Source organism: Ambystoma mexicanum, chromosome 11 (assembly GCF_040938575.1).
Source record: "Ambystoma mexicanum isolate Mex_15411 chromosome 11, UKY_AmexF1_1, whole genome shotgun sequence".
Lineage (NCBI taxonomy): Eukaryota > Metazoa > Chordata > Amphibia > Caudata > Ambystomatidae > Ambystoma > Ambystoma mexicanum.
Window position 1 is genome coordinate 1,031,767,207 of NC_090934.1, and position 144,179 is coordinate 1,031,911,385.

Below are 144,179 nucleotides of genomic sequence, written 5' to 3' on the forward strand. Positions count from 1 at the left end.
CCATTAAACCACATAAAGATGTGGTGTAAGGGGGGGTCGAAAAAAAAACATAAATATGTGGTGTAAGTGGTATGGGATTAAATAGTAGTATGGGGGACTGCAGGGTTCTCCCCCTGCATATGTATGTGGTGTAATGGGGGTTGGAAAAAAAAAGTCCGCATTTTCGGCCGTCTGACTTCTGGGGGTCGTAGTAAACACATAGATGCAGCGGGGGTAGTCAGATGACAGCAGCATCCATAGCCTCCTCCCCTGCAACATTCCAGCCATCAAGGACAGCAGCCACTGATGCCCACCTTCCTCCTCTGCCTCAAAGACTGCTTTTACAATGATCTCAAAGAACTAAAACAACTGCAGGGCTTCTGCCACACTAGCATAACATATACAAAAACAACATACTTCCAATGTTAAATGAGGCTGTACAAATAATTAGAGTTCTCTTTCAGGCCACAAAAAACTCCAGCAAACCCATTTGGCAACCCACTTTAACACTCTTAGTGGGAAACAACAAATCTATTGATACATTCGCACAAACCAGGTCACAGATTGACAACATCACCTTCAACCCAAAACCCGCACTTACTTTTATCAAGGAGAGTGCTTGAATATTCCTTATTAAGGCCCATCCTGAACCCTAAACACTCCAACATACTCTCATCCCACAAACACATCACATATAAGGTTGATTTCCTTCCTGCCTATGTCATCACATAAATCCAGCCCCTTCCCCAAATTTGGAATGTGCCTGTCTGCTAAGGGATGTTGCGCTCATCAAAAGAGGCTTAATATGCCCACACCTTGAAAACATGAATTTGTACTCTGAAGACTTCAATAACTTCAGTCTAATGGCCAAACTTTCCTTCCTGGAGAAGATCATTGAAAGACTGTGGGTTACAACTACATGAACAATCATGGTTAGTCATTATGTGACCGTTTACCACTGACTATGTTGACTAGATCTGATTTGAGTTAAAATCCAAATTATCTAGATGGACACATAATGAGTAATCATGAACTAAATCCATATGGGCTACTATAGGACTATGAATGAGGATTTTGACCAACTGAAACAAAAACAATATCTGTTGTAAATTGGGTGCGGCAGTGCCGTTACCAATAGGGTTGGCCCGCCACCGCGTGGCATATTGTTATTAGCACCCGTGTAGTTTCCTACACAGGGGTTTATGGTGTTTTTGGAAAAAAAAAACCCTGGCTGCACGACTCTACACCATGCAATGCTGGTGTCCCGAAAGTAAATTTTCGCTGTTGATGAATGTGACATCATCAACATGAAAACGGACTTCATGGTAAGCAGCACTGCACAGGACCGGGTCGAGCAGACAAGGAAAGTTTATTTTTTTTCTTTACAAAAAGAAATAACACCATTGGCAACCATGTAGGAAGCTACACAGGTGAAGGGGGAGCAGAGAAGGGAAGGGGAGCTGGTGTTCCAGGCTGCTGGGAACAAGGACTTGAGCCATACAGTGCAGCCCACTTTACGAGCATCCTGATTGGCTAGCGCCCCCATCAGGGTGCTAATGAACAAAGTGGACTTCTGTCTCTTGGTCCTACTCAACCTCTTTTCAGTGTTTAGCACAGTTCGCAATACACAACCCTACTAGATTTTAAGCCACAAAAATGGGGCTTACATATTCTGTGCTTGATTACTGGCACCTGCTCATCAGAGAGACACCAACACATCTAGATGAACAAAATCAGGTCACTTAATGCCCCATCCTGTCACCAGTTATCCTTAATCTATACATGGAGCCTCTAGGACCTATCCCCAAAATCTTGGTACATGATATGATATGAGAAGTAATTTATAACGCGCCTGTACACACGTATTTCTAGGTGCGAAATATGCTGATGGCTCGCAGTTTATACCTTATGGTCATCTTCTGATATCTGTCAGCTGAAATTATCTCTTGCACTCATTGACTTTAAAGAGCATACTTAAACATTCAAAACTCCAAACCATGTATTGGTATTACCGCTACGTGCGAATAGACTTACAGAAATTGGGAGGGTCATTAACACTTGAGATAATGACCCTGCCCAACTGCCCATCTATAAGGCTATATTAACACATTATATTTGTTCCCTTAAGTGTGTTGGCCCAAAGGTGTTGTAATGCTTCAGTAGCATGATGCCAGTGATTTGAACACTGTTAGAACAACTCAAAGCATCAAGGTAAGTGATCAGTATAATGCATACAATATCCCAAAGTTATCATTCGCAAATGTTGTGGAATGCAGCGGTGGAAGCACATCTTAAATGCTGTTGTACATTCAACGCCTATTTTTAACTGCACTTCAGTATGCACATTGCATTTTTTTCTAAATTAATACATAGATCTGCTTCTTCCTGGACATTATCCTTTAACTCATCATTTCAAGAAGGGCTTATCTATTTGCGTAGAACCGTGCTGTAGGCCATACGCCATGTCATTATTTCATATTTGTTGTTCCTTATTGGTTGGAGCATATAATAACTTCCTCTGTCTTTTATGGATAAGATCTCATTCTCACAGTTCTATGACCATCCAGGAAGGAGCCAGTACATTAGTGTGGGACTGAACACATCTTTACACTCAACATACTTATCATTTTTACTCTGCTGGGAACTCATTTCTCAAATTATCTATGGATTCCAAGCATCACTCATATTTTGTTTTGCTAAAATCTTTCATTTAATTTCATTTCATTTTGTCATTTGTATAGCGCCTTTCACTAAAGTTATGGTCCCAATGTGCTGTCAGTTGAACGCCCTTGGGGGATTCAAGTCCAAGTAAGGGAAATAGGGTGTGCTATAATGTGTGTGTGCATTATGGCCATCAATGTCATGAGGGGTGGCCAAGTCCCTGCTAGTCACCCATGTGTAGAGGAGGAGCCAAATGCCTCTACCGGAAGTCCTGCCCCTATTCTGCCTATATGTAACCTTTCATGTGCGGAATAAAAATTGCACGTGCGAAAAGCACTGAAGAAAATATAAGTCGTTTTATAACTGTACAGATGCCACAATGAAAGTAAACTAAGTAATCATGAAGGCCGGCTATCCGTAGTGAATAGACTGCAGGCAGTGCTGCCAATATGTATACATGTATAGAATCTGGTTATTCAATGTGGCAACTTTACTAAGCCCCTACCCGTGAAAAAGAAGGGCTGAAATTATGGCGCAGCAGAGAAAATGTTGAAAATCGAGGAAGGATCGAGAAGGCTGTCTGGCCAAGTGTCAAGGGTTGGGGCAGCCAAGAACTGGTTATCTATTCAAGGAGATACAAAGTACGTGAAAAGTGAGTGGAGCTCTTGTTAAGGTGCAAAGGAAGGACACTATGAGTAGTAAGTTTTATTCATTTAACATCATTAAATGAGAAGAAGGAGCTAAAACACGGTCTCCTGTCACATGGGGTAGATGGAAATAGAACATGGGCAAGCAGCACCAAGACTTGAAGATAAGAACGTGCTTGCATTCTCTTCTATTCTCAGGAGCAGTGATACATTGCAAGGCCACGTTCAAAGACAACTCAAACGTCAGAAGGCCTAAGTGATGATGGATGATGGGCTAATTGGGTGGGGAAGCATGGTCAAGTCCACCCACCAGCACCTGGGGTACCAGCTTGTGTGCTGCTAGCGAGTCGAATATTCCAGAAGGGTACAAACATGCCAACCAATTATAGAGGGCCATGTATTGAAGAGCCCTATAGTTTGAGAGCCAATGGTGTTGTGTATCTAACACATATTGAGGATGACTTGCAAAAGGGGTCAGCTGACTATAGAGACCCAATCACAATCCATTCCCCTGCAGAAAGTATACCTAGATGTTCCCCGTAGACCAACCACAATCCTAAATAAGTTTTCTTAGTTTTTCAAGTAGTATGATGTCATGTATGATGGGTTTTCGTTATAAAAGTGTTATTTTTTATGTGATGCATTGAGATTATGCTGTGAGACGTCCGTTGATGTCCGTTGTACTCCCTGTTTTGGACAACTGAGAAAAAAACAGATTACTTTTGCCAACTTCCTGAGTCAATCTTATTATTGGTGTAAGAGTTATTCTGCATCACCATCCATCTAACGACGTGCTACCTCATTTAAAAGGGCCTAGCGGTTCACATGGTAGTATGTCAGATGGTTCAAGACCCATCGATTAAGTAGAACTCCAGTATTTTGGACGATTGAGCACCCTTCGACATCTAGCCGGAAGATCGCGGGGTTTCCTGTGGAGAGCGACTGACATAGAATTCCTGAAAGAAAAATCGAGATGGTGGGACGGGTCCCTCTTTGACTAAATCCCCCCTGGTTTCAACAGGTGCTTCGCGGACAGAAGGCGAAAGTGGTAGATTGAAGAGGGGAGCCGCTACCGAAGGCCTGGAGCTGAACGAGTGAATAGTGAGTAGACTGAGGGGAATGGCAAACTGTGGCGATGGGATTGTGGGAGTTTAGAAAAGTTAACAAAGTTGATCAGAAAAGTAACGGGGTAGTTTAGAAAAGTAACAGGGTTGATTACAAAAGTAACAAAGTGCGATTTCAAGTGCAAAATAAGAGAAAAGAGATAATGCCCGGCATTCCTAGCTCAAGAGGTTTTGGAACAAATCATCTCACACCTCAATTGGGGTAAATTCGGTGGCGCATAAACAGGTTTATGTAAGAGATGATTTAAACTCTAGTCAGAGTATGTTAGGAGCAAGATGATGAAGATGAGTACCATGGTTTAAATGTAAAAGAGTTGACTAGTCTGTCTGTTTGTGTGTTCTGTATTTGAAAAAAGGTGTTGAAGAGCAACAGGAATAAGTTGTGTAAAGTTGAAGTAAAGATAAAAAGTTATTGCCTATTTAAGGTCTTTGTGAACGCTGACCAAGAAGTAGGTTGAGGCAATTAAGAAACAGAGGTTTTGAGCGGCGAGTGTTGGAGTGCGCTCATATTTATTTGTTTTTATAAACGTATCTGAGTAAAACACTGGTAAGTATTGACAGTCAAATGAGACTGGTCACAATGGGAGATATTACTCCACTGATGCATCTGTGTAAATTGTTGCCAAAACATATGCCTAAACTCAAACAGTACAGTGCAGAGTGGATAAAGGGCACAGCAGATAAAAGGTTTATGCCATGGCTGCAAGGGGATCGCTGTCAAAAGCAGTATTGCAACACATGCCCACATACTTGCACACTACGTACACAGGAAAGAAATTGGAGAAAAGGTTAGCTATTTTAGAACTTTGGAAGATATACCAAGAGGAGAGAGAGGATACGCCACCTGAGGAATGGATGCTTACTCAGTGCAGGGAGGAAGGTGTTGAGCCTTCTGCTCCCCTTACCTCGCCACAAGTGAACCTCTCAAGTACAGAAAACATAGGATTGTATCTGTTAAAGGAACTGAAAGCAGTGACAGGGTATAGTAACCCGATATGCAAACTGCTTGCTTATAGCAGTGACGATAGTCCAGAAGAGATCAAAGGAAAGGAGGAGATCTTTAAGATCATGCAGAACAAGGAGGAGAAAAGTGAGCGATCAAATATGACAACAGAGATAGAACGAGAGATTGAGAGATGGAAAGGAGAGAAGGATAAAGCTGACTAGGTAGCGCTCGTACAGAACGAATGGATAGGAGAACAGATATTACCCAAGCTCAATGGGAAAAGTATTGAGGAAGTCAGGCAAAGGCAAGTTCAAGACTAACAGGACAGAAAAGACAGAGAACGAGAAAAGAGATTGAAAGAGGATTAACACAAGAGTAAGAGCAGACAGAGGCGAGAACAGATGTATCAGGGAGAGCTGCAAAAAAAGGAAGAAAGGGCAGAGGAGCAAAGAAAGTATGACAAAAGGCAGAGAGCAATCGAAGAACGAGAAAGGAAAAGAGAAAAGGAGGAAGCACAGAAATTAAGGGGTAACAAGATGCAGGGACGAAGGGAAGAGGAAGAGCGAAGAGTGAATGAAAGAAGAGAGGAAAGAGTTAGATGGAACACGAGAAAGTGAAGAGAATTAGATGAAGAATTGGAACGAAAAAGGAGACAGCAGGAGCGTGATGTTGATCGCATTCAGAAGGAGTTAATGGGACCGAGTCCAGTAATACAATGGGGAAATGTAGAGGAGTTTCTTCTGTTAAAGGAGGCAATGCCAGGGCCATCTAGAGTAGCCCTAGAAGAGTATTTTGACATAGGGAGCATAGGAGATAGGATCGATAAGGCCTATCAAGACTTAAGAGAAGGTAGCAAATCGGGAAGCCGAGGGAATGGGAGATCAATCCCTGGTCTTCCAGTCACGAAGCAAAGAAAGAGACCTGTTCAATCTCAAGCATAGATATTTGTCCTTAGACAGGCTGACTTTATAAAAGGGTGAAGGGAATGAGAGCCATACCAGCTTGGGGCTAAATATGTCAGATGAAGAGAGAGAAACCTTCCGTGGGGAGGAGGGAGTAAGTGCATACAGCCCCGAGGGATATCTGCAGACAGACAAGCAAGTGAGATGGTCTGATTTAGAGCAGCCTAAGGGTAGGACACCAGATCATCTACCATATCCACAGCATCCTAGAGGATGATCGTATAGCGAGAAGGGAGAGTCACCGCCATATATGAGCAGGCTGTGGTTATTGGCAGGTAGAAGGCAATCAGGAACCATTGTCCCCACTATGGATAGGCATATGATGGGAGCCGATTGCAGATTTGGATTCACACAGTTCCCTTTATTGGGGAAAGGAGGGGCCAGACTGCAATATATTCCATGGCCACAAATGGATAAGGATAATTTAAGATACAAACTCTCTAGTTTAACGGTGGGCCCGGGAAAATGGATTTATGAATTAGAGAAAATGACTGGGGAAATACTCTGGCAATACGGGACATTAAGGGTCTCCTAGCAGCCATTCCTGGGTAAAGACATGATGACATGTGGAAGAGAGCACACTATTCAAGTGTCACGACACAGAACACAGAGCATGATGGAGTGCCATTTAATAATTGTAGAGCAGATGTCTGGAGAGCTCTCAGGGTGCAGTATCCTGACACTTCAGATATGGGTGCAATTATGACACGTAAGATGAAAGAAGACGAGGATCCACTTGCTTACATTCAGGACATTCAGGAGCGCTGGACTCTTGAAACTCGCGAGCCGTGGGGAAAAACAGTGGCAGTATTTTACCATATTTTATGTCAAGGGTTGCCTGAGCAGGTACAGAGGCAGCTCAAGAAACTAGTGGGATTGGAAGCAAAGCCATGCCATGGGCAGAGATACATTTGGCTACAGTGCATCAGTGTCGGCTGTTATAGGAAGAAAATAGCAAGAAGGAAGATGCTAGAAAATTTGAGCAGGCCAAGTTAGTTCAGAAGAAATTGTCAAAATATGCCATAGAAGGGGCAGTATTGACAAGTGCAGAATGAATGGGAATAGAGCAAGCAGTGGGTACATCTCTTGGGTGGATAGCACAGGGGCAACGTGCTCACCTTGGAAGCAAGACGACATGGAGCAACACCAGTTCGATCCCTGGGTCTGCGCATAGAAACCTATGGGTAATAATTCAGAAGTGGGGGGACAGCCTGAACAATTCTGAAGAGTGGGGACAGCCTATACTCCAGCATATAGCTCACAAGCTAGGGATGGGTTCGCCCAAAATCAGACAGTGTACCAGACACAAGCACCGCAAATGCAACAGGCATTTCAGCCACAGCAAGCACCATTGAATCCACTGCAAAGGCAGTCGCAACATGCATCCATGCAGAAACAACAGAACACAAACATGGGACAATTATTGACACCTAGAATAGGGGGTGTCACTGTGGTGGGAGGAAGTCCTTTCACAGGTGCAGGGTTATGCATGTATCCACAATAAAACAGCTCACAGGGTGACTTGATGTGTTCAGTATTATCAGTTACACCAGACCCCCAAGAGGAACCAAGGGTTGATGTGACGATAGGAGGCACATCTTTTTCTTTTTTGGTCGACACTGTTGCAACTCGCTCATGTATACGAGACCGAAAATACCCAATGTCGGGAATTGTCATGAATGCTCAGGGATTCTCTGGAGCTACGAGTCAAATTCCTTTTACTGATGAATTACCAGTCTCCAAAGGAGAGTGTGACATGTCTGTTCCATTATTGTATTCACGGTAGACACCGGTTAACATTCTAGGACGAGATTTAATGACGAAACTTAACATGACGAGTTCTTTCACTGATTAATGCATAGAGTGCTTTACTTCAGGGATTCATTATATGAATGTGGGTGAATTTATATTGGCATTTACTGGGCAAATGGCTCTGCGAGGAATGCCACTGGATCCAGAAATTTTTCTTTATGGGGTATGCATTATGTTGACATGGCTATCCGGCTTACTGTGAAAGATTATGAGAATACCTGATGAATTCTTGTTCAGGCCACATATACCTCCAGACGAAGAGGGGGGACATACTATTCCCTTAGAGTTAGTTGCAGCCATAGTACGAGGGGAAATGGCAATGCTCGAAGGAACAGATGATGAGGGCAGGCCATGGAGAACAGTGATTGCCTTTGGGGAAAGGTGTAGACTGACTGACGTCACTGACGATGACAAGTTAAGAGATGATCCAACAGATGATGAAGTAATATTCGAGATAAGTATCACATATTGGATTAGAATAGAGAAAAGAGAGATCCCACAGTGAATGGGGATAGTGCGGCAGTATCCAGCATTTTTAATAATAATAATAATAATAATAATAATAATAATGACTTGGGAAAGGTGCCAAGCGCTTTATGGGCTACAGGCCCCTTTGATGTAAGCCTATCGAAGGGATTAGGGGAGGTTAAGATAAAGTTGAAACCAGGAGCAATTTTACCTCGAGCAAGACAGTACCCCATGTCTCGAGAGGCAGATGAAGGGATTGTTAAGACTATTTCAGCACTGATGGAACAAGGTATTCTGGTACCGTCAGAATCATTGTGCAATACCGTGGTGTATACGATCACAAAATCAAAGAGAGGGTCGTGGAGAGTCATACAAGATATAAGGCCGATTAACCAGATTGTAGAGGCAATGTTTCCTTTAGTTCTTAATCCAGTGACAATACTATGCAGTATCCCGGTAGAAGCGCGATATTTCACAGTGATTGACTTGAAAAATGCATTTTTCTGAATCCCGTTACACAAGGACTCACAAGACTTGACTTCTTTTTTGTTCCACCAAAACCGACTGAAACACACATGTTTGCCTCAAGGGTACTGTGAGTCCCCATTGATCTTTAATAGGGTCCTTTGAATGGACCTAGGCAATATTGATTTAAAGAGCGTTGTGATACAGTACATAGATGATATCCTGATTTGTAGCACTACTCCTTTCTGCGGCACAGCAATGGCTCTAGCATCCAGTTTGCATTTAAACCCACCTTTTTTCCCAGGGACCGATCTAAGGTGAATCAAATGATCTCAAACCTAACTGGTAGTGATTTAGCTTGGGCTACTCCGATAGTCACAACTAACAATCCAGTGCGTGATTCCTATCCTGGTTTCTCTAAAAGTCCAAGGGCTATGTTTGGACGTCATGACATCACGATATCACAGCAGGAACATTTGTTAGACTTTAAACAGGGACCTTTAGATACTCTACATTATATTACTCAATTTAAAAAACTGGCGCACGACACAGGCAAGCCTGATGATGCTTTGGTTACCCTATTTAGAGCTATTAGCCTATTTGACCTAAAACATGACCTTTTGACGAAATGTATGTTTTCTGAGTGGTCCAAATTGACCTTTTTTTGCATCGGGTCCTAATTGACCTCTTTGTTTTAGGTCAAATAAGTTAATACCTACTTACCTGAACATGAGGTGCGGGGGTGTCCTCCGCTCCTTATGTTCATGTAAGTAGGTCAAAAGGGGCTTACGGGGGTGTCCCCTGCATCCTTAACAATGGAGGTCAATTTGGTCAAATGGTCAAATGTTTTTAGGTCAAATTGCTGAAGGCAGTTTGCAAAAGGTCAACAGGGACTTAATGAAGAACTTAAGGACGAAGTGGCCAGAGATCCCTGTCCCGACAATTTGGCCGAAATGATGATTGCCCTAGTCATGCAATTAGAATATAGACTACAAGAAAGACATTTGGAAAAGAAGAGATCAAACCTCTTCGAGTTATAGAAACACCCAAGACGCTCATGAAATCTCCTCCCGGAGAGGAACCCATGCAGCTGGGAGTAGCGAGGGGATCTTTGTCTGCTGAGGAATGAACAAGAAGAAGACTACTTGGCCTTTGTATGTATTGAGCCTCAAAGGAACACCAAGTGAAGGATTGCCCCATCGCGCCTCCCAGGAGCTCAGGAAATGCTGTTTCCCAATCGTAGAGGGGGAGACGATTCGGGAAAGCACTCCAACTCCCCTTACTTCTTCTTCTATGGTAGTTATTAAGGTCTCAGTACATCTACCCGGTTCCTCCGTCTTGGAGAATATAACGGCTTTACTAGATTGTGGAGCAGTAGGAAATGTTATGAACAATGGGCCTCATTACGACTCAGGGGGTAAGGGGTTTACGGCAGCGTCAACAGCGCCGACCCTTACCGCCTGATTCGAGGTCCCTTAGCGCCATGGCGGATTTAACACCTGCTTTTAGCAGGTGTTAAAATCCATGGCGCTAAGGGACCATGTTGTTAATTACGCCACCGTAATTTACGGTGGCGTAATTAACGCCTTCCCCACTCCCATTATGCCCTATGGGGCAAAAATGGGAATGGGGAAGGGTAAATGGGGATTGGGGACTTACCGCCCCGCCGACCTCGGAATGGGGCCGTAAGTCACCAACCACCATGGCGTAAACGTAGTTTACACCATGGTGGTAAAGGTACGACCCAGGCGGTAACTTACCGCCTGGGTCGTAATGAGGCCCAATGATTTGACAAGCAAATATAACATCCCACATAAAAGAAAGGAGACATCAGTCCCTGTAGAGGGCATCGGTGGTGCTCTACTTTCTTCAGAACCTATCAAAGAACAAACAGTCTGTCAAGCTCGATTGGCTTATTTTTTTTCTCCTTTTAATATCAAATTCACTTTTGTCCCAGGCAACACCAATGTAATGGCGGACGCTCTGTCACGCAAACCGATAACCAATGACCCCCCCATACCAACAGGAAAATATGTTTCCCTAAGCTAGTTTAGTCTACTTTTTTGCTGATTTTCTCCTCATGATAAAGAGATGGTTCACCATTTGGAAGCGATTAAACCGCAGAAACTATTTATTTATAATCTATTTTTATACAATCTTTTTTATGAAGATGAATTATATATAAACAACAGGTTTGCATAGCCAATCAAGAACTACAAATGGAATTCTTAAAGATGTGTAATTACACAGTTATTGCTGGACATCGGAGAGTGTTTTCTACTTTGGAATCCATCAACCGACACTTTTGGTGGCCTGAAATCACAAAGGACGTTAAAGATTACATCTCAGCCTGTACTACCTGCATTCAAAGCAATGCACCCCACCATCATCCTTTTGGACTGCTAACACAACAGAGATACCCATTCGACCATGGAAACAGATTACCACAGATTATATAGTAGATCTTCCACCCTCTTCAGGCAATACCAACATTATGCTTACAGTGGATACACTAAGCATATTAGTACATTTTGTATGAATGACCTAAATTTCCACTGCAGCTCAAATGGCGGTATGTTTTTTGGACACACTCTTTACATGGTTTGCCTGAAACCATCATCTCAGACAGATGACCCCAATACACCTCAAAGTATTGGGCTATTGTTTGCAAACCCCTAAGCATAAAAAGAGCACTTAGCTCACATTATTATCCTCAATCTAAAGGCCAAACTGAGAGCCTCAATCAGACACTTGAACAGTATCTAAGTTGTTTTGTTTCATGCCTTCAAGATAACTGGAAAGAATTCCTTCCCTAACTGATTTTGCCGACAACATTTTTATCCAGTCTTCAATTAAAACCACCCTTTTTTTTAGTTCTTATGGTTTTCACCCTTCTAGTGTACCCAAACAAATACCCATCACAAATAAAAACCCAGCAGTGGACAGTCTACTGTTTGATATCCAAGAAGGCTGCAAGAAAGTCTATGAAGTACTTTCGGCTTCTCGCACTCAGCAAAAGAAATACGCTGATTTTAAAAGAACTTCAGCACCCACTTTTAGGCCCAAAGAAAGGATGTGGCTAGCATCACAGTTCCTTCCGAGACATTGGGCCTCATTACAACCCTGCCCGTCCGGAAAGAACGGTGGTGGTAAATCCGCCACCACTCTTCTTTCTGGACCGGCTGATTAAGAGTTGTGCAGGCGGGATGTGTCACTCCCGCCAGGTCTGACCTGGCAGATTTAACACCACCCGCCTGCAGGCGGACATGGAAACACCGGCTGTGTCGTGGACAGAGCCGGTGTTTCCATGGTCCCCATCCCCATGGAGTTCTATGGGACTCCAAGGGAATGGGGATTTACCGATTTCGCCGGGTTGTAATGCCCCAGTGATTCCGGAAATCAAGGAGGCGGAATGGTAATACGAGTTCGGCAGTAACCTGATGGAATTTTCGGCACGGTTACCGCCGGACTTGTAATGAGGCCCATTGTGTACCTTTGAAACTCTCTACAAAATATTTTTGTCCTTTCGAAGTCATATCTTCTGTGGGTCCAGAAGCCTACCACATTAAGCTCCCTACATCTTGGTCTAGGATTCGTCCAGTTTTTCATGTATCACAACTACAACCCTACATCCAGGATCGTTTCCACAGGAAACCACAAGGTTCCCCTCATCCAATCGATACCGATTCCAGACCAGAGTATTAAGTAGCAGGCATATGTGATTCCGGTTATCATCAAGAATGACTACAATACCTTATGGACTGGAAGGGATACTCACCTTCAGAACACACCTGGAAATCAGCTTTCCATGCACATGTGCCCCTAAGCATCTGACAATTCTATAGAGCAAGACCCTGGAAACCTGATACTACCTCAAGGGAAGGCTCAATGGAAGAGGTAATCCATCAGGATGAAGAAACAGACTGAGCTGTGGAAGTCCCGCGATGGAGAGGAGCGGCCTGGATCCGAAAGGAAGAACCAGTGTCGCTGGCCCGCAAGACAGAAAGTAAAGGGCATAGTGGGAGACCCGGGAGGCGGCCAGGATATAACTGGGTCAAGGTTGCATATCTTCGTCACAGAGGTAACCTCTTTGAAACTTACGAGAAGTACAAGAGTAATCTTCCTCTTCACAGTGGTGACTTATTTGAAACTCAAGAGAAGCACAGGAGTAATTTCCCTTGTCACAGTGGTGACCCCTTTGAAACTCAAGAGAGGTACAGGAGTAATCTTCCTCATCACAGTGATACTACTAAGAGAATCCAAAGAGAATAAACACTTGGGAGTAGTCTCTCTCATCACAGTGAAAACACTAAGAGTAGAAAAAGAGAAGAAACACTCAGGAGTGTTAGGCAAAATTGTATGCAGTACCCTTTGGGTGCACTACAACAACCCAGGTCAAAACCAGTTCAAAACCATAGGAGTTTATCTAGACACAAACCTAACAATGACCAGACATGTAAATGCTCTTTCATCATCTACATCATACATCTAAGAAAGGCGAAGTGGGGTACCTATTTGGTTATGCGCTAGGGCCCAAAAGATGAGATTGTACCTGTATTGGGTGAGGATTTTAGCAGCGGTTTATAGGGAAAATGTGGATCCCCCTACCCACTTGCCGGAGAGTACTTGATAAAAGGATTCCCCAACCCGCGATGAAAAACCACTCACATAAATTTGTGAACAATATTTGTGGAAACGGAAAAGATTTGGTGAAGAACAGTGTCAACATTTATTATACTAAGTGGATATTTTAAACCTATAATAGGATAGTCACCATTAGACACTTTGTTCCACACTGACTCAAAAGTAATACTACACCACTCTTGTATTTGCACAATATACCAAGAACACCACAATGTTCCTATACAATTGATTTTTCACATGCTAGACAGTAGCTTCCTCAAATTACAATCCCTCACATATGGTCTTCTTAGACCTGGATATATCAATTGTACAGAATACTTTAAAGACTAGCACCCACAGGAAACAGACAGCAGCCAACTCCATATTGCACGCCAAAAGTTGTCACCAAAAGAGTGTTATTGCTAACATCCCAAAAGGGGAATTCTTTCGTGCCCGACGTAATTGTAGTCAATGTGAGGCATTTAAATTAGAATCTGAATGTATTGGCAGCAAGTTTCAGGAAAGAGGATACTCAGCACATTTAATTGACCTGGCACGACGTAACACACGGGATATAATTCGGGCAGCTATTCTGCAAAAAGAAGCCGCACCTCATAAGCCTTTTCCTGATCAGGTGACGTTTATAACGGCCTACTCTAGTGACAGTACGCACATTTACCGCATTCTCAATGAACACTGGCACATTTTTAAATTAGACAGTGACATCACACAGTATATTTTGGATCGACCCAAGATTATATATACCAAATTACCTTCCTTGCGAAATAAATTGAGTCCCTCTTTCTTCAGACCTGATATCAAAAAACATTTGCATTGGCTTCATAATCCTATTTCTGGCTTCAGCCATTGTGTCTCTTGTAATTTCTATAAATTTGCACTATCACCCACAAAAACCTTCATGTGCCATGAAGGACTACAAATGGAAATCACTGACTTCATCAACTGCCAAACCAAATTTGTCATATATGGAATTGTGTGTGGAATTGTGTGTGTGTGCAATAAGGTATATGTCGGCAGTACCATTCGGGAACTCTGGATTAGGATCCGAGAACACCTTTCCAGTCTTAACAACCAAGACATTAGACTCCCTTTGCCTTCTCACTGGCAGACACAACATCAGCTGGACAACTACCAAGACAGTCGCTTTGTTGGCTTACGAGTGGTGAAACAACATCCCAGGGGAGGAGATCGCCAACTACAGCTGCGCCAGCAAGAGGAACGAATTATATGCAAATTACGATGTCTGAAACTTGGATTAAACAAAGAACATGAACTTAATGTGTTTCTGTGAAATGTGGGCCCAATTGTTATAGCTGCCCCATGTCATTTATAGCACCTGCATAATTCTTTCAGCCACCTGGTTTTTGCTTTACCTTTGCAACGTAAATCCTTTGATGACATTTTACCTTTGGTAATTATCAATTATCTGCTCTCAATCATATCACTATTGGTTGCACAATGGGCAATGTGTCCATTAAATTGGAGGGTGCAGGGTGTACCTTTTCCCCACGGGACCGATCATCTATGCCAGAAATAACTAGGGAATTGAAAAAATTATTATTGCAACCATGTTTACGTTGCTTCCTTTTCCACGAGACTAATCGTGAGTGGCATATCAAAAAATCTCTATTATTCGTACGATATTTGCTGCCTAGCTGGCATGGGAATTCCAAAAAGCCATTTGGGCTTTAATGTTCACACGCATTACCCAAGCAGACCATAGCATATAACTTTATATATTTTTGATACGCAGTACACTGGGCTGCTTTGCCTTTTTCTTTGATATTGCATATATATCATTAAGAAAACAGACCAGAGACATCCTTCGTTTCAACCATAAAAGGGATTCGAGGTGAGTGGCATAGTTCACAGCAATATATGCTGAGTGTTTTTTTCTTGTGGTGATAATCAGGTTTCTGTTCCTTTGTTCAGTGCCATTAATCAATGCTGAAATGGGCTATTTTCAGCGGTTTCCTGTTACATTATCACAAGTGCCTAATGGAACAGCAGTGAATTGCGAGTATTTCACCCGGACACTGGAAGTAATATTTGGAGCACGCTTCAGCGTGGGATTGATATTAAGACCTTGTTGGTGAGCAACCGTGTGTTACCGTGATATGACTGCACAGTTCGCAGTATGAACTCTCACTATTTTATGTAAATGTTGGGTACTTCTCTTTCTCTTCTCTCTCTTCATTCAGTAACATACTGTCTCTTGATCGGTCCCTTTGTTACATCTGGTCTTCGCTCTCTATATTTCTCTAGCTCGCCACTGTGTAAGAACAGGTATTTATTTCCAGTCTCCTCCATGTAAAGCATTTGTTCTTGGAATTAGCGACACACACCTAATTCGTTGACTGGTATCAGAACTTTTTGTGAAGCAGTTATGTTTACTCAGAGAACATTAAATGACATGTAAACAAATTAGAAAATTCATAAATATATTGGGAGATGTGACATGGTTCCCTGGGGTAGCTTATTCCTTGAACCCTCCAATGTTTCTTTTTATCACGTGTTTGTCAATAATGTTTCTGCTTAGAATGCTTAATTCTTCTTGTGCTATATGAATCAGTCATCATGCGATCATCAGTGCTATGGGGTCAAAATAGTCAAGTTAGCATTGGCATACAATGCTCTGAATGTTCACAGCGCAAATGTTGCTTTATGTACATTTGTGTGCAGCCAAATAGACTAACATGCATTTTGTCTCTGTTTTTTGCCCTGTCTTTCCCTCTTTCTTCTCCATGTGCTCTGACATCCCGTCAGTATGAATACTTGGCATTTGCTTTATTTCAAGAAAGACCCTGTTGTATGAATACTTGGCATTTGCTTTGTTTCAAGGGCTTTCAGATGGAGCAATATTAATGATGCAGCTGTGTGATATGCAAATGGTGTTTGTGGGTTGAATCACGTATAGCACCCAGATAATTAATAATTAGTACATGCCCTGAGGAGGACCCGATAGCAGGTCGAAACACGTGTTGGCATTACTTATGATTGTCTTTGGTATGAGACATTCATATGATAATTGGGAATCTTCCATGATTGCTTTGGTATAATCCATCAGATAACTTAGTATCTTTGTTTTTGGCAACAAGTTACTTGTATGAAAATTGGGCCTTTTCTAGGATCACTTTGTTATTATACATTAATATCAGAATTTGAGGAAGCTACTGTCAGTATGTGAAAAGTCAATTGTATAGGAAAATGGTGGTGTTCTTGGTATATTGTGCCAATACAAGAGCAGGGTAGTATCACTTTTGAGTCAGTGTGGAACAAAGTGCCTAATGGTGACTATCGTATTTTATGTTTAAAATCTCCACTCACTATAATAAATGTTGACACTGTTCTTCACCAAATCTTTTCCATTTCCACAAAATGTGTTCACAAATGTATGTGAATGATTTTTCAGCACAGGTTGGGGAATCCTTTTATTAAGTACATCCTACACCTCTAAATTGATTGCCCTGAGTCAACAGTACCTCATGCCCACCAATTGTGTCACCCTAGCCAGATCATTAATATTATCTAAGTTGGACTACTGCAACATACTCCTACTAGGGACCTCTAATTCCAATCTAGGGAAACTATAATTAATGCAAAATAAAGGGCAATGTGCAGCACGAGGTATCAAATAGTCCAACCACATCTCGAACATCAGGTGGGAGACTCACTGGCTACCTATCAAGGTGAGAATCACCTTCAAATCTCTGTGAATTACCAACAAAGCCCCATATATTTAAATAACACAATAAGCATAAAAGCGTCCAAGAGAAAGCTCAGATCCAACCACAAGTTGCTCCTTGATTTCCCCATTTCAAAATTCCAGAGCAAGAGGCAGTGGCTTCCTAATCATGGCCCCGAAACTCTGGAACGAGCTCCCACTTAACATCAAAAATGAAGATTACAACAAGAGGTAAGTTCTCTTAGACTGTACAGTACATTTGGTTAAAAGAAAAGGGCTTTGGCTGGCTTCTGTTCCTGTGCAGCTCTGCAGATCTCAGTCCTGGGGACAAGAAGGAGGATGTCTGGAGGACTCCTGCACTGCAACTGAACGATCAGCGACAGAAAAGGACCAACTTCTATTCAGCGGCACTTCGCAGTTTCAGCTCCTCGTGTCTGAGCAAATAGCAACACTGCATACTCTTGGCTGTTGAGATGGACTTTACTTGCATTTGGGGTCCAGCACTCTGTTGAGGTGGCTCAGGCTCAGTCAGTACTGCTTCATGGGAGTCCGGAGGATCTTCCTGCAGCTCTTGGCCAACTTAAAAGCAATGCACATGATCTGGTGTTCATCTCCCTGGCTATTCAGTTCCAGCAGCAACTGCAGTGGAATTTCAACCAGCTCTTAGAGGATGTCCAGGTGGCTTATTTTGGAGTTGATTGGTCCCACCAACTCAAAGGGCGAAGTCGTCCTTGCAGGGCTTCGCTAGTCGAAATGAAATTCGAGGTTCAGCACAGCAGCAGGGCTTCACCAGGCAAACCAACCATCAAGGAGTTGCAGCAGGTGTCCTCTTCAAGTTCTTCTTCAGGTTCCCTCGTGCAGTGGTTGACTCTGCCTTCCAAACCAAAAAGCCTTGCCTTTTTTTGCAGGTTTCTCCCATTCATTCCAGCCCAGCTCTCCGTCACCCAGCAGGGTGGCTGTCCTTGCCAGACAGCCAGCCGGTCAATCATCTAAGAGTGCATTCCTGTCTAGGAGACTAAGCACAGGGAGTTTTGGGCACATCCCATGCTTCCTGCCCCTGCCAGAAACCTTGGAGCCAGAGGCTGGCTTCACTCGTGAATCCCACCAAAGACAAAATGAACAAAGGGACCAGACCTTGTTTGGCGTGCAGAGTAAATCTCAAGAAGGACCTTTCCACAAAGAAACAGTGAAAAAAGAAGACCTTGGCCATTTTGACAAGAATGGCACCCTTGGGTGCTTTACTGGTGCTGTGAATGCAGCCCGTGGTAAAAGCACACCACAGTAGTTAAAAGTAAACCACTGCCACCAGCCATTCACAGAGGAAAGGGTAACATAAAAATGTTACATGAAAAGCTAGATAAAGGGGATAGTAAGTAACCCCTCCAGCACCCTGTTGTAAGATAGTGTGTGCTGGGTCTAGAAAGTTACAAGTGTAAGTAAAGTCAATTTCTCTACACTGCTCTTGGAAACAGTAGTTTATCGAAGAGAAGGTATTTAAACCTTGAGAAATCGGAGAAGACTTCCCTGTGTCACTGCACTGAGGGTGTGTGTGACACAATGTAAAAGATGATGTCCACAGAGTTTGTCAGACTCCCCACCAAAAGAAACAGAGTTCAAATCACATTAAAAATACATGAGAGTGGGGAAAAAAGTGTCTCACTCTCTCCAGGTAAAAAAATCAAAGTCCTAGAGTCCAGCAAATGAGCTGGGGGTCACTAAGGTAGAGAGGAATTAGCACATTTCAGAGAATTCTCCCGAACAAAGAGCAATCTCCCTCCTCACAGTGATAATACTGAGAGAAGCCAAAGAGATGAAACAACCGGTAGTAATCTCCCTTGTCAAGTAGTAACACCAAGAGAAGCCACAAAGAAGAAGCATTCAGGAGTTGTCCCCCTTACCACAGCAGTAGTTGGCAAAGAAGAAAAAGTAAAGAGTGTAACAAGAGTGATCTTCCTCGTCACAGTGGTTACAGTGAAATTAATAAAAGTCAAGAGTGTCTTCGGAAAACTCTCCCTCGTCACTGTGATTACATTAACAGCAGTGTAGAGAAGGACAGACAACTACAGCTGTTTAGATAGAACTTTCAGTGTGTGAAAATGTCAAGAAGTACCGTTGGAGTTGTGGAACACGTCTGTAAAACTCTGTTGTAGGAAATAATGAGACTGAGGTGGGTCCGCAGAATAGTCATTCTTCTGCCCATGAACCTTTTGTTGAATCAGAAATGGAAGCACATGATTGAAAAGACTGAACCACTTTACCAGGAGACAGTCTCCATTCTCCTGGCATTTTGTCTTCTATAAAGGCTGAACTATTCTATAACTTATAGGTAGGGTTAGTGTAGGATTTGGAGGACGTAGGCTCTTTCTTCTGACCCTCACCCTGACGATGAACACCCAAATTATCTTAGACTAGGTAGGGGTAACCCTGGAGAGTTAGGGAACGCTAGCCCCTTTTTGCTGATTAGTTAATAAAATAGATTTTAATAATGCCACCTCTTTGTCCGACTTCTCACTCCACCTCACCACAGTGGCCAAACTGAATGTAAGAGTGTGCCAGATGGTGCAGCCTGAAGATAGTTGATGTCTCCAAAAGTGAGCACCATGACCACACATTAGCTAGACAAATTCCGCAAGAATAATTTAAATCTCAGAGAGCAAATCAAAGTATTTTGTGGAACCCTATTTAGAAACTATTTTGCTGAAAGGCATTATATAGTACAAGACAAATGTTATGTTCTTTGTGTTTGGTAATTAAAATTAAAACCCTAGGTAGTTTTATCATAATACATTTTTTTTCCTTTTACAATCTGGGATCTCTGGAGGCCTTACATTTCCTGAATTGAAATGTGTAACAAAAAGCCTTTGTGAGTGGTGTCTGCCATAGTTAATAAAGTTATTGACATTGCTTCTTTAAGGAACACATGGAACTGCTTGCTGTGAGGCTAAACCCGATTCCTTCAGAAGAGTGAGAGATTTAGGCACTTCCGTGTCAGCATTCCCAAAATAAGCAACATTCCTGGACCTGAGCTTTACAGTGTTTGCAACCAAATGCAACACCACATAGATATCCATTTTGGAATCAAAGCCCAAACTAGTAACCCATAGTTTGCCACAGATACTGTTATCATTTTAGATTGGAATTAGCCCTACGTTTTTCTCTGATGGGAATACTTAACTATAGTTACAGAGGAGCTGCATCATTTCAAACTTTATTCTGAACAATGCTGTACCTTTTTGAATCAAGCAATCAATGTCACTTTGTGTATATATAAAAAGATATTAGAAGATCCCATTTTGTCTAAGATAGTTTACATAATTAGTACCCGGCGAGAGTCAAGCAGAATGCAACACACATTCTGATTGGCTATCGCCAGGTCCTTACCCGGCCGAGAATCCTTTGATTCTCGGCCGGGATTCCAGCCGCCTTGTCCTCGGCGGGGGGTGTGGCAGCCCCTCAGTCAATGAGGAGGCTCGAAGTGGGGCCATCCCCGCTCCAAGCCTCCCCACGGCTGAGAGGCTTCCATCGTCCCCTGCCGGGGACGCAGGTACGTTTTTTTTCCCCTCCCTCCCAACCCCACTTACCTTCTGCTTCTTTTTATTTTTCGGGAGCGGAGGCGCTGGGAACAGATTTGTTCCCAGCGCGTCCGCTCCCGATGGCCGTCATGGAAAGGGAAAACGGACTCCGTTTTCCCTTTGCATGGCGGGTATTTTCTTGGTCGTTTCTTTTTTTTTTTTTTGTCCCGGAATGCTGCAGCGTTTCGGAACAGAAAAAAATGCTTTTAGTGCCCCGCTCATGCACATAATGCGGGCCGGGGCACTAATAGCAATATGACCCTCGCGGCGGGGGCATTACCGACTCAGGGCCCCAGGGCATTACCTGAGTCGGTGATGCCCCCGCCGCTGGGGTCATATTGCTTAAATGTTAGACAACAGCAGTCAAGATTTCATTTTGTAAACAAGCTCCATGTTGTGGGGTCAGACCTTTGTGGTGAGGGTATTAAAACATGGATATTTCTCCATAAACCAATGAAACAAAAGAGATGCAAACATATTCCATAGATAGATGTCATTATAAGCTAGAATGGATCACAACAGAATGCTAAGTGGCAAGACTATGGTAGTATATTGGAACTGAAGGGATACAGGGAAAGGCAGCCAGTGCATAGAATGAGAATAGCCAAAATCAGATATAGCCAAAATCACATATAGGGCACCCTGAAATCATCTTCTTTGTTGGAGCATTTCCTGGGCGACACCCTTACACAACTTGAATCAATCAATCAGAGTTTTTTTTTTGGTGGAACCCATAAAAGCATAATACAAAACACATCAAGCTGTTATTCAAAAACATACATTACATACATGAAAAAAGTGCAATATTCATAGCCAGGAGCATTAGTTGTCAAAAGAAGAATTAGAATTCATTTGTTACTTGTGATGAATTGGGAGCATCCGCCCCTTCTTCTCAGGAAGTGACGCCCCTTCAGGGGAAACAGACTCTCATTTCCATAAAGTAACTCCCCGTGCAAGCAACAGGGCCATGAGGAGTGGCCTGACCTGAATGTCTATCCACATGTCTCTTGCTCACAGCATCAGGGGTCCTTCATGAGCACGTAGTGAATACTGTACCAAAAGTAATCCAAAAAGAAGGGTACACAGACAAGAAGTAATGCTGTTTATTACAGCTGGGCAAGCACAAATCAAACAGCATGGTGGAATAGAACTAAGTGATGAGGGCTGACAAAGCCACCCACTGCGGTCGAATCTTTCATACAGTTACATCATTTGCATAGTGCAAAACAGTTGCTATTGGTGTTTCACGTTATTGCACATCCTACTAAGCTGATTGGCGGGACCATTTCAGTCCCCTATAGCTGGACATATCTTAGTTGAGAATGATTGGAGCAAAACAGTCTTGACTCCGCCCTGGTTCATTACCTCCCGTGTGGCACCACATGCCTTCCCGCTCCACCCCATGAGTTCATTCCAATGTGTAATACGCTATCGTGCTGACCTCCAGAACTTTATTTGCCTGCCATTGTTCAGCAGACATTGAAAAAACATGAGACATTCTAAGCTGGTGGGAAGGGAGACATTCACACAGCATCTGTTCAATGAGGGGCCTTGTGAGCATCATCGAGGACACAGTATACTTGTTGCCTTTCAGGAACACCAAACCTCATCTTCTGATTGACTCTTTACGGATCATCCCTCCATCCCACATCCTTCTTCCCAGGCGCACCTACCAAATGGCAATTTGCAAACGCTGATTGTGCTGTGAGTGTGCCTTCCTGGGTACATACTTATAAATGTAATTTCCCTTGGTCTTCGGTGAGTGCCCATGAGCCTGTCTCGGCGACCTTGTATGTATCACCTGTTTCTGTTCCTAGTGACTGGTGTCTCCTGGAAACGGCCCGATTGACTCAATCTCCCAGCACCCCACTGCTTCAGAGCGTCAGCACAATTTTTCCCCTGTGTCCTCCAAGTAATGCCTGTGCTACTCCCATGTGATCTATTTACCTGTGGTTTTTACCTGACAGCAATGGCGTGGTGACACACCACGTGTCATGCCACCATATTTATCTTGCGCCCCTAACCCACACAACCAGGAGCCCTTCATGAACCCCTTGGCCACCCCCACCCCACCGCACTTTGGTCTCCTGGCTTCTCGGGCTGCATGTGCGTCCTAGGCACCTTTATTACAGCCATCAACTATATCCTGCCCCGAGGCTGGGGTGCCCCTCCTGTTCCCATTCTTCTCGCAGCTGGTAGGTACACTCCTCTGGACAGCACTGGATCAGCACCTTCATTACATCACCATGCCTGTCTGCTCACCAGTTATAGCTCCCTGCACCATGAGGAGAGACTTTAGCTGTTATGCATCCACCTGACTTGACATTAATGCTGCTGACTATACCTATGTTATGCTTGTCTGTATGCCAGAAGTAGACCCGCTTTATATGAGGTGAGGCTTGCCAGTCCGTGTACACACACCTATTTTGTCTCATATGCTTGTCTGCACGTGTTATGTAGCCCCCGTACCACGAAGTGAGGCTTTGCCAGTCCATGTACACACACCAATTCTGTCTGTAACCCATATGCTTGTTCTTGCACTTCACGAAATGTGCTATGCACTTACTGTAACTAGCACCTAGATGCCTCAGGGTTTTGTGCACTGCACTGATATAAATGCAAATAAATAAAAAATAAAAAAAAATCTCTGTCTGCCTATATGGGATTTCCTTCAAGCACAAGTAATGTGTCTTCCTCTTCTTTGGCTGCAGGCAATGCTGAAGTGAATATTATGCCCAAAGGAAAATGGAACTCCCCTTTGAACGTGGACACACGTTACTGGGACGAGCCGATCAAGAAGAGCGATAGAGAGCCATAAGCAGGGGAAGCCCTCTGATGTAGCGATGCCCTGGAGAGGCGGTGTTGGATGTGTGGAGTCCATGGCAGCCCGCAAAGGGGTGAATAACGGAGACATACACTGAAGGACCGGCCCAGCAGACTTTGAAGAAACCACTGCCATCTGGGGGAAATATGGAGACCGTCCTAAGTGGTGGTGTCACCACAGAGAGGCCATGGTGGGTCTGGGGCCCAACGAATAATGCAGAAACCAGGGAGAGCAGGAGGGATGAAACACTCTGTCGGCAGCTATATGCTGACCACACTGACACAGCGAGACACCGACAACATTTCTGCACATGAGGATAGAGAGAGGAAAACAGCAGTGGGGGAAATCAACTCGGGTTGATGCCAAGCCCTGAGAAGCCACCCATCAGAAGTGAAGGTTCTGGGGTGGAACACAGAAGGGGATGGCAACCGGGACTGCATAAATTAATTGAAAGTAACTGCAAGGAGGATTATCAATCATTGAGAAAGCATGAAAACGTATCCGAGGAAACCACGAGAAAGTTACCATGTACAATTGTGAGGAAAACATGGAAGCCATTTGTAAGAGACTTAACTGCTCTGGGGTAAGTTCAATTATTCATCTCCAAAGGCAAAGAGAGAGAAAGGTGCGACCAAAAGAGATGTCCTAGGACTGGTGGTCCCACATGATCGGTAACGGTATGAACATTAATGGGACTCCCACATTGCGTGATAGCCAACCTACTATTAGCGCCATGTCTGCCTCCAAACCAGGGTCCGGGTCCGGTCTGGCAGAATGGGGACTTACCAGGATATTCCAACCTGTGCGGACCTGGTAAGTCCCCATTCAGTTTACCAATCCCCATTCCCATTTGAACCCCCATAGGGCTCAATGGGAATGGATAAGGCGGTAATAACGGGCCCGCAAATTGCGGGCCCGTTATTAGCTCCAAGGGCCCTTAACGGGACCCGCAGGGAACGGCTGGTCAGACCAGCCGTTCGTGCTTGGACCCGCTAAGAGATCTCAGAATAGGGCGGTAAGGGTTTACCGGCACCGGTCTCCTTACCGCTGCCCGTTAACCCTTACCACCCACATCGTAATGAGGCCCAATGTGTTTTACATTGCTCTCTTGTGCTTGGTATGTATAGTTGGCAGTATGTGCACACTTTCTGTAGGTAGTTGTGACAATTTCCACAGAGGCAGTCATTATAGCTTTTTCAAAGCTGTACCAGTGTTTTTATTATGAGGTTAGTCATAGTCTGCCCACATGACTTTGTACAGTTTACTTGACAGCCTTTGGTTTTTGAGGGTTGAGTTGCCTCATGTTATATATTTTACTGGAGTCTAGCGATGCAGGTCTGAGTGATCTGGTGAGTTGAACATAGGGGGTATACTGAAATAAACAGAGAACCCTCCTTGTCATGCTGAGTTTAAACTCTGCCCTCTCCAGCATTGTGTTTAACTCATGGCCAAAGTACAACTCATAATTGCGCATGAACACCAGTCTGCTTGGTTTTTGCAACAGAGTTGGATGAGGGCCCAGTAATCATGGCTGTGTGAATTCAAGTGCCCACCACATGCAGTAGTATTCCGACTTCCATCAGATGAGGCAAAGGAAGCCAGAACACTCCATCAAAATGTATGTGTGAAACAGGTACTTCAGTTGGTGGTGTATCTGGGTGTTTTCTGCACCTTTGTAGATAAGATCCTTGAGAAAGCAGTAGCCACACAAATCCTCAAAAACATTTACGCCAACAACCTCCTTAACTCCCACCAACCTGGCTTCAGAATCAGATGCAGCACAGAAACGGCTACCATCAAGGGAATCAACAATGCCCTTATCATCCTTAATGAGGGCCATCTTTAGCTGATGGATCTTCTAAACCTATCAGCCGTGTTTGAAATATTAGATCACGGCACACTCACTGACATTCTTCATCGCTGTATGGGGATCGGAGAGATTGTCCTCAGTGCATTAAAATCCTATTTTGCCAGCTGCCACCAATTCACTCAAATGGAATCCTCCAGATCATCACCTGTGGCATCCCACAATGATCTATTGCCCCTCTGCTGATATTCAACCTCTACATGGACCCTCCCAGGCTCCACACAGCACCCACAACCAACAATAAGCAGCTGACACATAGCTATGTCTCAAGATGTTTTCCAACAAAGACATCTACAGGCTCAAGGCTTGCCTCACATTGATTTATCCCTAGCTGTCCAGTGCTTATCTCAAGCTCAACCCCTCCAAGACTGACTTCCTACTGCTGGACCGCAGAACTGAAGAACCAGACACCCAGACCTGACTCTCTGCCTTGAACCTCGGGAGTTTCACACCCCATCTGATCACCTGTGCCAAGTCCCTTGGGTTCTACATTGGAAGACACCTTTTCTTTAAGGAGAACATAGCAAGGAAAACACAAACAGCTTTCTACCAACCTTCTCCCCTGTGGAAAATCATGCCCTTCATTCCAGCAAGCAACTTGCTGTCCAAGCATTGGCCCACTCCTACCTGAATTGTGGGAATTCCCTTTGGGAAAGTCTCGAAGCAACCATCCTGGCATCTCTGGGATGTGTGTAAGAAGCTGTAGCTTGACACTTCAAAGATCTCCACAAATTTGTGCACACCACTGCGACCTTCATAAAACTGCACTGGCTCCTGTTTCAACCATATGTCACCGTCAAGTCCTACTGCATCCCTGTAGGTAACAGCCCGCCACCCTCATTAAGAGGCACTTGCTGCACTAAGGCCCTTAACTTTGGTGGTGGGCCATTACCTACAGGGTTGCCCCACCACCTCGGGTCACATGGCCTCAATCAGGCATTTAAATATCCAGAGACGTATATTGACAAAATTAGAATCAGACTGATTACTAAGCAATTTAGTAGTGGAATAATAAATGAGTATTAAAAATACTGCGGGAGTGAAACACTGATTTAAAAAAAAAACGAAAAAACAAGACAGCTGGAAACATTAGGATGATGACACATCGAAGTAAAACAGATTCCCATAAATCCAGATAGTTTTTATATAATAATACATTTCAAGACAGATGTTGCAATTGCAATGATCCAATTTTGGCACCTTTGAGTATTTTCAGATATTACTATAAAGCGTGTCCATTTTTGTTATTAAAAAATGAATTAACATGCTGTGAAGCCTCTCTATGCTCATATATCTATTGTATTTTCTAAACCTAATGTACACATATTAAAGAGATTATTTTAAGGTCCCCTTTTTTGCAGTGCAGACTGACTAAAGCAGTGAGTTATTGCAGGAATCTGCAACCTTTGAATCACCTCGTTTTGGACTACAGCTGCCCTTAGCCATGTCCATCATAGTCAATAGTGAGGGATCATGTGTGTCATTGTCCAAAACATCTGGAGAGCAGCAAGTTGCAGGACACTGCCCTGTTGTAAGCTTTCTGTTGCTTTGCAGTTCTGTATGATTGGTCACTTCCCCCACAAAACGTCTTGTAATCTCAGAACCTTTATCTCTGTGAATGGTGATGTTTATAACTGTGAGACAATGTTGTGCCAGTGTCATTGTTAGATGACATGAGCCAGCAGGGCTTGAGGAGGAGCTGGAAGGTAACTGCACAAATGCACGTCAAGGAAAGATATGGTTTGATTTTATTTTTATAGATATATACAAAGGACTAAAAGTAAATACACGTGTTTAATGAAGCCGTGAACGGCGTGTCTCAAAAAGAGCCTTCTGTACTCCATTAATACATGGGCTTCATTTGAAACAACACTGTAATGGTGAACTGCTGTGAGGAGCCCACCGGAAACCAACACCAGGGGTCACACAACCATGCACTTGCACAAGGGAAAATGTACTTTGCACGTGCAGAAACAGAGGCAATGATTCATGGTATTTATTGCGTTGTGTGCCAAACCACAAGCAAAACCCCATTTGTCGATTCATGTAATCGTCTGTGCTGCACTTTTGTCGTACTTTGCGCTGACTTTGCGGAAGCTCGGCATGGCTCTGCGATCATTCGTGTGCCTTGCACAAGACTCCATGCAGGGGGTGGGCGTGGCCTGCGCAGGGACTGGAGTAGGGGGCGGAACACACAAAATGAGGAAGAACAAGGGAATAAGTGGGTGTTACGAGAAACGGGCCGGAAGCAGTCCATAGCACGCCCACAAATACGCCCGACTAAACGTATTAATGGATGTGACCGCACAACAGCTCTCCTGTGAAATGCCCACGCAAAGCCCTCGATCTTTCTGCCATGCAAAGGCAGGCATACAGACACTTGCGCATAGGATTCGCAGTGCAGAGGTGAGTTTCCATGTCGGATTCTGGGGTGCGTGCACGCAGCTGGGGTTCCGATCGGACTTGGGGTTGCGTGTACGCAGTCTAGGGTGTGCAGGGACGGTTTATGGGGATTTGCACGCAGTTTGACCAAAATATGACATGAATTACAGGAAATTATATGCATGTTTTCGGGGTGCCAGTTGCAGTTATGGGGGAAACCTGTGCAGTGTCTCTTTGGTGCTGGCTTGGATTTGGGGGACCCCATGCAGTTTTCACAGGGTGCATGTGATCGCCCCCTCTGGAGGGCGCAAAGGTAGGTGTATGTGACTGTTTTGGCTTTGCGTGGAGCGTTTCCAGCCGTGACTTGCGTATCGGCCTACTTTGCGGTAAGGAATCCCACGAATACATGGAGCGTGGAGATTTCCTTCTCTGCGCAGGCTCACACAGAGACTCGTCCTCGGGGGCAGGCAGGCTTTGCGGAATCTCTGCACACTTTTCCATGAATCAGGGCCAGAACCGTTTCATGGCCAAGCGCCATTTGCAATAGAGCCAGTTCAAATGTCATTGCACTGGTGCTAAAGCAATGGCACAAGTGCAAATTGCGTTTGCGCAAACGTATCGTAATCTATAACCTAGATCCTCATTACAGAAACTGTGAACCGCTGCAGTGGTAGTTCTCATGGTATTTTACCACTGGGCCAAAACTACCATGCCGAAAGAAGTCATTGAAATAATGCACATTTTCATTAAGGACATTTTTTCCATAATATCGTTTAAAATTTCGCGTGCACTAGTGCACGGATGAGAGCACTGTTTTCTGCATGCATCGCAGTGCCTGCTGATGTTTTGACAGCGGTTTTGTAAAGTGTACCATGATTCCTTTGGAGGCTTGCTTTTGCTGCTGTCTGCCTGCAACATCATTCTTATGGCGATCACGCTGCCACCGGATGTGCTGTTTGCTCTTTCTTTCAGGTGCCCTTTTTTTTAACATGAAGGAAGGATTTCAGAACTTCAAAAAGCATTTGAAAAAAGAGAGGGGTATTTTCTTATCTACTGATGGTTTGGCAGTCGAGTATCTCAAGGTTATTTATCTGTACTTATTACACATCACAGAGCTGACATATCAAAGCCAGGAATATGCCAGCTGGCATTTGATAGCTAATGCTTTGATAAACTATCAGTCCTTTTTATCATATGTTATAGGCCATTTTAGGACTCAAGGCACATTGGCATTGCATTTTCAGATTCCTCCCAATGGACTCAGAAATTATCATTTCCAATGTTTATATTTAGTGTTCCAGGATGTGGCGTGCTACTTTCTCTGCAGTGTTCATTTGGGAAGCGTGTCAGTAAAGCTTAGCCGACCTTTCCCAGTTTAATGAGCACACATTGTAATCATTCGCCGTGAGAAGGAGGAAAAGCCTACATACAAATCAGCAATCAGTCGGTGGTCAGATCCAGCGGGACAATTCGTGATAGGGCATCAGATTAAAACTACAATTCAACAGTTATTTATTATTATTTTTTTTTTGCTTGACTCTTCCATGGAAAACCAATGAGCAAGTTCAACTGAGACAGGGGTGCAGGCTCGGGGTGGGTTCTAGGGTAGTATGGCAATGCTTAAAGCGCAGATCAAACATCCTACTGCGGGACATTTTTGGGTCAAAGTGGGCCAGATTTTGTCCCAGAGTGGGCTAGTTAAATGAGTTTCTTCACTCTATGGCTAGCAGTTTTGACCAGCGTTTTTTTTAATCAAATACTATTTAAAATGCACATTTTGCAACATAGTTTAACCAAAATTCCCCTTGGCTACTTCTCAGGCAGTGGGCCACAAAAGGAATGAATTGGCATTTGCGTCTGTGGTACACTCTTTCATTGGTGCCCAAGGCAATTTTGGGCCGCAGTTAACCCTGCGGAAGAGGGAGGAAGGCATGGTCTCCCAACGATGACGCATTTTGCTATTATTCGTTTAGAGCTGCAGCAGGGCAGTGAATGCAGGTCCTGCTGCTCCAAAGTAAGCACCTCCTCTTTTGGTCCCTCCATTTTCGTTTTCTGCCCCTCTCTTTGTTGTTTTGATCATCTTTTCTTGTGCTTGCCTGGTTGTGCCCTGACCCTCCAGTTTCATTTTCCGCCCCTCTCTATGTTATTTCACCCTCTTTTCTTGCACCTGTGGTGCTGCATTACTTGTTTCCCACCTCTCCCCTCCCCTCGGATTGGCTGCTCCTCTTGGAAGTTTAGTTTCCTGACCTGATACGTGACCAAGACAGTGTTTAGAGCTGCAGCAGGCCTGTTAAAGCAGGTACTGCTGGTCCATCATACAGGTCGAGGTAAGTGCCCCCTCCCTTACCCCCTCCATTTTTATTTTCTGCACCTCTCTGTGTATTGTTTGCACCCTATTTTCTTCTTCCTGCCTGGCTGTGCCTGGACCCTCCATTTTCGTTTTATGCCCTCTCTTTGTTGTTTTCACCCTCTTTTCTTCTGCCTGTTGGGCTGTTCCCGGCCCCTCCATTTTCATTTTCTATCCCTCCATTTCTCTTCGTCTTCCTCTCTCTCTCTCTCTCTCTCTCTCTCTCTATCTCTCTCTTGATTCACCCTCTTTTCTTGCATCTTTGGGGCGCTGCATTACCTCTTTCCCATGTCTCACCTTCCCGCCTCCTCCTTCCTCCAATTGGCAGCTAACTTAGAAAGTTAAGCTTCCTGACCTGATCCATGACCAGGCAGGCCAGTGAAAGCGGGTTCTGCTGCTCCATCCGCGTTGAGGTCAAGGTAAGTTCCCTCTTAGCCCCTCCATTTTCGTTTTCTGACCCTCTATCTGTGTTGTTTTCACCCACTTTTCTTGTGCCCGTTGGACTGTGCCTGGCCCCTCCATTTTCGTTTTCTGCCCCTCTCTGTTGTTTTCCCCACTTTTCTTGTGTCTGCTGGGTTGTGCCTACCCCTCCATTTTCGTTTTCTGCCTCTCGCTCAGTGTTGTTTTCAACCGCTTCTCTTCTGCCTGCTGGTCTGGGCCTGGCCCCACCATTTTTGTTTTCTGCCCCTCTGTGTTGTTTACACCCTCTTTTCTTGTGCCTGTTGAAGTGTGCCTGCCCCCTCTATTTTCATTTTGAGCCCCTCTCTCTCTCTCTGTTGTTTCACCCTCTTTTCTTGCGCCTGAGGCGCTGCATTACCTGTTCCCATCCCTCTCTGCTTGCTGACTCCCCTCCCCTTTGATTGGCTGCTCCCCTTGGAAGTTTAAGCTCCTGACCTGAGCGGTGACCTTTAACCCATGAACCCTTGAAACACTTGGCGCGTTACAAACGCCATATCATATCATATCGTATCATACCCAACACTAGGCCCTTTAAGAAGAGGCAGCAATACTTTGAGATAGATGGGGATGCAGAATATACTCAAACATCAATAATCAGACTGACTCAGGAATTTGTCAAAGTAAGTCTGTTTTAATATCAATTGTCTAAAACAGGGAGTACAACGAACATCCACTCGATCTTCTCACTTAGCAAGTTTCATTAAAAAAAGCAAGTTAAATAGCAAAAACTCATCATCATTGACGTTAATCTACATGGCAAACTACAAAAACCTACTTGGGAAAGTGATTGGCTTAAAGGGAACATCTAGCTATATGTTCCATACTTGTCTGGGAAAGTGATTGGGTCCCTAACATCAGGTAGGGCAACTAAGCCCTCCTCTAGTGCAAGTCACTACGAACGTCATCAATTATACGACGTTCCACTGGTTACACAAACTATAAAGCTCTCTTTTACGTGTCCCTCTACAATTGGTTGGCACCCTTGCACCCCTCTGTACTATTCCACAAACTCTAGCAGCACGCAGGCTGGCATCCACATGCCGGTGGGCTGGTCATGATCATAGTTTACCACCAATTAGTCTGCCATCTATCATCACTCTTGCAGTCTGCCAGTCTATTAGCCCTTTGATCATTGGCCTTGTTAATGTTCTCTGTGCCTGAGAATAGAAAGGAGTACAGGCATACTTGTCTCTTTGTTTTGATACAGCTCAACCCAGTATCTATTTTCATCCATCCACGTGACTGCAGACCATGTTTCAGAGCTTTTCTGTATTTAAAACACTATTAAATGATGAACCTCTGACGTCTTCAATGTTCTTGCTCCTCACCTCAAACAGGAATTTGTTCTTTCCACACGTTCTGTAGCAACTGCATGAACATCCAAGCTCACGGTGGCCTTGACTTCCTGGTCCTGGGTCAGCCAAGCCTTTCTCGAATTCACTGCCTTCATTAAGTTTTGGTTTCTAACTTTGACACACTGAAAAAGCCTTTCTTTTTACTGGGTTCAGCTCTGCTAAAGTGCGTTGTGGAATTATCCATAGTCCATACATTCCTATTCATATACGTTGGGGCATCGCTGCAATCTATTCACTACGTAGCTAGCCTTTTAAGAATACTTTGTCTACTTGCGTTACTGAATCTGTACAATTGTAAAAATGACTTGACGTTTTCTTCATCGTTTCTGTAGCATGAGCATCTTCATCTCGAGCCCAAAATGTTGCTCATCTCTAACACCTCCTCCTTGGATCTTTATAGAATGTATATATTCTCTCGCCTCTGATCTCTTCTGGGTGCATCAGCCCTGGTTCGCATGATGTCACCAATCTTCTCTTTTACTCAGTTTTCACACTTCTTCTGGATTTCATTGAAATGGCCATCACATTGTTGTGAGTGCATATATGGCTTTCTCAATGGGTACCTTACTTCCAAGATTCTTTTCGGCATTTGGTATTTTCACTGGTACTGCTCTTGTCTCACACTCTGGCTACCAACATATAGACAGCATGGGGGAGGATCTTTGAGTGGGGGTACTTGGCTCCACCTCTACAAGCTGGATGCTTTTTAAAGCTATAGCAGGCCTCGAAAAGCGGGTCCGGCTGCTCCGTCAAGGTCAATGTTGAGGTAAGTGCCCCCACCTTTCTTGGCCTCTTCATTTTCGTTTTCTGCCCTTCTCTCTGTGTTGTTTTCACACTCTTTTTGTGTGTCTGCTGGGCTGTGCCTGGCCCCTCCATTTTCATTTTCTGCCCCTATCTCTCTGTTGTTTCTCTCTCATTTCTTGTGCCTGTGGAGCTGCATTACCTGTTTCCCAACCCTCCCCTTGCCGCCTCCCCTCTGATTGGTTGCTCCCCTTGTAGGCCACCCACTTAACAGAAGGACCCAGGGCAGCCTTTCCTGGGCAGCCATCTGTGCTGCGACTGATGAGGTAACTGTGGTGTGGCCAGGGAGTACAGCCCTTACTGAACTCCCGCAAAACCCCACCACTCTAATTACCGGATATCATATACCTGTTGTATAGGTTAGCCTTATCTTGTTTATTGTCTAATTGTGTATTTAGCTATATTTGAAATTAGCCTGTTACTGTAGGGAAACCATATTCTGCATCTGGTCTAATCATATAGTTAAGAATTATGCTCCCTGATGTGCCGTTAGAAAGGCACTGTGCAATATCTGTATCATGTTCTGCTCCCTGAGATGGATTGTTGGGGGTAGGAAATGTATTGCACTTGGATGGATTGTTGGGGGTGAGAAATAAATCGTACCTGGATGGATTGTTGGGGGTAGGAAATGTATTGCACTTAGATGGATTGTTGAGGGTAGGAAAGGTATCGGTCTTCGATGGATTCTTGGGGTGGGAATTGTGTTGCATCTAGATAGATTGTTGGAGGTAGAAAATGTATCACACTTATATGGATTGTTGGGGATAGGAATGCATTGCACTTAGATTAATTGTTTGGGTGGGAAATTTGTCACACCAAGATGGATTCATGGGGGTCGGAAATGTATTGCTACTAAATAATCGTACTAAAAACTCACCATTCTGCATACTCACCCTCAAACTCTGAACTAACACAACCATACCGCTACGGCACTAAAAACCGTACACACTTCATAATACCTAACAGGAAATCAAATCATACTCAATCATACCTCAACACCACATGGCGGCTATCAACTGAAAACACATCAACACGCAGTGACTGGTTTCTCTGTACTAAAGCTGCCAGAAGCACATCAAAGATCTCTTGCTCTACTCCCTCTCAACCCCACTAACAAACCCCTCAGCTCCCTTCCATTGCAGACCCGCCAGAGTGCCAATAGAGCACACAAGTGGCCACAGCTAGTGGCACATGACCCATTAACATTAATACAAATCACAAAAATGGTATAGCCCAAGAAAGAGGGAAATCCCTTGACAAAAATTATCTTGTGTACATGGTCTTTGGATCTTCATCAGGACTTTTCCATTTTGACATAGTGGTCAGGAGAATAAATTTGAAGAATGGAATGTGTTCAGGGCAATATACCTCTCTAGACACGTTTCAGGCTTCAAGCGAGAGTTCCCCACCAAGAAAAGACAGGCACATTTCTTTTCAGCTACAGAATGAAGATGTATTGGTGATATTTTTATTGGTAATCTAGTTCAGCAGGTTAATGTGGCTGCTTCAGAAAGCTTTGTGTAATATTTAAGTCCCTGACACAAATCGTGGTGGGACTGATTGAGCCTTTCACCAGTCAGCAGTTGATGAAGGTCATTAATATCAACAACATCGCCTTTTGCGCCAAACACTACCTTAAGTTCCTTCTACTGATCGTGCTGTTGTGGTCTGGGTGCTACTTAATTCCAACCTTGATTATTGCAATGGACTTTTGGCTGGAGCACTGAGCAAACAGATTTATTGCCTCCAAAAAGTGCAAAACACAGGAGTAAAGTTGGTTTTTGATGCAGCCAAGAACACTCACATTTCTGGTCTCCGACAATCGCTACACTGGTTGGCGTTGGAAGACCGGATTAAATTTAAGAATGACTGTCTGGTCTACAAATGTTTGGCTGAGTTGGCGCCAGTCTACCTGATAAACAAACTGAAACGGTATCGACCTACTCAGGCCCTTAGGTCTGACGACCAATTCTTTCTCGTCATCCCTAGGACGATTTGTAGATCAAGAGAAGACCAGTGTTTTTAGTGGTTGGACTCAGAATATGGAATAGCCTTCGGGTGAGCTTAAGACAGGCAAATTCCTTGTTGAGCTTCAGAGCAGGTTTAAAAACATATCTTTTTAAGTAAACTGGGTGATCGTGGCTTTTGTCCAGTTTCTGTTATTCTTTTGGGTTGTTGCTCTATTTTCTCATTATCTGGTACCATCTGCACCAGGACCCGATTTAGTTTGTTGTGTGCGCGTTCCAAATGTTTCAAAATTCAAGGTGTACCATTCAGCTGGTTAAATGGGTAGTAATCATTCTTACATAGCTGTGTAGCCCACATGTACAGGCTATGTCAGCTGTGAAACCCGCCGAATCCCGCGCTTACAGCACAAGTGAAACAAGTGCAGTTGGTACTGATGTGGGGTTTAAACAGCTGTTACATCCCACAGGTGAAGCTTATTCGCACCCATGCCAGAGGCCTGGGTGCTCTTTCACCCTCAAAGTGAAAGTTGAATGAACTGCCAAAATTGCACGATCAAAGCTCAGCCCACTGCCACTTAGAAAACAAGTAGTGACAAAGCAAATGATAATGGCTGCTGTGTAGATATTGGTATCAAACCTCTATATATTTGCCTGCCATTGCCATCATTTGCCCAGGAAGTACACTCATTTGTAAGGACGTAGCATATGCACTGATTCTCATATATGATATGATATAATATGGCATTTATAACGTGCCTGTAGACAAGTGTTTCTATGCACACCAAGACAAGGACGGGGAGACAAAGGGAGCACAAAACAACGATCTTACTAGGCCTGTGTCATTCAGATCACGCAAATGCAGGGAAGGGGAGAAGTGCCAGAAGGGGACAGGAAGGGGGAAGTGCAAGTAAACAATAAGCGCAGCCAGCAGGTGGCTCATAAGTGCAGTGAGAAGGGACTGCAGGGTTGCAGGAACGGACCCTTTAGTGCTGGGGGAGCCCGGAGGCAGTGTGAGGGCAACTGGACAAGCAGGATCCTGCTTGGGGTTCAGAGGCTATCCCGGTAACCAGTGCGCAGAGCAGTCAGGTACATCTGCAGGGGGGACGAAGAGAGAAAGCAAAAGCAAAAAGGCAGGTCTTGAGTTGCTTCCGGAAGCAGAGGTGGTTCTGCTCAAGTTTGAGAGAGGCAGGGAGGCTGTTTCAGTGGGAGGCCCCAGCCGAGGAAAGAGATCTGCCCCCAACTCTCTGCTTGGAGAAGCGCCTGACCAGCACAGAGTTGGAGGTGGATGAGCAGAGAGCTCGAGAAGGAAGATGTTTTGGAAGAGAACATTGGAGGTAGAGTGGTCCCAGGCCCCATAAAGCCTTGTGGACAATGCTGAGGGTCTTGAACTTGATCCTTGCAGTCACAGGGAGCCAGTGACGAGATTACAGCGCTGGAGAGATATGATCCCTGTGCTGGAGGCCAAGGACAAGTCTCAGAGTCTTGTTCTGAATGAGTTGTAAAGGTCGAAGAGAAGAGACAGGCAGATTTAAAAAGAGGCTGTTGCAATAGTCCAGACCATTAGAATGCCAATGCCTAAACAAAAAAATTCCAAACTGGTTGAACCAATGTAGGTCAGTCTAGGCACGTAATAATACTTACCATGCTTGCTTTATCATTGATGCCCAGTAAAAAAATGACATGCCACAGTAAGAAATCATAGACGGCTGGCAGCATCAAAATATTAAAGTCTAGTCACATAATAGCTCTTTTCGGTTCCATGTCATTTCATCGCGGGATGTTTTTTCACATGTTCTTTTTTACCGCAATTTGTTTTTCGTAAAAACCCGTCGAATTTTTTAAAAATTATTTTTGGGAGGGGTCCCCCAAACCCCCATTTTCTTTAATTTGTATTTATTCCCAAACACCCACACCCCATATATATAATTTACACCCCCCCCCCTAATAAATTTGATGGGTTTTTTTCGAAAAAAAATTTGGGGCAAAAAACCCAGCAAATATCCCGCGATGAAAGGACGTTGTACCGCGCTTTTCATGATTGCTTTATCATAATACTGAGAACAAATGAGTACAAAACAGATGGAATAATAGTCTTACCGGATTCCGATGTAGGCAGACAATGTTCTCTGGACCGGGATCAGGAATGCAAGTCCTTTTCCTCAAGAGGGGAGCTACTCGCGGTAAGGTCCCACTTTCTCAGACTCCAAGGGAGGGATTTGCTTAGTGGGCTCACCCCTATAGCTTCAAAGGGGGGTGGCTTCCCACTAGGGAGAAGGCACAAATTGCCCAGATTCATCATGGGGTAAAAGAGAATATTTTCATCTTCGGCCCGGCTTGTACAGAAGGGACATTTATAAGATGTCACTTTAATCCTTCACCTAGTAAATTCAGAGTGCCAGAATGCCTTAACACAGTTTGACATTGAAAGTTTTAAATGCTTGTTACAGGGAAAATCAACATATTTCTCATCGGCCTAAGAGGGCCTTATCAGTAAGTATTTAAGTGGTAAGTGCAGTCAAGCACATATATCCAAATGAGCCTTTAATAACCAATCATTAAAAAGTGGGATTAATATAGCTTTATAAGAATTACCAAATTTACAAGGGTCATCCCAGAAAACGGAACAAGAACAATCCTACTGTGTCCTGTTAGTATTCAGAACGTGCAAGTGCAGCAAGGAAGAGGATAGAGGGGGTACGTACTGGGGAGTCTGAGCTCATGGGTGAGCCACAGATGAAGTGCTATGATTCTTGAGTGCTACACAGCCAGAGCCACGTTAGGTGTAAGTGTGAACCTCCGGGGTGGAGGGTTTGTCAATGCAAGTGCTGAGGGGAGACAGGAGCTGGTCCATTTGGGTGTGGGATGCCTAAAGGCCTTGTATACCAATCACAGCAACTGTCAGATTAGCAGAGAAGAGTGAAAGGGAAGGAGGAGGTAAAGAGGAAAGTCTTATGGAGCTTCCGGAATTTCAAGAAATCCTGCTCAAGGCGCAGAGTTAGGGGGAGGGTGTTCCATAGGAGGGAGTCATCTGAGGAAAGTGAATTACCACCTACCCTCTGTTTAGCAAAACACTTTACACACAAAGGGCCTCATTACGAGTTTGCAGGTAGCCATGCCCTTATGGCTGCCTCCAAACTTGTGTCCGCGTCCGTGGTCCTTGAATGGGGAAATACCGGGCCATTCCGACTTTGGAGGGCCTGGTATTTCCGCATTCAGGGAATCCGGACCCGGACCATCCCCATTCCCATTTGAGCCCTAATAGGGCTCAAATGGGAATGGGGAGCATGCTAACAACGGGCCTGTTAATGACGGGCCCGTTGTTAGCATGCTTGTCCCCTCGCTGGACCCACAAAGGATGTCTGGTCTGACCAGACATCCAGAGCGGATCCTGCGAGGGATCCTCATAATGAGGTGGTACGGGGTTAATGGCGCCAGCACCTTTACCGGCGCAGTTAACCCCTTACCGCCTCACTCCTAATGAAGCCAAAAGAGTTGGTGCCAGAGGAACGTAGTGATCTAGTGGGAGAGTATTTAGTAAGATAATGTTGAAGACAGTGTGGTCCCCGGGCCCAGACAGCCTTGTGGATGATGCAGAGGGATTTGAATTTAATCTGTGTTGCAACCGGGTGCAGTGAAGACTTTTTAGGGCAGGAGAGATGCTGTCCCTGGGCTTGAGGCCAAGGATAAGTCTTGCTGCCCCATACTGGATTAGCTGGAGTGGTCGCAGAGTGGAAGATGGTAGATTCAGGAGGCTATTGCAATAGTCAAGCCTAGATAGAACAGGGATCGTGTAACATTAAGCCTCTGGGGGAAAGTGAGAAAAGGGAGAATTCCTTTGAGAAGGAAGAGCTGAAAGTGAGACTTCTTGGTAATGTGCGAGGGAGGAAGGAGAGAGGGGAGTCGAATATGACTCCAAGGTTTTTGGCTTCAGAAGAAGGGGCAGGGAGAGAGCCCAAGGAGGAAGGCCAGAGTGAAGGGAAGAAAGGGCGAGCAGGGGTCCCGATGGGAAGGATCTCAATTTTACAGGCATTGAGGCAGAGATAGCCTAGAGAGAACCAGGGCTTGGGTAACATTGTTGCGCTGAGATACAAAAACATTATGTACCACAACATAGGTAAAACCCAAAGTTTATATTCAGCAAATGTACATTTCCAGTAGAGGGGGAAGAGTGATCCCTGCCTAATGCTTGAGACCCTTAAAGCCTGTCCAGTAAATCAAGATTTTGGAAATGTTTCAACAAGGTTGCTTCACTGAGATTATTTCTAAAAAAAATCAGTGTCTGTAGGATAAACTCTTTTATAAGTGTATCCCTCAGTTCAATAGAGTATTCTGCCTTTTTCCAGTTAACTAGCTACTTAGGTATCTTCCTTTTCCTTGCTAGGATAGTAAAATCACTATACTTAAATGCCCGTAATCCCTTCATTAATGTTTGTTTGGCACTTTGACAGTCATCATCAAATAAGCCTTCTTTACCAGTGTGACCATTCTAGGCAATTCCAAAGATTTGGACACAAAGGGCCTCATTACATGGTTGGTGGCTTATCAGTGGTATATCCACCAAGATACCACCAAAAGGAATGAATGTTACTGCCGCCTGATCTGGTGGTATTACCGCTGGTTTACAAGTGGCGGTTTGGTGGTGTTAGTCAACACTGATGGAATCTGTAGGACTCCATGGGGGATTTTGGCAGTATTATCACCAGCATTAATACCGTCAGTGGTAATACTGCAGAAATTGCCATATTGTGGCAGAAAGGTGGCGGATTTACCTCCAGCTCTTAGCTGGAGGTGAATTCATCACCTCTCCGCCAAACTCTAGTTCGGCGATGCATTAATGTAGCGGTAACAGTATTACCACCATGTTTTTACTGCACTGCACAATTTATAATGAGGCCCAAAGGGCCAAGATTATTCCACTAACTTATTGTAAAATTGCAATCAATGTTTAGACCCAATGGGCCTCGTCATAGTTGGGCAGAGTGGTAAAAATGCAGCGGTAATGCTATTACAGCAGCATTACCGCTCCGCCCAACTCATAGTTGGGTGGAAAGTTGGGGATTCACCTGCAGCGCTGAGCTGGGGATAAATCCACTGGCTTTCCACCCATTATTGGTGCAATGACCCCAATGCTAACAGCGCTGCAGTAATTGTGCCGAAAATGCCCCATTGGGTCCAATGGACCCAGTATGAATGGGGACATACCACCCCAACGCAACTTGGGATGTGGCACTAATAGCACCGGACCAAGTTGTGGTAATGCTAATAGCGTTGGGCGGTATTCCAGCGAATTTACTGCTGCTATACCACTCACTCGGGGAAAGGTGCCACATATTTTGCATAACTTTCCAAAAAAGTTGATAACATTTAAGTTGTTTATTGAGGACCATCTTACAGGTCTCTGTAATACTCATAACTGTTTGTTCGAGCAATTCCGTGGCTCCTGCAACATATAACATAACTTAATATTTGCTTTTAAAAGGGGGCATGGATGCTCTCCAAATGTTGTATAATTTTGAATGAGCTAACACAATTCCAAGTCTCAAAATGTATCAAAACATTAACAATCAGACTTTGTTTGGGTCATGTTGCATATGAGGGGCCGGACAGACTGTCCTTAAAGCAACTGTTACAAGATCTTAAGCTATAGGAAGCTATCACTGCCACTATGAAGCTAGCCAAAGGATATAGAAATGGGGGTCACTGGCTGGAAGGCCAGGGATACCCCATAATTCGCCTTCATTGATCATGTCTTGAGAGAGGGATACAATTCAAACTTGCAATTAACGTCACCTAGCATCACAACAAATCGATATCTCGTTTCGTGTGCCAAGTAAGACATAGGCCCTCATTACGACCCTTGCGGAAATCGGAAAACGATGGCGGAAATGCAATACCGCCATCGAATAGCGCTCGGTGCGACTATGACCCGTCACCGCAAAGTACGAAGCCATTAGCGACACCGTAGTGAACGCCAACGCTAACTGCACCAAGCACGCGCGCGCGCGCCATGCGAAACCGCAAACACCACCATGGCGCAACGGTACGCCAATTCCGACCCTAGCGGACATGTACCTAACGCCATCAGGCATGGCGTAATGTACCATTCCGCCATGGTGAGAAGTACGGCATCGCGAATCAACCGTAAACGGCCCCACTGAGTGCCTGTACACCGCTCCCTGCCCACAAAGTACAACTCCCCGTAGGCGCAATGAAGCCACAATGCAACCATTGAAATGTACAAGTCACCCATGCATGGCAACGAACAAAAGAAACACAAGAGGGGCCAATGGGAGCTGCAGGGCACAGATGGCACGAATACAGAAGCCATCCCAATGGACATGACCACAGTCCCCCACCAAGAAACGCATGCAAACACAGGCACCTGTGACCAGCCATATTCCGAGAATCACATCATTCCACCAGTCCACCTGGCTGACCGGCATCTGTTACACAAAACCAAATCCCCCGCCCCTGAGCATGACAACATTCAAACTGTCATATTGGCAGCCCCCATCCCTGACCTCACGGGCTTAGTAGGCAAACGCGCAAAGTACAGTACCACGCAACTAAACTCCGAAGCTGGAACCCAATGCAGATCTCCTCACAATACATCGCCCCCCAAATAGGCATATGCCACATCACTTGCAAAGAATAACGCTACACGGGCCAAATCAGAATAGAAATTTAATGCACATCAAAGTCACCAAGCCCATACAGCCATCAGGCCATGAACTCCTAAACACCAATCACCATTGTGGGCTGCATCCGCAAGAAATGACCAGCCACTACTTGTGTGTCGTCCTGTTCCCTCATGGTACACAGAGCCACATTCACGTACGAAAAGGCAACATGGAAGCGCACAGAACCGCAGGGCCGTCCCAATGGGGAGGCACTAGTCCAGCTGAAAGGCCGAAATGTTGCTCCGAGCCACCAGTACTGCGTAAGGGCATGTGGGCCATTGGCGATCGTCCCATAAGATCGTAATGCTGCTCCACTGATTAACACGAAGCAGCAGGTGTCGGGAGTAAAACCCATCTGCAGGAGTGGCATACAGATGGCAGTGGCAAAAGGGGAGGAGATACCTGTCAACCAAAAGAAAAGAAAAAGAACAGAATGGCCATCAGAACTACATTCCAACAACTCACTTCAATGATCACACGAAATCCACAGCCATATGCATGCTAGCCCACTCCAAAGGATCATCACCACCCCAAAACCACTTGCGACTCCTAACCATCTATATCGAGGTGCAAACACCATCACAAACGAGTGTACCTGTGCATGCGTCTGTCAAAACAGAATCCATCAGATGGGAATGTTAATGTGCATGGACACAAGTGTCTGAGGGCGTGTCGAGACAGGGAGGGCTCAACAAGGCCAGATAGACGATGGTCCCACCATGGCAGCCCTGCATCACATAGCGTAGGGGAGGCGGATAGATCCCAAGAAGCCCTGTACATGGCAAACTCTGTATCAAATCCCCTGCCCATGCATCCATTCATCATTCCCTCATCCCGGAATCAAAACGCCTGAATAATTACTCACATAACATTAGAAACATCCATTGAGTCTGTGCGTTATGCAGCCTGCAAAATCCACAGTGCCCCAGCCCGTAATTCCAGTGTTGTGAAGTAACATGTATGTGGGAACGGCCGGCCTCATCGCCCACGTAGCAATTGCGCATCCCAAACTATTCATATCAATCATTGCTTCCTCGCCATGGGCCCTGTCTCAAGGACATTGAACAACAGAACGTTATATTTGCAGTCAGACCTGTGGGCATCTCCTCGCCGCTAGCTGGAAACCGAAAGCGCCGCCCTTGGAATTCCACATTTGCAACATCACGCCGAAAAGGCATCTGTGGCCGTTTGAAATCACTAATTATTCCATCGAGTGCGGCTGTGTGTGAAAATGTCAACTGCCTTCACCCACAAATGGGACGCCCCGCCCGTCATTGCAACTCGGTAAAGTGATGCATGAGGGCCCACCGTTACTCGAGTACTACGTTCCACTGACCCTTCACAAGTCTGTTCGCGACTGCACAGATAGTATGTGCAACAATGGGACCACAGCAGAATGAACATGTCAACCAATGTTACACGGCCATCGGGTACAAATACATGATTGCAATAGCAAGATGCCATTCCCAGATTTGCAGCGTTGTGCGCGGGACGTGCTCGGCCAAAGGGGAGAGCAGCTTGCACAGGTGGAATTAATCACCACAGGTGGAGGCCATACAGCCTGAAAACACATAAATTGCACAGCCAGTCTCCTCCCACAACCACGCCGAAATGCTACCGGCAGGACTCGCGATGTTGGCCCTGGGGGACCTGATAGCACTGCAACTACTCCAACTCCAAGAAGAAGACGAACACCAACTGCTACCGGCCGCACGAAGGAGACGCAGGAGGAGGAGGAGGCCAAGGCAGGGCCAGCAAGGGCCGCCAGCACAGCCACTACCACCACGCAGGCAGCCCGCAATCCCACGCCTCCGAGCACATCCGTTCAACCTCACTGATGAGCAGATCCACACCCTCTACCGTCTGGACCGGGACACCATAGCCGCCATTGTGGACATGACACAGGCTGACCTTGTCAGCATGATAGATAGCCCTACCGCCATCCCACCCCTACTGAAGGTGGTGTCTGTACTCCACTTCCTGGCCACAGGCACCTACCAGCACACAGTCGGACAGTTACATGGCATTTCTCAGCCACTGTTCTCACGGACACTATTGCAAGTGCTCGATGCCCTCCTGCAGCACGCAGACGACTACATCTCTCTACCACGCTCGGAGCAGGAAATTACCAACACAAAAGTGGGATTCCATGCACTTGCCGGCATACCGGGTTGCATTGGTGCCATCGACTGCACCCATGTGGAATTGGTCGTCCCACATGCCATGGAGGCCCAGTACCGCAACAGAAAACAATTTCATTCCCTGAATGTACAAATGGTGTGTGACTCCAACAGGATCATTACACATTGTTGTGCCCGATTCCCTGGATCAACCCATGATTCTATGGTCTTGAGGAACTCTACAATACCACGCTACATGGAGCGACACGCAGGGAACAGATCCTGGCTACTCGGTGAGTCTCATTACATGCATGATTATGTGGGGAATGTGATTTGGCAATGACCTGGCAGGAAGGGGGGGGGGTGTGCGTACGTAGCAATGGCATTCCACATCATACGTTTCTCGTCCACATACAGGTGATGCTGGATATCCACTGAAGAGATGGCTCCTCACACCAGTCCGGAACCCACGGGACCAGCATGAGGAGGACTACAACCATGCCCACTCACGTACCCGTGTAGTCATTGAACAGGCATTCGGCCTACTGAAGACTCGTTTCCGCTGCCTCAGCAGGTCTGGCGGGGCACTCCTGTACCGCCATGAGAAGGTTGCAAAGATGGTGATGGCATGTGTCATGCTCCACAACATGTGCGTACGTAGAAATGTGCCCATGCCCCCTGACGCAGAACTGCAAGCACCTGATGATGGTCATGATGAGGGTGGGGATGTGGCAGCACCTCATGGAGTCTGCGAGGCACCGGAGGCCCGTGACATTCGTCAGCATCTCATTGATGCATGCTTCTAGCACTCACGCCTGGTGGCTGATACATGGACACGGGACCCGTGGCACTGTGCGTGTCTGGGACATGCACAACATGGACTGTACGCCTATGATGGCCTAGTACACAGAAATCAATGTCCACACATCTCATTGGTTGATCGTGCACTTTTTATGGCATATGTGATGTCATGTTGAACACCCTATCGACCCGCCACCCAAGTGAGCCCAACACACCCCCTCCACCCTCCTACCTCCCCCACGAACCCCAGTGTCCAAAGATGCTCATTGTCAGTGGGCTGTCGCTATTGCAAGCCCCCTCTGCGGGTATCAGGGGCACCCCTGCCTGTGGAGCGCAGGTTCCTTCCAGATCTACGTTGGGGGCTGCCCTGGACGGAACTTGCAACGGATGATGTGTCTGCCTGCTCACGTCCATGCATGTCCCTAAGGGTTTGCGAGAGCTCAGTGAGCACACGGCGCACTGCGGCAAGTTCGGCACATACGTCTTTGGACGTCGCATGCAGTTCCCCCCTCAGGCTCTCGGTGCTTCTCTCCATTTGGACTCTCAGGCTCTCGGTGCTACTCTCCATTTGTGCCCTCAGCGTCTCTGTGCCTCTCTCCATTTCTGCCCTAAGTGTCTCAGTTGATGTTTCTATGTCTGCCTTAGTGCCCCCACATTCATCGGCATGGTCCTTGAGGAGCGTGGCCATTTGCTGCTGTTGCACGATTAACTGGTCGAGGGACTGTTGCCTCTGCTGGGCCATGCCCATTTGCGGGGGTGTCACAGAGGGGCTGTTGTCCTCATGTTGCCTTGCCACAGGGCTTGGGGGGGATGGCCAGTCGTTGTCTTGTGGGTGCCCCTGCGTGGTATCCTCATGTTGTACGGGATGGGACAGACAGGGGGATTGGGACAGGTCATGGATGGATCTGACTTCGACATCCCCGTTTTCTGTGTCGGAGCATGCTACCATCAATGGGGTGTCACCTATGGTGCTGCTGCCACCAGAGGCAGTGCCTTCTGTGGCATCCATTGGGGGGACCTGTGGTGGTGGTGTTGTGGGCATGCTGGCTGCTGGGGTGCCTGTTGATGTTCCCTCCTCTGTGCTGCCACCTGATTTGTGCTGCTGCCGTGTCTTGATGCGTGCAGCTGAGGTGGAGGGTCTCTGGCCGTTGGTCTTGGCCCTCTTTGCAGGTGTGCTGGTAGGGGTGTCCTGTAGCTCGTCGTTTGGATCGGACCCTGTGGTGGAGTAAAGGAGGGCGAGGGTTAATGATGGGTCTGTGCGAATTGGAATGGCATTGTATCACATGCTCTGGGGTGGTACCTGAGGGTGATTTGGGTCGGGTCCTTGGAGGTGCTTTGATTTGTGTGTGGAGTGAGGGTGCAGTTGTTTGGCAGCCTGCAGTTAGGGTGTGCCTGCTGCACGTGTAGTGCGTGTATTAGGGGTTTTTAATTATTTATGTATTTATTGTGGGTTTTAACGTGCGCTATCAGGCCGATGTGTGTGGCCGTTCTCCTGGACATGTGTTTCTGTTGCACTATGTGGACGCATGGTACTTCACATGGATGGACTGTGTGGATTTGGCATTGTTTTATCTGGTACACCTACCTGAATCTTCGGATGTCTGCACTCCTTTCTCCATCCCTCCGACTCCCTCTATGCTCTCCATTCCGATGGTGGAGGCACAGATTTCTTCCCAGGGGGTCAACTTGATGGGTGATTCAGGACCTCCCCCGGTGGCTGTGGCAATGTTGCGGTTGGCAGAGAGTATGCTGCGGACGCGTATCCTTAGGTCGTCCCATCGCTTGCGGCATTGCTGTGGGGTGCGGGGTGCGGTCCCCACCGCACTTACCCGCTGTGCCACCAGAGCCCATATGGTCTTCTTGTTTGCAAGTGCCGTTCTGGTCATTTGCGTGGAGAAGACGACGGCAGCATTCTCCTGGAGGGTCTCTGTTAGCACGGTGAGTTCCTCGCGGGAGAAGTGGACCTGCCGCTTGCGGTCGCACGCTTTCTTCGCTACTTTTCCCATTTGTCTTGGTTTCGCTAGGGTGGGTGACGGGTTGGGGTGTGTTTCAGGGTAGTGATTTTAGTGGTTGTGTGGTTTTAGTGTTTTTATAGGTGTACGCCGGGATGTTTCCCGTTCCGGGCCCATGTTTTAACTTCCGTTTCCGTATATTTCCGGTCACCGTACTTTCCGGTAGGCGCACACTGCGGTGACCGCTAAGAGGGGTGGCGGTATTGCACCTAGGGCGCCGTACGGCGGCGGTGTGGGCCGTTTTGGGGTCATTTCCGCCATCGCGGACTTTGCACTTCCGGCGTGGCGTGGTGCTCGTGCCCGATGGGTCGGAATGGGCCGCACTTTGCTCCTTCGTGCAATGGCGGAAACGCTATTTACGCTGTGGCGCTCCGGTCAGTCGCTTTCCGCAAGGGTCGTAATGAGGGCCATATACACTATAACTTGCTCAAATCTATCAATTGCTGAGTAAATGGGTCACAAAACAGTATTCAATAAAAACATAACAAGACCTCCCTTGAATACGTCTACAAATCATCTCAAAGGACAATTGCATTATCCTAGCGAGAGCCCTTATCTTATCTAGGCTCGACTATTGCAATACCTTATACATAGGTGCCAACAAATGTATCTCCCAGTGAATTCAAGTCTTGCAAAATAATGCCCTGAGAGCAGCTCTCGGCATACCTAAAAGATCCCATATATCCATGATAAGGTGCAAAAACAACTGGCTGTCCACCCAAAACAAAATCCTCCTAAAAGTAGCTTCACTCACCCATAAAGCCATGAATAATGCGGCACCTTCCCATCTCATGGATCGACTACTTAAGAGAAGCTCCTCTAGACCCTCAGGAATCACTAATGTTAACAGCCTTATCATTCCGAAATTCAAACTGGCTATGGCCGGGGGCGCTAGCTTCCCCGTCCAAGCGGCACAAATATGGAATTCTTTGCCACACCATTTACGTGTTGAGCAATCCTACTTCAAATTTAGATCCAATTACATCAATTTGCTGAAGTCTGCTACCGACTAAACGTAGTCACCAGCCCACACCAGTTCCCCTTCCTACCTTGTCTGTACTTACCCCCCGCACTCTCCCCCTTTTGCTCACTGTTTGTATATACTTAACTGCCTTGTAATTGCTATATGACTGCCTGTATATTTTTATTTTTGATCTGTAAATATGTTTTGACATTTGTTATCTACTGTATATTACCATTTATAACACTAAGCTTCGCATTTTTATATGGCTGCGCCCTGTTACCTTCGGGTTTGGTGCGCACTACAAATAAATAAAACAAACAAATGAAAACAAATGTTGGAAATAAAGTGATTTATTTAGACCAAGTAGATATGGGGAATCTACATAAAGAATTGACATGTTGATCCTAAGTGTACATGAGCCCTGATAAGAAATACGCCTTTTAGGCCATATTTGGGAGCTTTCGTGGTGGGCTGGAAAAAAGTAAGCAAAGCAGGTTTGGAAATCGGTGCTCTTGACTAAGTTTCTTTTAAACTGATCACTTGGTTGTCATTAATACACACACACCAATCCCCATCTTGCAGTTTTCTCCCCAGTTTACATAGAGGAGGTTACAGAACAAAATAAAGAATTTAGAGAATTCTCTTTCCGACTTGCACACTGAATCTTTCTACATTTTAAAGTGGGGTCAAATTCTCATTTAGGCGAGCTATTTTATCTAGGAGAAGCTTGTACAAAATTTTCCTCCCAAGATGTAATCTTACATACACTTTCCAACAAGCCCAAACAGTTGTGTCTATAGCGTGAATATCCACAACATATCCAGGCACCTGCCAAGCTATGGGTATGGCGCAAAGCACATTCTATACAACCTACATTGGTTTTGGACTATATCAATAAAAGGAGCAGCAAAGTAATATGCCTCAAAATCAGGAGCACCCAATCCACCTGCCACCAGTGGTTACACCATAGTTGACCACCTTGTTCTATCATGCTTCTCACACCATACAAGTTAACTGGTTAGCTCATGTGTTTGGTTAATTTCTTAATCCCTTTGTTTAAGAGGCACATTAGTGAATACATACATACATTTTGGCAGCAGTAGGGATTTGTGGCCTCACTTTATCAGAGGCAGAGTATAATTTGTCCACATGGTTTTCAATCTAGGTAAACAGTGGTTCATAATTTAGCTTGTGTACTCAGTTTTGTGTTTGCATCAGCTGGATGCACAGATATCTCACCATATCTGGCTTCCATAACCGGTCTGCAGGGATTTCCATTTGCTGTGCTCTTGGGGATTAATGGAAGTAGCTCCCATTTTACTCAATTCAGCATCAAGCCAGATGCTCTGCCAAAATGTAATACTTTCTCAAGGTTTGGTTGTAAATTTACTAGGTGGTTCTTGATAGAAATCATACAGCAAAATAAACAAGGGTACCACAATGATGTTCAAACCTCTATGTATGCGATACTGATGCTATTGGATGCCTAGAGGCTTCTCAGCTATTATGAACATCAGCGGGGACAGCAAGCATTCCTGATGTGTACCTCCGGCAAGAGTAACTGGAGGAGATATACCATTATTTTGACTCTCGTTCAATAATTTAATTGTTCCCCAGAAATAATCTCCCAGTTCGAACATCCTGAGATCATCAAACAGGTAAGGCCATTCCTCAGTATTGAAGTCTTTCTGGTTATCTAAAAGGGCAGCCACCAACCATCAGGCTGTCTGGGCGAATCTCATTTATAATAGTGAAAATGTTACATAGGTTGTCATGAGTGGATCTGCAGTTATAAATCCGGTTTCACCTGATAGGACAATGTCTGGCATCAAGGGGTACATTCTTTGAGCCAGTATTTTGGCAGAATTCTATGATCAATGTTTAGCACAGAAAGGGGGGGCTATATGATGCACATTGGATCTCAACTTTATTAGGTTTACGGAGTATTATGTGGTTTGTTTCTGAGTAGTAGGGAGTCAACATCATTATCAAGGGAGACCTGGCAAAGCTCTAATAACTTAGATACAATCAAGTCTTACTAATGCCTATAAAACTCGACAGTCACTAGATCCAGCCCAGTGGATTTTCAATTGCCAGTTCACGTATTGCCTCCCTTATTTCACTGACAGTCAACGGGATGTCATGCAGTTCCAATATGACTAGTTGCAAGCCAAAACAGTATTCTGTCTTCCAAGTATAATGCTACTTCAGGAGACAAAGATATAGCTTGGTATAATTTTCTGTAAAACTGTGTGAAACAATTGTTAATGTCTAAGAGGTTAGTGAGTACTATGTGTTGTGCATCCCTTAAACCTAAAAAGGGGGTTCAGACTCTTTTCCCGCTTAAACATCCATACCTGAGCTCTGCCGATCTATCTCACTCAGCAAACCTACTGGCATCAGCTTTCCAATGCAGCAGCTGCACTTCCCACTGAGCAAGGCTATGAAAGGTTTCCATTTTGGTCTTGATTTCTACCAGGCGAGAGTTGTTTTTAATGGTGGGTGGCATGTTGCTTTTCCAGAGGAGAGAGTGAGCTCCCAATATCCAGCGTGTATCAAGGAAACATTTTATTTGAAATCCAATGACAGTGGACAATTCTACATCCAGCAAAGCATCTGCCTTGAATTTCCACGTTGGTCAGGTTTGCCTATTTTGACCACGTTGCAATTCAAACACAACTGGAGAGTGATTAGCAATGGTTTGAGGTAGTATCGAGAAGAAAAAAAACACATTCTCACACAAAGGTATGGAAGCAAACAGGTAGTCTGTCCTAGTGTAGGTATTGTGCGCCATAGAGTAGTATGAGTAGTGCCTATCTGTCTCATGTAGACGTCTCCATGCATCTACCATTCCATGAAAATTGAGTAAGTGCCTAAGAGATTTAGAATTCTTAGAAGGCATCTTGTGTATGTCTGATGGCCTGCCTAAATTAACATTAGACATTAATGATATCACCTCCTTTAAGAAAATTAGGATTAGAAGGTGGGCCACATGATAACATTATATCATCAATAAAGTTTTGATCACCATAAATTGAGGCATGGATGTTAGAGAGTGTAATTGGGTCTTCTCTGAACCCATCACACACAATCACATATCTACACTCCAGGTCATATACTGAGGAGGTTGATACAAACATCAACCTTGTATGCACTAAAATCCTTGCACCTCTGTATTGATGTGTATATTCCTTGAAGGTTCAAGATTGTGGTGGTTTTTACATGGTGCTTAACATTCAAACAACATTATGATCACTCAATTAAGAAAGTAGTTCTTTAGAGAACAGGAAGAACACAGGTGAATTCAAAAAAAGAATAACTTTTTTAATGTTTGTTGTACAAAATGTAAAAGAACAGTACTCAAAAGGACTGAACAAGTGAATGCCCTGAACGAAAAAAGACTGAACAAGTGAATGCACAGACATCACAGATACTAGAAAACTGAAAAAATAGAAAGAACAGGGCTGTAAGTCACTAAATAGATGTAACTTTGCAAAATTAATTGACCAGACAACTAGCGTTAGTGGTCTTTTATGAGATAGTCGACATGTTACGGCCATGGATTAAATTAGACACTATCTCTAGTGTCTTTTCACAAATAGATGCATCAGCCTTCTTCAGGACAAAGGATTTCTTCCAGATTATCTTCAAATTAATGATTTACCCCATTTTATGAAGCATGTGTAGCATCACAGATTTCTCCAGGCTCTGTGAGAAGAGGTTGACGCAGGATTACATCAGTCTGAATAATTTCTTTAATTTGGACGAAATATGCAGGAGTTAAATGTCATCCTTGTGGCAAGGGAAAACCCCAATCTTGTCCTTGATGATTTCTTAACAATGCATCAGCAAACGCTAGATGTGGTTGCAGCAGGCGTAGATCAATACAATTGCAAATGGCCGCAGGTGAGGCAGTGGAGCGTGTAGGCGTTTGATTCCTCAATACAATAAATGAGTGAGCCGCTAAGTTAACAGCAGTACTTATCGCGTGTCTTGCCGTGCATGCAGAAATCCTTTGTCCTGAAGAAGACCCATACATTTATTTGTGAAAAGACACTAGAGATAGTGTCTAATTCAATCCATGGCCGAAATATGTCCACTGTCTCATAAAAGACCACTAACGATAGTAGTCTGGTCAATTAATTTTACAAAGTAACGTCTATTTAGTGACTTACAACCCTGTTCATTCTCTTTTTTTCAGTTTTCTAGTATCTGTGGTGTCTGTGCATTCACTTGTTCAGTCGTTTTGAGTACTGTTCTTTTAAATAATGTACAACAAACATTTAAAAAGTTATTATTTTTTTTAATTCACCTGTGTTCTTCCTGTTCTCTAAAGAACTACTTTCTTAATTGAGTGATCATAATGTTGATTGAATGTTAAACACCATGTAAAAACCACCCCAATCTCGAACATTCAGGCCTTCTAGAGAGGGGTAATAAATTCTCTGTTTTCTTTGTTTAGACAATTTCCACACTCCCGTTTGAGAATTGATCCCCCTACATCAAAAAATAGGGAGTTTACCTTTATATAGTGATACTTTGATGTGTATATGACACATGCCAGATATTTAGACCCCATTCTCTACCAATATTCTTTTGCTGCTTGCACGACAGGTGGGTCTCCTGTAAAATCACCACATTTATGCCAAGTCTACGACAGCATGCCAGGGCATTGGCATTTTTATAATATTGTTAAGTCCTCCGACCTCATCTCAATCTTCATGATTATACGTTAACTGAAGTGTTGCTAATATCGTTCATTGCCGCATCTTAGTATTTCTATTGGTACCTAGCAACTCATTACCTTTTTAGTGTAACAACTGTGAAGCTCTATTTCCCCACAAAAAGAACATTTGAATGTAATCTCCTACGCCCCCACACCATCTATATAAAGAGACAATGGACATTTGCCCACCATGTGAATTTTAAAGAAGCAACTATTAATCTATCCGGCAGGCAAACAAGAGAAGGAACGTATAATGCAAAGCAAAAAAAGAACAAGTAAGCAGTGACACAATTATGAGGGAAAAAAAGCACCACTCTCCTAAGCAGCAACATTCCTTGTAGGCCGGTAATGAAATTAAGTTTAATCAAATTGGTGCAAGGCATTGATCTGGCTCAGTTCACGTTGAGAAAGTGTTTTTCAGGATCGTGTTTCAACAAACAGATGGGCATCTTGTGGCAAGGTAAAGAAGTGCACCTTTACCAGGTGGAGAATCCTTAATTTGAAAAGCATCTGGTAAGGACCACCTTTACCTCTCAGTCTCCTCTTAACTCCTCAAAACATTTTCGTTGCCATCTTTACTATGGGACTGAAATCTGGGTATCTTGGAATCAAAGCATTTTCATATAGAAGTTCTGTTCTCCAACATCTCTAGCAGCACATAATATGAGGTCACAATCTCTGTAATTAAAGATCTTTGCAATGATTGGACATGGCGCTAGACCAGGCAGTGGTCATGGACTAGCTAAGGGGCGCACCCTTTCAATTATGGAGGGTTGGGAGAACACTACTTTCCCTAATATTTCACTCAGGATTTTCTCCAAGAACATTTCCATGAACCCCTGCACAGATGTTTCAGATATCTCAAGTATGAGTGTGTTATTTTTCCTTGAACACAACTCCAAATCTTAATTCTTCGTTTTGGCCACAGCCTTCTTTAACTCCTTAATGTCCTCCTTATGGCGGTTCATAGCATCCTACAGCAAACCCGTTCTTTGCTCCATTTCAGTAACTTTACCCCAGATTTGCTCTAATTTACGCTTCCAATCTGGTTGGCATGGCGTCTGATTTTTAGTTCATAGCGACTATCAGACATTTCAGTTCAAGTAGCATGGCATTAAACTCCGAATCACGACCACTGAGTCTGGTGCATGTGTCTGGGGGCAGGGGACTGCGGCACAGTCAGTTAAGAATACAATTCAAACGTGTATACATCCAGTCTGGACGGGTTTTTGTTGTTTTGGTAACTAGACATGATTTAATCTGAGAACAATTGAATGTCCTTCCTGGTCAGAAAAAAACACTAGTAGGTTAAGCAACATTTTGAGCAATTCGGAAATGACCAGTCACAGTTCACTGGTCTTTAGCTATTGTGAAGTTACTGCATTTCTTCAAGCAAGACTTTGCAATGTGTAGACCAGAACACACTGCACAACTTTTTTCCAGTTTCATTAAAACTCCTCAGGGAAAAGTACCACGTAGCCCAGGCACCATACCATGCCTAGATTGAACCAGCAAGGGGGAGGGAGAATCCGCTGCCCCGTTGTAGAGTGAGACCTTGCTTGACCCGAAGTGAAGAGGAACCCACGAAAATCAGTCCACCACCCTCTCCGACCTTCTTAGTGAGGGCGAAGGTTGGGAGGGACTGCTAACAATACACACATGGAAATCCGCTATTCAGGTGAAGTGAATGACTGACAGATTTTTTCCGCCAGAGTAGCCCGGCCCAGTTGTGTTGTTCTTGCGTCAAAGGTCCACAGAGACCAGAGATAGAGAGCGGGACAGCTCCCTGCCTGCACTTTAAGGATCTGGCAACAGGATTTTAGGAGGTTCAGATTAAGCTGCAAAGATAGGTGGCTGTTTTTTCATGTGGCCCTCTAGCACCCCACTTCAATACATTTCTCAGTAATCACAGATTGCAACAATTTATGCAGATGAAGAAGGGTACATTACAGGAAACCTCAAAGGATAACAGGTTCCCTTTGAATTCTAAACCCTCGCTGTCTCTCCACAATCTGTTTTGCTAAAGGCAAAAGTCATCCAGAGTGGGACGGGTATGCCCAGATGTGGGTCCCGAGTCTGCCTGGCCTAGAGACCGAAGCTACTCCTCACTGATGATGCCCAACAAGGCTGAAACATGTCTGGGGAAGCTTGTGGTCTCGTGCAGAAGGGATGTGACCTGGCAGTTCGGGCTGACTGCCCCCTTTGGTAGGTTTTTCCCCTTCTGTAATGGCTTGGCAGGCTGAAAAACAATGGTCTTGAGGGTTGCCCTGAGCTATGCCAGTGGTTACGATTAATTCAAAACCTTCCAGCAATCGCCTTTTTGTTTTGCTCTCCACAATCTCTTACATTTGATGTAAAAGAATGGAAATAAGATCTGTCTCGTGCTTCAGGAATCTTACAAGGAAACAGCATTGGACAGTTAAAGCACTTAGGAACAATGACATCACAGTCATTAAGCCCCCACTGATAAATGAGGTGCCACAGTAATAATTATCCAAAAGGCTATTATCCGAAAAAAGAGGTTACATACGGCTGTTGTGCCAATCAACAGGTATTTTGCGACAACAAATATAACATGTGGCTTTTGAAGCCATTGAAGGAGGAAGGCTAACCAAACATGGAGCAGAATTTCTCACTAAAGAAACCATGAGTAGTATCTTTTTGCTGCATTACAAAAATGTCCACAAACACTCTTGACCCATCAGGGCATCGAGAAATATTAGGTAGCAATTCGACCCCTGAATCGATGGAATATGCTAAATAAAAATGCTAAGTGATAGATACTAGTCATGCCACCGATCTTAAGAGGGATTACCATACCATTGGAATGAGGTATTAAGTGAGGGATACTAGTCATGCCACCGATCTTGAGAGGGATTACCATACCATTGGAATGAGGTATTAAGTGATGGATACTAGTCATGCCACCGATCTTAAGAGGGATTACCATACCATTGGAATGAGGTATTAAGTGATGGATACTAGTCATGCCACCGATCTTAAGAGGGATTACCATACCATTGGAATGAGGTATTAAGTGATGGATACTAGTCATGCCACCGATCTTAAGAGGGATTACCATACCATTGGAATGAGGTATTTTTGATTACCTCACATCGATGTGAGGTAGTGCCAACGTTGGTGTAGAACTGTTGCTGCAGAGAAAACTCTGGCTGCTTGCCCTAGATAGCTGAAGAAGAACCTCCATCACTATGTGTTACCCAGCTGCATGACTTCAGGGCAGCCTGCCTTACAAGATCCGTGTTGAGAATGATTTTGGTACTGATGCACAAACCTATAACAACTGTTCGCCCTCGTAATCAGTAAGTGTGTGTTTATATGTTTTATTTGTGACAACCTTGAACTGTAGCCATTTATGTTTTTCTCCTAGTATATTCAGTAAGTGTTGTGTTTATATGTTTTATTCGTGACAACCTTGAACTGTAGCCATTTATGTTTTTCTCCTAGTACTTTGTGATATTGTGGGTTCACTGACGATATACATTTCGATATATTTGAAAATGTATTGTTCTTTGTTCATTCCAAACTATTCCATCTTCTATTTTGCGAATCAACAATACAATTTCCTTCATTTTCAGGCTATTAAAAATGAATCTTCCTTCTTATTTTTCGAAAGTCTGTATACATTTTCATATTACCCTTACTTCAAAAGTATTGGGATGTGACTACTTTACTCATATAGTATGTTTTTGAGTTCACACCAATGCCATGCATTTTAAAAGATAGGCCCAGCAAGATGAATGCAATTATTACATTAATTCACCAACCATATTCTTTATATTTTAAATGGATGGTACAGGCTTGTGGCCTATTGAGCGTTAACATGGTGGATTCATGGAAGACTGGGATTCCGCATTCAATGTGTTAGACCTGCCTCCTTGTTTGTGCCATTCGCGATTCATTCCCTAGTGCCACTCGACAATACAAGTGGTTTTTACAGACAGTACTACAGCCTGAAAATTATAATTTGTAGTCTGTATATTCCGTCAAACTTTCAATAATTTTGATAATTTTTTTTTTTTTACAATATTATTAATTACATTTAGTGTGTTCATTTCAAGTTTTTAGTTTTCCATTCAAAGTTTTGGCATATTTTCAACAACATAAAAACCCCAGAGTTAAAATACAAAATAATCTGTACTTGAATTAAAGAGCAATTCCAAAGTATATTCTTATCATTTTTCACGTGTTACTTTTTGGCTTCAGGCACTGTAGATTACATTCAATTCTATTTAGGAACAACACATTTTTCAATAAAAGTTAACAATGATCTCACTTTTACACTTTTACAGTCCTATTAAATAAAATCAGTGAGGTCATATGACAAGTGAATGAAAGTGTCAAAGTCACCAACACCACCAAGTATAATAATAAAAATAGTATGCAATACCATCAAGATCAACAGAGATTACTGTTACTGCCATCAAAAAGTTGTAAATATCATTCTCACTCTTAATTTTTTCAATGCCTTTTCATTTGTTTTGGTTTTGGCCCAGCAGGTTCAACATATGTGTTTGTGAATGTGCAACTCACTGGGTTTTAGCATCTATCAACAATTGTCCACCCAGGGACTCGTGTTTCCATACTCCCTTTGGAGACCATGTCCCTGCAATCAACATATCTTTGTGTCCTCTGACAAGGTGTCAGGCCTATTGTGCTAGCTTCATCCATATTCCCCCCTCCACCCCCATCCTCTATCATTGACAGTTGTCACTTGGGTCATGCGCTCGGGGATGGGTGAATGGGAATTCACATGGTGCTGAATATCATCTACAACTCAAAGGGGTCTTGCCTCTAGGGACCATTGGCCACATGGCCACCCAGGCCTGTTGTCTCCATACTCCCCTTTGAAGACTATTTCATTGCAATCAACATATCTTTGTGTCCTTTGACTGTGTCCCGGGTATATTGCAATTGCCACATCCACAGCCATCCTCCACCCTTTATTAAAGGCAGTTCTCACTTGGGCCATGCGCTTGCAAAGGGGAAGGGTGGGTGTGAAGTCACCAGGTGCAGAATACCATGTACAACTCAAAGTGATTTTTCTCATAGGGGCCATTTGCCACATGGCAACCCATACCTTTCTGTCCTTTGACAAGGTGCCAAGCCTACTGTGATAGCGTCATCCTGATTCATTCCCCTTCCTTTATCAACAGCAGAACAGCAGTTCTTACTTTGGCCATGCATTGGCCACATGGCCACACAGGACCGGTGTCTCCATACTTCCCTTTGAAGGGGACCAGGGAACAATTTTTATGTATCAATTAGGTGAGTAATACATACACTTAAATAATGTGTGTGCCAAATCACACTGTGCAATGACACCAGGGTGGCAGGCTGGTTTATGTATCTAGAGAATTGTAGATACAATATAACTGAGCCTCCCTCCCTCTCCTCTGTTCCTTGCTCTATAGCCGCTTATCGACAGGTTGACATCATATGGAGGGATATGACAACTGGCAAGTCCAATGCATGACATTTATTTTTTGGTCCCAGCAGTGGATGGCCTCAAGTGCATCTGTATTTACTTCTGAAATAAGGTGAGGCTCTGGTCTGTTAATAATAGTCAAGGCATCTACTACAAGTATAGAGGACAAGCGGTAAATCAGGCTTTTCAACTCCTAGGCGGATACTGTGCTCTGAATGTTGCTTATATTTATAAGCTTTCTCTTCTGCATTCAAGTCTGCAAGTTTCCTACTGTACTGGCCCTCCACGTTGGTCTTCAGTCCGTGTCTAGGCACGTTGAGGCCCTGTTCTATAAATGTGTCCACCCCTTGGGGTTCCTCCAAGTTTTACCAAGTATTCAGAATTCTTGGGTTTTTCACCCTATGCCATTTAAGTGATGGGGAAGTTGATGGAACAGACATTCTTTCTGCCCTGAAGAAGGCTGGGCTTGCTGAGTAAGGCAGAGCCAAAGCAGCTGGAACTCGAGTAGACCATTTATCAATTGGAAATCAACTCCAGAAGTTTTGTGACTAATTTCCAGCCAGAACAATGCAGCTTTGTACTGCCCAGGAGTCTGCCCAGGAGTCTTTTTGATGTTTAACAGGCAACTTTTGCACTGATGTATGACAGTTGGATTAACTGCTGCCAGCATCCAATCACCAATCCTGTTTTTTTCACTTATTCTTTCACTTGTTTTTTACAATTTTTTTTCTAGAAGATAATTCTTTTTCTTTTGCGAATACTAATCCTGCACGCAGCCGTTTATGTTTCACCTGGCATTACAGTGCATACAGGCTAGATGGTATTTGAGTGTCTGGGAATGTGAGTGTATGTGTTTGACTGTGAGAGTATGGTTTTGTGAACAATGATATGACAAGCAAAGTTGTATGACCTTAGTTATTGGGGCCACATCTGTGACAAATATGTTATGTGTCTTTCCTTGTAACTAACCAATTGTGAAATATGTAAATTGAAAAATAAATATTTTTTCTAATGAATTATTGAATGGCATTGATTTGCACTTAAATAATAGTGAATGATAGTTGTGGTGTGCGTCACATTTTTGTGAATCACTGTGGTCTGCTGGGCCTGTCTTGTGGCAGGGCGTGGGTCGGCTGGCAGGCAGTGTGGAGACTGCTGGCTGTCTGGTGTGCTTTTACTATGGACGAAGGTGGGGGCGAAGCCCAGAAGCCAGGTGCAGCTCTGCTGACTAGAGGCAGCATTGAGGCTGCAAGGGAAGCATCCTTGAGGATTTATGGTCATCGACTTGCGCTGTCCTGATGCTGGTCCTGCAGGCAATGTTTTGGATGGACCCTTGAACATGGTGGCATCAGGGGGTCCAGTTTGGACATTTTTCCGGTCATGTGTGGATATTGATTTTGTTGCCCACTGTACCGTTGGCCATGCCTGGTTATCCCAGTCAGTGCATACCCTTGACAGACTGTTGTCATCCTGATGTGTAGTTTCACTGCGGTGAACATGGAACCTCCCAGTTGGAGCCCTTCCTGCATACCATCTATTTCTAGTGGACTATGGGCCTCATTACAACCCAGGCGGTAAGTTCCCTACTTTACCACCATGGTGTAAACTCCGTTTACACCATGGTGGATGGCAGATTTACCGCCCCATTCCAAGGTGAGTGGGGCGGTAAATCCCCATTCCCCATTTACCCTTCCCCATTCCCATTTTTGCCCCATAGGGCATAATGGAAGTGGGGAAGGCGCTAATTACGGCACCGTAAATTACGGTGCCGTAATTAGCACCAAGGCGGGTTAGCGCCTTGCATTTTAACGCCTGCTAAAAGCAGGCGTTAAAATGGTAATCAGGCGTTAAGGGTTAACGGCGCCGACGGCGCCGTTAAACCCTTAACGCCTGGGTTGTAATGATGCCCTATGTTTGATCTTGCCAGCCCAAAGGGGCTTGTGTGAGGTTCAACATCAAGCACTTGTCCTGTTTTTTGGAATCTGCACACATGTTTTAGGGATTTCCTCCAATGTTATTTTGGTGGAGAGAGGCCCGTTTGTCCTGCACATATTTCATTATTTTGCTTGACACTCACTCGACAGTTTTTCTGGTTCACCAATTCAATTTCCTTTTTCCTTTGGTGCCCTTTTGTTCTTGTCCTTCGCTTCATTTCTTATTTCTGTTATTGTCATTTGAGGTGTGCAGAAGCAGGAGTAAATTCTCCCTGCACACAGGGACTCATCAACACATGTTGTGTTTAAAAATTACAAATTGTGCACACCTGCACCTGTGGAAGTGACCCTCACTGTCCCTGTAGGCAGCTTCTTGGTGCCTGAGCCCACCTGCCTCCCAGCCAACCTACCATTCACCTGATTGGGCCTCTGCCCTCTGTATTGTTCATGGTCCTAGGCCACTGCTGTACCATGTGTGAAGCCATCAGAGGTGTGCAGAAGAAGGGGTAAGTTCACCCTGCACATGGGGACTCACCAACTCATTTTGGATTTAAAAATTGTTAATTGTGCACACTTGTCCTTGTAGCAGCGATACTCGCTGTCCCTGCAAGCAGCCTCCTGGTGCCTGAGTGCCCGCCCGCCTCCCAGTCCACCTACCATCCACCTGATTGGACCTCTGCCCTCATTGTATTCTTCATGGCCCTAAGCCAATGCTGTACCTTGTGTGAAGCCATCTGAGGTGCGCAGAAGAAGGGGTCAATTCACCCTGCTCATGGGGACTCACCAAATCATTTTGGGTTTAAAAATTGCAGCGACACTCGCTGACCCTTTAAGCAGCCTCCTGGTGCCTGAGCCCACCCACCTCCCACCCCACCCACCATCGACCTGATTGACACTCTGCCCTTTTAAGTCACCAACTCAGGGCAGCCCTCAGTAAAGGGCCCCAAGACAAAGGGCAGCTCCCAAAGAAGTAGCTCCAGTCTGTGTTTGCCCGTGTTAACCGGGGAAGCCAACTGCCATCAACTAGCAGTGATTGATAAGGTAAGCGTGGTCTGGGTGGGGAGTACAGCAACTACTGTATTCCATAAGATCCTTAACACTCTTCTTTCCTCCATAACATACTACACAAATGTTAGCCAGCTAGTAAGTAGTTTTCTAATCACTGCTATGTACCAGTTTTAGTTTTTTTTCTCCATTTACTGTTGTCTCTCTAGTTTCGCTGTTTATCCCACTTCCCAGGTACCTAAAATGTAGGTGTATTTACATTTAATGCTGTGTCTCTGATTTAGGTGTTTTTCCCACTTCACAGGTACCTCAAATCTATGTGTTTTTTTCTATTTTTACTGATGTGTATCAAATGTAGGTGTTTTTACCACTTCCCAGGTACATCACATGCAGATGTTTATCCATTTACTGCTGTGCCTTCAATGTAGGCATTTTTCCCACCTCGCGGGTATCTCAAATCTAGGTGTTTTGCAATTACTGCTGTGTCTTCAAGTTAGGCATTTTTTCCACTTCCCGGATATCTCAAATGTAGGTGTTTTTCTGATTACTGCTGTGTCTACAATTTAGGCATTTTTCCCACTTCCCAGACACTACAAATATAGGCGTTCTTTCCGATTACTGCTATGTCTCCAATTTATGCTTTTTCCCAATTCCCAGGTATCTTAAATTTAGGTGTTTTTTCTGAATACTGCTGCATCTCCAATTTAGGCATTTTCCCCACTCGGGTATCTCAAATCTAGGTGTTTCTCTGATTACTGGTCTTTCTCCAATTTAGGCATTTCTCCTACTTCTCAGGTACCTCAAATATAGGTGTATTTTCTGATTATTGCTATGTCTCCTATTTAGGCATTTTCCGACTTCCCAGGTACCTGAAATCTAGGTGTTTTTCCGATTACTGCTGAGTATCCAATTTAGGTGTTTCCCCCCACTTCCCAGGTACCTCAAATCTAGGTATTTTTCCATTTACTGCTGTGTTTCCAATTTCAGCATTTTCCCACTTTCCAGGTACCTCACATCTAGGTATTTTTTCGATTACTGGTGGCTCTCCAATGTCAATGTTTTCCCACTTCCCAGGTGTTTTAAATCTAGGTGTTTTTCCAATTTCCGCTATGTCTCCAATTTAGGGATTTTTTCCACTTCCCGGGTATCTCAAATCTAGGTGTTTTTCTGAATATTGCTCTGTCAACAATTTAGGCATTTTTCCCACTTCCCAGTTACCTCAAATCTAGGTGTTTTTTCTGATGACTGTTGTGTCTCCAATGTAGGCATTTTCCCACTTCCTAGGTATCTCAAATCTAGGTATTTTTCCAATTACTGCTGCGTCTCCAAGTTAGGATTTGTTCCCACTTCCCACATTCCTCAAATATAGGTGTTTTTCCAATTTCCGCTATGTGTCCAATTTAGACATTTTTCCCACTTCCCAGGTACCAAAAAATCTAGGTGTTTTTTCCAATTACTGTTCTGTCTCCAATTTCAGCGTTTTCCCATTTGCCAGGTATCTCAGATCTAGGTTTTTTTTCTGATTATTGCAGGGTCTCCAATTTAGGCATTTTCCCCACTGCCCATGTATCTTAAATCTAGGTGTTTTTCCAATTGCTACTGTGTCTCCAATTTAGGAATTTTTCCCACTTCCTGGGTATCTCAAATCTTGGTGTTTCTCTGATTACTGCTCCATCTCCAATTTAGGCATTTTCCTACTTCTTAGGTACCTCAAATCTAGGTGTTTTTTCTGATTACTGATGTGTCTCCAATTTAGGCTTTTTCTGACTTCCCAGGTATCTGAAATCTAGGTATTTTTCCGATTACTTGTGCATCTCCAATTTAGGTGTTCCCCAACTTCCCAGGTACCTCACATCTAGGTGTTGTTCCAATGTTGGCTATGTCTCCAATTGAGACATTTTTCCCACTTCTCAGGTACCTCATATCTAGATGTTTTTCTGGTTACTGCAGTGTCTCCAATTTCAGCATTTTCCCACTTCGCAGGTATCTCAAATATAGGTGTTGCTTCTCATTAGTGCTGTCTCCCCAATTTAGGTGTTTTCCCACTTCCCGGGTGCTTGAAACATAGTTGTTTTCCCAATTGCTGCTGTGTCTCCAATGCAGGTATTTTTCCCACTTCAGGGGTACCTCAAATCCAGGGGTTTTTCTATTTACTGCTGTGTTTCCAATTCAGGCATTTTTTCCACTTTCCAGGTATCTCAAATCTAGGTGTTTTTCCAATTTCGGCTGTGTCTCCAATTTAGGCATTTTTCCCACTTCCAGGGTACATCAAATCTAGGTGTTTTTTCGATTACTCCTGTGTCTCCAATTTCAGCATTTTCCCACTTCCCAGGTATCTTAAATCTCGGTGATTTTCCAATTGCCGCTGTGTCTCCAATCTAGGGATTTTTCCCACTTCCCGGGAATCTCAAATGTAGGTGTTTTTCTGAATACTGCTCTGTCTCCAATTTAGGAATTTCCCCCACTTACCAGTTACCTCAAATCTAGGTGTTTTTTCTGATGACTTTTGTGTCTCCAATGTAGGCATTTTCCCACTTCCCAGGTATCTCAAAACTAAGTGTTTTTCCGATTACTGCTGTGTCTCCAATTTAGAAATGTTTCCCACTTCCTAGGTATTTCAAATCTAGGTGTTTTTCCAGTTACAGCTCTGACCTCCATTTAGGCATTTTTCTGACTTCTCAGTTGTGTCAAATCTAGGTGTTTTTTTCCCGTTACTGTTGTGTCTCCAATTTAGGTGTTTTCCCCACTTCCCAGGTATCTCAAATCTTTGTGTTTTTCCGAGTACTGCCGTGTCTCCAAATGTAAGTGTTTTTCCCACTTTCCAGGTACCTCAAATCTAGGTATTTTTCCATTTACTGTTGTATTTCCAATTTAGGCATGTTTCCCACTTCCCAGTTATTTCAAATCTAGGTGTTTTTCCAATTGTTATTGTGTCTCCAATTTAGGTATTATTCCCACTTCCCAGGTACTTTAAATCTAGGTGTTTTTCTGATTACTGCTCTGTCTCCAGTTGTTATGATTCCAATGTCCCTTTCCCATTTTCAGGCCTCGCATTCCTGTGTGAGAATGCCCAGTTCCGACCTGCGCAACGCCTGGCTGCCCCGTTCTACCAATGCTGGTGGTCGTCTTGGAAATGGACAGTGAGTGGCAGCTCTCCTTTCTACAAAGTGGAGTTCCATTGCTGCACCTTGCACGTCATTTGTGGGTCATGTGATTGGGTAAGCAGGTTGGCGTGGTAGGCTCTGCTTCATGTGTTCGCTTAAGAGTCTCTCAAGCACGGCACTCGCTGCTTCTGATTGAGGTTAGCTGACCTCGTTTGAGTCTCTTTGCTTTCTGGAATTAATGTTTACAGCCTCCCCACTCCTGCCTGTTTCATGGACTGCTACTGCCTGCTGATTCTGAACTTGCATACCACATTGTTGCTGACCCACGCCTGCCTCAAGGACTCCTACTGCGTGCTGATTTTGTACTTTACATGCCACAGTGTTGCTGACTTGCGCCTGCCTCACGGACTCCTGCTGCCTGCTGTATGGACATTCTTCTGCCTTCCACTTGGATCCTTGTTTGTCGACCTCTCCACTCTCTGCTTCAGGAACGGGTAAGGACACATACCCCCACTGCGTGCTGCTGCGCTTCCGGATTCCAACTCCTGCCTGTTGGGAACATCTAGAGACAGGTTATTCCATCTTCAGGATCTTTGTGCACTTATCCAGGATGATCCACAGCCTTCACCGTTGCACCACCTCGGAACTAGTTCGTCCCTCGTGCCGACCGGGATCAGATCCCTACTAACCTTCCCTTTTATTGTTTTACTCCTTCCTGGTTTTGCTCAAGTGGATTCTCTTCTTGCAACAATCCTCATCATCCGTCACTGGGCACCGGCAAGATAATAGTCACTCCATCTAGCAACCATACCTTACCTCATAGTATTCTTGAACACCAGTGTAATATCTACCCTTATTATTACTAGGAACTGGGGTCCTGGGAGAGAATAACCTCCTTCTTTTTCTCTGAATGCTCGAGATAAATGAAACAGGTTATTCACTTGCACACTAGGGGTTCTTAGATAGCTTCCTCACCAACTTCCATTAACCTCTGTGTTTTTTCCTTGCAGCCTGGTACCGTGGCGGTGTGTTATCCCTAATCTTTCATTTGATCTGCTCCTCTGCCTGTCCTTGTCATCATAAAGCAGAGGGGTGCATCAAGGGAAAGAGTTTCCTCAAGTGAGAGGGCTTGGGTTAAAGACTAACCCAGGCTCTTCAATCAATTAGGACAAGCCAGAAGTCCAGTACTCACCTGTCATTGTCACCACTAATGAGCCCTCTGTTGGTAACACGAATTTAGGTATTTTTCCCACTCCCCGGGTATCTCAAATCTAGGTATTTTTCAAATGAATGCCATGTCTCCTATTTAGGCATTGTTCCCACTTGCCAGCTTTCTCAAATCTATTTTTATTTCCAATTGCTGCTGTGTCTCCAATTTAGGCATTTTCCCACTTCCCAGATACCTCAAATCTAGGTGTTCTTTCCATTTCTTGCTGTCTCCCCAATTCAGGCATTTTTCCCACTTCCCAGTTATCTCAAATTTAAGTGTCTTCCAATTCCTGCTGTGCTTCCAATTGAGGTGTTTTTCACACTTTTGGGGTGTCTCAGGTCTGGGTGTTTTCCTCATTTGCTACTGTGTCTTCTCTGTTCTCTCCCATTGCTGTTCATTCCTACTCCAGGAGTCATCCCCCTAGCACTGTGTTCCAATTCTAGGTGTTTCCCCACCACTGCTGCATCTCCAATCTAAGGGTTTGCCCACTACTCCTTTGTTCCAATTCTAGGTGTTTCCCCACCACTGCTGCATCTCCAATCTAAGGGTTTGCCCACTACTCCTTTGTTCCAATTCTAGGTGTTGTCTCTCTATTGCTGTATTTGAATCAATGGGTCCTTACTGCAATGGAAGTTGGCCACAGAGTCCAAACCTCCCGCCCCGCAGCCAACCCTGTGTCCTCCTCAACTAATAAGCATTGAACATAGCTACACCCAATATCCACCCCCAAAGGCCTACCACCCAATTCAGCCCCAGTGAGAGGTGCTGAATGGTGTTCACCACAACCAACGCAAGACCCAACCACCCCAGAGCAGCACTGTGTGAGTCACCAATTGGAAAAACCTTAGACAGGGCTGAGCTGAGCCCTACACAGCCGGAGGACCACATCCCCACACCATGCCAATCTACAAAAGGACACCAAAACCACACCAAGCCATAAAGGAAAACGTGTAAAGGGCCAAACCAGGAGGACTCATGGCCCCTGGTTCCACAGCCATAACCTCATCAAATACAAGCAACAACTAACCACAAACTAAACCAAAAACAGTGAAGAATCAATCCCTGGGAATAGGAAACATGCCAATTCAAAGGAGACTCCTTCTCCAAGAAATTCAACCCACAACTGAAAAACACTATGGGCCTCATTACAACCCTGGTGGTAGCCGTGCCGGTAAAACCGGCAGGCTGCCGTCAGAGTTGTCATTTTTTTCCGGCGCCTGACTTCACGGAATAACCGGGGCATTACAGCCCCAGCGGTCTGTGAAGTCAGGCGCTGGAAAATGTTACTCCCCATTCCCATTGAGTCCAGTAGGACTCAATGGGAATGGGGAGGCCGGAAGCATCAGCACCAGTGTGCAACAGTGCCGGTGCTTCCTTCAAAGTCTGCGTGCGGGTGCCACAGAACTCGGAATGTGCTGCTCCAGTAACAATGGTCCTGATACGCTTACTAGCACTGCTGTTACCGAACGGGCACACTCGTAATGAGGCCCTATGCCTCGCTACAAGAAAGAAAGAAAGACAAAGAAGCTAGAATGGAAAACAGAAAAAAGAAGCAAACCATGGCACACCGGAAGGTGCTGATCAGCGAGATCTCACACATCCGAAAAACCCAGTGAAGAAAATGCCAAATGGACCGAGGACACATACAAAGAAAAGAGCAAAGACAGACTACAATGCTCACTACAACTCCACATATGACTGATTTTCAAGTGAAGACTAGCTACCAGCAACAAACCCACAGGCAAGAAGTGAAACAAATACAGACCTCATTGGGATGCCAAATGCAGTACGACAAAATATGAACCACCCCAACTCTGAGAACACCATAGACAATATTCCAACAAGAATCAGGGAAAAAGTTCAATCCATTACCTTCAACACACCCTACATCACCAAAGATTGTAGCAAAGGATGGGCACCAACACAACTCACCAACAGGAATTAACCAAAACCAAACAACGCTGGTAACAATCCAATCAGACTACTTGACAAAGAGGTGGGGCACCTAAAAACAACTCCTCCAAAAAGGCACAACCAGGAGACAACACCAGCAATGGAAACCCAACCGACAATACACTGATCCCAACTGACAAAAGAACAACCAACAACCCACAGGCAAAATTAAACAAAAAGCACTACAGCCTGCTCATTGTAAGATCCAGGGCAAAACACTCAACAGAAATCCATGACTTTCTAAGTGAAAGAGGCAGAGATGTGCTCTTTCTTCCAGAAACCTAGCTATCAGACAACTACAAAGCCATTGTCCAACAAAGCCATTTCGGACAATTTCTAATTAATACATGCCAACAGAGAAAACCTAAGAGGAAGAGGAATCACAATGATACACAAAGAGCACATCTGAGCTGCAATACTCACATCAAACATCATCAAATATGTGAATCCCTCTTCATTAAGATCGAACTCAATGACCAAACCAACATAGTGTTCTTCCTGATTTACAGACCACCGTCCTACAACCTGAACTGTGTGATGAAGCTAGCAGACTCCATCGCCATTTTATAAACCTACCACAACAACCTAGTCATACTGGGAGAATTTCAACATTTGGTTAAAAAAAGAAAAACAAAATCTCAGCGAACTCACTCTGTGCATTTGTGGAAACACTGCACTTCAAGCTAATATTAAAGGGATCCACCCACAACGTTGTATACACCATGAATGCAATCTTCTGCATGTAAGGACTATGCGCGTCCGCGCCACCTATACAAATGGTCTGGATCGACCATTACCTGATACCATTCTACAGCAAACTCCAATCCTGCCTACTGGCCGGAAAGGAAATACTCCACACCAGCAAGAAAAGAAACTGGAAGAACCTAGACCTGGAGTCCTTAACAAATGTACTACAATCCACCCTACCTAGCACCACAGAGCCAATCAAAATAACCCCATACATAGTGGAAAATACACTCAACATTTGGATTACCGAGTCCCTAGACCAACTGGCACCAGAAAAACCTTTCAAAGCCACACCAAAAAAAACTGCCCACAATATGGTTCACAGAAGAGCTGAAAGAACTAAAAAAAAACAACTGCAAAATGGAATAATCTGTGGAGAGAACAGTACCACAGACAGGACAAAATAAAATACCAAAGACAGCTCAGACTATACAAATCAACAGCACTTGAAGCAAAACAAAAAATATTACGCCACACAGATTGAATTGTCAAACAATCCACAGAAAGAACTCTTCATCAAAGAGATGAAAAAAACAATTCTGCACAAAAGTCATCATCCCGACACAAGCACTATGTGACAACATCGCCAACCACTTATGACTAAAAATAAAACAATCCATCAGACCATTGTGAGGAATATGAGGGCATCCTCACCTCTTTCTCCAACATATCCCCCTCTCAGGTGGCCAGGGAAAGGCTGTCACTATCGGATCCTGACCCTGGCAGTGCATATGCATATGCAAGGGAGGATCACCTGGGTGGACAAGATTTGGGCAGTGGGGATGAGGCACTCTTGGGTAAGACACAGTATTCCTCATGTCCCTTTTCTAATGAATATTATATCCACCAGGCCTTTGTAGGTTATTACCAATCACTTCCCTATCTTTTACCTAAGGTATCACCCAGTGAACACAAGTCGAGTACTGGGATGAGGAAGAGACACATCAGAGCATGCATCCACTCTTTATTAATTCTCACAAACATGAACACCACTTTGGTACTTGGGTGAGGAAGATGCAATAAAGACTGACAACAGACTACATAACTAACTCTGCACAGTCTAGCTGCTGGATATCTAATCAAACTGGCAGGAAATTTAAAGGCCAGTACTGGAAGAAGGAGAGGGATCTGAACGAGAAAGCAGTCTTGTGGAAGTGAAACCCTGAAAAGCCAAAGAAGGATGCAGAGCAAGCGCAGCAGGAAGCCAGGTGGAAAGCAGGCCGGCGCGAGAAAGCTCTGCAGAGGAAAGCTGGAGCTTCCCTCAGAACCGGAGAAGCATCTGGAGAGGCCAGATGAGAACCGAAGGAGCATCGCCGAACGAACCGCAACACAGAAGGAGCTGGCAGAGTCACAGAGGTAGTGAGATGCATTAGATATTCTGGCGGGTGAGAGAGAAGCTGTCCACGAAGCCACAGGAGGACCAGTAGGACAGAGAATGCTTCCCGGGGACACTATCAGTGCTGCAGCCTCACACCAGCCTCACACCTGATGTCGGACACGCCAAGCAACACTGTTGAGTTTGCCCAGGAGCGCTCAGAGCCCCAGGGCGTATCGACAAAGGTTTCAAAGGGATTTTTGCCATATATGACAAGTGACTAAAAGAAGCTGTAGTTAAGTGAATTCCCTTACTTCACTTAATTTGGGGAACATACAGAATAAGTACAACAACAAAGTAATGTACTGTGATAAAGCCAGAGGAGACAGTGATACCAATGAAGTGAATTGATTATGAACTGACATGAAAAGCAACGCTAATAAACAAAGCCAAATAAGCAAGCATAAGTGAATTATGGGGATGAACATTTTCAAGAGGCAAACACGCATTGCCTGGAGCCAAGTGAGCATTGCCAAGAGTCAAGCATATATTATTGTGCATTACATTACTGAAAGAAATGAACTGTTGAGAACAGAAAACTTGTAGGTAAGAAATATGGCAAAAAAGAGCATAAGAGATTTTGACCTGAAACAGTGAATATGTTTCCTAGCAGGAGAGTGTACTGGGAAGCTTATGATGGCTTGTGCAAAAAAACTCTAAAATGAGTTTCCTTGCAGTAGGGGGTGCTGGGAAGCTTATGATGGCTTGTGCAAAAAAACTTAAAACGGAGGTTCCTAGCAGGAGAGTGTACTGGAAAGCCTGTGTTGGTCATTGCAAGTGAAAGCTATTAAACAAGTGAATGGTGATAAAAGAAGACCCAATAAAGCTTCATGGGCAGTTAAATGAATAATAAGTCAAGCCTCACTGTGAAGTTGAAACTCTGGAAAGATACCTATTAAGAAGAGCAAATTAAGGTCTGTCAGTTATTTGACTTGTAATGGTGGACTGTGTGGCTTGAGAACTGAGCCTAGATTGAATGCACCACTTTGTAATTGAATAAAGGAAAGCTTGTGTGAATTGAAACAAATGAACTGAACTTTATAAACTGGTGAAAAGTAACCAAACCTGTAGAGCTAGGAAGTGTCCCAGAGAATTGTGTTGATTTGGAACATTAACAGGCTTGAAAGCTTGGGGAAGGGATCCCTTCTTTTGTAAAGTGAACTGTTTGAACCCTGGGGAAGGGAAACCCCCTTCCATTCAAGAGCTGAACTTTTATTTGAACACTTCTTATGTGATGCTGACAGCCCTACTCATTGTATACAATTAGATGTGAGGACAAGTGTAGGTTTTGGACACAGACAGACATTTGCTTTGGACTTCCTGACACAGACTATCATTAGTTTTATTCAGGTAGGAAAATCTAACCTTAGCATAGGGCAAGTTAGCCCTTTTTCCAACCTTTCATTTTTAGTTAATACAAGTCTATATCCCAAATCCTATTCAGTTGTCTGTGTCTACTTTGTGATGCCTTCACATCATCAACACAACCCGTGTAAATACAATCACAACCGCCAAACTCCAGACAACGGGTGAAACACTGACTACAGCAAGACTCACCTGCCTAGAACCAATCCCCAAAGAAATCTTCTCCACACTGATCAAGTACACCAACCTTGCAGGATCTCCAAGGGACCCCTGCCCGCCAGATATCTTCAAAGAAATCCTCCACCGAACCACAGCGACACACTTCCAGAGCCTAACAAATCTGTCACTCAAAACAGAAATCGTACCAACCGCCTACAAATCAGTATTCATCAAACCATAGGTAAAAAGGAATCCGAAATCTGATAACACCCAAGCAACTACAGACTGATATCCAATTTACCCTACCCAATAAGATCCAGGAGAATCATCTATACAAGATCCTACTTAAATATGTTGAAACAAATGGAATAGTCGACCGGTCACAAGTTGGCTTCAGACCAATGAGAGGAACAGAATCAGCGCTCCTATCAATATGGGAAGACCTGATAATAAATGCAGACAATGTGGCCAAATCGGCACTCATACTATTGGACATATTTGCAGCTTTCAACACAATTAGCCATGCAACACTAATATAAAAGACTGTTGGAATGTGGCATACAAGAATCCACCCGCCTGGTCGAGCACCACTTACTGAATTTATTATAACACCAGCTGTGTACCCATTCAGCAGCCGACCGTGTAACATGTCCACACCCAACTGCCACGACTATCCCGCACAGGTAACAAGGAACACAGCAGGTAGAACAAACCGCATGCCACCAAACCCGTAGGGGAAGTCAGCCTTCAGGCCTGGGGAGGAAGTGAGGTTGGTCAACGGACCATTACCAAGAATGTTGGAAGATACCATCGAGCAGCAACCAAAGACTCACCCCAGAGGCATTGTCAAACCAACAATTTACTAACCCACCTTCCCCCCTTCCCTCTCCTCCAACATAAGCAACACCACTATACATGACTAGGTGTTAGCCACACTACACATAAACACACCAAGAACTATTCTAATGTCTGCACCCTACCAGCTCTCTGAGACTCTGGAAACAACACCCTTGCACATAGTCCATAAATCCGTCAACTCTACACAATGCACACCAGCACAACACATTCATACACCAAACAGTCATCCGCAACACTGGACCATTTATGGATACAATTAACCAGTGCGCACAACTGCAAACCCCACCCTAAAATCGTACGACACACACCCAACACAAACACTAGCACACATCCGAGGTACTGAGTCCTACCCATATGGTTAGGGCCTCCAGAACCAACTCCCACACACAAGTCAATGCTCAAAGACGCCAGTTTCATCTGGTTCTGAACCTATCCTATCATCCTAGCCCCACTAAAACACCCAGCCCTCTAGTCTCCACGTGATTGCCTGGAGACTGCCCTTGGCTGGTAGCCGTGTGCGGTATAAATCAACATAACATAGATTGAGAATCAAGTCCACATAGAGTTTTATCCTACAGAAAGAGACAATGGGGCTCATATTCGAGTTCCCCATACTTTGGCGGCTGGGATATTTAATGTTTACACTAAAGTGTAGACATGTCTCTGGCACCAAAGTTTCCTCATTTGCAATGCTGAATGTAAAAGGGGAAGACAAAAAGGCAGCGTAGTTGAGTAAACAATGCTTGCATTGTACGCATGGCAGGCAGAGTTTACATTGGATTCCTATTGAGTCGCATGCTTTTTGCTGGTTCAAAAGGCAAGCAGACTCCACAGGAATCCCCAGCATTTGCACCAGGATGAGGATGCATACCAGCGTAAATGCTGGAGTATTTGTATGGCAGGGAGGAAGGGGGTGGCAGAAATGTAAGTTACTTTCCGCAACGCCACTTCCCACACAAATACTTGAAAATGAGGCGTGACATAAACATGCATAAAAGCCTTAAGCAAGGCTTTTACACATGTTCCTTACATTGCACAGATCTCAAAATGAGCTCCATCAAAAGCAATTGAGGAATTATTGAGGCATGAAGAATATTCAGCACCAATCCCGATTGGATTCTAGTGTGAAACAGAATGCCCCTCATATTTATTTCAATTTTGAGGCTTGCTATATAAACAGGAATATGGAATGGCCATGACAGCCACTTTTATTCCTGATGCAGCACATATATGTGCGATTTATATTCAAGAGACAGTAATTTATGTATCCATAAATCCACAAAGGGACAGCATTGTTGTGAATCACTACTTTATTAATGCCATAATTATAGTGTGGAAAGGAGAAGATGATTCAGTTTGTTGGTTCATGCATCAGATTAATGAGCAAGAAACCTATTTAACATGTATCTGTAAAGAAATACAGCAGTCATTTGTTACCTAGGGTTTACAATTGTTCTTGAAATTGAAGCACTCAAAACTAGTGTCTTTATAGAACTCACTGACCAAAACTCTTGCAACAGGTATGACCCCGTCAACCCAATTTATGTATGTTTGTCTGTATTTATGGGATTAATAAAGTGCAGACCTAGCTGTGAAGCAACTGAGCATATTTCTCTTAATGAAAGAAAGGCTGACTGAGGATGTTTATGATGGATGAATAGTGTTAAAAGGTTTAATGTGATCTGAACTTGTTGTAGTTTTGTTTATTGTGTAACAGAATTAATCTTGAGTTGCTCTTTATCGGTGCCTTCTCTTTCAACAGGGTAAAAATACTAAGCAATAAACATTGGCACATATTGATATTTGGCAATACTTAAATGGTGTACCCACGCTTTGCTTTTGAAAACACCATGAACATTTAGAACACGGTAGTCATCACAGATCTTGGTAAAATGAACAAAGTGAGACAACCAACTCTCACAGAAATCTGTGGTATTCATAAGGTTGTAGGGAGATGGTGTGCCAATAATTTCAAACATATGCTAACTCTGCAACACGCGCTATGTGTGCTTTAGTGAATTAGTACTGATATGTAGTATTGAGGTTGAACTAAGAGGGGTAGATTTGTGGGCTGCAGGCCTTAACATGCAAACGTTGCGGCAGGTGCATGAACAAAATCACAGTCTGTGGTTTGCCAGTTTTAGGGAACAAAGGGCCTTGAGGATAGATGCCCATTGTTCTGAGTGGAAAATAGGAAGGAAGGCATACATTATATTGTCAGGTGATGTGCCGAATGCTGCCCAAAGATTGCTTAGGTATGGGCTGGAAAACTGCACAAGATGGGTGCATGAAGGGCTGGTAGACTCTCAAAGGCTGGAGTTTGAAGGAGGTAGCAGCTGACATCATCAGATAAGTGGGTAAAAATGTTCAGAATCCATATGTGATATCAGAGAAAGGCATGGGTCTGGAGAAGGGTTTATAATGGGCTGTCAGATGGAAGTAGGTTTTATTTGTGGCTTTTTGGCTTTTTCAGGCTTTGGGCTGTTATGGAGTGAGTGGCTGGGATTTGGCTGGCTGAAACTTTAAAAATTGGGCTGAGCTTTAACATACTCTGACTTTTAGCAAGGACTGGGGCTGTTGATAGTCTGATCTTGAGAGAGTTTTGAGGCTTACCAGAAAGCTTTTTGCTATCTCTATTTACTTTCAGTGAGAAAACTGAGCTCACTTGTTTGATGTCTTGCTGCAAGTATGATCGAAAAATTGCTGCAAGGCCTTGAAAATTGATGGGAGCCATCTTTGAGATTACTGTATCTGGGGAGATGGAAGCACAACAAAGTTCAGGGCAGCACAGTGTCTTGGGATCATTGCAGGTGGATGGAAGGTGGGGGCAGCTACTGAGGGGAGCCCAGACTGCAGACCGGCCTGAAGGTTTCACAAACGTCTCAAGTGAAATAAGGACAAAATTGGCTGGCATATCTTGCAAGGGTAATCTGATACGGTGTCAAACTGACCCAGCTGGCATAACTCCCTTTGTTTCTAAGGTACCCAGAAATAAAGATAGTTGATTATTGTGGTTGTTCTGATATGCAGGATAGTTCATTATATCTAATCTCATACTTACCCAACCTTATCTAAAGGGCAAGGAGTAAATGAAGATTGAAGGTGTAGCTACAATGCATTTGCTCTCATAGACAAATTACTAACAGGGATATAAGGGCTGTGCTGAACCAAAGTACAAAGTGTTTTTCATTGTTTCCTTTTTATTTTCATGTATCATTGCCAATGTTTATTTCCAAGGTTTCTATGCTCACCACTGTATCCGTTTTGAGGTTGTTTGATTGTCTACATGTGCATTGTTCTCTGATAAATGAACATAGAAATACCTAAGTGCATAACGTTGACAATGTGTGGTGGCTATTATTGTGTCTGGTTTTGTTGCGCAGCCAGTCCAATGTCCAATGCATAATGCATAATTTTCCAGAATAACATGGTGTGTGTCTGGTACAGTACAAAGCCTACTGATGTCTAGCATAGCCTGTGGAAAAAGGAAAGTGGCAGGGAGTACATCTAACAAGAAGAAAAAGGATAAACACTGCTGCACTCCGCTGTGTAAATTTATGTGTGAACACATTTTAAAAAAGTACTGAGGTGCAGAGGAGAGAGACGCAACCCTTACACTAGGGTGTGGTAGTAAAAAAGACAAAAAGTGTCCACAGGCTGTGGATCACTCGAATCCCCTGCACACTCAGGTTTTTGTCAAAGACAAACAATAAACTAATATATTTTATGCTAGTATTATTTTAATATCAATTTGGTTATTGAATAGTAATTTGATCAATGTAGAACAGGGGTAGTTAGATCCATTTCTAGACATTCAAATTTTGCTCATATAAGCACAGTGCTCATTCAATAATTCTAATATTGTTTTTACCACAAATTCAAAGGATTTCTAAAAGGTTGTACAATTTAGTGGTGCATTTTTAATGGTGCATGCCATTTATGGTTACAATACTTTTCAAGTTTTTCATATTATTACAATATTACATTCATACTGTAATGTGCAACAAATAAGTGATACTGTTACACTTACTCAACGTGTTTCAGGAATTAATTTCCCTTCTTCAGTAGAAAATGTATTTGTTAATGCGGTATTCATGGGATGTGCCATTCATAATCTTAGATTCATCAAGGAGATCTATTTAACACAAAAAAGTAAAAAATAGTCATATTTAAGTGATCACATAGATTCAGTATCATACGTTCTACCAATGTATAAAAAAAAGTATATATATGAGTTAATTCACCCTACCTCTCATCAGTGCCCCATAGATATCTCTAGTTGTTGGAGTTGAAGTATACATACATCCGTAATAAGTAAACAAGTATTCTACCTCTTCTTGCCTTTGATGCCTCTAGTGGAAATCCCCATTATATTGTATGTAACCTCATATCAATACAGGCGTTTCAATCAGACGCCTGTTATGATATGAGGTTACATACAATATAATACTTAGAAAAGAAACACCAAACAAATGTGAGCAGATGGCTCATTGAACATAAGAGTTGTACAAAAAGTAAAGATTTGATAGCCCCTCTAGTGACACGATTTTTAGCAAGAACACACACAAAGAGAGATATTAAATTGGCTGTGGTTCAAATAATATTCCATAAGAATCAGAAGATGTCAGGAAAGCTGCTGCACAAATGAGAATAACAAATAATTTCCCTCACAAAATCTCATGAAAGCGGATGAAATGTTGCTGTATAATGGCAGAGCATATTTTTAAAACATATTTTGTGTCCTTCTGTCACACCATGTGCACTGTCCTTATGATTTCCTACTTTGTATATAAACAACATTTTAAAAAGAAATGGAAAACCGTGTATAGATATTCTGGCATTCTTAGTACAGTCTTTTAAGTCACGTCTTTGTCCCATTGTTACATTACGTGGAACACTACATCTTTAACAAATTATAGAATCATACACAATTTTGTGTATCAAAGATGTTGCTGATATTATAAACATAGAAATGAGACTGGCAAGTTAATAGTGGCATAGAAGAAAAACATCTGATCTGTGCCATGGGACATAAAAGCTGGTCAATCAAAATTCAGAAAGGAATCAATGAGCCTCATTACAAGGTTGGCGCTCCGGTAATAACGATACTGGTAAGGCAATTACGACCTGCAATTCCGGTCTGACCAGCATAGACAGGGACCTGCTGTGACCATGCACCTCCATACCGGACCGCACACGGACTTGCGGCCGCCGTGCCAGTAACACCGGCATGGCGCAAGGAAGAGGACATTATGAGTCGCACGGACATGCACATAACGGCATGGAAGAGGACATTATGAGTCGCACGGACATGCACATAACGGCATCCAGATGCCGGTAAGAAGGGACACCAAGATGCCGGTAACACAGGCATCGCGGATCACCCATTAATGGCAAACTGCTGTTTTTCCAACTGCAACACGTGCACACAATCAACACAGGTGGAGGCAATAGAGCCTGGCCCAGCACAAAAGGAACACACCCACACACCACACTCCTTCCAAGACCAAAATGATTCCACTTGCAGTTGCGATAGAGGAGCTGGAGGACATGCCTGCACTGCTACTCCTTGAGCAGGCAGTACACTAGGGATTACAGAGGAGACGCAGGAGGAGAAGGAGAGTGATTCCCCGCAAGCAGCCACCAATATCTCGCATAAGGGCCAGTCCATTCCACTTAATCCCAGCACAGATCCACACCCTGTACCGCCTGCACAGGGACACCATTATCACCATTGTGGATCTAATCCATGACGACTTGGTCAGCCTGATCAACATCCGCACGGCCATCCCCCCCTCTGCTGAAGGTGGTGTGTGTGCTCCACCTCCTGGCCACAGGCACCTACCAGCACACATTGGGGCAGCTGCATGGCATCTCGCAACCATGTTTTACCGGTGTCCTAAAGCAAGTGCTGGATGCACTCCTAAAGCACGTAAGGGCCTACATATCCATACCACGGACAGCAGAGGAGGTGAATGACACCAAAATTGCATTTCATGCACTGGCAGACATGCCCAATGTCATTGGTGCCCTCGACTGCACCCATGTGGAGTTGGTAGTCTAGCATGCCGTGGAGGTGGTGTACTGCAATCGGAAGCTACACCACTCCATCAATGTGCAGATGGTGTATGACGCAAGCAAGATGATAACACATTTCTGTGCCAGATTCCCAGGATCCACACATGATGCAATGGTGCTGCAGAACTCCTTGCTTCCCTGCTACATGGAACGACATGCTGCACGATGTGCCTGGATGCTGGGTAAGTCTAATCACAGGACCATGGGGGTGTTATGGGGGGATGACATGCATATGCAACCTGTCTGCTTACCTGTCAATGTTTTTTTTTTGGGTGTCTGGACTTGGTGGCAAACACTGTGCCCTTGTGCATTCCAACTTGATGCATGACACTGACATGACACTGACAATGGATGCAGATGTACCAAGGCTGTGCCTCATTGTGCAAGTGTCAGATACAAATCAACGCCCATCCCTGCACATTTGCACTGGACATCATCAGACCGCAGCCACAGGTACCACAATGCAGCATCCTGCAGCCACAAAGCCAAATACACATGAGCGTATCAAAGGACCTTACAGGCCATGCATGCATGACTGGGCAAGGCAAAATGCCACTCATGGAAACCCCCATCACTGCCTCTCCCCGACAGTAACATGGCATAACACCATGCCGCATGAAGGCAAACTCAAAAATATCATGCCACAAGGTTTGGAGAATGGAATCCTCCAAGTAGTGAACATCACCAACATGTGTGCGATTTGAGCAGTAACAATTCACAGTACTTAAGTACCAGCTTGCCAGTAGACACCATGCCACATCCAAGGAACATATCCCTACATTGGCGGACCATACCAACAACCACATTGTGCCATTGTCACATGCGTGAAGATTTTGAGGGACATGTGCATGGCGTCATCAATCATTAGTAAGCACGATTGCCAAAACCACCTGTAACATGTTGGACATCAACCAAATGCATCAAATATTTCCCAACATGCATATAGTAACATCCTTTGCCACACATCCCTCATATGTGATTACATCATGGACCTTCGCACCTCATCTAGGTGAGTGGTAAATCTCATGTCAATGTCCCTAAGTCGTGCACGTAACCCATGCCCCCATCATGGATTGGCAAGTAGTACACATTCCTGATATTTGCACAGATGCGTTGTCAATAACTGCTGTTGAAGACGCACTGCATATGAACATGAACAATATACATGCTGTGCACAAATGGAATGGAATAAATACTCACACACATACATCATTGTGCTCCCATGCAGGTGATGCTGGCTATCCCCTGAAGCCGTGGCTCCTCACCCCTGTCTGAAATCCGCAGAACAGGCACGAGGAGGACTACAATCGTGCACATACACACACTCGTGTGGTGATAGAGCGACCTTTGGCCTGTTGAAGGCACGGTTTCACTGCCTCAGCAGGTCGGGTGGGGGCCGCATCTACACGTCTGAGAAGGTGGGCAAGATCATATTGGTATGTGCCATGCTGCACAACATTTGCATCCGGCGCAACGTACCACTGCCACCTGTCATGGACCAGCCAACACCGGGTGAGGATGAAGATGATGAAGAAGAAGATGCACATTGGCCAGGTCGCAATGCACATGAGGGACGTGCTGTCTGCCAATCATTGATTGCCCATTATTTCTGATGCACTGGGATGCAGAAGATGCTTGAAATGTGGAACTCTGGGCACTGGGATTGGGGGACTCTGGGCGCTGGATACTGTTGTACAATAAATAGACACACACTCAAGAAGCAATGTCTAGTCATGTGATTTTTTTTTTGTTTTTTGACACAACAGGTGTATTGATCTGGTGAAACTATTTGCATGAATGAACCCTCCACCCACAGTATGTAAAAGTCTACCCACCGCCCAGCCTCCAACAGCCCCACGCAACCATGCCCCCTAACCCCCAACAGCCCCACACACTCACACCCTCCACCCCCAACAGCCCCACACACCCCCACCCCCACCGCCCCACACACCCATACCCCCACCCCCCAACAGCCCCACACACCCACGCTCCCACCCCTCAACAGCCCCACACACCCACAGCTCAATATATCTTAAAATGGACTGCACACCAATACATCCAAGGGTCTCCAGCTATTGCAGCCCCCTTTTTGATGGAGGGGGTTGCATTTCCGGTAGGCGCATGCTGCCCAGGGACCTGCGCACAGGGCTAGTTTGTGTGGGGCTTGCAGGCGTGGTGCTCGTTGATGTACTTGGTTGCGGTTTGGGTGTGGCAGGACGGCATTGTTCCTTGTTGTTGGCCATGCGGTAAAGGGTCTGTGCAACAGATGTGAAGCCCTCATGGACCCACTTTGCAACAAGATTGACAGCATGGATGATGGCCACAGTGTTGTCTCTGTAGGCCTTGTGCGTTGTCTCCCCATCAGCCAAATACTGCCTTACCATATCATGCATTGATTTTTGTCTCCCCTCCATGCGGGTTAACCATCCCTCTAGGTCCCTGATTGATGTGGTGGGGATGGTTGCATGGGCGGTGGTGACATGCTGAACACAGGGCTGTGTACTTGTAGAGCTAACTCCTCCTCGCTGCAGTGGCCTTCTGAATCATGCTCAGGGGTGCTCTGTAGTGTGTCCTGCGGGGTGGGCGTGTGTCCGCCATCCCCCAACATGCTGTCTCCTGCATTAGGATCCTCCTCAGGCCCCTCGTCCTCGTCAGCACTGTGGTGGGCCGATGCTGAAACCTTGCCCACGGAACTAGTGGCTGCTGACTGTGTGCCTTCCATGTCACTTGCCACTGATGTTGGCTCATCCTCGGCAAGGGGTATCTCCTGGGGGACCTATTGTTGCATGTGGGCAACCTTCCTGGCCGCAGCATCTATCTGCAGGTGTGGCTTGCTGGCACGGGTTCCTCCTCCATGGTGCTCCAGGGAGACAGGGGCAGGTGGTTGCTCAGCCTGTAGTAGGGCCTGTGTACCCTGTCGGGCACTAGTGTGTGCTTTGGCTCTCCTTTTGGTTGCTGCTGCACCCCTGGATGTGGATGACCTGGTGGCATCGTCCTCACCCCTGGACGTTTGTGCAGGTGTTCTTGGTTGTGCGGCGGCATCATCACTGTTGCTGTCTGAATTTGTGCCTGTGGGGGATAGAGAGGCAGGCCATCAGTAATGGGAGGACTTGCATCCTGCATGCATCGGTGTTGGTGCAGTTTGGGGCATGTGATTAGTTGTGTGCTGGTTGGAGTGGTGGGCATGGTGCTTGCAAGATTGGGGGGGATTGTATTGGCATCCCTCAGGTGCAGCCATGATGTCCATGGTGTCTGTTGTGAGTCCTACAGGTGTGTTGTGGCTTGCGTACTGTGTGCCATGTGCAGTTAGGTTGGGTATCGGGGGTGTATTCGGTATTGGAGAGGCATGCAGCATGCATTTTGATGTGACAGTGGTGAGGCCAGCATCTCGTCAGGGATGTGTGTGTGTGCATGCTTATGTTGGTTGTGGGTTTTAATGGCAGGGATGTGGTGTTTGAGTTAGGAATGTGTGTAGGTGTGGCTGATGGGCCATGCATTTGCTCTCATCGGCCTCACATTTGGTGGGCAGCTTTGTACTTGAGATGTCAGGGGTGTGTGGGGGCTTCTTTGGTGTGCAGTGTCACTCACCATCATCATCCAATGGTGGAATTCCATACTCTGCTTGTCCGACTCCTTCTATCGACTCCATGTCCACGATGGAGCTACATGTTTCCTCCCACCCAACAAACTTGATGGGGAGTTAGGACCGCCGCCTGTTACCTGCCCCTGGCTGCGGTTGGCAGAAAGTATATTCTTAACTCGCAGGCGCAGGTCATCCCATCTCTTTCTGCAATCCTTGACGGTGCATGGTGTTGTTCCCACCGCACTGACTTTACTTGCGACCTCCTCCCATATTCGTTTCTTTTGCAATTGCACTGCACGCCGCAGGTCTGCACAGAACACCACATCCGCCTGCTCTACAAGCGTGTCTCCCAGCATATTGAGTTTGTCGTCACTGAAGGGTGGTTTGCGCAGGCGAGCAGTACCTTTTCTTGTAGCCTTCGACATTATCTTCCGGCAAGGGTGGAGATTTTTAGTGCACAGGTCCTGTCTGCAGAGGATTGTGATGGATTGTGTTTTTCAAGATGGCTGCCAGTGCATTTCCCGTTCCGGCGCAATGGCGTTGCTTCCAGATCCGGTATTGATGTTGACGGTAAGAACGGTGCTGTTATTTAAGGGGACAACGATGGGGGAGGAGGTATCAGCGCATTCCTTGATGCCGGGGGGGGGTTTAGGGACATTACTGGCATGGCGGTGCTTCTGTTAACGGCATGCTGATACGCACGTGCACGCTGACTCGTAATCAGACGCTGATTATGGTGGCAGTACTATCCGGACACGTTCGTACCTGCATGCCGGTAATTGCTGATTATTACCGCCTAACTCGTAATGAGGCCCAATGTCTTTTCTCTTCCAGAACACAGTCGAACCAATTCTAGCTGCAAGGATTTTGTGAAGCATATACGTGAACCACTTTCACTTGATTCTCAGAAGAAAAAGACCTTAGTTCTTATTCCTATGACGCTGTTGTATCATTTTATTTTGATTTTTGCAGAAAAAGTCTGTGGTGCTACTTTTACAAAAGAAAAAAAGAAAAGAGATAAAAAAGGATTCACAAAGAGATAGTGTCCCAGGAACAAAATTGATGTGGGACTCAATAACCCCCATCTATAAATGATAACTCCAGCAGTGGATGTACTATAAAAAGCAGGCCAGTGCATGCATTTTATATCACAACGTAAGGTAGCCACATTAGAGCTCTATGTTTTGTTCATTGAGGTATTATTTCTCCTTCATAGCGAATTGTGTGATTTAAGTTTGGAAAACAAGAAGCATGACCCTACCCAATGTAACAGCGTGCAACCGTCATTGTGTACACTAAGGAGAATATTGGTACATTTAAAATAATATACCATGCACACTAAGCCAAATCGTAATAAGGATGCAGTATTCATGTAGTATTCATATATGTGTTTGTACCAGAGGAACGTGCACCTGGTGTCAGGAGGTGATAAAAATAATGTTCCTTTTTGAAGAATTCCCTTCCCTAATTGTATGAAGGAAAGACATATGTTCTATGTATTGTAAAGATCACATCTGCTTGTACATTTGATCTCATTATAGCAATCAATTCCCATGAAGAAACAAATAAGAACTGCATACGTGAAGAATAATTTCTGGAATATCAACTTCTACTCTGAATAGCCAGTTCGAAATGTACCCGTTTTTCTCAAGGTTCAATATCTGAGGTTCGACCAGCTTCAAACTCCTGCTTATATAAAGAGAGGTGAGTAGGAATCTGAGGCGATCTATGGCTGACACTTGAAGAGGCAGGAACAGCGATTATATGGGAAGGGGAATGTGGATAGGATAATGTATGTTAGAGTACAATTACATCACAAATAGGGTATAGGCAGAAATAGGGAATTAGGCTGGGTGATGGTTGGGGGTACATGATTTCTGGTTGAATGGAGGGGTGAATAGTGGGTGTAGAAGCAGTAACACTCAGGTTTATTTTGTAAGCAGCATAGAAGAGCAAAGTACAGAGCATGCCATATGCATTTACTTGCCATTGGAGAAGGCCAAAGCACTGAGAACCCCCATGTGAATTTTCTTGTCAGAGGAGAAGGCCAAAATATCTAAAACCCATGGTCATTTTATAGGCATAGGAGGAGGCTAAACTGAGAAAAATGTGCATTTACTAGGCATAGGAGAAGCCCAAAGCACTGAGACACCCAAATGCATTTATATGGCTTATGAAAAGGCATGGAGTCATGATGGGAACAGTGCAAGGGGTTTCTTGGATATAACCCACATGTGACGAAATCAAATCAAATCACACAGTGTGCTACTCCCCTTGTGCACTGTGGGTGATTGGGTGTGAGTGGGTTCCCAGCAAACCTGATGACTACAGCTACTAGAAGTCCTTGCAGCAACATTGACACTGATTTACTGGTTCCATGTGTTAAAATCGCGGCAACAATGGCTGTTGACACAAAAGATCGCAGCAAAAAGGCAGTGGTTTTGCCGCTGCAATCCATGTAAAGGATGCGGGGGACACCCACGCAACCCCCAGACCAATTATACCATTTAAGGGGAGCGGGGGACACCCCCTCAGCCCCCCGCTCCCCTTAAATGGTAGTGCACTGCACTGGCTGCTAGTTTCAAGCTGAGACTGCCTCCCTGACAACATGATGAGCACAGAAACCATTTGGGGGAGAACACCGGTGGCTGAGCGGTGAATTGTGCAGGGAACCAGAGTGCTCGGCATCCATCCTATACTGTTATGTTTATGGAACTCTGGAAAGTGGGAGCTCCTGATTCCAATAGCGGGCTGCACAAGGGGAATACATGCCCTGCTTTTGAGTGCCACACTGTGTGCTATCCCTCACCCCCACACTGTGGGTGATTGGGTGTGAGTGGGTTCTCAGCAAAACTGATGACTACAGGTACCAGAGGTACCATTGGTGATGTGATAAGCGTAGAAACCGATTTGAGGAGAAGATCAGTGGCTGAGAGGTGAATGATGTAGGGAACCGGATTGTGCCCCGCCCATCCTGTCCTGGTATGTTTATGGAACTCTGGAAGGTGGAAGCGCCAGATTCCAAAAGGGTGCTGCACAAGGGGGATACATGCCCTGTTTTTTAGTGCCACACTGTGGGCTACCCTGCCCTCCCCCTACAGTGGGTGATTGGGTGTGAGTGGGTTTCCTGCAAACATGATGCTACCAGATGTCCTTGCAGTAGAATCAACACTGATTTATTAGACAAGCACTGGCTGCATGCTGCAAGTTGAGACTGCCTCCCTGATGATGCGATGAGCTCATAATCTGCTTGGAGAAGAGCACCAGTGGCTGAGAGGTGAATTGTGCAAGGAACCAGTTTGCTGCTCCGATCCTGACTGCTACATATATACATATATGCATATTGGTAAGGTGCTGCAAGGAAAAAGATGCCAGAGGATGGTGTATATTTGATTGACAGTAATCAAATAGTCAGCATCCCTGCTTTGTCCACAAATGAGTTGGAGGGATGAAGAAGCACCTGCTTTCTCCAGGATTCAGTTAATTCTACAAGGGATAACAAATTTAAAAAAGAGAGCACATCTAGAATTAATTGTGCACATTCCTGAATTTGGCTGCATATGTTTGCCAATATAGGATGCCATCTTAACAGTTCTACTCTTCCCTGTTTCTGCTATAGACCAAGCAGAGTAATGGGAAGTCTAGTAAATATATGAATAACTTTGAAGATAATTCCTGTCACCCCTAGTGAATCACCAGGACTATTTACGTCAGCACGTAATCAAATAACACTGTCAAAGCACATGCTTGGAAGGGAGATTCGAAAGACTATATTCGTAACCCGTTCAGTGGTGATGCCATGTAACTAGAAGATATGATCTATCAGTATTTATTCTGTATGCAGAGATTTCAGTATTATCTTGTTTTTGTAGATAGCTATCTATAGTCATGAATCAATCCACTGCCATCAATAGGTCCTTCAGTGTGAAGCAGCAAAGTCTACGAAAAGTCCAACATTATTACATGTTATGAGGTATGAGTTACGGAAAAAAGGTTTATTAGACCTGATGGATGTTTCTGTAATGGTTTTGTTATAGGACAGTGAGAACATTTTATAGCATGCCTTTGTGCACAAGGGAGCACAAAATATCTCAGAAATTACCAACAAAAGTGTTGCAAAGTCTTACTGATATCAGAATATCTGGCTGCGGCAACGTCATCCCTGCAATGTAGGGCTTGATCTGCGGAAGCTTACAGGACAGGATATTTCCCTGGTGATGAAAGAAAGGAAAGAAAAGATTTCGTAACTCTAGACTCTTGGGTGTCTGACCTGGTGTCAATATTCACAAGACAGCCAGGATTTGTTTCGACCACAAGGGTATTTTCGAGGCAGGCAAATGATAAGAGTCAAAGGGCTAAGGTGAATTTGCCCAAAGTGGCGAGAGAAAACTCATTGATAATAGCTAAAATCCTAATAAATGAATGGTGATTTAATTCCAAACACAGGCTTATCAAACGTGACCCATAATTGAAGAACACTGTCCATTCATTAGCAATAAACACAGACAGGACACCTACCCTATTCCTTACACGTATCACCAGACACAAGATGCTGCACAAGGCCAAAAACAAAGAGATCACCCTGGCTCATGGTCTAGAAATGAGGGATGGCATCTTCTTTAATTGAAAGGAAAGCAGTCTGTGAACATCTCTCCCCCTACTGTCTGGCTCATGTCTTGATGAGCTATCAGTTGTCCAAGGATGGGTAGTACGAAGCCAACCAATATAAACGGCCAATGTTCCGCTGCCCATGAAGTGTGGTGCCAGAAATTATGTCTTTTTACCGTTTTCAATTTAGAAGTGGTCGCAGGAGAAGCCATCAGACAAGTGCTACCCAATTAAAAATCTAACCACATATATGTAATCACCACCATTAGTCAATCACTGTACCCCATAGGTTTTGGTAGCTAAGATTAAAGTATGATGTCAGTTATGACAAATGTTAAATACATAAACCATTGTTTTTATGAATACGGCAAGAGCACCAAGAATGATATGCTTGTATGCTGTCCCTGCTTTATTTGGATGATAATAAAGCTAGGGTTTGTCTTGCACTTTGTCTATTTCCGCTATTGAGTCAGGTTTGAACTGGCTCCAGAACCTCTGTGTAATTTGGGGCTTTCAGGCCATCTTAACACTTTACAAAGAGACCCCCTGGACCAGATGTACTAATGTCTGCACATTCGCAATTACGAATGCACAACTACAATTCACAAGGTATGAAAGCACAGAAAAGTGTTCATCACAAATGTTACTTCGTTAAAGGGAGGAATTTGCAGTGCAATGTTAGCGAATCACAAATATGGAATCATAAACAATATTCTATAAAGGTTTCCTACCAGTGATTACCTCCACAAACAAGGATCAGTATGTACAAGTTACCACCTCCCCACAGGTGGCGGTAAAAAAAATATGGAAATGTATCCCTAAGAAAAACCACAAGGGCAGAATTGTGTATTTCCGTGAAAGGTAGATGGGTATTGGATGCAGAAAATGGAGCAAAGCATAAGAGGAGAAGGAAAAGGGATGACACATTCAGGGAAGGCGCTAAAACAGTGTATGGAGGAGGGATAAAGGATGAGCAAGCAGGGATTATATGACCTGATCCTTGATTTAGAGCCTCTGCTAGGGTGGAACATAGACCCCAGTCAGTCTCTCCCAGTACAGGTTTTGTGTTGACTCCACTTGTTGCCTCAGGGAGTTTCCAGTCCACAGCGACCATTGCAGATGGAATATCTAAAAGATTCCATGTATCTCTGCTTCCATTCATTCCTGAATGCTGTGATCACTTGCATACTCATGTTTTTTAGTGTATATAGTTTGTTACAAACTTTTCACCATTTACAACTGTTAAAATGAACTAAAATGCAAGAAAAATTAAATTACATAACACGCCTTTCTATAAAAAAGATGCTACAGGCATTTCTCTTGTGAGTTACTCATCTTTATCTTTCGCAAAAGTCTTTCATCCCTTTCCTTCAATTTTTCCAATGCTGCCTCTAGAAACTATACAGTGGTGTAATTTGTTTTTGTATTTTGGCATCCGCATATCAATTTCCACCAGTGCTCGGCTTCTAGGACTCTGAAGTCTTTGATTTGATCATGTAGATAAATAGTTCTCAGGTCTTTCAGATTTAGACATACAAGGATTAAATCTTTTAGTGTTTCACTATCTGATTTGAAAAGTTGGCAATCGGTGCAGTTTTGATGTTTCCCATATCTTTGCAATGTGGTTTTATTGTGTAACCCGCTAAATCTAAATCTTAGTACTATATCTTTTTGTTTGGAATGTGGAAATCTCTTCAGATACATGGGGAGAACATTCATCATTCCCCCATCAGTTTTTAGAAGGGTATGTGTTCTAGATTTAGATCTTGTCTCTTCAGATTTCTGCCAATCGTCTGCCCACAGATTTTTCTTTATTAACATTGGATTTTTGATCAAGATGTCTGTTGAATTTCCAAACATTTTCAGGACTGCATCGCATTCGATTTTCCATTTCTCGAGGAATGCATTCTTTGTTCGTCAGTTAAAACAATCCTAGGACTCGAACTTGTGGAGGGCAATCTTTGACAATTGCCTTTCTAAAAAGTCTCACCTTATTACATATGACTTGGGCGTGGAGTGATATTAATCCCATTTCCTGACAAATTATAGCTATTGGAATAAATTTTGGCAGTCATAGAATGTGCTTCCAAAAATGTCCTTCTAGTAGGTTCCACATCTCTGGTTTCATTGCAAGACATGTTTCTCCTCCATACACCAGTGGAGGCGAACATTTTGTTTGTAAAAGGCAATTAATGGTTGTAATGAAAATTTCCCATATCTTTTATTTATGATTGTTCCTTGGGCCGCAAATCTTTTTGCCTTCAATTTAAGAGTACACGTCCATGGTTTTTCACTTTGTAGAGTGCTGATCTGGACTCCCAGATATTTCAAAGCTTTTACTGGTTTTAGTTGTTTCCCATTCAAAGCCCAACTTTCTTGTTGTTTCCTTTTCTGTCTCCCAGAACCATAATTTCCAATTTTGTGGCATTTATTTTCAGTCCTTTATTTATTACATACATATCCAGCAGATAGGGATCTTTGTAAACCGATCTTCGTTTGATCTAAGAGAATTACATCATCAGCGTACAGGGGTCTGCCTACGTCCATCCCGTTTATTTTGGGTGGAAAATGGTCTTATTGTCTGTGATCATTTTCATATCTTCGATGTAATAGCTAAACAAGGTATCAGCAAATGGGCATCCTTGTTTTAGTCCTTTTTGTGTTTCAATTTTCCTAGATAAATTGCCATTTTGATCTAGTTTCACCTTCATTGATGTGCCCGAATACAATTCTTTTATTGCTTTTAGGAGGTCATCCATACGCTTCAAGTTTGTTTCATAACAAGCCTCGATTCACGCTATCAAAGGCCTGCTGTAGATCTATGCTGGCTATATAGATCTTTTGCTTGTTATATAAGGTCCAATTTTTCAATATGCTTAATATGAATATGTTGAGACTACATACTACTTGTTCCACAAATCCTAATTTTCTGGTCTCATACTGCTTAGTCTCTTTGATCCAACTTTTCAGGCGGGTTAGGCGAAGGGGGGCAAAAATAATTCCTATAGAATCTAGCAGGCGGATAGGTTGATAGTTCATAGGCTGCATCTTATCCCCTTTTTAAGAAATGGGACCACAATTGAACCTTTCCATGATTCTGGAACTTTTCCTAGCTTTCCTATCCTTTTGAATAAGATCTCCAAAATTCAGACCATAGTATCGGGTTCGCTTTTTATACTGCATTTGAAATGCATTGGGTCCAGGGGCTCTTGATGCACTTGCTCTCTTAATGAGATTTTCAATTTCATTACGCTCGATCACAATGTTCTGGGGCTCTGCGGCTATTTGTTCTTCTGGCGATTTTACTTCTTCACTGTTTTTGTCGTTTAATACGTTTTTAAAATGGCTTATCCCCACATTTTCTGCAATTGGATTTATAAGACATGGGTCTCTTTCATCTTGTTCTCCATTTGACAATTGTCAAAGATTTCTGGTGCTTGAGCTTCCTACTGTTCTCATCATCCTTTCCGCATCATTTTGGAGAAGTATTATTTTATGCAATTTTTTCACGTTTTAATAGGGTTGTTTCCTTTTTCATATCAATTCTATTTCGTTGTAACTTGCCATTTTCTTCAAAAGCCATCTAGTCACAATTCTTTTTTTTGTTCAGCTACTTCTTTATCATATACATGGATGGCTTTGAATTTTGGTTTTGACGATTGAGTTCGGCATTCTTTGAATGCTATCAAGACCTGATTGTATGCTGCCGAGTTTGTTTCTCAGGTTTGCCACCCTTTTATTTCCTCTTCCAGCACTGGTATGTCTTTCGTTTTTATTCACAATCGGTTTCGTCCGGGTTCCAATTGCAGCTTCTCTCTCCAAATAGCTTTTTGTTCTTTTTCACCTCTTCTTCTTTCTATCATAACTTTTATGGGATCATGATCGCGGTGTCGGTTTCTTTCCACTTTTAAATTTAGGATTAGATCTAACATATATCCAGAAGGAAAAATGTAATCCAGCACTGCATTCTTGTGTCCATCCGATCATGTCAGAGCTGCTGGCATATCTCCTGTTATGTTGCTGTTTAATCTGTAGATACCCCAGTGCTCCATTTCATCCATCCAGATTTTCCCTCTGAGACCTTTTCTGGTTTTGTATGTGGAATTTTGCAATTCTTTTCTCCAGCCTTCTCCAAAGAAATTAGCATTTAGAGCTCCGCAAATTATTATTTGTATATTGTGATATTTTTCAGTAAACAAATTGATCCATTTAGTATTGGGTCCACAAACATGTCTCCATCCATGTTTATGGGTTTCCAATATATATTTATTAGCATTAGACGGACATCATTTTTTGGAAGGTGGCTTAAAAGCTTGATTATGATTATCTGAAGATATGGACTTTGATTAGTGGCTTCCACTACATCCATATATTTTATCATTGTAGGTAGCCCAGACGGTCTTCTTTGAGTGCCTTTTTTTGCAGAGTTGCGTAGAACTGTATACCCATCTAGCAAGGGAGGCTGAGTTAGCCAGGACTGTTGGATGCATATTATTTCCAGCTCTTGAATTTGCTCGTGTTTTTCATTGAATTAATGACGGAAACCTTGGGTGTTCCAACTCCCAATTCTCCATGTTGTGGGAGCTATGTTTTTCACATCCTAGTCTCTTTTTGATCTCGCCAAGGTTTCTGCCACCCAGTTCCAGGAGTCCTGATCTTCTAACTGACATGTGGCCAAACAGTTTTGAGAATCTGATATTTTTCTTCCCTTAATGGTGATATGTATTGTATTTAAGAGAGCTTTGGCTGTAAGCAAATCAGGTTGTATCTCGTCTTCATCCCATCCAGTTAGTGTATGATCATGAGAGTTAATTGCGAGACGACTATTGCGTGTTTCTCCATCCGCTTTTTCATTCCAGGATGTTGTCTTCGAAGTTTTATTTCTTTCTTGATTCCATCTCATTGTCTCAATTTCATGTTGGTATTCGTCGCTCTTAACAAGAAATCCTAATGATTTGAAATCATCATCTGCTTCCATCATTAAGTTCGCTATTGTAGATGATGGTAATGTCAGAATCACAAAGTAATTCCTGTTCTCATTTGGAAAAATCACTCTGGTTCACATATCTTCTGACCATATAACCCTTAATCGTGGGCTATACTATAGGAATTTCATTATGGTAGATTGATTTAGAATGAGACTATCTTTTGCTGATACAATTCCCTCGAGTCTTATTTCAGTGTCGGTATCCAATTTCGCTATTTTACTTGCAGTATCAGAGTTTTTCTTATTCCATCAGCAATTTGTATTGTGTGCGGTTTGGTCTTTTCTTTGTATACTCATGTTCTTTTGTGCAGTGGTTGTGTTAGAAGCAAATTTATTATGTTTTTTTGTAAAATGGTATTGGTTAATCCGTTGAATTTAATCCTGCATTTTTCCATGTTTTCTCTTAATGTCCTAAATTGTGTGTTTCCATCGTTCACAGGGATGTTACATGGAAGGGTTTCTTTTACTAGTTTGTTAAAGAAGCCATGAATCTTCCTCTTTGGATCGGCCTTTCCGACTGATCTCCATCATCGTACGATGATAATTCAAGTAATTCACAGATACTTTCATTGAATTTGCTCGCTTCGACTTCTGACATGGACTCATCTTTTGTTTTTTCCTTTTGTTGTTATTTCTTTTGAATATTTATTCATGGTGTTCCCCAAGTTTTGACCTATGCCCTGACTTTTGGTTGCTTTCAATAGATTTTCCTCAGGAAGCTTTTAGCCCACTTTTTCTTTCGTATGTCCTGGTTTTTAATGTTCTTAGTCTTGCAGAGGTGCTTACCAGTGCATGATTGCTTCTTTTCCCCCTCTGTCATTTTCTGTTCAAATATAGAGAATGGATTATTTGTACCAAATTCATTTTCAGTACTAATTGCTTTTTTGAATGGCTAGGTTGTATCGGGGCTAACATAAGCTCTGAATCATGTTTCCGTGAGCAGCCTTCAGTTTGATCTTGCATTGCGGTTGTATCATTGGGGCTAATTGATGCAACATTTAAGGGGTTTTGAACAACTGGCACCAGTTCTCCGAGACTCTTTGAGACGTTCTCTTTATCATTGGTCATTGTTAGATAAATCTTGCAAATATTTTCAGGCAATAGCCCGACTTTCTTTGTTACATTATTTTGTAACAGGGTGGCCTCTGATAAACAATCTTGAAACTGAGTTGAAATTTATCTAACTCCTTGTAGAAATATTCTCTTATCAGATTTTGTATCCTGCAAAAGGTCGATCAGGGATTTAAGGACAATTGCATCCATCTCTTTCTCTCTACCCCTTTTTTCTTTAAGTGCTTCCATTACAGATTCTACATAAGTCATCTTGGTATTCATTAATGCTAATAGGGTTGACTGGTCTTTATAGTTGTCACTAAGAGTTTCATACAACTTGAGAAAAAGGGCAAGGATTATCGAGACAGCAGAAGTGATCGAATCTTGCATCTCTTTTGCCCATGAAGGTTTAGAAGTTTCAGTTTCAGGATGTCTAGCATTAATGTTTTGTCTATTAAATGCTGACTATCCAAAATTCTGCCATTTCTCTGATTCCCAGCCAATTCTGTCACAATCTTCAGACTCCGAGGAGATATCATTCATCAATTTTTTGTTGGTGTGTTACTTCACCTACTGCATTTGCAATATATTTGGTATTAGTCCCTTGACTGATGCACTGGGAAGCTTTGGCAAGAGGTATGTCCAGTGTAGCTGTTTGCTCTTGGTGTATAATGGAATGCCCATGGTTTTCTTCCAATCTATTGTGCTCTTTATACCCATTTCTTTCTTGATTACCCACAATAGTCAATACAATCTTCAGATTTGTTGGCTTTAGACTAGGGCTGTAGTGCTTTGATCTTTTCGGATTGCTGCTGTTTGTTTCATTTTCAGTGACAGATTGTTCTAAGGGATTATCTATTATAGCTGCTCCTTTGATTTTCTCATTTTGGGCCAGGGCCTTCTTTGGCAACTTGGTTGTTGGGAGTGTTTTCTCTTTGGTATGATTACTATAGTTTTTTGTCCATAATCATGTATATTTTTTTGTTTAGTACAGCATTGTTTGTTTGGGCTGTTGATTATTATTTTTGGCTCCATTACAGATGCACTCTCTGTCTGCTGCGGCTCTGAATTTTCCAGTCTCTCTGGCTCTTCACAAGTCAGTATTGAGCCGGTGAAAAGGTCCTCATCATTTACTTCGTTGGTGATTTCTTTAAATGCATCGTGCACTGAGACATTCACATTCTCATTTTCATTTGGTCTTGTTGTTAATGCATTATGAATTTTGTTGTTTGATAGCTTGTGTGCTATCATAATGGGATTTTGGCTTTGAAATGCCATTTCAGAGTTCCAAAGTCTGAATTCGAATTGTTCTTTTTGGTAGCAATTTTCCGTAGACTCTTGCCCTCAGGTTTTGCACCGTCTCTTGTTTTATCTGGGACGGCTGGGGCTCAGTTGTCATAATTTACAACCCCCCTTGAGGGCTGGAGTACTATCTCCGATTCAGACGATTTTTCAGCAGGCTTGTGAACCCGAGCGAGTTGCGGCGGCAGCAGGAGGCGCTCCTCACCGACTCAGCCGTCCGCTTCTGTGTGATCCTTCAGCCTCGCAGGGACCCCAGTCATGACATTCTGGGGCGCAGAATCAGGGGTGAAGAAGGGTCAAGCCGCGCAAGACTCTGCACTTCCCCGCCACCCATCAGCCTCCTGCGGCAACCCGGAACCTCCATGATCCCGCACCGACACTGGCGTCAGGTAGGCACATTTGACGTCTTGTCCGCTAGGATCAGGGATATATAATGTATGTAAAGTCTGTGGCATCCGGCTTTTCACAAGTTTGAATTCTGCTTCACATTCTGGTTTTGAGGCGACACTACCAGTAATGATAAAGAAGTCTGTACTTGAATCCTTTGTAGGACGGGGGGTCGCATCTGGTGGAAGCCGTTAAATTACTTTTGTTTCCGCACCGCTCCCCACTTGGTACACTCTCAATACTTTCTCTCATGCAAGGAAGAGACGACAATGATGCGTTTAGTGGTGCTGCTATTGCATTCGTACATGTTTCTTTACCTATTTCTTTACTTACATTAAGCTTTGATATTAGTGTTGGTGTTATGCTTAGCTGATTTACCATGTCTGTCACTCTGGCGAACCGGACTCCTTGTTCGCTGTCTGGGTAGCTCAGGTTCCATTTCGGATAATTTACACCACAGCGGCGGCCACCTGGGGCCAGTCAGCAGACACTCAGCAAACACTCTGCGACGCTCCACGTCCGGAAGTGTGTTGATCAAGCAGAGTTTGATCAAAACTGAAAAAAGACTCCAAATCAGTCTTGAAAATGGTGAAAATGGTGAAAACAGCTCCTAAAGGCAGCAAAGTAGAGGCAGTCCAGCAGTCCCCAACACTCGCATACTAATGTATATTCTTAGGCTAGATCAGAAGGAAGATCCCCATGCTATTACCAATTTCCCTACTGTGATGGGCACTCCTCAATGTCCAAGACTTTTCCAATGTACAGATTATCATCATGAAGATTCAGAAATTATTCTTGCTCACTAGCACCCATGATTCTTACTTACATCTTAAGGCACGTTGGCATCCATACACAACTTACATGTAGAGAGCCCTGGGTTGGTCAGCTGCTAGGTGTGTCCGCTATTAATATTGTGAATAGCCATGCAAAAACACAAACACACGACTGAGGTTCTGCAAGATCATGCCACATGTGGAATGATACACAATATCGCCATGCTGTGACATCTGCACATTGAAACAGAATTGGAAGACACACATATTGTAGGTATTGTAGGAAGATTTGCTTGTCTATAGAACTTTGTTAATTTGTTATCTTATACAGGACCTCCAAATAGGTATTATCAAATTTAGCACCGTGCTATGGTAATATCCTTTTAGTCACTGCATTACCCCAATGTAAACTTCCACACACTCTCACAATTAGGCATCGTTATGGTATAGTAACTTTCATGAACTTGAAACTGCTGTCCTGAATACGCACTATGGTATACACATTTTACAACACACATGAAAGTTATGTTGACCTACATTTCTCATCCAACATATAATCCAGCATGGAAATCACAAAGTGATTGATTTGTTAGGTTGCCTGCATTCATTATTTAATGTGCCAACTACGAGACTCTGTGAAAAACATTCCGCTTTCAAATCTCTGCGGCTCATTCCCCCTTGCTTACAACCCCACCTGTGATTGGATGGCTCATTATATTCTGAAACCCCTGTGCTAAAAGGAAAATCTTGCAGCCACATTAAGAACAGGCAATTCATTAACCTTTGTGTCAAATTTGATAGTTTGCCAATAATCTGCACAAGACACTTAATTTATTTATTTGTCATAATAGACGATTTTAAATGATTATTTGCCTCCCTGTCTTTGGCCTCGTCTGCGATGTCTACATTTTGTTTCTCTCCACACTGGCTGGCAGACCCGGCTCCTTTCAAAACTGCTTTCCCCACGATAGGCCTCAGACTGTTTTTTTATCAAACCAACTTCATGAGTCTCCTCAGCTGCATATGTTAGAGGGCCAAAAACCTCCATCTCGAGCACCTCTCTCCTCTCTCCCTTTCCTTCTTTTTCCTTACTCTCTCACTCCCTGTCCATTCCACTGTGCATTATTCTTTAACTTGGCTAAACATTTCTATGGATGTGATCTCTCACCATGTCAAGTGCTAATTTGTGTAGTTTTCAATTTCTGCTTTGGTCTATGGTGACTTTTGAATGCCATTCCATTTGGCAGCAACCTCTCTCTGCCTGTAAAACCCCTATATACAATGTCCCTTGTGTCCCATCTGTCTTATTCATAAGAACAATTAAGCTCTTTCCTGGCATGGGACTGACTTTTTTTCTGTCAAGGTTGCCCTATACTCAGACCATGTTCCCCCTACACGCTACGACTCTTTCTTTATAAGAAAGAGTAAGATAGCTGGTAAGATAGCTCAGTGGGTTGAGCGCTTGCTGCTGTGATCTGCAAGTCAAGGACACTCAGCCTTTCATCCTTCTGAGGTCGATAAATAAATACCAATTTCGGATGGGTGATATTGTATGTAAATATGTGCTCTGTAAAGCGCTTTGGATTAAGGCGCTATATAAATAACTCATTATCATTCATGAAGCGCTGCTGTTTGTGTTTAATGTTCACTTGGATTTTCGCAAGCCCTGCTGTGTTTATGCACCTACGGCTACACTGGTACTTGTGTGGCATATGTAAATCTTACCTTACTGTACTCTTCTACCAATTCTAATTTTGCTTATGTTAATGCACCTGTGTCGCAGATTCTGCATTTCACCATACATTCTCTAACAGTACCCCATCTTTTGCGGAGGACCCTGATTAAACATGGGGACTTTGCAAACAGATTATTTCTACGGCTAAAATGAATGTGCCACTTTTACGTTTATTCGCTTTTCTTTTCCCCAATACTGTTATTATAGCTACATGATCATGTATTTTTACTGTAAGTGCCATTAACCATGTAATGATAATAGATATACACACTTCTGCAATTATCAATCATTCCTTTGTCCACAGTCACTCCATCCATGCACCTATGTTTTAATTTGCCAAACTCAGATCACTCACTGTGATAGTATATTCAAAATGACTGTGTGTGCTTTCTTATGTTTCAGGAGATACTTAACATTAGGATACATAGGAAATTCCTACCTTTTACATAATTCTATTGTTTGTACTCTTCCTTTCCATAAGTCACCATCCACATAGAACAATGGTACTCCTCCAACCATTATCACAGTTTACTTAGATACTATTAAAAAACACATCTTATAGTGCAGTGGCCGTACTATAAATGATCCATGACTCAGCTGTGTGACCGTATAATTCTCTACACCTGTGCTGACCAACCACCTATGCTTGAACAGTCTGGTTTGTGCTAATACTCCAGGTTTTGGGATGCTGATTGACACCTCCCTTTTTTATGTGCCTCCTTCGTACCTGTAATCCACATAGAGCATGTGTTGCACCATGTGTGAATGGTTTCGTGGTCATTGAAATTTACACAGGTATCCCATTTTGGAATAAGTTACAGCCCTGTCTTCCATGTTTGAAATGCCACCATTTCAGGAAAAACAATTTGTATGTACTTATCATTCTGCTGGAAGCCTTTGCTTTGCACACTTTTCTGGGGTGAGATATGGAATACTCGATAAAAATCCAATCTCCATTTCCTCTATGCCTACATACAGGGGGATCGCACTTCCCATTTCAAATTCAATTTTTGATTGTATCGGTTTCATCTCTTGCCTTGTAATTCTTAACATCATTTGCTGTATGAGCCCATCTTGAATTTCTCTTAGAAAACCTGTTAATACCCTTTCCATTGGATGCACAAGATCCATGTTTTCTTGCAATAATGCATCCGGTCTGATCATTACATTTATACATATTCTAATTATGCTGAATGAGTGTTCAGGATAAACATAATTTGATTTACATACTGCACCAATTCTTTTTGTTCCATTGTAAATGTATCTAACCTTTACTGTATCATACTCAAGTCCTGCCTTAACTCTCTACAAGGTACCCACGGATACTGCAATCGCATTTCTGATAGCTACAGTTGTAGTTACAACATTTGAGGCAATTGTCGATACACAATTGCCTCAAATGTTGTAACTACAACTGTAGCTATCAGAAATTATTTATTGCTTTTTGATCTCCTTACCAACATACTTGAATGCACGGTTTGACTTGAATATAATTGATTTCAGTAAAATAAAACAATTCTTTCTAATACAATGTTTGAATAAATGTTAGTATAAATATTTTGACGTAGCAGCCATCTGTTACTCACGATAAACCCAGGTGCATCTCCAGTTGTAATGCCTTAATGCGGGCCCCAGTTCACTCACAGCTCACCGTTCTTCTGGTGTGGATTGCACCCATGTTGTTAGCAACACTATGATTAAAAACCTTTTAATAATTTTCCTTGTGTCTACATCTCTTTTCTTTCTTCCTTGTAACGTGTACCGCTTTCTCGTCATCGGTTTTTCTATCTGCATCCACCAGCATTTAGTAGTCTCTGGATTTTTGTATTTTCACCAGGCTCCATTCTGGACATCAGATCACAGGAAACCTTTGTGGAGGAAAGTGAGTTGCTAATTTCTAGGACAGAGGGAACAGGACAGAGAGGTTAGGTAGTCAACGTGCAATGTTTCCTTCCTTACTTCTTGTGGGGACTATACCTCAAAATGTCATGCATTCTTCCATGCACACTAACCATTCACAATTAGCCATTACGATGAATCCTTTAAATATCATTGTGCACCAAAATACTCACATGTACCATTATTTATCTTGGTTCCTAATGTAATCAATCCTAGTTGGTCCTACTCGGCTGTTCTATTTAATTTAATTTCATGTTTTGGGTGGCAAGACTTTCTCTGATTGATTTGGATAAATTGTTCCACATCCAGATCTCTTTCCTTGATTAGGATTTTACATACTACAGGTGTGATTATATCCACCATTTTAAATGGTCAACAATATGATGCCAAAAATTTAGAGTTCTTGGTCTTGGCCTTTCCAAAATTAAATTAATATACTTGATCACCTATCTGATTTTCTCTAATTGCTGACTTTCTATCATAGTAAGACTTGGCAAATTCAGCAACTCTTTCTAGGTTTTTCAATGCAAATGCATGTTGTAAATTCTTCTTTAAATGTTCTAACTATTTATTGTTTGCAGATGCATTTACCATAGCTCTCTCATTTGTCTGGTATAACTAGTGTTGAGGAAGCACCATTTTCCTGCCTGTGGGCTGAGATTTGTAGCTTTTGATGATGTTGCCCTTATGGCCATGAGTCGTAAATCCCAACTTGACCCCCCTTCAGCCACAATCATGTTGAGCACATTAATAATTGTCCTGTTACACCATTCTACCCCACTACCCCCACTGGAGGAGGGCCAATATTCAATATGCAGTTTCCTTTTTACCCCTAATATTAGCGACATTTTCGTCATAACGTGTAAAATGTCTTCCATGATCTGACACTATTTTCTGTGACAAACCAAACCTGGAAAATATGTGATTTACCATTAAGGTAGCTGCGGTTTGCAAACTGCAATCAGGAGCAGATATGCATTCTACTCATTTTAACATCAAGCATGTCACTGTGAGCATATACCTGGGCCAATAAAATTGAACTGTAAGTCCCACCATGGCAGTGTCAATCCTCTTCCTCAATAGAGGTGCTCTATATGTTGGGGAGCTGTGATGGAATTGCACACACACCAAACATCCCCTTAGATACATGTCCATATGTTTGAACATATGTTGCCAATAAGCATATTCCCTTAAGATCTCAGATGTTTTCTGAGCACCGCTTTGACCCACTCTTAGCATGATGTAACATAAGCCCCCAAAATGACACAGGCACCACCAACTAAATATCATCTTCAATTGACAATAAACTGTTGTGTAACTAAAAACGTGTTTTACTCTTCATTAACGCCCTCAATTCTTCTTTGCCTTTGATGCCCTGCTCCTCCGTAGTGGGATTGTGTTCGGAGTCTAAAACATGATTATATAATGTACCGATAACTGCGTATTCCATTTTTGCATTAATAAAATCAATTGAAGTACTGACTGACCTCCTACCCCCTGAGACTTGAAATGTGTCACCGCGTTGGCCCGCATCTCACCGAGCAAATGCTCTATGGGGAATAGCACTCCCATTACTGCCCCAATTATGGCCAATTGGTCATCCATAGTCATTCCCTTATATATTCTTTTCCTAATATTTTAGAGTGTACATTTGGCTTTTTCCAATGGACACTCATATCATTTTCAGAAACAAGATTATCAATGGCCTGATAATTATCAATGGCCCAATTGCCATGTTTAAGAGGTGTTTTATTACATGCAATAACCTCATTGTAAATTATTTATTGGGTGCCTTTCAGTGCCACCTGTTATAGACTGGGCGTATAGCAAATTGTTTTTTGGGTTACACAAGTGTGTAAGCCATGTTTTCAGGATGTGGTGCTAGTGTTCTTTGCATTGCACAATGTGTGTGCTCAACCTGGGGAATTGACTGTTATGGTCCAGTGTGCTCTGCCATTGAGAAAGGCACACAGTCTGGATGGACCATGTATTTGTGTCTGAAGGTGATTGTGTATCATGCTGTGTGTGGTGTGTGTGCACTCAGTAGGGAAGGGAGATGCATTATATCTGTGTATGAATGGTAATGGATGTGATGTCAGCAGTGGAATGAATGAAATGGGAAATGTGTGGAATGTGGAATGTGTGGAAGGTAGAAACCCAGGTACCTATAACAGTTTCCTTGTATATAGCTTTTTTATATATCTTCTTAAGTTACAATTTGTTAATTGACAATGGGTATGGATGCACCCAGAAACATCTTGAAACATATTGTGCCAATAGGAAAAATTATGGGGGTAATTCATAGAATTTAGCGCACAAGTGGCACACGCGGCTGGTGCACAGTGTGCGCGTGCAAATCTCTGCCCCAGCCACGTGCGCTAAAATCCATTTCCACGCACAGCGTATTCATGGATTTTAGCTACCAAAACCAGCCGTGGCGCACAGTGGCGCAGCGACCCTGCAGCAGCGCCAGTTACGCCCCCAAGAACGCCCCTCGCGCAGGGAAAAGCCATCAAAATCCCCAATCCAGCGCAAAGGGCTGCGCTAACCCTGTACCAGCAGTTTGCGGGACGTTTCACACGCTAACGGGCCTGTGTGAGTCGGGTACGTGTATTACTTGGGTTTGTGGGAAGTTTCACACGCGATTGGCCCTGTGCGAGTGGGGTACGTGTATTTCGGGGGTGTGCGGGAAGTTTCACACGCGAAAGGGCCTGTGCGAGTGGGGTACGTGTATTACTGGGGTTCACGGGAAGTTTCACACGCGATTGGCCCTGTGCGAGTGGGGTACGTGTATTTCGGGGGTGCGCGGGAAGTTTCACACGCGAAAGGGCCTGTGCGAGTGGGGTACGTGTATTACTGGGGTTCGTGGGAAGTTTCACATGCGATTGGCCCTGTGCGAGTGGGGTACGTGTATTACTGGGGTTCGCGGGAAGTTTCACACGCAATTGGCCCTGTGCGAGTGGGGTATGTGTATTTCGGGGTTGCACGGGAAGTTTCACATGCGATTGGCCCTGTGCGAGTGGGGTACGTGTATTCCTGGGGTTCGTGGGAAGTTTCACATGCGATTGGCCCTGTGCGAGTGGGGTACGTGTATTACTGGGGTTCGCAGGAAGTTTCACACGCGATTGGCCCTGTGCGAGTGGGGTATGTGTATTTCGGGGGTGCGCGGGAAGTTCCACACGCGAAAGGGCCTGTGCGAGTGGGGTATGTGTATTACTGGGGTTCGCGGTAAGTTTCACATACGATTGGCCCTGTGCGAGTGGGGTACGTGTATTACTGGGGTTCACGGGAAGTTTCACACACGAAAAGGGTCACTTTGCGAGTGGGGTACGTGTATTAGTGGGGTTCGCGGGAAGTTTCACACGCTATTGGCCCTGTGCGAGTGGGGTACGTGTATTTCGGGGGTGCGCAGGAAGTTTCACATGCGAAAGGGCCTGTGCGAGTGGGGTACGTGTATTACTGGGGTTCGCGGGAAGTTTCACATGCTATTGGCCCTGTGCGAGTGGGGTACGTGTATTTCGGGGGTGCGCGGGAAGTTTCACACGCGAAAGGGCCTGTGCGAGTGGGGTACGTGTATTACTGGGGTTCGCGGGAAGTTTCACACGCGATTGGCCCTGTGCGAGTGGGGTACGTGTATTACTGGGGTTTGCGGGAAGTTTCACATGCGATTGGCCCTGTGCGACTAGGGTACGTGTATTACTGGGGTTCGCGGGAAGTTTCACACGTGAAAGGGCCTGTGCGAGTGGGGTACGTGTATTACTGGGGTTCGCGGGAAGTTTCACACGCGATTGGCCCTGTGCAAGTGGGGTACATGTATTTCGGGGGTGCGCGGGAAGTTTCACACGCGATTGGCCCTGTGCGAGTGGGGTACATGTACTACTGGGGTTCGCGTGAAGTCTCACACGCGATATGATCAGGGTACGTGTATTTCGGGGGTGCGCGGGGAGTCCTACACGTGAATTGGCAGTGTGGGTCCTCCCAGGTGTTCCCTCTACATCCTCCATGGCCCCCGCAGACAGCCCACACCACAGGGGACTACCCTGCACCCCTGGTCATGTCCCGCAGGCAGCCCATCCACCATGGGCATGCCCCCCAGCCAAGCCACATGTCAGCTTGCTTGCACTACTGATCACCAACTCATGTCCCCCTGCTCCCCCATCCCCCAGCAGTGTGGGGCACCTGCCAGCAGGCCCCCACTCATGTCCCCCTGCACCCCCACCCCCCAGCAGTGCAGGGCATCTGCCAGCAGGCCCCCACTCATGTCCCACTCATGTCCCCCTGCACCCCCACCCATCAGGGGAACCTGCCAGCAGACCCGCACTCATGTCCCACTCATGTCCCCCTGCACCCCCACCCCCCAGCAGTGCGGGGCACCGGCCAGCAGGCCCCCACTCATGTCCCCCTGCACTCCCACAACCCAGCAGTGCAGGGCATGCCAGCAGGCCCCACTCATGTCCCCCTGCACCCCCACCCCCCAGCTGTGCAGGGCACCTGCCAGCAGCCCCCCACTCATGTCCCCCTGTACCCCCACCCCCCAGCAGTGCAGGGCACCTGCAAGCAGGCCCCCACTCATGTCCCCCTGAACCCTCACCCCCCACCAGCAGGTCCCCACTCATGCCCCACTCATGTCCCCCTGCACCCCCACCCCCCAGCAGTACGAGGCACCTGCCAGCAGGCCCCCACTCATGTCCCCCTGCACCCCCACCCCCCAGCAGTGCACGGCACCTGCCAGCAGGCCCCCACTCATGTCTCTCTGCACCCCCACCCCCCCGCAGTGCGGGGCACCTGCCAGCAGGCCCCCACTCATGTCCCAATAATGTCCCCCTGCACCCCCATCCCCCAGCAGTGTGGGGCACCTGCCAGCAGGCCCCCACTCATGTCCCACTCATGTCCCCCTGCACCCCCACCCCCCAGCAGTGCAGGGCACCTGCCAGAAGGCCCCCACTCATGTCCCCCTGCATCCCCACCCCCAGCAGTGTGGGGCACCTGCCAGCAGGCCCCCACTCATGTCCCACTCATGTCCCCCTGCACCCCCACCCCCCAGCAGTATGGGGCACCTGCCAGCAGGCCCCCACTCATGTCCCACTCATGTCCGCCTGCACCCCCACCCCCCAGCAGTGCAGGGCACCTACCAGCAGGCCCCCACTCATGTCCCCCTGCACCCCTACCCCCAAGAGGTGTGGGGCACCTGCCAGCAGGTCCCCACTCATGTCCCCCTGCACCCCCACCCCCCAGCAGTGCGGGGCACCTGCCAGCGGGCCCCACTCATGTCCCACTCATATCCACCTGCACCCCCACACCCCAGCAGTGCAGGGCACCTGCTAGCAGGCCCCCACTCATGTCCCACTCATCTGCCCCCACGTCATGACGATCTTCAATCATGGCATTTATGGCCAGCCTCCCCAGCCCAAAGACCCAACCAAGTATTGCATCCACCCACATAGAAAAGGCAATTACATGATACAACCCAAAGACAAGTATGTAAATGAACACATGTCCGTCACACACACACAATGGGTGCAAGTGAATGTAAAAACCCATCTCATGACATGCATGAAACCAATGAGATAATACCACACACCGAAGTATGAAGAAAAAAATGTATTAAACACAACATGAATGTAATTTAAAAAAACACACAACAATGGAAATAATTAAAGAAATGCTGCATGTCTGTAAAAAAATAAAAAACAAGAAATCATAATCCAAAGAAATCCAAAAGAAATGGTGTCAAAAGTCACAGTGCAACAAAGCAAATCCAAGGGAAAAAAGAAAGTGAAATCCATTGCTCCATGGTGAAAATTAAAAAAAATGTGAATAATCCAATGGTGAACTATGTACAAATGAACAATCCAGGGTCCATGAGCCCAACTGATGAAATGAAACCTACCAAAAATCCTACCTAATAAAAAACTAAATCCAAAAACGTTGTGCATTGTCCAAGCGCAACCAAAATAAAAAAGAAAAGGAAAGGAAACCTAACACTATCTATACAATGGCGGCGGGCAAGTCCTGCAGCTCTCTCTGTGGTGTCCCGGGCCAGGGCATCATGGAACTACATGTCGATGTCCCAGAGGCGGGACTCTGCCCTGGCCCCGAGGTCTCGCAGGGAGGCACTCATGGCCTGTTCCAACTCCCTGCGAGTTGCCTCGAGGCACTCTGCCCAACTCAACGCCCGACGCATGGAGAACTCCGCCCTATGGAGAACTCCGCCCTGACCATGGTGAGCCGCGCTTCTTCCCCCCCGCCACTCCGCATCTATAGCATGGCCTAACCACTGCCTCTGGCCGATGCCTGCCCCTCCGATGTTGAAGGCCCCGAGCCATCATGGCTCCCACCTTGTTGCTGCTGCTGCTGTACCTCTGCCTGTGCCCTGGCTCTTGCTGCCTGCACATCCTCCTCTGGCTGGGGTGCAGTTGTTGAGGTGGCCACCCCTGCTGGACGTCCAACTCTCGACTATGGCAGGGATGTGTCCTCCACCAGCCTGGCTGCAGGGTCAGAGGCAGCTCCACAGGGTACCCAAGTGATACATGGGTGGGAAGATGGCATGGAGGACGACTGGCGCATAGGGGGTTCAGGTGAGGAGGGGGTCGGAACAAGGTCCAGCAAACGGAGGAATCCGGCCCTGGTGACCCGTCCCAGTAGGTCAACGCGGTCAACAAGGCATTCGAGATGACGTGCAGTGTCCTCACGAAAACACTGCCGGTCACCTTGCATGCCCCGTTGACACAATGCCATCCCACTCAGGACAGGCTCAACCCGGTTCCGGATAGCCATGTCCGCAGGGAGATGAAGGCCAGTTGTTGCAAGCAGATCCCCTCCCTGAAAACGGGTCTGGACGTAGGCATCCCTGCTGGTGCAGGATGATGCAGTCACATAATTGGGGACAGGATTACACACAGGCACCTCCGCAGTGGCCTGTGCTGCCTCCTGTCCCTGCCCCTGCACTGCACCACTAGCACCAGTGGAATCCTCACCTCCAGACCCCGTGTCTGTCCCTTGCACGGCATCCTCCTCCACCAAACCCCCCACCAACCTGGATGACTCTGTGCCATCTTCCTCCGTCGGACCCTGTGGGGTCTCAGCTGCCACTTCTGCTGCCGAGGAGTCCAACTCGGACCTCTGCCTCTTGGACCTACCCTCGGCAGCTGCGGCCTGGGCACGTGGCACCGGACTCCTCACTCCCTGACGAGATGACAACCTGGGAGGGGAGCCGGGCCTTGCGTCTACGGCTGGCGGTGCGATCCCTGCCGCTTTGCTCCACAGCACCCTCTCCGCCCTCTTCATCAGTTGACGCTGCAGACAGGGAGAGATAGGACACAGGCATCAAGGCACTGTACAATGGACTGTTACACACATGACAGTTGCACATGAGTGCACATGAGTGGCAGTGTCAAACTTCAGACATGCCATCACAATCCCCAACACACATGTCATTTCAACTCACACACATGAGCAATTCCACAGCCATATCACAACAGCCAGCACCATCCATACACATACAACAGCATGAGCATCCAAAGGTGAGCCAGACATCACATGAAACACAGGGAGTGCAGTAGACATGCACACACGTCTCCACGTCTACATCTCCTCCAACTGTTGCAGTGATGAGATCGCCATACATGTCAGATCTGCCATTCAGCCTTCTACATATCAGTGTCACATGCATCCATGTTGCATCACAGTTGCACACTTGTCAAGTACACACACATGCACATGTACACAGTGCAGATACATGCATTAGGAACCACCATCCATGCCACAACCATGCCAATGTACATACACAGAAATTCAAACGTGTGCTCCCACACCTGCATTTGTCCAGCATGCTTACCAACACATACACCATCAATGTGTCTCACACATGAGAGCACACATGTGGCAGCCTCACGCCCATGTTCATACACATCCCTACATGGCCCTACAAAAACACATGTGCAACCTGCACACTACTGGCACACCACGACACGCACAGCTTCCAATCACTCTGCATGTACACTTACCACTCGACTTCAGATGGGTCTGCCTCTCAAGGATCTGGACATAGAGCGCTGGGCATATGCATTCCAGGGCCCTCATTTGGTGGTCCGACAGCTGACCCCTGCTGCCTTTGCGAGGCGCCGGGCCTTGTTGAGGGTCCTGGACCTGAAGTCCTCCCAGCGCTTCTTGACATGATGTAAGTTGCAGACTGCCACCCCCCTCCGCGTTGATGTCACAATGTCCATCCAGATCCTGGTCCGTCCTTTATTTTCGGCGCGCAAACTTCCAAAGAGGGCATCATACTGCCCCAGGACTTGCTCCACCAGGACACCAACTTCCCTGGCACTGAAGCTGGTGGCCCTCTGCCTCTCTGGCTGGGGGTTGCTAGTGCTGCCCGATGGTGTTCTTCTGGACATGGCAACCCCAGTGGCAGGAGTGGGTGGGCAACTGGGTCCTGGGACTGGGCTGTTTAGCGATGGAATCCCAGTCGGGAGTCTTCAGTTCCAGCAGGGGTGGTCACAGCAACTGCACCCCTGGCTGACGTGCAGGCAGCAAATGGCAGGGCACATGGGCAGCAGGCAGTCAGGCAGCAGCAGATTGCAGGTGGGAGCGTGCTCGGGGCTCTGGGGGGCAGTAATTCGGCCTTCTGGGCAGGAGCGTGGTCTTCTGTGTGTTTTCGCGTGGCTAGCTTGATACGGAGTGATTTGGCACGTGAAAAAATTGCACTTCACTGTGTAATTGGAGGAAAGGCCTTTAGCGCGTAAGCGCGTCAGCACACATACGCGTTTTCATTGGACCAAAGGCCCTTAGGGCATTTCCCTCGTGACGTGGGCATATTGGTTCAGCGCGCGTGAAAAAACTGCACGTCCGCGTGTGAATGCGTGTAATCCGAGGAAAGGGCCTACGTGCATAAGTGATGTGACGCGCACAGGTGTTTCCCTCAGCACAGGTTAAAGGTGAGCGGGGCCAGCAGTTCGCTGTACGTGCCTTTCGTGGAGACCGACGTGTGTAGCTGCTTCGTGTTGTTTCGCGCGCCATCACATCTTCACAGCGATCGAGGACGTATCTCTTCTTTTGGTGGGGGTATTGGCTACGCGTGTTTTTCTGCATCGCGCTAGTCAGACGGTGAGTCGCGCACGCTATTTTTCCCAATGCGGGTGCCCCTGTGTATAGCACCCGTTTTCAAGGTCATAGTAGCCTGCGTGTCCCACGTGTATGCGTTTTTTGTGTTACTGGGTGCCACCGCGTACTGCGGTAGGTTGATTCCAGGCACGTAGGCTGCAGGTTTGTGTGCACGGTTTTACTGCAGTTTTGGGGTGCCTGAGCGTAGCGTGACCCGTCACTACATCACCAGGGTCACATAAAGACTTTCAGGTGCAGGGGGGCTGTTAACATCTTGCATCCCATCCCCTTCACCCCAATTGCCCAGGTCAATTGTGGTGTACACCTCCCATTGGCACTACTCCATCTGTGCCGGCACTACTCCATCTGTGCCATGGTTGGGAGGGCACCAAAGGTGAGGGGCGCCTCAGCTGGGCGTACTCCTCATGGCGGGCGTGGTCAGGGACGTGGCCGGGGTGACCAGGGAGTAGGGGGACTCCAGGGTGTCCAGGGTGGCCGCAGAGGGGGAAGAGGCAGGCGTGCGCCACTTGAGCACAATGTTGTGCCATGTGTCGGTGCAGTCATGCCACCACCCTCTGTGGTTCCGGGAGATGCAGCTTCTGCATCTGACACTGGCGCCTGTGTGACCCGGCAGTCCGTTTCATCGACTGCCATGGGCCCAAGGGTAGTGGTAGCTGCAGGTGCAGCTGTGGACACCACCACCCAGGCTCAGGGTCTTCCAGCGCAGGCTGCGTTGGCAATTGAAGAGCCCTTGGAAGATTTCCATCAGGCCCGGAGGGGAACTGTAGGGGCACGCAGGGCTGCCCTGACCAAGACACGTTTCCCTGGGGCAGTAATATCATCTGCTGTCCCGACCAGCCGGGTGTTGGCAAGTGCTGGGGCAGATGCACCCAAAAACACCCCGGTTGTGAATCTGCCAATCAGGACAGTCGCGGTCAATGACCCTGCCACAGCGGATGTTGCTGCGCAGGGTCCATTAGAGGGCACCCAGCTGCCACTGACACAAGTCAGCCCTTTTGTCGTCCCGCCACCTGCCACTCCCTTGACTCAATCCACCGGTCCCACTGGCCATACTGATCAGGGCAGCATCAGCCAGCCAGGGTCTGCGCCACAATCCAAGAGGTGGAAGGTTGCACCTGCAGCACAGGCTGGGACCCCACACACAGCCACAACCTCCTGCACATCGAGGAAGAAACCTTTCGGCAACCAGGAACTGGACTACCTCGTGGACTACGTGCGGGACCACAGCCGTGACATGCTAGTGGGTGCTAATTGTCAGACTATGGCTGCCCACCGTGATACCCACTGGAAGCAAGTTGCATAACATGTGAGTGCATTCGGCCATGAGGTGCACACGGCGCAAGAGTGCAAAAAGCGTTGGAATGACCTCAAACGCAGCGCTAAGTCTAAGCGTGCCTCAAATTACAACTTGACTCTGGTGACTGGGGGTGGGCCTGCACCGGAGGAGGAAGACCTCACTCCGCATGAGTCACTTGTTGCGGAGTTCATACCATCAGAATCGGTCGAAGGAGTGGGAGAGATGCTGGACTTTGATGCAAAGTCCAGTGAGTGTTGATGCGTGTTTGTCGAGGACGTGTGTGTTTTACTTGTGTGATGTGATGTGCATAACTGCCACTACATGTCACGTGTACATGGTTATGATGTGTGAGTAATGCAATGCTTCCCTGATGCATGTCTACTCTGCTGGATGGTGGACATGTGGAGCAGGCGGGGACTGTCCACATCACCACTTTTGCACCCTACTCACATGCTGGTTACCAGTTTGCCCCTCCAGTCCATGTTCCAGCTCACTGGCACTTCTGCATGTAGCGTGGGGTGAGCTTCCTCTCAGCCCAGGAACTATGCATAGCATGACTGACGTGCATGTGTACTCTGCCTGCAAGGGGGTACCCAATGTAGGCATGCTCCCTTGCACCTCAACCCCCTGCTCTGCACCCCAATTCCACCTTAGCACTGGTCTGCTACAATATTGCCGTTGGGTACTTCCCTGTTCATGCCTCCTGTGTACATGCTAACATCCAGCGGCCAATCTGTCAGACATATCCATTGTGGTACATCCTTTTGTACTTGATGCAGGGTGTCTCACTTGGACTGTGCAGAGGTCAGATGCCCCACAGGGACATGAGTGCCCATTCATGCTCCATGTGCATTCCACGCATGCCCATATGTGTCCATGACTGGATGATGACTGTAATACAAGTCCAGGAGGACCTAAATTGCATGGCATTTCATCTGCCTTCCCATGTTAACGGTGGCTCAGTACTGCGTTGCACACATGTTTAGGGTCTGACAATCTGTGAGGGTCACAGGCCTCAGCCTGTTTAAAGGCCAATGACTCTGTCCAACTGGTGTAGTGTCTTCTTCACACGTGGGTGGACTCCAGAGGTTTCATCATGTGTCCTGCTTACTGTCCCATCATTATTTGCAGTGTTGTCACTTGACTCACATGAAGCTGTTGATGCTAGTCAACACTGTCTGTCAATACACAGGTCTATGCTCAGCCTTTTGAGACCATACTAGGCATCCCTGCTTTTGCACTTGGGTCAAGGGGTTCTTTGCTTGTAGATATGCTACCCATTGAATGCACATTGCACGTGATGCCTGAAGTTGACCTTGCACTGCCTTCACATTTTCTGACACACACCATGGAGTCCTTGTACATGTAGGTAGTGAGTGACATACATATTTGCTGCACTGCATAGACCCACTTCAGTGCAAACTGCCACCTTTCAACAGGTCTAATCACAGAAGCAAATTCAAGTTGACCCAGCATGCATGCCAGGTTTTATTTTGTGTATCACATGTCTGCCTGATGTGTTTGTTGTCGGTGTGTGTGTGTGTGTGTTGTGTGCTTCTAACATGTGTAGTGACATTTTTTATCTCTATTTTTTAGATGATGACGCAATGGAGCCGGAGGATGGCGTTGTCAAGCCATGCACAGGGTTGTTATCACTACAACAACCCTGCACAAATGGGGCCGTGGGGTGGGAGGCTACGAAAAACCCCAAGTGCTACAGTCCATCTTGTCTCTGGCTGCCTATGAGTCCAGCCCAGAAGAACACTCTGACGACCATGTCGAGTTGGATGAGCATCAGGTCCATATGTCAGGGGTGAGTGATTCTGATGTGGACACTCCTCTGACCGTGACACCTGCACTGAGGGGTCAGACAGTCTTGGTACCTCCGCCCGTGGTGGATCAGGACGCAGGGTCACCCTCCACTCCAGTCACTGATGTGCCTGGGACATCACATCGACGGGGGCATGTAGTCGTGCAGCCGCGGGCGGTGGCAACACAACGAGGACACACGGTCCTTTGGTCCCGCAGGGGTCAAGCCCAGCAACGTGATCGCCGCGCGCAACTACAGTATACTGAGTGGGAGCAAGACATGACTGCCCATTCTGAACGGCAGGGGGCAGCAATGGAGAACATCGCTGAGAGCATGGAGCGTGTGGCCCAATCTGTGCTCCCCCCTGCTAGGCAGGTGCTACTCCAGCAGCAGGCGGCACGGTCCACCTCCCGCTCGCTCAGGCTGGGCATGGCGGCCTCAGACAGGGCACGCCAGGCTGAAATGTTGTCTCTGCGTCAAGCAATTGCTGCTCACGCAGAGGCACACATGAAGGCCCTGAGGGAGGAGCATGCTTCCCTCATATCCACTCTGGGTGTCCTTCTGATGTCCCAGAGGGAGCGGGCAGAGGGGAGGTTTGCACAGCTTGAGCGTACCATCTCGGTTAAGCTACATGCTTGCCGGGAGGTGCAGCAGTTGTCAATCCAGGCCTTGCAGGAGGAACTCTGTGTTACACGTGCTACCTTGCAAGAGGAAGCACGTGTATCACGGGAGGTTCTGCATGCAAACCTACATGTCATCACCACACAGAACCAGGCTCACCCGTCCGGCAGACCTGCTGCCGATGAGGGGCAAGCTGCGGCTAGGCGTGGTCATGCTCCTGTGCCACGTCCTCCTTTCCAGGAAGAGCCAGACTTGGACGACAATCTATCTCCCACATAGGTCGGGCTGTGCAGGCGTTGAGCCCATGGAGGTTTTTTTTTCTTCAGCATCATCGCATGTGGGTGTTGAGCAGCACCCTGTACCTCCCCACTCCTGGGTGCGCCCCCCGGGTCATATGTGGCCATTTTTTCTTTTTCTTTTAGTTTAGTTAGTTAAGTTTCTGTTTGATAGTTAGTTTAAATAGGTAAAGTTGGTTTTTCATAGTTAGTGTAATTAGTTAATATAGTTTAAAATTGCTAGTCTATTGTGCTTTCATGTGACAGTGTGGTGCTTTGTGGCTTTTGAAAGCATCCACTGTCTGTTCCAGCTGGGCCCTTCAAGCTTGTCTTGTGTATGTGTTTGCTGCTTGGGGTCCTTGACTCACATATGCCACTCCTGCTTCCCTTATCCATGGGCTCGCAAGGATGGTTCGGTGTAACAGCCTATTACACAAGGGCAATGGACTGTCATATCTGTGGCATGTCTGCTGCTGTGGAACTTGTGTTAACACCCCTAGTGGGGATGATTTGGGTGTAATTGTCCACTGTTCTTCTTTTGCTAGATGGGGTGTTTAATGATTCATGTGTACATTCATTGCTATGCATTGTGTAGTATTTTTCTTATCTTTAATGAACATGTGCTTGTTGCAAATCATGCCGTAGATAGTGTGTTCCACACTGTTGCTGTGAAAGACGGACTGATGGTGTGATTTCTGATGTACGTCTCTGACATGGTCCAGTCATGTAATGCCTGAAGAGACACACACAGATGAATATTAAGCATTAATCATTTGTTTCATGCACTTTCTGCAGGGGGATGAGCCTCAAGACCACCTTTGCCAGCAGACATGGGCCATTGGACGTCTGGAATCAGGACACGCTTGGTGCTGCCGACATGCGCATGTGTGCGCAGGCAGAGGCACAGGGATTGCGATCATACATCCGAAAATCAATGACATGTTTCAAGGGACTCCAGGCAAGGTGAGCAGCACAGGGGGGTCACAACACAGCAAACCTTACACCTGGCCAGTTGAACATGCATGCTTAGTAGCAGCACTGATGGTGAACCTGGACAAATATTGGTGTAGAAGCGCACAATACAGCTCAGATGTGTTAATGGACTGATAGCTAGTTGATGTGAAAGTTGTCTGGGGCACCTGCACCGGCAGTGGCACATACCCTCCGGTCCACCATGGTCCATTGAGGCACTTGTATTAGCCATGTAGCATTCCGAGACATGGAATGAAGCAGCTCACAGGGACAGACAGCAAGGGACAGACTCGGGTGCAGTGCATTTCATTTCCAAGTAGAAATTGATACATGCACTGGCTACTTTATTTTGGTCATGGTGGTACAGGACTTGTTCTGAAGTCAGACCTTGCTATATGCGTCTGTCTGCTTACACAGGGAACATTGCATGTTGTGTGAATCATGACACATTGGTGTTCCATTTGCCACGCACCCACCAGTGCCTGACTTACTGCATTGACTGTGTATGAACCATCAGAGGGGTAATGTTACGTATGGGTATGAAGCATCCACACAAGTGTGTCTGTTTGTAGTGTATTTTGTTACTTTGGGGCATATTTGGTAGTGTGTTTGTGTGTTTTGGGCATGCACAGATTATTAACTGTGGCTCTCTTTGCAGCATTGAACTGCTCCTGTTACCGGACCGGAGAGTGTGCAGGCAGGAGGCCAGCACTCAGCCCAGAGATAACTTTCTCTTTGACTTCCATTTGATTAATTTGCTGCTATGTGCATGTGAACAAGTTTTGTCGATTTGTGTATGTGTTAATGTGTGTACTACATTTTGGTGCATTCCCTACTTTCCTGTGTCAATCCTACTCCCCTCTCCTGCCCTTCATTCCCGTTATCCAGTATGCCAATGCCTGTGCCGACTGCACAGGCATTGGCATACTGGATTTGTTAGGGAGGGTGTTTTGTTGTTGATAGTTGCCTTGCCCTGCAGTGTGATGGGCACCCTGAAATTGTAATTTTGCTTTCCTATGTACATGATGTATTCTGCTGATCAATGCCTGTTCATGTGTTGTGTTTACCTTTCAGGTGTGAGGGGATAGTTGTGGTTTGACATGCTGGGGTATACACATGGTGAATGCTCACATGTGATGTGTAGACGTCACTGATGGTCACTTGATTTCACATGCATATGTTGAGTGCATGTCCCTACTGACCCACACGCTCGCACTATGATCCACTACATGTACAACCACCCTTCCATGTCCACGTGTACACTCTGTTTGCCTTCTAGTGTACACTGTTTCCCTGCAGCACATGTTCTCTGACCATTTGTGGATCCTGTACATGCCTAATTTGTTTTTTTATGTAGTTTGTCGCTTAGATGTCATGCTCAGGGAGTGCATCACACACAATGGCTGTTCACTGTGCTGTGCACTGAGCAGTGTGTTGCAGGAGGTGGACACAGCACACAGTAGCTGCAGTGTTGAGTTTGCAATGCACATTGTGCATGTAGACAGGCATTCATTGTAATGTTTCAACTACAACTTTTGGAATGCATTTGGGTATGACTTATTTTGGGTGGGAGGTTGTTGGTCAGTCATTTCATCTGATTCCATGTCAGGCATCATTGTCTGATGCCAATTTACATTTTTCACATGGCAATGTGTACCTTATTGTTACTGTATTGGTGTATGGCTATTGCTTGCCATGTCATGTTGTGGTTTTGGAGGGTTTGAGTGACATACCAGTGATAGTCATGGCCTGTTTGACAGGTCTGTGTGATTCACACCTTGCATGTGTGCCTTTTGGTCACACATGATTGCTTGTGTTTAAGTAGCTAGGGATGCACACAATGTGGCAATTCCATGGCAACAATCTCAGGGTGGTAAGGTTGTGACAGTTGACTGTCTCTTTGTCATCATCGATTGTCACCTGGTATGTGCCAGGCCTGTGTGGACTCCGCAGGGTGGGGAGTTTAGGTGTAAAATCTGTCCACAAGCTGGGTCCGTGCTTCCTCGCCACGTGCCCTATCCCCTCCCATGGGCAGCGCCTGTGCCTGTGGTTGGGGATGTGGGGGCACCACCATGTCCACCGGTACGCCCTGCCGTGTTGCAACATTGTACAGGACACATGCTGCCACAATGATCCTGCACACTACTGGGGGTGCATAGAGTAGCTGCCCGCCAGAGTGGTCAAGGGAGCGGAAGCGTGACTTGAGCACTCCGAATATGCGCTCCACTATGGCCCTGGTTGCAATATAGGCCATGTTGTATCTTACCCGGGGTGGTGTGGTGGGGTTCCGGATTGGCGTCATCATGTGGTTGCTCAGAGGGTAGGCACTGTCCCCTGTAGAGGTGATAATGGTTGTGATTATTGGGGTTTGTGTATTTGTGTGTGTGTGTGACATGCATGGGAATTTGTACTCAGCTAGGAGCCATGTGTCTCCATGCTGGCCAGCTTCCAGGGCCCGGCTCAGGGCGGACATTCTGTATATGAAACTGTCATGGGTGGAGCCAGGGTAGTTTGCATAGACAGAGGTGATGATTTCCTTTGCATTGCATACCACCTGTACATTGATGGAATTCCAGTGCTTGCGGTTTCGGTAGATGTGCTCTGTGGCCCTAGGTGGACGTAGGGCCACATGGGTGCAATCTATGGCACCAAGCACTTTGGTGAAGTGTGCCACCCTGTAAAAGTCCTGGACAATGGCCTGCCTTTCTGCGGGTGTCCTGGGCATATATATGTGCCTGCGGACTGAGGGGCGCGCTGTCATGATTGCCAATACCTGGTGTAGGCAGCGCGACTGCGTGGCCTGTGAGACCCCCCCCACTATGGCAGTAGTCCGCTGAAAAGGCCCAGTGGCCAAAAAATGCAGGACATTGAGCACCTTCTCCAAGGGGCTCAATGCTTGGGAGCAGAGGGTGGGGGATGTTAGGTAATCTTCCCACTCCCTGACCAGGTCTAGGATGATATGGGGTGGAAACCTATAACTGCCATATACCTGGTCGTCAGGCATCCCAAAAAGGCTTGTCCGTGGTGAAGAAATGCGTGCCCTGGCTATTCTCCTCCTCCTGCGGTGTCCCACGATCAGTGCTGCGACAAATTGGGCATTCATCGTAGCTGTATATACGTGTTTGTTGTTTGCGCGCACTTTTATACTGTGCGCGGGGACGCATCCGCCTGCCTTCGTGTGGCAGACGCGTTGACGCCTGTGCGCGTCTCTTGCCGTGCGCGGGTTTCCCATATTCGAATCCATGAATACGGGTTGTTTGCGGGCGTGTGGGCGTTCCGTGTAGTTTCTTCCAGTACTTCCCCAGTTACGCCTTCTTTTTCACGCGTTATTCCCCATTCCGCGTGTTACGCCCCCTTTTCCGCCTACTTTTGATGTGTGTGCTGCGCTATGTGTGCTTTCGCTGTGCGCTTAACGCACGCTGTTTGGAGACGTGTGCGCCAGTGTGCGCCATGCACGGATTTGGCGCCCAACCAGTGGGGAAGTAGCGCAGCGCCTTCCTTGAATCGCACGCGTGCGCTTGCTTTCTCACGCTTGCCCCTCCTTGCACCTGCTTGCACTGGGATTTTCGGCGCACGTTTGTTCCATGAATCGGCCCCTATATCTGGATCTGTCTAAAACAGGAGTATGGAAAAAGAAATACTTTTGTTTAAGGAGGGCCATATACAAAATGAGTTCCTTGTTATGAGAGTGGATGAATACATTCTTGTTGACACAACTGAAATATTTGTCATCATTCTACCACAGACGATAACAGAGCACTCTTAAAGCCATGCAGGATACAATTCAGTGGTGAAGGATCCAGGAAGGAGGAAACACAGTGGCCTTTACTTAGAGACATTTATGGGCGGACTGACTTTTGCTGAGACCTGACGGATGAAACAGGCATGCACAGCAGGAGTCCTGAACATATGCACATTCTTTGAAGATGTGAAAGCCAATTGCGCCTTTTGTGTGAGATGACAGGGGCATGGATGCTTGTGCCACTGACCATGCCTTGGAGCCTAGCATGTGCAGTGAGTGCCCAGAAGATTCAGAGTACCCAGTGGCAATGCAAACATTAACAGGAGCAATGCAAAGTGCTTAGGAGGGCAATTCCTCACAATTGGCTTGGTGGGAGGGTTGTTCCGACTGTCACCTTTATCAAGGCTTGCGTTCAAACACACTTCTGTGGCCTGGAACAGCCCAATATAGTCACCCTATGCAGGAAGTACAGTGCAGTGGTGTTTATTGTTCAAATACACAGTCGTGGGCCTCAAACCGTGGCCTGATAACCCTGCTGAAGATATATGTTCTTGCAAACTTGCAGTCTAAGCAATAGAAAGAGGGATGGATGCATTATTCGTTTATTGTGTGTTTACAATGCATATTTTAGCTTTCTCAATCGTATGTATTTTTAAGCATGTTGGTAGTGGTATTTTAGACTTAGAAACTGACTGTCAATTCGTGTGTTTCAGATCTCTCTTCAATTCAATTTGTCAATTCGTGTGCTTCAGATCCTAGTGCCAATAATTTGATCTTCATGATCAATCTTTTATCTCCGTAGTGTATACACACACACACACCCTTCACCACATTAAACATTAAGTCGCATGCAGCAGACTTCAAGTGAGATGCAATGTTCATGAGCTACATATCTGATGCATTATCCAAGCGCTGCGTGGCGTAAGACTATCCCCAGGCATTTCAAATGTCACCTGAAGCTGACCTCATAACCCGCCATTTTGAGAAAAAAAAAAAGCACTGCCTCCCTTCTCTGAATGTCAGGGCAAGATTGGACAGGTTTCCCTAATGAGTGAAACCAAGTAAGGTGTTAAGAGCAGGATGCTAACAGAACACCAGCTGACACGGCGGAGGGGGTGGGGAGTGGGGCTTGCAACACCAAACATGTATATTTATATCCCCAATGGAGGGGGATAACTCCGCGGAACCCTAGATGGACCTCAGCAACTGGCCACCATTTATGGGAACCTGCTCCAGTGTATAGAAATTCCATAATTGCTTCTTGCCAGTGATCCTGTATCTTGAGTTCTCCTGGATCCGTTTACAATTCTTACTTTCACTAAAAGTTATTTGGTAATTGGCCTCTTGATGTCTGCAAAGAAAATATTTGTCGAGGTTTCACTTTCAATTCCTTCCGCTTAAGGGATCGTGTTGACCCTCTGCCTTCCAAGAATCTAATTCTTATTAATATACATGCTGGCTGATGTCAGCGGGGAGATCAGAAAGTATACCTGGAAACCAGGCGGTGAATTTTGGAATTTTAGCATTCAATGTTCAGAATGTGAAATCGTCATATAATAATTGATCATCAAGTCAATACTGTTATCAAAATTTGACAAATGTAATAAACGGATTGAATAAAGAAACCGCTGAATTTACCAAAAAGGTTTTTAAAAAGCTTTCTTAGCAATATTACAGTCATATTGAGTTAGCATAATTCATAAGGTATAATTGGTTTTGCTTCAATCACACCAGACTCAACAGCAGAAGACATCAAAGCTTGGTTAAACAATATCCCCGTCTTCCTTCGCTTAACGTAATAGCTTCTAGACAGGACGTTTCATTTTGAGCTCATTATTAAGTGCTGGAGCCGTGGCTTTAGGCCACACAGCACCGATAATTACCTCGACAGGAAGAGAGGCGGACCGAAATGAAGACAAATGCACCGAGCGGTCTTTAATGAAAACCTCTATATTATTTTAGATGAACGGGAAGAACTTTGCAGCAGTGTCTGCAAACAAGCTCCGTTTTTTTTGCTTTTATTTAAAAAAAAAAAAAGACTTTCGTGATTCGAGATTTGAAAGTCCTACGAAGAAGAGGGCACGTGTTTGCTGGTAAAGAGCTCAACATTGCAACTGGGAAGACAAAATTTAGCTCTTAATGAAATCAAACATCAATGACGCAAGGACAGCAGGTGAATAGCCGGTCTAAAGTGCTTGTATTTTTGTTTTTTTGTTTAGCAAAGTGCACAGATGCCAGTAAGTTTTAGGGGAGTGATCTTTATTTTATTTATTTATTTATTTGTATAGCACACGCAAGCCGTGAGGCATCTGGTCGATACAAGTGTTCTATTGTTGTCACTCACGTAGCGAGTCTGTGAGTTTTATTCCATGTCGATGTCTCAATTGTGCTGTTGGCATATCCTGACTGTAACGCACACCCCTGCAGCCGCTGTGGAATACTTGACAAGATGACTCATTCCAATATGTCAGTGCATATCCAGTCCTGTTTTTTTTTCCTTTGCATTCTGGGACTTTTAGTTCCACTTTTCCCATTAGAAAACTGGGACTGCAAGTCACAGAATGCAAAGAAAAAAACAGGGCTGGTAAAGAACCTACGGATTGGAAGGATTCATGGTGGCAAGTATGCTGGGTCACCGGGGACCGCATCTATTTAGGGACATCCATAGAGGGCTCTGACTGTGTATCATCCAAGTGCTGTGTTGCAGGATTCTAAGGGTCTCCTCCAAACTTTTTGCAAGGTTGTCCATCAATTTGAGATGCACCGCTGGTCTTTGGAGAGACCTACTAGGGGCTGGGAGACCCTCAGAGAGGACTGAGCCCACAACTGCCTACTGGGACCTTTCCAGGGGATTTGGATGCCTTTCATGCCAGGGCGGCACGCATTGATACCTGGGTGAACCTGTGTTCCAGTGCCTTTCTTCCACAGCAACCAGAATAGAAGTGGTAATTCTGACTGCCATTCAAATGCACGGCGGCCAGCATTATCATGAATGTCCCCGTGGATTCAACCTGATTTTTACGGGTGCTAAGGGCATGCGTTAATAAATGGGGATGCATACCTCACAGCCGCATTATAGATCGAAATTGTTAGAGGCAATGTTGTTTTTTGAGTAAACAGGCAGCACCGATTTTACACTCCATATAGTTGGCCAATCTTCAAAATCCATCCAAAATAGCATCGATAATGCAAAATAGGCGGAGGCCTTATTTATTTATTTATTCATTTATTTTGTCGATTGTATAGCGCACCAAGCTCTGAGGCATCTTGTCTCTGGTTGCTGTTTACCTTCCTTATATTCAATGCCTTACTTAAAATGAAGCCGAATACGCTGTGTTTCACCGAGCTTACATGTGATTCGTAAAGGCATCGTCAGAACCTGGCATCTACGTTAATGGCATCATTGTTGCGTTGGTTGGTAGAGTGACTGTTGGGGATTTCATTGAGTCAGAGGTTGGATGTCTTGAAGGTCCTAGGGGGCTGATTGGATGTGTTTGCCTTTCATAGGAGCGAGTGTGCAGGGATTGTTAATGTTTTAATCAGAATGAAAGGACTGGTGTGGTTATTGGTGGGGTGAGCTGTCGAGTTTTTAGAGAATCATTGAGGTGGAAGGGTTGTTGGAGTTTTCCTTAGAGTGCAGGCGGGGAAGTATTGGGGATTGTACTGTTTTTTTGGTAGGTGGATATGCTGTGAGGAATTTTATTGGCATGAAAATGTAGTTAGTTATTCTTGGGGGCGTTCATTGACTTGTAATTTGGAGTGAAGGCACCGATGGATTCACCAATACCATATATACTTAGTAAATCCAACGAAAAATAAGCTGTTGGTCACAGCGAATGTGGCAGCAATCCAGTTGTCCATGGTACACAATCCAGCTTCTGCTTCCTCTTCCAGGGCAACTATGATGTCTGATCAGGGTTTTATCCTGGATACCTCGCAATTCATTTGATATTTTAAAAAGTGGATTTGCCACACCTCTTAAGATCAGTTGCCAGTGCAGGTTTTATTGTTCGCTTGTCAATTGTTTCATGTGGGCTAATAGTCCCAATTATGGTCAGCCGACACGTTTTTCGACCGCGTAGGTCTTTATCAAGGCAGGTGGTTAGATGTAGATGCCCCAATTGGGGTTAGGTAGTAACGAATGGTCAGTCCTGTGGATGACGGCTGGGCTTGAGTAGTGCCCTTGATTTATCCGATGTGAACGCATAGGTGCGTCTCGGCCCGTTGTATGATGTCTTGCTGCTAAGCAACAAGTATACCACTGAAGGAGCCCAATTTCCCCGTATGATGCTTTCTACTTTTCATATGCCATTGTGCCCCACTATGTGTTTTACGCTTGCTAGATTAGCAACTAACGCCTCTTAGTTTGGACAATGTGGTTTGTGAGGTTACATTAGTGCAACATCATGTAAATGAAAGGACATTTTTGTTTGCTAGCATTAACCAATGTCGCCCCCCAGTGAGGTGCTTCCTATATGTGCAGTGCTTTTATTTAGAGTTTGGCATTGCCCACTAAACCTTTGTTCACCTCTCAAGACAGTCTATACATGTATATGGGAATGGCCACTCCTGATCGAGCACGGGTCACTACAAAGCAATATGGCAAAACCATAATGCGATTCTTCAGTTAGAGGTTGCCATGGAGAATTACTCGTGTGACAATGTTGTATGACAGACTATGCATTTATTTTTATTTCTATTGAAGTAAACGTTGCTGCTATGATGGTTTGTTTATTTTTAGTTTTGGCTATTAGGCGGCACTTAAGCGCCACCTACAAACTGAAACTATTGCATTTGAGTACAGGTAGGAGGATGATGACATGTGAGGATGGACACACAGCTTGTGGGTTTTGTTATCTATTCCCACACACTAGCTGCTTCTCCTTTTGCCTAATCACACCCTTCTGGGATCTCTTTGAGCTTGCTCTGTCAAGAAGTAACATTACACTTTAAACTGCCAGTTTCTTTCTAAGTAGTTTGCTGAGAGTTAATGGCTTGTGTGCAGCTGTAAACGGCTGCTGATGTAATACATTGTCTTAACCAAGTGTGCCTTCAACCACCTGATTTATATCTCTTTCATGTTATATTATGATGATTCATACTGAGCACCGCTGCAATTTGCCTGGACTCCAGATGCTCACATAGCTCTTTCTGAAAAGTAGGTGGGGTTTGTTAGTGAGGGAAGGAACTGGCACCTTGGATTAAACCATTCATAGAAGTACCAGAAGAGGGAGAGAGCATCATAGTACGGCCCATTCATGTCATCCTACACACAGTCAATAGCTGAAGATGCATGATTCATTAACCTCAAATTTAAACAATCCTTTTAGCTTAGGTGGGCCAAGATCCCCTTTCTTTGGTACATGGCTCTCTTCAAAAAGGATAAAAGGCTTTGTTGTGTGCACTGGACTTGTTCTGTTCAGAGGGGTATTGTAAAATGTTTGGTTTGTTTGTTGTTTGCAGCTGTTTTTGTTTTGTGATTCGGTTAGTGGTGGGTGTGGGTTTGCGTATTTATTTTTGTGCGAAAATGCTGGCCCTTTTTAATGTGTGTGGCATTTGGGAGGTATGCATGTGTGGAAAAATGAGCGCGGGTTAGTTGGTTTCTGTTTGGCTCTGGATTTGTGGTGGTTTTATTAATAGTTCTTCAATCTGTATTTTCCCATGTTTGCACTGAAATCCTATTAAAATAAGCAACGAAAAAGACAAATGCTATAGCTTGAGGTATTAGATAAACATTTGCCAGGTACTGACAGTGGTAATCGTTCCATGTTCAGCTGTTAAAATCTAATGGCCAGGTAGTACCATTATATGAGTGATTAGCAAATGTCTATCCCATGCCTATCTAAAAACCCAAATTGCTGGCTTTGCCATTGCTTGTTTAGTCACGTTTTGGCTTCTTTTCATTTATTATTTTTTGCCCATTCTACTCTATGCTACTTTTAAAAGGGTGTAGTGTAGGCTGGGAAGAAGGAAGGACGGAGAAGCTTCTGTCGCTACATTTTCTAATTAATTAATTAATTAATTAATTATCTAGATTAACTCTACCATATGTGACAACTTTGACAACCTCGTCACGGATTCCCTGGAAGGAAGCCTCTCTTACGTGGCATGGGAAAGACAGAAGCTACCTGACTCAGACCCTGGGGGTGGTTATCTACGGGAGGACCACGTAGGAGAGGACAAGCGCCAGGGAGACAGGAAAAGACTGAGTTAAGACAACCCTTCAGTCATAACTTCTAGTGACAATTATGTGCCATTACAATATTGCTACATGGAGTATTGTAATATAGAGTCTGACTTCCCAGGTTTTTCTAACCCAGAACGTCATTTACCCCCTGCCTTTTTGGTAATGAGAGGAGGAAGAGGGATGGAGTAATGAGGACGACTGGATATGGGAAACCAACACTGCATGCTAATCACTGGAAACTGCAGAGAGAGACTTGGACATTTAAAAAGAACACAGGTGAACTGCGGTCAGGAGAACGAGAGAGCCAGAGACTGGAGAGGCACCTGATGGATGTGCAGAGGAACTTGGTCGGTAGAGGTTCACTGCTTTTTTGTTTTTGGGCAGCTGGAGCTACTGAACATGGAGGAAGGCAAAGCAGGAAGAAAACAACTCACAAGCTGAACTGCCAGGTAATGGACCGGGAGCGCAGACACTGTTGAAACACGAGGAATGCTGAAGATGCTGCACAGAGCTTGTAAGCCAACGGAGATTGAGTGTGTTACCGGGACGCTTCAGGGTGAATTCTGTGCACCGCATACTACGCGAGAGAGCCCAAGTAAAGACAGTGAAATCATTAAAGAAATGAACATCGATGAGAGAAAGAGTAAAGGCAAAGCAATTATTACTGATATGAAGATTAACGAGGGAAAGAGCCCAAATAAAGACCTTGGCCCTCATTATGACCCTGCCGGAGCGGAAACAACGGTGGCGGTAAACCCGCCGCCACCCTTGTTTCCGGACCGGCAGATTAAGAGTTCTGCAGGCAGGTGGTGTCACTCCTGCCAGGTCTGACCTGGCGGGAGTAACGCCACCCGCCTGCAGACGGAAATGGAAACACCAGCACCGTTATTTACGGTGCCAGTGTTTCCATGGTCCCCGTCCAATGGGACTCCATGGGAGTAGGGATTAGCAGAATTTTGCCTCCGGAATTACCGGGTCATTCCGGCAATCACAGAGGCGGTAATTCACTACGAGTCCGGCAGCAGCCTGCCAGTTTTTCCGGCACGGCTACTGCCAGACTCGTAATGGGGCCCCATGTCATTATTACCGATACAAACATTGTTAAGGGAAAGAGCCTAAGTAAAGGCAGTACACCTATTACTGATTTAAACATTGTTGAAAGAAAGAGCCTAAGTAAAGGCAGTGCAAGTATTATGAACATTTCTGAGGAAAAGAGCCTAAGCAAAAGGCAGTAGAATTATTACTGATACGACAATTGTTGAGGAAAGGTGGAGGAAAATGTGTATAGTCTCCTTTTCCCCCATGAATATCAGGTTCGCAGTAGGGATAATATCAATAGAACGTAGGCTAGAAATCCCCCCGAATTCAGCTGTCTATGTCATGCCCTCTGAGGGAATGGGCCAGAAGAAAAAAATCAGAACATTGCCTCTCTTGGGTTGTGGAAAACAAATTAAGTTAATTACTATGAATCTTACATACAATGCCTATAACCTGATGTATGAAGCCACCTCGGAACCTCTGTACCACCAAAACCATAATAGAAGAGATAGCGGTACCCAAATGGTACTTCCTGGTGATGAGAGCATACCAGGGAACACTGTTTGTTCCCCAACATCTAAGAAAACCATCTTTTCCGTAGCAAGGGAACACACAGAGACCACGGCATTACCATCATTTTCCCAAAGCGAGGCCCAGAATAAAGAGATCTTGGAGACCCTCTCAGAAGAGGTCTCACAAAAAGGTTGTTTTCAGGAAGAAGGACCATCCCATATAGGACGAGTCCTCTGTGATTTTCAGGGCGTGAGGAGTCGGAAAGCGTCCAACCTATCTTTGGCAGTAAGTGAACAGGAGAGACCCATTCGAGAACAGAAACAGGATGTTGAGAGGCAGATGAATCCGTCATAGGCCTGTCTCAGGAAGATAGCTCAGGGGCAAAATGCTTGCCTTGGAAACAAGACGACACAGAGCAACACAGGTTCGATCCCCAGGTCCGCGCTTAGAAACCTCTGGGCATTAAGTGCGTTATAAATAACCTATCATAACCTATCATTCATAGCTTCTGCCCCTTCCCCTGCCCACTACTGCACTGGTCAGAAACATGACTTACTAAGGCAACCGTACCACCCATCCCAGGACGGTACAGCAGGAGATGCACACAATCTAAGCTGAAGATGGTGAGAGTAAATAAACTAACAGTGTAACAATACATGTGCATGCACCAGAAACAAAACAAATGTGCATGCACTAGACACAAAGCAAATGTGCACTCAACTTAAAGAGCATGTACACTAGGTAATATATGTATTTATACATGAAGAATACAGCTCGCTAACGCAGTAATCCAAGTGTAATCGGCAGCCATCTTTTCAAAAATGGAAGCCTCAGCATACTTTTTAATATTTCAAGACTTCACGAGAACTCAAGATGTTGAAATCACAGTGCAGTCCGTGCAGAGCTCAGGCAGTAGCAAGCAACCGGAGCCAAGGTTACCGCGAAACAAGCAAGGTTATGACATTGTAGAGAAGGCGTGAGATAACAATTCCCAGGACACCGAAGTATACTCCCAGATTAATTAAAGCGTAGAAGAGCACACTTGACCATTGTTAGCCAGTTGCATGCAAACTATGAGCCAAGAGATGTCCACTTAGAAGAACCCAATAGTGTCCCCAGTGGTAAAAGACACCTTAACACTCACATTAATATTAACTAAAATCCTAATAAGCTGTCAAGATCATGGACGTGAGAGGGCACACAGGGGTTAATGCAGGCCCAGAGTTCTCATATTACACACACATCAGCATTCATAATACCAATGGGAGAGGCTGGACCGCCCTCATACACTGCTGGCGTTTCCACCATTCTCTGCCTCACTCATTGTTGGGAGACAGGACCCCTCTCAACATGGCGCCCATGTTTCCCAAAGAGCCTGCCACCCAAGATGGCCACTGAGAAACCCACAACCGGGAACCACAGAATTCTCTTTAGTTTCCCAGGGTGCCTCCCGCTACATAAGCCACGCCCTGGGCTTCCAACCTGCTTTGCCTTGTTGTTGGTTCTCCAGCTGAACACTTACTGTGAGTCCTGCTCATCTAGCTCCTCCTGCTCCCACTGTGTTTAAACTCACAGCAGCCTTCTGGAATTGCCGGCACCTAGCAGCATCCCGTAAGGAAGAAACAAACACCAGTTACAGACATCGACCTAACATACTTACCGCAAACTCCGCAATTGTCTCTGGTACTTCTTTCACCAATGAACACCCTCAGTAGCGCCGGATGGTTGCCAATAGCACCTTAGACAGAAAGAAGGTGTTAGTTGTGTTGGCAAGTGTCAGGACATTGGCAACAGTAGGATAGCATGCAGGGGAAGAAAGAGAAACATTGGCAATGGAAGACAGCACGCAAATAAAGAAAAGGCAGCTGGCAAAGCAGAAGCTGTCGGCAAGCAGCAACACAACTTCGGAGAATCCAAGCCGGCCTAGCAAGAAAGGCAGGGTAGCCTAAAGACAGTGAAACACTGTAAAGAGACACTAGAGACTCATAAGTGAACCGTAAATGCAAATATCAATGTAACTACTAAACCCTTCGTTTATAACCAGCAATGTATTTATGTAACAGCGCCACAATGCCCCTGGGCTGCTGTACGCTTTAAAAATATGAATAAATAAAAATAATTAAGGCAAATATACTATGCCCAGCAAGCCAGAGCTGGTCTGGGCACACTGAAACCAGTGAAGTAACTGGCAACAGGTGCAATAGAAGACTTCGCGTCCCCGCATTACCCAACAGGTGAGGCCAGCCTTTTCCGGGGGAAGGAATATCAGAGATGGGGCGAGGCTGAATGGAACATTAGTTATACATTGGGCCTCAGTGCGACCCAGGCGGCCACGGAATGTACGGTGCCGGTAAGGGATTTCAGGCCACCCTATTACGAGGTCCGCTAGCGGGTCCCGCTAAGGACATCTGGTAAAACCAGGTGTCCTTAGCGGGACCAGCTATTGGACCAAGATTATAACAACGGGCCCGTCATTAATGGGCCCGTTGTTAGCATCCTCCCCATCCCCATTGAGCCCTGTGGGGCTCAATGGGAATGGGGATTCATTTTTACCAGCGCCCTGAAAAGGGAAATTATCAGATCCGCCAAGGTCGGCATGACCTGGTTATTGCCCATTTCTGGGCGCCGGTAAAAAGTCATTACCGGGCGGCAGCCGCCGTGCCCTTAATAAGGGCACGGCAACTGCCTGGATCGTAATGAGGCCCATTGTCTTTTTGGTTTTAGGCAACACACAACACTGGTCAGTCCCCACCAAGGCTCCAGTCCACTCCTGGGATATCATCTCTACGAGCATTCCCACTCTTTTCTCCTCAAGTCCAGCGGTGTGCCACAGCATAACACTGCACGAGCTTTGGGTGGTAAGTGGTGCGGAGTACAAAACGGAGAGCCAAGGCGCTTCTGGAGAATATCAGGTAAGCGTTATAGAACGCAAAACCCACGGTTATTCACTCTGCTCGAGCGTCATGGGATCCTCTGAGGTTGATTAGTTAGCAGCAATCCTGGGGGAACTTAGGGCTGTGGTGCATACTTCCAGTTCTGAAACCAATGCCCTCAGATGAGAATTGGTGGTCAACAGGGATCGCACAGAAGTGTTGGCTAGGCAGATCCTACAGTCACAGGCAGGGGATGTAGCATTACCAGGGCCAGCACCACCAGCGAATTCACCAGTTCCTGTCCAAGTTATGACACCTGCTGCAGTCCCCTTGGCCACGGCCAAACACTTGAAAGGGGAACATCAAACATTTGCTGTATCCATGAATTAATGTAGACTCCATTTCCTTTGTAGACCAGGGGCCTTTCCTGATGACCAGACCAAAGTGGCGTTTGTCCTAACATATCTGGGGGATCACGCGGCTAACTGGTTGATTCCATTGGTGAACTGGGATGATCGAATCCTGCACAACTTCCCTGTTTTCCAGCAGCAGTTAGAGAAACTCTTTGTCCGCAAAACCTACAGACATGCACTCGACAATGAGCTGTTGTCACTGCGGCAAGGGTCTCTGGACCCCCTATCCTATATTGCCACCTTCAACAGGTTTGTAGAGGAAACAAACTGGCCAGAAGATAACGGACCACACATTACCACAGGGGACTCCGGGGGGAGCTCAAGGATGTACTGGCCCAGGTGGTGAACCAAACGATAGGTTGTCCTGAGTACGTAAACTTAGTTCTGCAATTTGACTTTCATTTACACCAAAGAGCTGACAGCTCATGCTCAGAAGGGTGTCATCTATACATCTGCCCAATGTAGTTGTATGGTGTTCAGGTTCTGCTGACCAGAGAAGAAAGGGAGAAACAAAGGCAACAGCTGTTGTGTATGTATTGCGGCAAGTAAGGTAATTTCTTGCGGCACTGCCTGGTTAAGCCATCCAGGAAAACACTAGGGGTGGAAGAGATGAATTCCAACGTAAGGCCTTTGGAAAACTACAGCATCCGGGAAACGTAGAGGCTCACGTGTTGAGCAAGGAAAGGTATCTTCGGCCTCACATTTTGCCATACCCGTAGTGCTCATCTGTCCCCAGCAACCATAAAAGATGCACGCTTTCTAAGCCTATGTGGACTGTGGAGCTGTGGGCAATTACACGGACTATGCAATGGCCTGTCGGAGTGGAGTTCCGTTAAGGGAAAAACCTAATGCGGATAACGCAGTAGCCGTGGATGGCAAGCAATTAGCTTCGGGCCCAGTGACCCAGTGTATGGAGGATGTTGTGCTGCTCTGTCAGGATGGGCATCAGGAACATATCACTTTTGCCCTTATCAGCGCCCGCAGTTTCAAGTCATCATAGGCATACTCTGGCTTGAGTCCCACAACCGCAGCATAGATTGGCGAGTCAGAACCTTGACCTTTTCAAAGACTTGTGGACACACATGCAACTGCAGGATGTCCTCCAAACATCAAACCTCCCCACTGGCAACCATAACCACTACGAAAGAGCCTGGTCTCATTTTAGGCATCATGGGTGTTCTGCCATCCGAGTATGATGACTATCAAGACGTTTGACACAAGGAACAAGTTAACAAACTACTTCCACACAGACCTTATGACTGCCAAATAGACCTCACCCCGGGCTCACAGGTACCTTGAAGCTGAATCTACGATTTGATGGAACAAGAAAACACTAATCTCAGGACTTACCTAGACCAGATAATGGTTTCATACACCTGTCCAAGTCTCCAGCAGCGTCGCCCCTCTTCGTCGTTTCCGAGAAGGAGGGGGATCCATGCACCTGTGTTGACTACAGAGCCCTGAACCAAATCATGATAAAGAACAGACATCCGCTGTCCCTGATACCAGTTCTTTTAGATCAAGTTAAGGACACAAACATATATACCAAATTAGACCTCAGAGGAGCATACCACCTGGTGCGAGTCAAGACTGGAGATGAGTGGAAGACTGCCTTCTGGACTAAATTTGAGCTATACGAGTATCAAGTGATGCAGTTTGGCTTGTGCAATGCCCCTGCGGCATTCCAGTTCTTTATGAACAATGTGATAAGAGAACTCTTGGATCTCTGCGCAATAGTCTATATAGACGATATTGTAATCTATTTCAACACGCCCACTGATCATGTGCACCATGTGAGAGCCATGTTTGAGAAGCTGTGTTAGTACAAACTATATGCAAAGCTGGAAAAATGTGCCTTCATGTCACCAAAGTAGACTTTCTGGGTTTAATCCTAACCCCCAGGGGGTTCGTATGGACAATTGCAAGGTTGAAGCAAGACTGTCTAAAGTTTCCTGTGGTTCGCAAATTCGTATCTGTATTTCATACCCAATTTTTCCCATCTTGTACATCCTATTACCTCCTTGCTCCGTAATAATAAGACATTCACCTGGACTCCGGAGGCAGAACAAACATTCCTCGCCTTGAAACGTTGTTGCTTCACCTCAGTGCCAGTTTTTCAACACCCAAAAGCAGACCTCCCCTATGAAGTAGAGACTGACGCCTCTAATGTGGCCATGTGTGCGGTGCTGTCAAAACATAATTCCATTTCGGGGCAGCTCCACCCAGTGTCATTCTGGTAAACAAAATGCACTCATGCAGAACATAACTACACCATCACTGATGAGGAATTGCTAGGAATAAAAGCTATCTTTAAGGAGTGGGGACATCATCTCTTAGGAGCAAGACATCCAATCACAGTAATTACAGATCATCGAAACCTACAGTATCCACAAACAACTAAAGACCAATCCTCATGACAACTACGGTGGGCTGTGTTTTTTCCTGAGTACAACTTTGTGATAATATATCAACCCAGAGTGTGTAACGGAAAAGCTGATGAACTATCCAGGATCAGATGCAGCGATGAGGGAGACAGTGCCTATGCACCCCGAGATCCGGTTGGAATCACCCCACACAACAAACTACTGTGTGCCACAAACACAGTGTCCACTGCTCTGGCGCAACTGGATGCAGCAGTAAAACAGATGTTTGCTCTACTAAACCGACAAGCCTGGGTAGCAATGGACCCTCAACAGGAGGACCGGGAAGGCCTCCCATACTACCATGATCAGTTTTTCTTACCTGACACAGCACTACAGACACTAGTACTGGACGATTATCACATCTCTTTGATGGAAGTCTCCCTGGCATCACCAGAACCCTCGCAAAGATACAACAACATTAATGGGGGCCCAGATGGCAGAAAGACACAATACACTATGTGAAAACTTGTAACGCATGCGTGCAAAGCAAGATGTCGAAGAGAAAACTGCAAGGTCTCTTCCATCCACTGCCTGTACCCCCAGCCCCATGGCACACAATATCCCTAGAGTTAATCAGAGATCTCCCATGATGCAATGGTTTTATGACCATTCTGGATGTAGTAGATGTTTTCTCAAAAATGGCACATTTCGTAGCACTCAAGAGACTTCCCAATGCAAACACCCTTGCACAAACATTTCTTAAGCAAATAGTCAGGCTTCATGGGTTCCCCACTCTAGTCATTTCAGACCAGGGGAGCCAGTTTGTGTCCAAGTTCTGGAATTGGTGTTGCGCCATTTCCCAAATTGACATGTGTCTGTCAACCAGTCACCATCCCCAGACAGACAGACACACCTAGAGCATTAATTAAACCCTTGATCAATACCTTCGCTGCATTCTCTGCCACACGGATAAGAACTGGGTTGTCCTGCTATGGATAGCAGAGTATGCATACAAGAACACCTTCCAAACTTCCACAGGATTTACCCCATTCTTTCTACTACTTGGCAGTCATCCATGAACATTGGTCTATGACCCTCCAGAACGCCTAGATATGCCAGTCATCATGACATTACATGATAAAATCCTTCAATCCCTGAAGCAAGCCACTTTGCACTTACATAAGGCAAAAGAGTTCTATAAAACATTTGCCGACAGGAAAAGGGGGAGGCATGTGCATGTCAAGTGGGCGATGAGGTATGGTTAGCCACCAAATATATTCACCCGAAAGGGCCCAGGAAATTCCATCCAAAGTACATTGGTCCTTACCCGTCACTTCATTGATTAACCCGATAGCAGTCAGACTAACGTTACCACCAACCTTACACAGCCACCCAGTATTCCACAACTCTTTACTGAAGCCAGCTCCGCCAGGCACCTGCAGTTCCTGAACACCACAACCCCCAGTGCAGTCTGACAATATTGGCCCTGAATATGATGTGTGTGACATTCTAGATTCAAAGCGAGTATGGCATACATTGTACTATTTGGTGGTTTGGAAAGGGTACACGGTCTTGGAGAGGACTGGAACAGCTACAAATGTACATGCACCATGATTGTTAGCCAGATTACATCACAACCACCCGACGAAACCAGAACTCAGTAGCAACACCTAAGGGGGACCTTGCGGGGGCAGTGCTGTCATGATCATGGGTGCAAGAGGGCGTTCCGGGGTTAATGCAGGCCCACAGTTCTCATATTTTTACACACAACAGCATTCATAATCCCAATGGGAGAGCCTGGACTGCCCTTTTACATTGTTGGCAGTTCCACCATTCACCCCCTCACTCAATGTTGGGAGGCAGGACCCCTCTCAACATGGCCACCATGTTTGTCAAGGAACCTGACACCCAAGATGTCCACCGAGAAACCCACAACCAGCAACCACAGAATTTCCTTCAGTTTCCCACGTTGTTTCTGGGCCTTCAGCTGAATGCTCATCGTAAGTCATGCTCCTCCGGCTCCCACAGTGCTTAAAATCACACCCGCCTTCTGGAATCACTGGCACCTAGCAGCATCCCATAAGGAAGAAACAAACACCAGTTACAGATGTCGACCTAACATAGTTACCACAATTCCGCAATTGTTTCCAGTCCTTCTTTCATCACAAACACCCTCAGTGGCGCCAGATGATCACCAGCATCATCTTAGACAGAAAGAAGGTGTTAGCTGTGTTGGCAAGGCACAGAACATTGACAACATTATGATAGCCTGCAGGGGAAGAAAGAGAGACATTGCAACAGAAGACAGCACGCAAATAAGGAAAAGGCAGCTAGCAAAGCAGAAGCTAAACAACCTTTGGAGAATCCAAGCCAGCCTAGCAAGAAAGGCAGGCTAGCCTAAAGACAGTGAAAGACTATAAAGAGACACTAGAGACTCATAAGGCACACATATTTATTTATTTATTTATATTTATATAGCGCGCAAGAAGCCCAGGGGCATTGAGGCGCTGTTACTTGCAATAACTTAGTTACATGGTACAGGCATGAAAGCGATTGTTAACACATTATGAAGACTACAAGATATCGTACTGTTGTTACAGATATTGCATTGGGACGTATATTACAACATGTATGATAAGTATTCGTGCTGGTGTGTCGGGTCTTATGTGAAGAGGGTAGTTTTCAGAGTTTTGAAGAAGGTGGTGAGGGAGGCCTCCCCTCGGATAGTGGGAGGTAGGGCATCCCAGTGAGTGGGCGCGAGATATCATACCCAGCAAGCCGCAACTGTTTTGGGCACGCTGAAACCAGTGAAGTAACTACTGGCGCAATATAAGATTTTGCATCCCTACATTACCCAACAGGTGAGTCCAGCCTTTCCCAGGGGGAGGAATATCAGAAATGGGGAGAGGCTGAATGGAACATCAGTTATACCTTGTGTTTTTGGTTTTAGGCAACACACAATGCTGGTCCGTCCCCAACAAGGCTCCAGTCCATTCCCACTCCTTCCACCTCAAATCTGGCGGTGTGCCACAGCAAAACACTGCACAAGTGTTTGGGTGGTAAGTGGTGTGGAGTACATGACAGAGAGCACATGTGCGTCCGCAGAGTTTCAGGTAAGCGTTATATAAATGCAAGGTAAAATAATTCCAACCACGGTCCCTTCACATGTGACACATTATTGCTGAACACTTTCTATTCATTAGAAACCAACGCAGATAGGACATGTGCTGTACTCCCTACATATACAGCCATACATGAGACATCACACAAGGCCAAGTACAAAGACATCACTGTGGCTCAAGGCCTAGGAATATGGGATGGTATATTTTTTAATTGAATGGAAAGGAGTGCATGGACCTCTCTCGCCCTACTCCTATCTGGCTCATGTCTTGATGACCTGTCAGTTGTCCAAGGTTGGTTAGCAGAACCCCAACCAATTAGAATCCCTCATGCTAGGCCACCACCCAATAAATTATGTGACAACCAATAATTTGGTGTAGAGATGATGGGCCTCATTACAAGAATGGAGGTAGCCATGCCGCTATTTGCGGCATGGCTACCCCCATTCGGGGTACCGGCTCTGGGTTCCCTGAATGGGGAATTACCGGGCCATTCCGAGCTTGGAGGGCCCGGTATTACCCCATTCAGGGAAGCCGACCCCTGTACATCCCCATTCCCAATTGAGTTGCCATAGGGCTCAATGGGAATGGGGATGATGCTAACAACGGGCCTGTTAATGATGGGCACTTGTTAGCATCCTGGTCCACTCGCGGGACCCGCTAAGGACGCCTGGAAAAACCAGGCATCCTTAGCGGGTCCCGCGAGGAGACCTAGTAATGGGGTCGTAGGGGGTTAACGGGGCCAGCAGCTCTACCAGCCCCGTTAACCCCCTATCGTATTCCCCGTAATGAGGCCTGATGCATTTTAATTTTATCAATTCAGAGGTGGCTCCAGTTGGAGCCATCAGCTTGTTATAACCCAATGAAATGTGTTATACTTATAGAGTCTATATGTAGCCAATTCCCTTAACAATTCTCCAGTCCTCATAGGTTTTGTACCATAACATCAGCAATGATGAGTTTTGAGTATTTAATCCATTGTTCTTATTGAACTATTCGAGAGCTTTGATATTTGAATGCTTGTATGCTATCCCTGCTTTATTTAAATGATAATAAAGCTGGATTTTGCAGTGGACTTTGTCTACTTCCGTTATTGAGTCTAGCTTTGAATGACTCCAGACCCTCTTGGTAACTCAGGATTTTCCTGAGCCATATTTACAGATGGTAGCAGAGGTGATGGTTTGATAGGCGTTGTTGGATTGTTGAGGGGTCTCTGCCGTGGAGCGAAGACTGTGTAGGTGACCTGTGGAGAGCAGGATTACACGTAACAGAGAGAGGATGATAGAAGCCCCTTTTGTAGAAAGTACTGTCCTTTCCCCACAGGGCAGAGGTCAGCTGTGTGTAAGGGGAGACTTGATACTGAAGACCTTCATCAGATCCACGGATGCAAGTATGACATTGGCAGAACAAAACAGGGGAGGGGATTTTTTGCAAATTGGGGTATTGTGATGTAGTAAAGAGAGTTAAGAAAAAGAGTTATCTTCTGACAAGAAGTTATTGTATCAAATTAACGGGTAGAAGGACAGATATAATGCTCAAATTGGATGGACAAGGCAAGGACCAGTTCAAAGAAAGGGAAAGGGAAGACAGGAAAAAGAAGAAGGAGAGAGACTGGAAAAAAAGGGGAAAGAAACAGAAAAACGGAATAAAGAAGAAAGGGAGAGGGAAAAGAAGCAGGAGGCAGAAAGAGAAAGAGAAAAGAGGCCGGAAGAAGAAAGGAAACATGACAAACTAAGAAGTGAAGAGAGGGAAAGATAAAGTAACAAGAGGAAGAAAGGGAAAAAGAGAGACAACGAGATGCAGAAAGAAGTAGGGAAAGGTGATGAAAAGAACTTGATGATATTATCCAGGGCATACGCTTTAAGACAGAGATATAGACAGGAAGTGGGAACAGAACAAAAGAGAGAGGATCTTATAGAGATGCCACAAGGAGGTTGATGACATTATGAGCAAACATGCTTTGTAAGATAACAAGGAAGGAGGGGCTATGAGAAAAATAAGTTACAGCCTATATAGGAAGAGGAAGGGTGACATTGGAGCAATAGGAAGTTGGAGAACAAGCAAGCCAGAGGAAGGCAGAAATATAATGGAAGAAGTGATGAGTGGGACATTTAGGAGGCTTCCCCTGGGATGACTAGATTTAAAGAATAGAGAGGGTGAAAAGGAGGAAGACAGCAATGATATAATGTTTGAAGTCAAATAAGCCAGGGAAAGCGAAGAGGAGGCAGCACAAGCCCCCTCCACGCATACACAGATAGGGAGAGAGGTAGCATGGATGGAGATAGAGGAACTGATGATAAGACTAGAGCCCATTCAACAATAAAGACTTCTAACGAGGTGCTCAAACAGCTTATAAAAGCAGATGCCATATGTGAATAGGCTGAAAAATGTACCAGGCCGAAAGAGAGTAAGCATGACAGATACAGTGATCAAGACTGAGGGTGTGGCTGCACTTGGACAGGGCTAGATATTCACCCAATTCCCCTTAATGGAGAAAGGAGGAGAACTGTCACAGTATATACCATTGCCAAAAATTAATACAAATAATTGTATTTGTAATTGCCATTACTTACATCAGGCGCCGGCAAACGGATTTATGAATTAGAGGGAATGATAGCTGGGATGACCTTAGCAGTAGGTGACATAAAGAACCTACTTGCTGCTATATTAGGGGAGTAATCGGGTGACATTTGGAAGTGAGCAGGGTATCCTGGGGTGAGGTACAACATACTAACCATAACAGAACGCCTTTAAATAATTGACGAGTTGATTTATGGAGAGCACTTAGAGACAGTACCTAGACTCGTCAGAAATTAGCGTCATTATGATTCTCAAAATGAAAAAGAAGATGGCAACACGACTGCTTATTTCCAGGGCATTCAAGAAACATGGCATCTAGAAACTAGAAAACCGTGGCATGAAAACATAACTATTTGTTATCACATTTTATGCCAGAGACTTCCTGATAAAGTGCAAAGACAATTGAGGAACATTGTGGGAATGGAAGTGAAGCCATGGGTGGAGATTCAGTTCACTATGTTTCACCATTGTCAGTTAAAACAAGAGAAAGACAGAAAGAATGTTGAGGACAGAAAGAGTGAGGAAGCAAAACTAGTTCCGAATTTTTTTTCACATTTGTCAGTGGAAGGGGAGGTATTAACAAGTGGAGGAGAAAGTTATAACATACAAGGGACACAGCAGGTACAGTCAGCAACTAATAGACATTTTGCAGGAAGGGGAAAGTCTAATTATATTCCCCGAGAGTGAGGGTTTGCACCAGAGGCAGTGGGTTCAGATTTCAAGCTAACCAAGGAGTAGGGTTTAATGGGGGGAAACTCAGATTCGGAGGACTGCCAATACAGTATTGGAAATGTGGGAAGATCCATTATATTTCACGTGTATGTCAAAGCAAGGGAGAAAAACATCAGAACTGGCAAGCTGCAGATTCAAGAGGGGGGACAGCATACCCCCCCATATAGCTCAGAGCCACCCAAATATTATGAACAAGATCTCATGCAGTATCAGGCACAAGCACCACAAATACAACAGACGCAACAAGGGATGCCACCCCAAACACAGCAAGCACTGATGCACACACAGCAAGCCCCAACACAGATACAGCAGGAACCAATACAGATGCAGGTACCAGCACAAAAGACTGCAGTGACATTGTGGAATGCAAACATATTGACACAGGCACCCACACCTAGGATAGTGGGTGTGACATTAGTGGGAGGTAATCCTATCACTGGCACAGCACTGGACATGTATCCACAATAGGACAGTGTCCAGAAAGAATTGATGTTCTCCATCCTATTAATTACACCAGACCCACACAAGGAACTGAGGGTCACAGGGACCATAGGTGACAAAACATTTTCTTTCCTAGAAGATACGGTGGCAACTCAGTCCTGTTTTAGAGAAAGGAAGTTCCCAATGACAGACATTGCAAATGAACACACAAGGATTTGCTGGGATGACAACTACTGTTCCTTTCACAGACAAATTACCTAGTACCATAGAGGAACACCACATGTCTATGCCATTACTGTATTCCCTTAAGACACCGGTTAATATATTGGGGACAGACTTGATGTATAGATAAAACATAACAATATCATTTACTGACCATGGGATAATATCTTCTACTGCCAGGATCCATTATGTGAATGCACTAGAATTAATATTAGCATTTTATGTCCAGGAGGCACAAATAGGAGTGCCACTAAACCTGGAAGTATTCATTTATGGGGTACACATATTGCTAGCATGGCTTCCAAGAATACAGGACGGATTATTGTGGTTACCCACACAATCTTTGTTTCGACCAGAAGTACCCACAGATGTGGAGGAAGGACAGATACTTGCAGGTGAGTTTTAAGCAGTAATAGTAAGGGTAGACAGAGTCATTTTGCATGGAGTTTGCATGGAGTTGATGTTGAGGGGGTAAACTGGAGAACAGTGATGAAAGCTTGTTCACAGATGACAACTCAAATGACAAAGTGATGTTCAATATCAGTCTGACATATCAGTTACAAATTGAACACACAGCGATCACTCAGAGAATGTCAGTAGGGAAGAAAGTGAAGACCTTTCTCTAGGAAGATTTGGCATACATACCAAGCACATCATGGACCAGTAGTCCATATGATGTTGGTCGATTGAAAGGTGTGGGGTCAGTTAAAATTAAGCTGAAGCAGGTAGCTATTTTACCACACATAAGACAATATCCCATGTCAAAGGAAGTTGATGAGGGTATCTATGAAACTATTGCCACCTTTATGCGACATGGGATTTTAGTGCATTCAGAATCCAATGCAACATGGCTGTGTACCCTATTAAAAAAGCAATGGGGATCCTGGATATTTATCCAGCACTTACTCTCCCTGAATAACATTGTTGAGGCAGAATTCCCATTGGTTCCAAACACAGCCACAATATTATGTAGTATCCCATCCAAAGATAGATATTTTACAGTGATCGATTTAAAGAAGGCTTTCTTTTCAATCCACTTGCATGAAGAGTCACAGTATTTGACTTTGTTTACTTACCATGGAATTACATTGAAAGACACTCAGTTACCCCAGGGTTACTGGGAATCGCCCTTGGTCTTCAATCGAGTATTGTAGATGGAATTAGGAAATTTACAGCTTGACAGAGTAGTCATCCAATATGTGGACAACATATTGGTTTGTAGCATCACAGAAAAAGAGTGCATGAGTGATTCAGTAAAGCGGATGAAAGTACTAGTAGAGAAAGGGTTAAAAAGTGACAAAGAGAAAATGCAATATTACCAGGAAGAAGTACTATATATAAGCCAGCTAATATCAAAACAACGGTGGAAAGTGACACCTGAAAGAGCAGAAGTCATCGTGAAAACCTCCAGACAAGGGACAGTGAAGGAATTGCAGCAGTTTCTAGTCCTTTTCATCTACTGCAGGGAATGGGTTTTTGTCTACAGCATGTATGTCAGGCCACTTTTAAAAGCACTCAAGGAAGCACAGAAAGACAGTAGTGACATAGCCTGGAGAGGCAAGATGATAGATGCCTTTGACGAATTGAAGCTAGCATTCAGGACAGCACCTGTATTAGAATGCCCGATTATAATGAAGATATCTTTTTATTTTCCCATTCAAACGGAGTAGTGATGACCGCTGTCCTCGCACAGAAAATCACCATGGGGCACAAATCACTAGCATTCTGTAGTCGGATCTTATATCCAGTAATGAAAGGGCACTATCCATGCAAGCATGCATTTGCAGTAGCAGCCTTTGCAATTGAGAAGCCTGCCAGCAAAACTATGGGCTGCACAGTTACATTATATGTTAAACATGCTTTATCTGCCATCCTTGAAAAGCCAAAAATTACAACGACACTACAGAGACAATCAGGTTATGAGGCAATTATATCAAACCCATCAATTCAAATTGTCAGGCGCTGAGTAGTAAACCCAGCCAGATTTATAGCAGAACCAGTGAAGGAAGGAGACTGTGTGTATGATTGCATTAAATACACTGAATAGAATGATGAAATACCCCATGTCAAAGAAAATGACCTACGAGGGGGGGATAAATCTCTTCATTGATTGGTCATCGTCAATAGACCAGATCACTGGCAAACAGCACAGTAAGAAAGCAGTGGTAAAGGCTTGGGAGAATGACAGCTTTGAGACAGTGATAAGTGCGCGCAGCATATTTTCCCAGAACTACATGACAATGCGACTGCAGCAAACAAATATACACATGCACGCAACATGGTGATGAATGAGAACTTTAATACGTTACCTATAGCACAAATTACTGAATTGAAAGAAGGGCCCTGCAAGAAGAGGAGGAGCTATGAAAAAGAAGGTTGTGCTCATTGTTCCCCACAGATGCAATATGGAGGCAAGACAGCACCAGGAAACAAGTTGAGTCTCTACAGCTGTTTACTGTGGCACAAGACCAGCTGTACTTCCCAGCACACACATCAAGATTTCAGAGGATTGGCTTGTCCCTGATTTGGCAGAACATGTTGCTAACTTTGTCATTAACTGTTAAACATGCCAGAAATGTTCGGCTCTGTGGTCAGTCTGCCAAGTTTCTCATACGTGAGGTATTTTCAAATTGGGGAGTGTGTAAATTGCTCCGGTCTGGCAATGAACAACACTTTGCAAATGAGATATTTGAGCACATCACTATCCTGTTTGGTATGAAGCATGCATTCCCATTGGCTTATCACGCACAAGCAAACAGCATTTAAAGGAGGGAACACACAAGGAGTGAATTATCAAACTAAAAGAATTGAAAAAAGGTTGATTACGCTGCCTTCCTCTAGCCTTTTTTGAATCACGCAATCAGCCTGGCTCTGACCATCCCCTGACTCCACACGAGCTGGTGATGGGACGCCGAATGCACATGCGCCTTGCTCCTCTCACTCAAGCTCAGACTGATGCAGAGAATGCTTATACCATTTTAGGAAAAGTAATGCACAATTTATTTACAGCTAAGAAGGAATCTTTTAAATTTATGTCTCAAATGGTACAGGCATGGCTGGGGGGTTCAAAGAAGACTGATGAAGCAGATGAACAAACTTCTCCAAGACTATTGTTGAGACCATTAGCATTTTTTCCGAGGGACAATGTACTGTGCAGGAACTTTACAAGGAAGTGACACAAGCCATGCTTCAAGTGACCGTTTGTAGTGGAGGCTGTCACTCAGTCTGCAGTAAAGGTCCAAGTAAAGAGTGCCTGGATCCATCTCAGTGACATCATACTCTGCATTGTGCCCGAAAGTGAAGAAGACGTGACAAGACCCCAAACAAGGTCGATGACGAGCGCCATTCTGCAGCAAGAGGAATAAAGATATTGGCCCTCATTCCAAGTCTGGTGGCCTGGTAGTAAGGGTGCGCGTAGCAATGTACCGGCACCCTTTCTGGACCGCCAGACTACGAGAATGTCTGCAGGGGCCGGTGCTCCCAGTAGGTCTGACCTACTGGAAGCACGAGCCCCTGCAGGCATGGTTTTCACAGAAGCACCACCACCATTTGCAAAGCAGCTAGTGCTTCTGTGTCCCCATTCTCGTGGAGTCCTATAGGAAACCCAGGACTTGTAATGTCCCAGTGGCACCAGGATCTAAGGCGGCGGAACAGTGTTACGAGGTCGGCGGCAACCCGCCACTAGCACCAGCGGGTTCCCGACAACTTTGTAATGAGGCCCATTGTTTTTTTAGACAAAAAGTTGGCCCAGTATTGTTTTAAGTAACTCATTTATAATGTGTGAGGTGACATATCCAGAGCGAACAAGAAAAACAGCAAATGTTCCCTATAGCGATAATGGCTTTCCAAGTCTTTTTTATGAACCTTTCTAGGTGCCTGGAAGGTTTGTCTTGTCATATTGTTGTCCAATATAAAAGCCTAACTTGTTTTAGAAAGGAACTTCAATTCAAATTCTAACACAGTTATTCCTGTGAATATTGGCTCTTTAAAGAAACTATGAAGACTTTCCTTGGTGGGAAACATGGGGCTATTCAATAATATTTTATATTGATTTTTAGCACTTAGATTGAATAACGCCTCTAGTTATTTGCAAAAGGTAGACACATTAGCAATAATGCTTATAGCAACTTTTTGTAACCTTTATGTTATTATTCTTATGGTATTAAGAGAACTGGTCAGTAATAATGTAACTAGACTAGTGAACAGGAGCATAACTACTTTTACACTGACAAGTGAAATGGTGACAGAAGAATTCCATATAGAAATAACACAGATTAAAAGACTGAAAATAAGTATGCTATAGGATTCAAGGTATCTGTATCGATGATTCTGCCCATGTCACTAACAACTTGTGGAACTAACACATTACCAAGCATTGGTGTAGCGGGGACCCCTTTGGACTAAAGAAATAAAGTCACTTTGCCTTCATGAAGACATTATTTCAATTATGGTTTGGTCCTTTAATGGAAATCATTTCTTTATGAAGAAAGAGTGACTTTAAAAATAAACCATTTATTTTTGAAGTAATAAGGCTCTCCTTCCCCCCATGACATGGAGGTCTCCAGTTCCTTTGCAGGTGGAAGGAACAAGCGTACCTGGCTGCTGCAGGGAGCTGAAGGCCTTGCTCCCGGCACCAATGGATTAAATGTAAAAAAATGTATTTTCTTTAAATGTGTGTGTGTGCATGTAAGTGCGTGTATGTGTATGTATTATGTAATGCGCATGAATGAGTGCATGATGTATGGGTGGCTGCCTGTGTATGTATATGGTGAACAGGTAGACACTTAAATGTATGGGTGGCTGGGTGTGCGTCAGTGAGTGTATGGTGAAAGCGTGCACACTTAAATGTAACAGTGGCTTCTTGGGCATGTCTGTATGGTGAAAGGGTTCATACTTAAATGTATGGGTGGCTGGGTGTGCGTGAATGATGTGTGTTCTTGTTTTCAGAGACGCAACAAAACCTACATTTTAGGGGGCTACCCCTTGAAATGTTGAGAGAGGTGCTAACTTCATAGGCGGCGGGGGAGGGACAAACTTATTTGTGACGGGGCACCTAACTTCTTCACGCATTCTATTGAGACTACTCTAGTGCACCTTCAATGTTACAAGCAGTTGACTCCCTCATTTGAGTCTGAAAGGACCCACTTAAGGACTGGTGGGAGAAAATGAACAGTATCATGTCCTCTCTCTACCCTTCCAATCACTCCCCTGGCATGCAAGAACTAAACCTACTTCACAATTTCAATTGCCTGAAACATTATTCATTTGAATGCAGGTAATATCAGTGAAATGGTTTACGTTAGTGGTTGCCAGGCCTCTGGTAACAGTGAAACCTAGGCACTGAGTAACATTTGTGTCCTGTTCTGTCTGGCAAAGGCTCTGTAGGTCAGCCAGGTTGAGTCAACATAGCCCACAGTTTCAGGTGGGGGGGCTGAAGCTGAGTTAGCTCAATGGTGTTGCACCGCTGCTGGTGTTTAAGGCCTTGATCACTCATTGGTAATCTTCATTACTCCTAGCTATATTCTTCCTCGTCCCAGTACTGGTGTATGCAGCACTTTGTCTCTTACAAAAGTACTGGGATGAGATAGAGGGACATGGAGGGAATGCATGCCTTAGTCCCCTGTAATCTTCATTACTCCTAGTTCAACTCTCCCTCCTCCCAGTACTTGCCTATGAGGCAAGGAAGAGGGACTTGGAGGTAATTCTGGGCCAAGGGGTTGGGGTAGGGTGTGGCAGGGAGAGAGGATATGTGGGGGTGGCATGAGGGTGGGGATTGTGTGATAAATTGCAATGGTCATCCGTGCACAGTCTAAACAGGCATGATATGTGGTATTGGTGGCTAGGAAGGCACTTTAGTGCAGCCAATCGGATCTACAAGATTATTGCGGTGCAGAAAATTTAGAATCCAAAAATGCTGAATTTGAAAACTGCAGGTCACAATAAACACATAGATCGCCCATGCCAGCATTCCCCCTTCCTGCCATCCCTAAACCCCTATGTAAGGTGAGAATCACTTACCTTTTTTACTTGCTTGCGTCCGTTTCTTCCCTGCAGTGTGAGTTCCACCTCCCCATTGTGGGGCGGAACTTCTGCCGCTGGGTCCATTTTTTGTACTTTTTTTTGTGTTTCTTTTCCCCTGCTTTCTATTTTATGGAAGAAGGGGGCACCCCTGCAAACCCCAAACCCATAATTTAAGAAAAGGGGAGCTAGGGACACCACTGCATCCCCCATTCCCTATGCTATATGCGGATTAAACGATCATTCAGCATTTTTTCTCAGTATTTTTGCCCAAAATGCATCCAGTCTGGTCATTTCTTAGTTTGGCTTGACTTTATTTTAACCGGGCATCCTTGATAAAGCATTACTGCTAAGTTTAATTACTTGACTAGACTGGCATTTGGGTGCTGCCAGTCTAGCTGTTTCTTAATGTGGCATTGTATATTTTTCTGGCCATCTGTGATAAAACAACCATGATAAGTGTTACTGCTTTGACTGGCATTTTGGTGCAACCAGTCTAGGTATGCCTAAATGTGGCCTGGCATGTTGTACTGAAATATGTTATTACGTGTTTTGATTGGTCTATATTGTGCAGCCAGTTGGACATGTTTACAAAGTGGCATGGCATTTTCCATAGCAAAGCATTACATTAATTAAAGCATTCATGTTCCTGTTCACTGTTTGTGACTTGCATACATTGCATTTTTGGATTGGTGTTACTCTACAAAACAATTGCAAGCACTTTGACTTTTTAGCCAATGTTTCTCAGAAAGTGTGCTGTATAATGTATTAAAACACATATTTATATCTTTCTCCTGGTGCAATGGACGGCATACCTCTGCAGCAGCATGCTTGTGCATATTGTTCAAGCGTGCTAATCTAGGCCGGCCCAGAGTGTGACATGACCCGTGATTTGCCCATATTTTGTCAGTGATCAAGGTTTGGAGAGAAATGTCTGATGAGAGTTGGTATGTGTGTTCCCTCATCCCTCATGCCGGACATTTGTTGGCACAGAAATACCTGTCCATTGAGCTATTGCCTAACACACTTTGCACTTTGCACCACAAGGGGGCAATTTCAAGGAAAATGGGCCACCTTGCGATGGATGACAAAAAAGATATCCCTTTTGAGGATTGATACATAAAACAAAAGGCTGTGATGAATGACTGAAGAACAAGAAACAAGGTGATGCAATATACATTAGAAGGCCCAAATATGAGAGGTTAAAATAATGCACCATAAGTTATTACTATGAATAAATGCAGCATCGAAAGAAATACCTGGGTGCTGAGAGAGACCTCAACTACTGATATACGGACAGGTACTTACCTCAGAAGGCTTGGTCGAAGGGATAATGGGATGTAAAGCACAAACACTCCTATCAGTAGCAGTAGAGGTTGTGCAAAATGCAAATAATGTGTCTTAAAGAATGCACTGAATATTCCAAATTGCTCACATGGGTAGAGGATGAAGCTGCCCTCCTACCCATAATACCTGGGAGAATGCCAACTTTTGTTTCAGAAATACAGGCCCAGTGAAAGTAGGGGAAAGCAATGGGTGCAAACACATTTTGATGTGCCTGGTATGACAACAGGCACTGCCGTATTAATAGACCACTATTGGGCCTGTGGGTTGAAGGCTTACATGCAGCTCCTTACAATTGGGGAGGCATGTGCTCCCTGGTGGTAATAAGTACACCAGCTTTAGTTGTGCCCCAGAGTGACGTGCAGATTGGTGATTTCCCCGAAATGAACACACACAGACAACATTCGCGGTTCCTCTTACTTGTACGCATTAAGAAGAGCAACTATAATTTAATGAAGATTCAAGAGGCATATGACACCATACCAGATGAGCATACATTTTTTGGCAGATGTGATTTTTTGGATGTTGTTTTCATCCCTCTTTACATCTGGGTTTCAAGCCAATACGAACTCAAATTGGCTGCAAATTACCGAATGTGAATTATTGGTAACTATATAGACTGTGAAAGGGTTACCCCATAAGGAAAGAAATGAGGGCAA

The 144,179-nt window shown here is 45.0% G+C and overlaps 1 long non-coding RNA gene across 1 annotated transcript; it reads left to right on the top strand.

Annotated features, from left to right (window-relative positions):
• Positions 1-27,869: 27,869 nt before the first annotated feature.
• On the top strand, positions 27,870-74,764 carry LOC138504073 (uncharacterized). Its single transcript, XR_011279764.1, has 2 exons — positions 27,870-28,062; positions 63,704-74,764. It is a non-coding gene; the product is annotated as an uncharacterized lncRNA (long non-coding RNA).
• The last annotated feature ends 69,415 nt before the right edge of the window (positions 74,765-144,179 follow it).